Source organism: Excalfactoria chinensis, chromosome 6, assembly GCF_039878825.1.
Source record: "Excalfactoria chinensis isolate bCotChi1 chromosome 6, bCotChi1.hap2, whole genome shotgun sequence".
Lineage (NCBI taxonomy): Eukaryota > Metazoa > Chordata > Aves > Galliformes > Phasianidae > Excalfactoria > Excalfactoria chinensis.
The window spans coordinates 27,767,281-27,911,459 of record NC_092830.1 but is presented as its reverse complement, the minus strand read 5'-3'; positions in this window follow the sequence as shown (position 1 = coordinate 27,911,459).

Below are 144,179 nucleotides of genomic sequence, written 5' to 3'. Positions count from 1 at the left end.
TGTTCCGTGTGACTCAGTTCTTGAAGTGCGACTGCATCTTAGGTAGCCAAACAGAAGAGGCAGAAGAGCAAAAAATCATGGAAGGAGAAGAAAGACTTTGCTGCTTTGACATCTTAACAGTGTGCTGGTTTGACGGTGCAGACACAGAGCAGACTGCACATGAAGACACAAAGCCCTAAGCCACCACTACTGTTCTTTACGCTCTAGAGTGTCATTCTCTGCTACTCACTGACACATGCAGAGCCCAAACTCTAGCTGATATGAATGTAATTTCATGTGTTTGTGTATCATGTAAATATAAATTCATTACTTGGTGACACATGGGGCATAACTGCTTTTATTTATTCTCTTAATTCCAATCAAGATCAGTCTATACAGATTTAGAATCTGTCCTTTGGAGATCATCTCTTCTTGCTGATCTCTCATGTATTAGGGAAATGGGTATGCAACACATTAACTCCTGCCTCCTGTGTCTGCTAATCTTGATGACAGCCCAAGGATATCTGAGCACTCCTAGCATCCTTAAACTCTTTTAAGAGACTGTTCAATTCTCCCAATTTGTGTGGCTTAGAAAATTGTAATACATCGTTTCGTTTGTTTTAATTTAAATTCTCATGCTCCCTCCACATGGCTCTGTTAATGTTTTCAGAAGCAGCCTTCCCTTAGCTTCAAGCTATATCAGCTCTAGCTCTAGTATCAACAAGTTGAAGGGATATTTGTGGAAAGCTGATTGGGATATTCATAAGTCCCTCCTGCTCAATCCCATCTGCAAGGGAAATAGGTTGGCTTATTGCATATTCCCTAAGTGGCCAGATGTGACTGTGGGATAAATATTTTGCAAATTGAAGGGTCAGAACAGCCTCAGATTCACTACCAATCAGCCCCTGATGTCTTTAACAGTGCTGATTGCTTGGGAGGGAGGAATATCTCTCCTCTTCCAACCCAATTTATCAGAGACAGTGAAACAAGCCAGAGCTGATTGCTCTGGCACTTGAGAAGGTGCCCCGATGCCAGTGGTATCTCTTCTTGATCTGGGCAGCTTGTTCCAGAGATTTGGGGGTTTAAAACATTTAGGGATTAGCATGAGAGTAAGGGAAGAGCTGGAGATATTTTGTGCAAAACACAATGGATAGAGATTGGTTGCTGTGGAATAGTACCATGGGAACTTGTTAACTGTATGATGGATCTGCCTAAGGGAGCTGGGCTTGGCTACTAATTCTGTGATGTAGTAGAACTAATGATAGATGCTGATGTAGTCTAGTTTTCCAAAGTATTGTTTTTCCTGGTGATTTATGGTTGCATATCCAAGCTAAAATTAACAGCCACCTTAGCAGGAAGTTTTAACCAAACTGGTGACTCTGCACTGTGTTTTGTAAATCCAAGCACTGAAAGGATCAAAAGAAGAAACAGAATTCCAAGTGAAGCAGACATCAAAGAACAACCAGGGGTTTCATTGAAATCACAGTATTTTCAGCATTCAGGGGTTTAGCCTAAGATCTATTGTTTCTAAGCACTGCAAACGCAGCTGCATCCTTAAAGGATAGTATTTGGCCTGCCCCACATCTCCTTGCTATAGATCCATAAAATGTTGATCTTAACCAGCCTAGAACAGAAAGGAAAAATAATAGAAAAACTTCTGCTAGACAGAAGAATAATTTAGCAGGGGCTGAGAATAAAAAAAATCTTGTTGATCATAGCAGTTATGGACTAAAATTATCAATATCTTAAACTGCTGGGTTGTTTTTTTTTTTTTTTATTGAAAGCTTTCAGTCTAACTTTGTATGTATCACCATCCTGCTTAGATAAGTTGCTATAAGTTAGTGTAAGACAGAAACTTCCATTAGTGCTTATACAACAACAACAAAACATTCAGCTTTCCTCCAAGCAAAATGTTTGAGAAGCAATTTTGATTAGTAAAAAAGAAAAAAAAAGAAAGAAAAGAAAGAAAAGAAAGGAAAAAGAACACAGCATCTTATTTCTACAATTTCCAGAACATCTTCATGATTTATAAAACAACTCCTTGCTGTAAAATGCTCAATTACACACCTCTATTGTGCACATAATGTTGACAAATAAATAAATAAATAAATAATAATAATAAAATAAAATCCAAATATACCCTTTCCAAGTATTTATGAGAAAAGTTTGATTTTTTTTTCACCTAAATTCTCTGCTCTCTCTAGATCATAATATTAAAAGCACAAGGCTTCCCTTGTGTTACAAAATACATCCTTCACTCTCTGCTAAAGAGGGAAGACCACTGCTCTCAAAGCAGAACTTCTCTTGACTCACTGAGGTGTTCCTTGCTAATTAAGCTAACAGTCAGAATCACTGTACTTTCCTTTTTTCTTGTAAATAAGAAGAGTCCAACTCGCTTCTTATTTCTGGAGATGTGACAGCAATTTAATTACCTAACTTTCTAACTGGCAACACAACTATCCCTGACAAGCAGCAGCAACAAGCATTTGAATGAATTATTTCACAGAACGAGGATTTATAGCACAGCTGAAGGATCTTCAGTGAAACATCTACATTCAATGCAACATATTTTCAAACACAAAAGGGGAAACAGTAATTGAGGTAAAAAGCTTGGATAGCTTTTCTGTATTACAAATACATCAGCAGAGAAAAACATGGATCAGTGTCCAAGAGGCAGGAGCTGCCCCACTGACTTGTGGATTTCCAGAATCCATTCACCAAGGAGAATAATGAGGAGATCCAGAGAAAATACAGACAAACATAATGATAACAAATAATATGTTAGCAAGCTATGGCAACATCTGGAAGGTATCCGTGGAATACAGACAGTAACCAACATAATAGAAAAAAAGAACCAGGAACATATATTTCCACAGAGAATTTCAATTAACATGATAAAGACAGTTCACAGATCAACAAAAATCTGAGGAGACAGAAGATTGCCACTTGCTGTGATGTTAGCAGCACCCCACAAACATGAGGATCCAAAAGTATCTATGTCTTACTGAACTCAAGAGGCTTGTCTCTTTAAACAAGAAAATGGAATACTGAATTATCTGTCTGAGCCTCCTACTCCTCTGCAGCAGGAGCAGTGTGTGAAGGTGGAACCCACCTAACACTTGGAACTTGACTGAGTGGGTTTACAAAAGCTGCCATTAGACCAAGGGGCACCTCCAGCTGCCAGGGAGCGGTCAAACACCCCATGGTCCTCTGCTGAACCTGTTTCTGGGTGTGCAACTCAGCCTATGGAGGAAACATCTGCATTTTCACCAAATGACCAAAGCTGGGTTATTTGAATTGACCTCCTTAAACATATATATATATCTTTTTTCTCTTTTTTATCAAGCCATAGGATTGCAGGAACCCTGCAGGTCTGTCTCTTCTCCACAGAACATCTACTTCAGCACAGAGTGAGAAAGTTTGCAATAGAAGTGGTAGAGAAAAACCAGTGTGAGATGAGTTGGCACAATGGCATAGCAGGAAGTAAGACCTGATTCTACTACAAAGCCAGTGAGAGAAATCACTTGTGTTTCTACTGAGCTGTATTCCTTTCCAAAAAACTCTTCACAGCCAAGGAAGCCTTTCCAGACAGAAGCTCTAACAACCTATACAGATTCATTAATAGCTTTAATCAATTGATAATTTCTTTTCTTACTCTAATCCTTCTGAAAACCTCCCACCCAGTTACAGATATGAGGTCTAGTCCCCAGTGACAATCATAGAATCACAGAGCCCTTAGAGTTGGAAGGGACCTTTAAACACCTTCTAGTCCAACTCCCCTGCAATGAACAGGGACATAACGAATGCAGTAACATAGTGAATATAGTAACTGTTTAAATAGCCTTTGCAAGATGAAACAAATGCTTTATTATCACTATAACTTGTGCAGTACAAAAAAAAAAAAAAAAAAAAAAAAAAAAAAAAAAAAAAGCTAAATTGCATATATGTTATTTCTATCAAAGGAAGTTCTATCAAAGAAAGAATCAATAAACATGTCACTCCTGAAATTAAGACCAAATACACCCACTAGCAGACAGCCAGGCTCCCTGGACACTTGGCAGTCTAGCTAGGGCCACCTTGCTCAGTTAGTTGAGGAGAAGGGCATCGCCCAGAGGCAAAGTGTTAAGCAGGTTACTTTGGCATGCAACAGGCTAGGAAGAAAGTACATGAAACTCAGGCTTAATGCCATAATTGTAACACAGACTGAAAGCAAATATTTTTTCAAAAGTTATAAGCAGTCCTGATGAGCTCAGATGATTGTCTCCTCAGCACAACACGCTGATTCTCCTCTGCAAACATCTCCTCTCTTCTAGCTGTAAAACCACTTTGAGCGATAAACCACCACTTTGTGTCATTTCACTGTCACTGGAAATTGGGACCCTCTTTTTATTTTTCTCCATTTAGACAGTGACTTGTTGAGAAGTATTTGAGTGGTCTGAGCTTTCTAATGGATCGTACTTGATTATTAAGGACTTTGCTTGGAGCTGTTTGCCTTCAGCTCTCTAGAAGTATGCTTTCATACACTGAGATGTTTTAAGGACTGCACAGATGATCATTCAGAAATGAGGATACTTAGACACTGAAACAAAATCTTCTCAAATTTTTGCTTCTGCCATGAATGACAGGAGTAAAAATCTACATTTCTAACTCAAAGTGATGCTGTGAATTCACTAAGGTTCATGAAGGAAACTAAAGTCTCCAGATAAATATGTCCTGGCATGCTCTACCCATTAATGGCAGTTCAACCCAGATGGGTTATACACAGATTCACCACCTAGTCTTACATGGATACACCCAACCTGACAGCATGCACAACAGACACCATGTATGTTCAAATTAAAGAGCTAATACAGACTCTGATAAAATTTTCTGTCTCTTCAGGGCCTGCTCCATGGCTTGGATAGAAGCAATACAAAACTCATTGACAAAAAATAACAGAAAAATACAAATCAGTAGACCTCCCGCATCCTCTGTGGTCCAAATGAAGAGTTAAAAAATGCACCATTAGTAGCTCAGAACAACACATTTTCCTTGTCAGTACTATAGGATGTAATAACAAAAAAATATGTAAATTTGTCATTAAAAACACTGGTTGAGGCTTAATGCAACAATTATTCCTCTGAATTTGCTTTGATTGCAGGGAGCAAGTTTGTTCAGCGCAGCCTCAAGCTTTCATCTGTTAAAGGTCACTGCCTGCCCATAATGACCAGAATGAGGAAATAAGTTAGTCTGCTGGCAAGCACTACTGATAACAGCATTTGTGGGTACTGCAGCAGTGCATGGGAGCACTGATCAGGGCAGGCATTACGCTAAACGGAGAGGAGAAGAAATTAATGTTACGCTTAGCAAAACTGCAATGTACCTGTTGCTTGATGTCAAAATTGGCCTTTCCTCAGATCCCAGAAGCAGTCTGTGTATTCCAGGAAATAAAAAGTGGTCTCAAGAGGCTGTGCTGAAAGAAATTTCTATTCTAAGAGAGTTTGATAAGGACCAGGAAAAAAAAAAAAACCTCAATTTGCTAAATGCCAAACCTTGAACTCTTATTCACACAACAATCAGTTTCTGATTTTATATCTCCAGACTTGAGATCAGATGAGCCCCAGAGTACACAATGAAAAAGTAAAGGGGAGATAAGATCAGTCTAATTGTTGATAGGACAACTATCGTACTAAACAAGAAGAGATTTGGATTGGATATCAAGAAGTGTTTTTACAGTAAGGGTGGTGTTGCACTGCCACAGGTTGCCTGCAGAGGTGGTAGATAACCCCATTCTGAGACGTGGCTCTGAGCAACTGATGGAGCTGTAGGCAACCCTGCTCATTGCAAGGGAGTTGGACCAGATGACTTTTAAGGGTCCCTGCCAAGTCAAACCATGAACATAGCAGGGAGGATGAAACTAGATGCTCATTATGATCCTTTTGAACCCAGACCATTCTATGATTATATGAGTCAAACAACTCTATGATTTCTACCTCCTCTCAGAGGCATTGTACCCGTTCAGGATGGGTGTCACTGCTTTGCAAAAGGACCTAAATTAGGGTTTACTAAATGCAGCACACATGTACCTACTACAGATGTTTTTATTACAGCTATTTCATCTTGCCTTTGAATATTTTAGTTTATTTATGCACTGTGAAAATTAATTTTACACAGGATAATTATGAATTGATACAAATGGCTCCTCATAAATATGAATGATGTGATGTTTTCTGAAGGAGAGATACTAAAAGACACAAACGTACTCAAGTCTTTTTTTGTTGTCTCTGTGTTGTGTTTTTTGCTAATTTAATTTATAAGACTGCTAATCTGTGTCCAGTGCACGTTCTTGGTGAAATCTACGCAGCATTTGAGAGTGTTGGCAGCTTTCTTTCTGTGTGGTTTTCCCAGTGGAAGAGCCTTAAGGTGTGTTTTTATTCCTAAGCCTTATTTCTACTGAGTGACAAGAAAAGTTCTTCTCCATCTGGCAAATTTGCTCAGGTACACTGTAATGCAACCTCTAAAAGAAAATTTATAACAAAGTATACGTTCGTTGTTTTGGTTTTTTTTATTCCCTTGCAAGTAAATTTATCATGAAAAAAGAGGTAGCCTGTCTGGTTTTCATCCGCATAGCAGATGGGCCTCCCTTCCAACCCACCCCAGGTAAGCAGAAACTCAATGGGTGCTCTGGAAACTCAGGTGTGATCTGATGTACTCACCAAGAGTTGTTCACAAAATTGACCGTTGTTGTTGTTTCCCCCCACATCCTATTTTTGTCTAAAATTAGAGGAATATGACCTCCAGACTAAGTGTTCTGCAGTAACCCCCTTGTGAACTTGGCAGCAATGTTCTTCAAGGACCTTCAGCCTCACTGAAGCATCATAAGAATTATAAAAGGCCAAGCATCTGCAGAAATTAACCTTCTGATCATAATGTAGACTGTGTTATTTATATTGGGGACCCTTAGTTACTTTTTTTTTTTTTTTTTTTAAACTAGTCCCATTTGTGCTTTATAAGTTCTTTGATGCTCTATGCTTTGCACTCTTCTACTGCTGCAGTGCTAATTCACAGCTGACTTTCACAAGGAGACCAAGTCAGGGACTCAGGCTTGTGGGAAATAGGATTTTAACAAAGCTATTCCATGCCTTCACCATTTCCCAAGCTGCAACCTGCAATCATCATGGATTATATGTACCCTACTAGAGCTACATGAAGTTTCCAGAGCCCAGAGCTCACCAACCCTCTGTAGACTCTTAGCAGAGACTTCTCACAGAAGTAACAAGGACATGCTTCAAGAGTCAAGACGGACATTAGCTGGGAAAAAATACTGCAAATATACTGGTACTTTTATCTAGTTCTCCAAATTAAAGGAAGTGACTGAAAACTACAACAGGAAATGTACTTTCTTTTCCAGAAGTGTTGCTAATAAAGAGCAATAACCAAATCATTGCACACTGATATAGTACAAATTCTATCAGAGGCAAACATTGAGTTTTAAGCAGTACAGGCAGTCTTGGGAAATCTCTACAACAGAGATTATCTTTTCTATAATTGAGATATTTCTTCAATTGCAAGGATTTAAATTTTAAAGGATTAAACCTGTAGAAGACAACATGCAGGGAAAAGTAGCATATCAGAGGCATGGATCTGAAGGAAAGTACTGATAAACCTGGTTGATCTAACTTGGAAATAAACAGGGAGATTCACTGAAAGCAACAAAACAACCCAGAAAAGCAAGCCAAGATTTTTCATTAGATACAAAAAGCCACAGTGCCAAACACAGTTTAAGTGATCTTCTCACAGACTTTCCCAGCTTTGTGTTGTTTCCTATTTCCAATGTCAGATGACAAAAGTCCACCTTCAGTACTAATTGATGGCTTTACTTTCATTGATAAACTTTTTAAGCAGAGAGTTGCATCAATCTTTGGTTCCTAAACACCAGCTTGGAGACTTGAAATAATGGCAGAACTGAATGAAATAATTAAGCCTAACCTGGTTCTGCTTTTCCCCCTCTCCTCCATCCCACTGACTTCTAACATGGGACAAAAAGCAATAACAGTAATCATAACACATAATCATGTGTTTGATTATTGTAGAATTTTTTTTAATCTGAACAGAGATAAAGACATAAAACAAACAGAATTTATGAAGAAAAAAAGCGTCAAATGAAGTTAATAAAAACAAATTTAAAAAAAAAAGAAAAAACATCAAAAAACAAGCCACCCTCTAGTATGAGGATCTATCTTAAACTGAAACATAAAACGTATGGATCTACAGCTCATCCTTCCCAACATCTTCTAACTAATGTCTTAATTATGGCATAAGCTTGCATTATACATAAGCATTCCACATGACCCCAATTCTCCTCTGTGAAGATCTGCCATGCTGCATTATCTTGCTTCCTGTCACACTGCCCACAAAGGGCCTTAGCCTCCATTTGTGAAATCACTCCCTCGTTGAACATTAGCTGATCAAGCATCTGAGAGAATTGGTTATTTCTCACTTTAGCTGTGCTGCTCACTGAGCTCAGACCCCAGTGGTAAGCAAAGATGCTGAAGTCTGTGCAAGCCTTTCTGTGGCCTCACAAGCCACAATCTGCTGTGCCACAATGGGGTCAATGTAGGTGGCTTCAGCACATATTCATCTGATCCATGGAAATAAAAACAGGTGGATTTTTGTTACTCTTGTTCTCACTGTAAGTTGCGCTCTCTACAGCCTTTTGAACTTCTGCTTACCTCCAAAATCATCAAGATGTAAATTAGGCACTGTTAAAAGACAGCTGACACTTAAATCCATGTCATTCGCTTATTCTGGGAACGGCTGAAGGTATTGATCAAGATTTTCCTAGGTCTGATATCTGATTTACCAGACTAAAGCTCCTTTGATTCTATCTGTGCATCTTCAGAGAGACTATAAAATTCACCTTTAAACAGAACAAAGATAAAAGCTGAATCCTGGCTGTATGCAGCCACAAATAACACTGGATAACTAATACTAGCAGCAACAACAACCAGACTGTAAGAGATATTTTAATAATGATAACATGACTGGAAGAGATACTGCACTAAGATTCAAACAACATTTTATGTATCTAATGTTTTTAAATGCCTTCCTCCAAATAGCAGAATTACCAGAGTCCAAACATACAGGCAATTCAGGTATAACTGAAAAATGCCCTAAAAACCACAAAGTAGATTTTCAAAACATGCAAGAAGACCAAGAAAAAAGCATCAAAATGAATAATCAGAGGTAAAAACCAAACAAACAAAAAACAGATAACCTTATTAGAATTAACATGTTTGTGTAGCATTCATGAATATCATGGCACACAAAACTTCCAGAAGCATCAGACAAAAACTTACTTTCCTTTTGAATTATCTAACATTACACACAAACACACACACATTTGAGTTACATACTTACACATCTTTTAACTTCAGCAACTAAAATTTGGCTGTTGATGCCCCTGGATTTAAAGCTCAGAACTCTAATTTACAGAAGAGAATGCTTTGATTTAGTATAATAAACACAACAAAACCCTGCTGAAAGTCTGCGCTCCCATACATTTTCAGTACTGAAGTTATTAAAGAAGCAAAGGCATGAAGGTGCTCCTGTGCTTTTTATGAAAACAGTGACAATTATTTGATAATACATAAATTTGATCTAAAATCATTAAGCTCCCAAATACACCATTTTTCTTTTTTCAAATCAGACCACAATGTTCTCTTCTCCGCACTGTTAATCAACCCAATACCTACATCCCCCCCCAGCAGTTATTTATTTACTTTCACAAATTGCTTGTTCCCTCCCTATTCAATGACTGTTTGTTTAGAGCCAATCTATTGCAGAGCTGCAGCAAAGAGGGCATTGCAGCAGGAAAGAATCATGGTGTAAATCTGGGGACTACTGTAATTTTTTTTTGTCAGCCTAAGGCATTCAAACTTCATCATGTCTCCAAAAGCTCATTTTAATAGAAACTGGACTTGATTGGTCAAGTAAGTAGTCAGACAGAGTCAATATACATGAGGGAAAAGGCAGAGTTTTTAAAACTGATCAAGCAGCCCCAGAGATACAACATGTAAACTAGGGACTTGCTGCATAAGACTCACAGAAGAGATTGATGCTGTTGAAAAAGAGATGCAATTAACTAAATTAATGAAATCAGGAAGCCACACCTGCTCCACATGCCTGAGTCATTCCTTTGGCTCTGGCCCCAGCTTGGAAAGGTGAATTAAGAAATGATGGGTTTAATGTGGGATATGCACAGCAAGTTGGTTAGCATATTGTCGAGATCAGAGACAGTTCTGCCTTTGAAGGCACAGTCAGTCTTGGCAAGGCATTATGGTAAGAACCCTAATTCTGCTGCTGAGTAAATATTTTGAGAAACATCTGAAAACAAAGAAACAAGGCTGTTCCAGGCACTCTGACTGAGGGTTATTACCTCCAGCCATAGGCAGGCACTATTAGAAATGGACTTCAAATCGCTACCTCCTACTCAGCTCCAGAAAGCCAGACAGCTTTCCCTCCATGGGAAGATCAGAGTATTCTGGAGGCCTTAGAGAAGAAGGCACAGGTCCATCAGGGCATTTGTCATCAATGTCTTAGCTCTGCATTTCACATCTGGGAACAGCGCCTCATCCCATGGCAGTGCAGGCAGCACTGCATGAGTAGTTGGATCTGCATGCTTCCCCACATCCAGCTGCACTGACTTGGTTGGACCATGGCCTGGGGGATGGATCAACCCAACTCAGGAACTGTCACATGGTGGCAAGACAGATAAACACAAAGCCATGTAAGACTGGTGGAAGGAAAAAAGCTTCTCCAGTGACATTTTCCAGTTCATATGAAGATGCTGCCCAGTGCCACAGATAGCAAATGAGAATGAAAGTCCCAGTCTCATCATTTCTTAGTTGAATGTAGGTAGCACATCAGTAATCATTCAATTGCCAATGGACTGTTCACAACTAAGTTTTTTCCTACCATCACTGTCCTTCAGTTCACATATCTCTTCTTCCTCCTTTGTGCTTAATCCTCTCTGATGCATTTATTTAGAGTAATCCTATCTTCTCTCAGCCTTCAATTTGCAGACTAAGGCAGCTAAGCTCTTTTCATCTTCTCCCAAAAGCACGCACTCCATTCTTTGGTAGCTTCTCTTTGCCCTTCTCCCCACTTCAGCTGATCTTCTTGAACTTAAGTTCAAGACAGAATTATATTTATATATACACACACCCTTGGACAGTAGCTACTTGCCTTCTACATGCTGGTAAATCTCTCCCCAGTACACCACTAGAGCAACATTTGTCTTTCTTCATGTCAGCTGTGCAGCAGTGGGTTGGAGTTTCTTCAGTCATTTCCTCCCTTAAGAACCAAGGTTCTCCTCTCTTTCCAAAGGATGGGTTCTCCGATTACAGACTCCTGCACTACACTCTAACAAATGGTTTAGCATTACTGAGATTAAACTGCTGGTGAGCCACGTTGTCATCTGAAATGCAGAGGGAATCTTGACTCATTTCATTAGCTAAAATGAAGTGACCTCGGATTTCCAGACGTAACAGATTCATCTTTGAGCAGCCTCCTGGATGAGCTATCTGCAGCTACTCTGCAGGCCATTAAAAAGCAGTGTTTATAACATACTGTGTTGCACATAATGCTTTGCAAAGAGAGGGTGCTTTTGCCATGACATACGGCATACAATGTAAATGAACTCCGGTGTAACAAATTAAAAAGCTTTTACATCAACCTCTAAATACTATTTACGGCTCCCAAGTGCTACCTAGGCTGGCCACCAGTCAAATAATTACAATCTCTACACCAAGTGCCAGAGTGCATTTTGTTGACTAACTGCTTCTACAGTGAGCTCTGCAATCTATTTCTATGAGATATACCTTCCACATACCACCATCCATTTTGACAGCAAAATTGCAAAAGCTCAATATGTTACTAGGTGTCATTCAAAGAATGGAGGTGTGTAATGAAGTGGCCATTTTAAAAGCTCTCTGATCATCTTTCCTTAACACTTGCAGCTTTTGTTGTAGCAAAAGGAACTCACCATGACAAAGCCTTTCCAGATTTTGCTGGAACTGCCTTTTTGTCAGCGTGCACTGGAAAACCTACTGGATAGGGTTGGCTGCATACCCAAAGAAGGGTGAAAAATAAAAAATAACCTGGTGAAAGATCTGGAGCACCAGTATCATGGGGAGCAGATGAGGGAACTAGGATTGTGCAGTTTGGAGAAGAGGATCTCAGTTATCCTCTTAAGGCCTCAGGGGACACTTTATCACTCTCTACAACTGTACAAAAGGAGACTGAGGCAAGGTGGGAGTTGGCCTCTTCCCTCAGGAAACAGTGATAGGACAAGAGTGAAAGGCCTTAAGCTGCACTGGGGAGGGTCAGCTTGGATAGCAGGAAAAGTTTTCTCACCAAATGAGTGGTGAGGAATTAAAGTAATCCACCAAGAGAGTTAGTAAAGTCACTGTCCATGGAGGTATTCAAGAAACATGGAGATGTGGCACTGAGTGACACCATTAGCAGTGTGGTCAATCAGTGGCTGGGCCAGATGAACTTGGTGGTCTTTTCAAACCTAATGATTCTATGCAGTGTGGCAAAAGGAAATATTTCCATCATTTTTTGTGAGGAAGAAGAATCTGACAGAACACAACCAACTTCCTGAAACATTTGCGTTCAGGAGAAAGTTCTGTTCATTTACATTGAAGTATTTCTTCCAGGAAAAGATGAAAATAAACAGATTATCACCAGCTTTCACTTCTATTCCTGGAAGTGTGCAATAAAAACTTAAGATGACCTTTTTTCCCCACCATAAATAGATTTACTTTTTTTTTTTTAATTCACAAATCAGAGCAATTTGGCACCCAGGCAAATCTCTCTTCCTCTCCCACATGATCATAGCAAAAGGTAAAGCTGAGTAATGACCACTTCATGGCTCTCAAAGCACTCTATTTGTCACAGGAAAATTGCTGCTTGTTTTTCTGTCCTTCATGAATCTAAGAGAAGTTATACCAGTATTGCCATACACCACCATGCTGATTGTGAAGTGAAAAGCAAGCAAGAGGAGCAGTTTCACTATTAGAGATCGTGCTTCGTTTTCAGGTGTGCATACTGGTGCAATTGCTGCACTGCTTTATTACTAGACCACTCCACTTGAGCTGCATGCAAACCTGTCAAATCCACATCACAGCTTCCTACAGTTAAAGGTTTACTGTCAAATGAGTTGTATGGGTTTGTGACCAAATTGCTATGACATTATAGCTTTACTTTAATAGGTGCTGGCAACACATTCAATCGTGGCCACTGTATTTGAGCTGGAAAACACCTGTCCTACTATTTGGCTTAGACTAGAATAGCAGCATTAGTTATATATACTTCCATAGCAAGTGAGTATATTTTTATGGCATTTTGATGCAGAGTGTTTTGCAAATTGTAAATATATACAAGCAGAATTTAAAGCAAAGCAGAAAAATAAAAAGACAAAAAAATGTGGGTTCTGTTTTACTACGTTGTTATTAATTAACCATTTTAAAAATTAGTGAAAGAGATGGGCTTAAAAACTCCTATGTACAGGAGACAGCATTATGGAATAATTCAGGAAATAATATGCCTTCAGTTATACCACACATTCCTTTCTTTCAGACAGTCTCAAAAAATAAAATGACTAGAATGATACTATAAAACGTATTTTACAAAGGAAGCAGAAAGATTTCTGAATACCCATTCCAGAACCCTATCTCAAAGGGAATTTATAAAAAAAAGACAATGATCTTATTCTTCTGTGTGCGACTAGCAGTAGGCTTCTGTCAAAGCCAGTTGGTGCTGCAGGTCAGTAATTCAGTCTACTTGGGGTTGTGTCCATTAGTGTATCACTTAAAACAAAATACTATTTACCAAGGGAAAAGGTTCCCACAAATCACAGTCCAGGCACACACTACATTTTGTAAGTGTCTAGACAAATAGGACCATCCCTGTGCCAATGTTAATAAACTTTCACATATTCCAGTAAACACTGGTGTTCCATCTCTCAGTCAATCATTTTTAGTTCCTAATGAGAATGCTTTTAACTGTTGGTATTTGACTGTTAACACCAATTCCCTTAACTCAATATCCCTCTGCCAAGCAAACAGCTTTAGTCTACTGTTATGCAGGGCGGAAATCTACATTTGCCATTATCAGTGACTGCATATATATTTGAAGGACTAAAGGATTTAAAAAGCTTAAGGAGAAAATATTCTTTGCAGCTGACCTGAATAGGCAAAAAGTTAACACTGGCAAGTGGACACTGAATTGAAAATAAGGTAATTAGAGGGAAAAATAAAATTTCACAGGAAAACGAGTGCATGACTATAACAGAAATTAGTTTATACCACTTCAGAAATTAATAGCACACATATTAAGCACAACAGAAGAATAGAGGAAGCTTTAATACAAGGCTCTAATTCCTCTAATATGTTAATGACAGTGAATGCGTCCCCAGATGTCAGTGGCCTCATACTTGAGAAACAACAACAGTACAGTTGCTTCATAAAGTAGTGTTCTACAATTAATTTATTACCCATATCCTATAGAAATTTGCTGTCTGTGCATTTAGATATAATTAGATAATACTATCCTCAAATAACTTATCAACTTATTTGGATTAAAATAAACTGCTTTTTATTCTGATTAAGTATTTATGAACAATTTAATGTTATTTTGACCAGACTAATATCAAACTAATTTGGATCCTGAGGGCAGTAGTTAAAATAACTAAGGCTATTTTAACTCCATAAATGGAATACAGCAGAAAATCACCAACTACCCTCAGAAGACAAATTACCAGTAGATTCTGTCCTCTTTAAATAAACACTAATTTGAGTCAAATAGGTCTGAAAATCATCATGTGCTAAGCAACAGTTACACTACTGTCTTTAATAGCGAACAATAGTAGGCAGCTCCTAAAAGGCCTGTGAAATACCTGAGTACACTTTCTGCTTTCACTGGATTAGGGCAGAACTGCTTCCAATGCAGTACAGGTGTACTGAAATAGAAATTAAGGAGGAAAAAAGTCCAGAAATTGCTGTACCAGTGAAAGCAGAACTTTCACTTTATCCTTACATCCACTTTCTCCACCAGACCCAGGTAACAGAATTTAAGGTTCTCACCCTTAAGAGTTAAGATCATAACAGTGAGATAACGCTTTAAAAAGTACATTTTATCAGTGGATATATATGCATATAAAAATGTGTTTATACAGAGTAACTATTGCCTGTTTAATAGCAGGGCTATTTTATATTAGAAGTTGTATCTCATTATAGTTTAAATACACAGTTGCTTTAGATCTAACTTCATCATTTGAAGAATGCAATTAAGTAATAGTCTCAATTGTAAAAAGCCTATAATTACTGTATGGACTTCAAAAGTGGGTTAACATTGCACTGTAAATGGAAGAGCCTTTACTGCTCCCAACATTAACACTGAGCAAACACTTAAATTGGTGACAATTTTCCCTTTTCTCATTGCCTGACTTTATCTTTAGAATGAAAAAATGAAGATTTCATGATCACAAGAGCTGTAAATTTGAGAGTTAGCGGGAAGACATTAACACCAAGTTCAACACATAAATAAATCCAGCCTGTGAAACAGACCCAGACGTCATTGATATCATGCAGGCTCTGCACATTTCAGGTTACTGTTCATACCCATAACTCCCTGAGTAGCTCCCCTTCTCTCCTGGTGTTTCACATCCAGGAGGATTTGGTGGTCTCCAGATGGACCAGTAATTTATCTCTGTCCCAGCTGGCATCCTGGTTTGATACTGTCTCCAATGTGGAGCAACCACTTCCCTAAACACCCTCCAGATGCAAACAAAAACACTGATAGAGACAAGGCTTGAAGGTCACCAGGATGGATGTTCATATCACTGTTTTTTTTCCTCCAAGATAGTGGTTCTTGTTCCAATGATTTCCATTCTCCTGGATAATGGAACACTAAGCAGAAATCACTGGTCATTTAAGTGAACACCACTGGGCAGGAGCTAATCACAGGAACTGCAATTCTTCCTCATCCACGGTCAGGGATTAATTAAATTAAATCTACTTCTCCCACTTGTTTCATGACTATCCATTGATTTCGACAAACCAAACCAGTTGTAGCTGGTTCAGGTTCCACAGCACACAACCCAACTGCCTTGATTAAATAAGCTAGTTATCTCACTTATACAAGAAGTGAAAGATGAAATCCCTCAAGTAGAATATGACCAAAATTGTTGGGTCCAGTAAGGAAGCGTCATTCATACCTGCCCACTGTCAAAAACTGCATCAGAACAGCAGCATGTCAAGTATTATTTGTAGTTAATTAACAGGTGTTATAAATATGAATTGTGACAAAAAGAAATTATGCGAGGACAAAAAATATTAGTTTTTGAATAACTGTTTTACAGTTGTCTTCTCACTGGTTACTGTAAGCTAATTTATAATTGAGTTTTGGCAACCACGCCCCTTGGGTTTTCTAATCTCAGATGCCCAGGACACTTAAACATGCAGGTTTTGTGGAAAACACATTTTGCAGTTGTTTAGACTTAGTAGGGGGATGGGTGGACTATGTGTCGTACGTGGAAATAAACAGTCAAAATTCAAAACACCCTAACATATTTGTGGAAAACAATGCTTGCAGCAAATATTTGCAATTCAAATCTCAGTAATTTTCTTCTCTCCTTATGAGAAGTCCTTCCAGCATTTTTCAAAGGATTAGCTGTATATTAAGAGAGGCTTTCTCTACCAGGGTAAAATGTCTTTCAGCTATTTCTGACTCAATCATAAATCCATTTACCTTTCACAGGCTCTTTTGTAGTTCATTTTGCTGTGCTTGTTAATTAATAAACAAGATCTACATTACTTAAGACAGGCTGTTTTTCTTTCATCCCTCGCATCTTTCACTTACTGCACTGAGACTTTACTGACTTACCAAGAACAAGTCTGTAAAATAGTACAAAAGGAATTCTGGAAAGAAGCCCTCAGGAAAGTCAGGGTATTTAGGAGGAATCCTGGAAAAGCTCCAATTAGCCCAATCTATGACAGTCCAGAGAAGTTCATTTCCTGTTGTTCAGCACTGGTACAACTTGCAACATTCAGATGTTCCCATAAGAATTATGTCAAGAACAATTGCTTCCTTGCTAAAAAGCACAAAAGATTTTTTTACCATTGGAAAAACTCATAGGCAGATGTGATCATCAAACCTTTGACATTTTACATCCTCTTGACAGCAATCTCACTCAAAGTCCAGGAACACATACCCAAAGGGTTCCAGATTTGGCTGCAGCAGCATATTCTTGAAATCTCATTATTTTGGGGGGGGGGGGGAGGGGGTGAGGGGGGAGAAATAATACATATATATATATATATATGCCTTCACATCTAGTTTTCATATTGTTGTTGAAAATAACAAGCAGAAGCCACCCAAGTTCAGAGGACAAAAACAGTGAGCTTTTAAAACTCTGAAAATAGACACGTCCCTTGTTTCAATCTCATGTACCTGCACAAACATCATCATGTATGGAACGTTAAATTTATTTTCCAGAAACCTATGAGAAAAGGTCCCTTGCTTTTTATTTTTCATTTTCCTTGTATTTTCAATTTATGCAGAATAAGATCAGCATCCCACATCTCTCTTCAAAAAGGCAATTCAGTTTTAACTCTTGTAGGAGAGATCATCTCTTCTTGGTTTACATTTGCAGAAAGTGGGTCCCTGAAGGCTTCTCATGTTGAAAGATGACAGCAGCTGTTCCTGGATAGAGAACTTTTACCTTTTCCTTTACAGAAGGAAAAAATAAATTGCATATTTGCAGGCACATACTCCATGAAGTGTTAGAGTTTGACCAAAGGCCAGCCATGAAGATTGGCAGCTGGTTGGGACTCCTATAAGGAGAGTCAAGGAGACAGAACTTTCTTAGCTTGGAGAAGAGAAGGCTGTGAGGAGACCTCATTGCTGCCTTTCAGTACCTGAAAGGAGCTTGCTTACAAGCAGGAAGGGAACTGACTTTGTACGTAGGCAGAGTGATAGGTAAAAGGGGAAAGGTTTAAAACCTAAAGGAGGGGAAATTTAGCATAGTTGTTAGAAAAAAATTATTTTCTCAGGAGGAGAAGGTGAGGACCTGGCTTTGCTGCCCAGAGATGCTGGGGATGCCTCTTCCTCAGAGGAATTCAAGGACAGGCTAGATGGAGCCTGGATCTGATGAGGGGCAGCCAGCTGACAGCAGGGGGTTGGAACCAGATGGACTTGAAGGTCCCATCCAACCTAAGCCATTCTATGAAAATGCATATTTATAAATATTATTCAGATTTTAAAAAGTCTGTTAAAACCTGGGAAAAATTAAGTATCCCAAAGGTACAGATATATTGGCTGAGGTGCAGAGTAGAGGCTTGCACAGTTGCACAGGGCAGTCTCCACTGCACCAACATTAAAGCATTAGAAAAATATTCTCCTAAAAGTTAACAATGGAAATTGAATATGAATGCAAGTATTCAGGAAGAGAAGCAGCACCTGTAAGAACAACCCCTGGCATATACAAGTGTATGTGGAAGACCTGTCACTGATAGCTCACTAACTTACATTTCTTTTTCAAACCCTCATTCTTTTCCTGCCTACTCTATGCCCATGAGATCAGAAAAGTAAAAAATAACTCTAGAAATATTGTCTTTAAAAGCTCATTTTTGTCTTCCTGGATGCAGAGATTCACAGCCACACAAGGGCAAGTGCAGAAAAAAGGTGCTGCCCAGCAGCTACTCCAGGAAAACACATCTTCACAAATAGTCTCACACTTCACTCCAGCTTACAGTCAGATGCACACTATCCTCAAGAAAGAGAAAGCAGAAATCAAGAACACTTAAAAAGGATAGAAGAAGGAGGGGAATATCTATGTATAAAAAAATTTTTGCAGCTTTGATAGATTTAGAATTGGGGTGTGAACATCTAAAAGCCTACATGAGGTAACTGCAGCTCTCCTTTTACCCAGCAGGGAATTGCTGAAGGTTCAGAGGAAGAAGCAGCACAAAGCAGCGCATACTTTGAACAGGATATTTGGTATCCCTCCTGCCCTCAGGCAAGCACATTGCAAATGGATAGTATGGCTTACCAGTGTACTGAACGTACAGCAGAATGGGTGACCAAGGACTGCAGGACGTATCTAAGCCTTCCCTCACTCTAGCATCTAGAAGCAAAGCTGCAATGAGACTTTAGTTTTACATCTCAAGGGCTAATATGTTAGGAAGCAACATTTTGCCCTGATTGACTCTTTTTGCATTGATTAACTCTATGGTTTTGTTTTTTTATGACCTTTAAAACAAACTCCCTTCAGATTTTTACCCCAGAAGATTAAGCCATGGGGAAAAAAGTTGCAATCAATTTGAACATGAACCAGGTCCTCAAGTAAAGTGTACCACTGACACATCATTTTTTGGGAAGAGCCAGGCACAGGTGTCAGCAGGGGAGAAAGAAAGCATCGGATGAGACCAGCCCCTGCTCACCTCCTTCTGACAGCTTCTAAGCAGCTAGAGAGCTGCATTCACTTTTGAGCAAAGCGAGTTTAACAGGGCTGCTGAGAGCCATGAGACTGTGCTCCCATATTTATCCTTAAATAGAAGGAAGCAGTGCCAGGTCAAATAAATGCATAGCTGCTCTCTTTCCTTGACAGAGGTCACAAATGCAGTTTAGTGCATTACCCCTGTGGGTTTTCTTTCTTTTGTGACTAATACCAAGGGGCAGAAAAGGAATTATCACCTCTTCCAGATGCCCTTTGAGATCACTTTATAGACAACCAAATACCAGCCCCTAATATCATTCTAGTTGTCTCTGTTCACTTCAAAGAACAAAACAGGAAGGCTTCCAAAAGGCCAATTGGATGGGGAGAAAGGGGTTGAAGGACCAAAGTAGAAACAACATTCAGCCCAAGTCTCTGTAAGATTTACAACACAGACCATTTCATTTTCTTAGTTATTCCACCAAAATATGTAAAGATGACATCAGTACTTATACAATGTGTCCATCTTCTGTGATTAACGCTTCCAAATAAAGGGCACAGTTTACTAGCCAAATTATACCAGAAAGTCATATTTCAGACCTACAGAGTCTTGCCAAAACCCCAACTATTGATTTAATACATGTTCACTAATATCACGTTATTAATTTTTCCCAGCTGTAAGCATTACAGATCTGGAAGGGAAACAATAATTAATCTCATCTATTGCACACTCTCAATCTTACATTCAGCCAGGTAAGTCAGAATTAGTTACTGCATTATAAACTATTCATGCATTCAAATCTTCATTACCCTAGAATGGAAAATTTTACTGTTAATCAGTGAAAAGGCTGCTGAAAGGAATTGGTTTGGCAGCCATAATAGTGCTTGTACCTTTTTAGTGAGTCCTCCACATGTGATTTTTGATCCAGACAGATAAATGGAGCAGCAACAAGGGCTTCCCAGGTACCCCAAGCAAGAGTTGAAGAAAAAGTGATGTAACAGAAATAGTTAATCTTAGCAGAATTTGTGAAGAAGTCTACAGTGAGTTCCTTCCCTACTTGCTGAGTATGTCAAGGTCATGTTTAATATCTGCTGCCCTTTCCTTGACAGAGCCCTGAACATAGACCTCATCCAAGCTGATAAAGACTCTGCTGCCTTCCTAGTTTCTTCCATCTCAGCCATGCATGGTAGAAAGCCCAATTATCAGCAGTTTCTGAAACTGATTAGAGAGTACAGTAGTGAGGAATGACTTGGTGACTGACTTGTTAGAAACACATGCAAAGCAAAAGCTACATTAACTACATAATTAGCAAAAAAATTGCAGTTTTTCCCCCCTTTTAAATTACCTGGATAACATCGTTCTACTACATTGCATCCTTCAAATCTGAGCTTTGATCACAGTAGTACCTTTGGCAAGAATATGCTGGCTCCTGCTGCAGCATGGACCCAGGAAACACCAAAAGAGACGAAACAGAACCCTTCTATCTGAAATCCAGCAATATCAAAGTCATACAGATTTCAAAAGTTCCCTACTCAGCGTGAAGTGACAGCAACAGTTCTGTAGAAGGAAAAAACAGTCCTTGGCGCAACACAGGATTTTTCTAACAGCTGCAATACAACTCAGGATTACAAAGAAAGGTCTTTGGAGTTTTGGTTGGAAGATCAAACAGTATTTTACAAAAAATTTACTAGAACACTGATTCACCTCAAAGATCTTTTTTATAAGAGGATACGAACTGAGTATGTTCTCAGAAAAGCGATTTGGATACTAAGGAGCTTCCAAATGGACACCTTCTTACTATTTGACTTGGTGATGAACTGAGCAGGAATCCACAGCAGCCAAACCACAACATGCAAAGAACAGGGCAAGGGGCAAACTGACTCCACAAATGCATCCAGTTTTGCAATACTGCATTTATACCTAGCCTGGAAACAGACTTCCCACCTCCAGCACATTCTACTACCTCCTAGGGCTGCAAGAAGAGACTATATCCCTTGCTCTTTCCACACCATGTCCCAAGAGGGAGACAATTTGAATTTATTTGTTGTATCAACATCCAAAATCACAGTCCAAGTGGAAAAAATAAAATCCCTTCTATCTTACCACACAGCAATGGTGTTCTGCCCACAAAGAAGCAAAACTTGCTTCTGCTGGGCTTTTAGTTAATACCAGACAAAGTATTCACAGGTAGACCAGCCATATACAGAAAGAAAAGTTAAACTCACCCCAGTGGTGAAGGGCTTCTCTATCTATGCAACACCCTTTCTCAGGAAGCAGCCCAGATCCATGAAAGGCTTTTCCTTCTGTGGCTGATCCTTATATGAGCCCAGGGGGGCTCCATCATGGGTCCTCTCCTTCTGGTCACATGGGGAACACAGGTGCAGTTTGCCTGTGCTCCCTGGGTCATACACACCCCTTCAACAGGTGCTCAATCACCTGCTCAGGACATGACCAAACGGTTCCCCTACAGATCACTATATTGATTTATCTCTTTCTTTTAGATCGTCTGTGCCAACCAGAGGGTGAAGTCTACTTGGAACAGAGGAAAAGCTATTCAGTATCAATAAAATGAGACTGTTTGGTTGCTATGCACTGCAAAACAGGATGACAGGAGGGGAAAATATCTTATGAAAATACACATCTTTACCTCACAAAAGACTCTGCAATGTAATCTGCAGAGAAATCTCTGCCAAAGGCTGTTGCACAAGGATAGGAATGAACTACAGCTCAAAGATTACTTTAAAAAGTCTCCTGAGGAAGTGTGTTAAGCAGTGAAGCTTGTTGCGTAGAGCAAGTCCTCCATGTTACTAACGGTGAAGCTATGGCAAAGTCCAGGGAGCTTCTGCCCTCTCTGGGCCAACAATACCCCCACTGAGAATCAGTTTTGTATCCAACTGTGACAGTTGGTTTTCTTCCCAATTAACAAAACTCAGGAAAAGCCTCCTGATGCTCAACCCTGTCCCATCCCACTGTCAGACAGGGGAACTGAGGCACAGCCACAATTGCGTCCATTGTAGAAGATGCACCACCAAAGGAAGCTAAACTGGTACTTCAGGCATGATCAGAAACATATACTTGACAGTTGGATGAAAATACTGCTGCAAAATAATGGACTCCTGCTGGTTGCACAGTGCAGAAGCCCTTATACTTAAAGTAGGAAGCACTGATTCCATAAAAAAGCCTTTGTTCCCAGAACTTATTAGGATTTTGTGCTGAAAACAATCTGGGTTTCACTGCACAACAAATTCTGTATCTGCACAGGCTTGCACAAACCAAACTGAGGAACTCTTTCAGATTTTAGGAACAGGAAACCTTAAAGACTTTTCAAGAATTTATTCAGGCCTCAAGTCTAAAATCTGCCACATCTGAAGAGTAACAGGTACTTTCAGACTGAATAGAGAATACCTTATTGATTTACTTCTAAGGAGATCATCATTCATTTTCATTCAAGATCCAACTGCAATATCTGAAACCAGGTAACTCCATTCCTTCTTCTCATTTCTAATCTTATCCTCCTGATCGCTGTCACTTCCAGGATAGCAAGGATAACGTTTTCTTGAAACCCACCTACCCAAAGGAGGGGCACTTAGCTCAGTAGAAAGCACTCCTGCATTCAGCAAAAATGTGATGCGCTATTTTGCTTCCAGTAAACAGACACAGTCCATTCTGCTTCACTGTCAAGGAATGCTCTTTTCACTGGAATGACGGCGCTGATAATTGGCCTAGTGTGTTTCCTTCAGGCATCTGTTCAGCTAATTACTGCTCAAGCTTACAATCCTCCCATTTCCCCCTACTTTGTGAGGGATGCTAGAAAAAATATATATATATCAGAAATCAAAACTTTTGTTTGCTTTTCATGTAATGACGGTCATGAAAAACTCTTTATTGTTTGATTCTTTTCTGGTTGAACCATCCACAGAATCGGGGCTGCTGAATTTTAATTTTGCAGCAGCTGATAGCTGAATGAAAATTTTAATTGGTTGCTCGGTGTTTAAAGCGATAGATTAATCTTTGTGAATCATCCTAACTGGCAGGTTTTAGTGATCCAACTAATTTACTTACATAATTTATTTCTCTGTGTGTGAAGGAAGAGTCCATATAAATGCCATTATGTGAAATTTCCACGTAGCACAATAATTGCAGGCAAACTCATGCCTTCAGAAATTGATCTTTTCGAAGATTTGGGATCACAGCAGCACGCTTTTGAATAAAACCCTGTATTTCCTCCTTCTTCAACAAAATGAACTTTAACTTACAGCACAGTTCTTAAGATAACGCGGGTTGAATACTGAACACAAGAAGAAGTTTATCTGAAGAAAGAACAACAAAACCTCAGGTCAGAGTTTAGTCTGTTCCAAAGCCCTCTCTTTCACATTCCCACAGGAGGCACTGTACATGTTCAGCAATGAGGGAAGGCACCGCTGCTTCTGGACAGTACAGCCTATTACAATTGGGTTGCACAGTAGAGACCCCTGAAGCCCTCAGGCTTAGTCACAGTGAAATCCACCAATCGTATAGCATCAGCACCCCAAGCATGTAGTCACTGTGAGAATTGTGCTGTCTTTGTATTTCTCACTCCTTCTCAGTCTCAAACGTGATGAAAAGCTCATGAAACCAAGCACCGGGAATGATTAGCTGATTATTGTATTGGTGATAGCCTGCAATTACATCTCCTCCCTCTCCCTAGGTCTTTGTTGTAAGAAAGCTTTCGACATGCATTGCTGAACCCTTGGAGGAAGAATGGCCAGGATGGCCGTCTTCTCTCCTGATGCAAGCTACTGAGAAGGGAATTACATATGGCAAAAGCTGATTTGGCTAAGCATCAATCCTTTATTATGTACATCACCTTGGTGTTGTTTATGCATTGAGAAGAAAAAAATCATTTACAGCTTTTGTTTATTTAACTGCACACTTTATTCTGCTTAATGGCTAGCAATGTGGTGACCTTACATGTACCTTGTAAATCTAGGGCTGGGAGTGGTTGTGTTAAAGGGACAAAAAGAAACATCTATTTCTCCCTCCACTTCTTGCAATTACATTAGTCAGAGCATCTCCATCACTCATGGATTTCATTATTGCTGGTGAGGATGCGTTAACCATCCATTTTGAGTGTATTGCTTTTGGGATTTTCTGATCGTAAATGTTTTACACCTGATCCTACCAAAGGGACTGATACACCCAGACTCAAAAAATAATTTATGGCCCCAAGTCCAGAATCTAAATATTAGCAGGACTGAAACACAGGCTTCCAGAAAAATTTATACCCATTTCCCCCATTAATTAAAAAAGTTAATTTGCTCTAAACACAAAATATGACCTTCAGTTGCATCCCATTCATGGAACTGAATGTATAGCAAGTCACTGTATTCAATTGTTTTCTTGGTAATGATTAATCTTCCTTTTAAATGAACACATTAAAAATGCTTTTTGTCTTTCAAATCAAAGACTTAGCAAATTTGGTTGCTACCCTGAAAAGCAGCCCTCCTGCAATAACTATGCTTGAGTTCTCGTCACTGCTTTGAGTCCCAGCTACCATCTAGGTAAGTGATAAACAGAGCTGCTACGAAAAATAAAGGAAGAAAAAAAAAAGCCCTTGGCAGGTAGAAGTGAATCAAGAAGCTGTTATCAAATTATATCAGAGCAGATTTACAGAATGCCCAGCAGCCATCAGCTTCCAGCAACTGCAAATGCAACATCTGGTCACCTACTTCCAGGCTTAATTGGGAGTCACTTGGGGTGCTGAGAGTTGGTTATAAAGACCTTTTTTTGAAGTTTGGTCTTTATTTCCGCTTAAAAGCAGCCATGTTTGCTCACAAATCCAGCATTTACATGCTGTCGAGTAGGTGGAATGCCAGCCTCTTTCCAGTTCTTCTTGCAGAGTCCTCTAGACAAATCCTGTGTGAATTTTAAGGCTGTGCTTTCTGACAGTGTTTACGAGGCAGGAGGCTGTCACTGCATTTTATTCCACATCTAATCAATGCTCAGGGAAGAATTAAAGTGGTTATAGTTTGCTATTAAAAAGACATGGGTGGTTAAATAACTTTGATCTTGAAGTCTACTTAGCCCTGGCAGGGAATGGCATTAAAAATATCCTGCCTTGGGATTTCTAACTGTATTTTTTATAAGTGACTGAGCTCATGTCTTCTTCTCCCCACCTGATCAGAACCAGCACTGACAAGCACTGGAGATGAAAGAGAACTACTTCCTAGAAAAGCTTACAGTGATGGAAGCAGAATTTTGTGGGATAGCTTCATTTAAACAAGTTTCAAGCTGTGTGCATGATGCAAATAAACAGTATTATGGTAGGAAACACTCAAATACAGATTAATCCTTCTGCCTTGAAAGTACAAAAAAAAAAAAAAAAAAAAAAAAAAAAAAAGAGCTATGGCATTCATTCCTTCCAACACAAGGTAACTGTTGGAGTAAGCACAGCCTAGAACTGTCCCACTGACTTCATTTGTGCTCTGTCTCTTGGCTGGAAGCAGCAGGATCCAGCCATTACAGCAGCATACATCAGTCAAACTGGGAAATTACACATGCAGCCCAGCCAAGGCAAGACACAGGCAGGTTACAACAGGCAGTTTGTATTGTCAAGTCTGTTTGCCAAGAACTCCTCTGATCTCCCCATGCTGGAGTAAAATCCACCTTTTGGTCGTATCCAAGTGGCCCAGTATACCAGGAGGGCTCTGGGAGGTGTGCAAGGATTTAAGGTAGAGGAGGAAGGGAGGGATCAGAGAGGGAACAAGTAGCTAAAGCTAGAAGATAATTCCTTTTGACTTATCTTCCCTCCCTGCCTACCTACAGCTCCAACAGCCAGGATTCAGTTAAGCTTTGTGGGCTGGTTATTATTATTAACTTTATCTCTATTTTCAAATGCCAAGCACAGGATAAAAGTAATTAATGATATTTATAAGAGATACACATAGTCAGAAACTTGTATTAGCTGCATAATCAGCACTTTAAAGATACAGTAGTTCTTTCTGTGGACAGTATGCTACATTGAAAAAAGTGCATAAGAAGAAAGAACAGTTTATTTTAATCCGTTCCCTAATTTGCAGTCAAATATTAATATTGCATACAGACTCAGATGGCAACCTGTTTTATATGCAATCTATACATTTTTGGGGGTATTGGTAATTTCTTCACCCAGCACAATACGGTGTTATAGCTCTTAAAAAGGCCAAGATAAAATAACAGACTGGTAAACGTCTTCCTTGAGAGCGTGTCAAGTCTGGTTAGGAACCAGACTAAGCATGCTACTAAGAGAAATTTGCCAGGGCTGTTAAAAGCAAGAGTGATTTCTGCCAGCAGCTCTCAAATCAGGCAACATGTGGCCTCGTCAGCACAGCAGTCATCTGGCCACCCAGCAATTGACTGGACAATGCCACAGCAGCCTGCCATTTATTGGTATGAGCCACACATGCACATGATACCATGTCCCAGTTCCAGCAGTAGCAGGTAACCCATTTCTGCAGAAATAGCAGCAGCTTGCAAATCTACACAGTAATAAGCAGTTGTAAATATTTCCTTTGACTAAACCTGTGATATGATAGCATTTGCTGCTTTGGGTGTAATGTGACAGTAGAGGCAGAACAGGAGGCTGACATGTCAGATATACCCAATGAACATCTGAATAACTAAAGAGACAGCTTGTCATTGCTCAGATCATCCTTCGGAAATGAAAACAGTCTTCTCTGTTTAGTACATGTTATCTTCTAAGCTAGGTGACAACAAGTGAATTAAACATCAAGGTAATGAATAGCCACTAATTGTGCCAGATACAGTACTAGTTCAGCAAGGTGCTGCACCAACTGCATTACTACTGGCTGTGCAGTTTCCTGAAAGAAGCATTAGCAAATGCTATGGGCTTTTTCCAGCAAAGCTTTCTTTTTCTGTCATAGTGCTATGACCATTTTTCCACAGCATTTTATCACCTTTGTCTTTATTATGCTGCCAGCGCTTACACTCATTGTGGCTGAGAGACTTGATATGCAACAGCACATTAGCCTCTGACATAGAATTGTACCTACAAGCCAATACAGGCTGCTATGTTATTCTGGTATTAGGTGGCACGGATAGGATTTTACCGTCTCACCTGTGTGGAAGTGAGGGACACATTGATCTTGAGAGTGGGATCTTGAGAACTCCTCAGTGGGAGAATCAGCAGCAGCATGAAAGAAGCTGACACAGCTCCAGAGGATAAGTCAAAGAAGCAAGCATACTGCACACAGCAAGCAACATTTAAACAGCTTTTGTGAAAATAGCTGCAGTTTCAGCCATCACATAAACTGAATGGCCCCCCACACAGCCTTAAAACACACGAAGAAAATGCTTTTCTTGGAACGTGCTAGGAAAATAAATGAAACACCTATCAGAGTGATGGTGCATCTTCCTTAGAAGTTTAGTGAGCAGCATCAGTGTTTTCTGACACAAAGCTCCATAAAGCCTACTCTTGATACCATGGAGGTTGTGCCATTGTATTCCCCCAGCTGGATCTTCCCCAGAGATGGCAATGTGGAGATGACATACCAGGAAACCTGCCAGTCAGATGCAAAGACAGATCCGATACCCCAAACTGCAGTTCACAAGTCAGAGGTTGGCAGAAGATTATTTGTGTAGCCCCAGGTGACAAAAATGATGACTAGGCATGACAACAAGTTCTTGAACCACACTGCTCTGCTCTATAGCACCACTCCTTCAGAGAAATTGCTTGCTATTGCAAATATGCTCTGATGATCCTAAAGGTACATATAATATATTTCACAGCAATTGTGTGAAGGTGCAGATGGGACTCCTGTTGGCTACTCCAAGAGCTGGATCTCTACTGCATCCCTCCAGCACTGTCTCTACTACACAGACACCCATGGATTAATGTTTCTTTTACACCTTTTGTTGAGTCACGTACATTTCTGGGAAAGAGCTTCTTACTTTGTCCATCAAGCCAGATGGTTAAGATTTGCATTCCAGGGTATTAAAAATGCAGTGTAACTGGGAGACCTGAAGACCTATATTATATAGCAGTGCAACATTCTTCCATCAAGTAACCCTGTCTACCTCTGCATGCTGGCACTGCTGCTCAGAAAAATGGATCTTAGAGACAAACATCTGAATTCCCGAGCTTCTCATAGAAATTCTATGATTCTATTTGCATCAGATTAGAGCACTGGAAGTGATAAGATACATTCTTCCTCTTACGCCGGTCTCTTTGACAACCTTTGTGTTCTCAGAATGATGTCAGATTTATTTTCATTTTCCCCCCCACCTTTCATTGTCTAAAAACAAGATTCCATTATTCTTTCCTATGGCCTACCAAGGCTAATATTGCCTTTCTCCATCCACAATAGATTCTGCACATCACATCTCAATGCACACAGACAGATTTCAAAGAAAGCAGAATATACAGTCTGTTAAGTTTATGAACAAGCAGCTCTTTAGCTTAGAGCTTATATAATAATGGGTTTATTCTTTAAAATAAACATTGAAGACAACAGCAAAATCCTGCCTTTATTTTAGTAGCAGGAGGAAGTAGATGAGAGAAAAAAAGGTTCTTTACCCAGAATGGAGGAAAACTGACTCGAGAAAGCTCTAGAGTTCATGCTTTGTACCTCTTAGAGAACGTCTGGGACACATTAAATCTTTCCTTTAATGTGTCTCCTGGAAAATGTAGCTTGGTCTCACTCTTATCACTCAGTATCCCTCTAATTCCGGTCAGAAAGTTAATATGTTTAAACATAGTTATTGTTCCAAGAAAGTCAGCAGGTGCTACTCCTAGCTCTGAATTCAATCACATAGTTGAAACAGGCTAAATATTTGCATACCTATTTTTCTAAAACACATATGAAATTTAATTAAAAACTAGGGGGCATTGCACTGTCTGGTGCAAATGACAAAAATCACAGTGGATTCCTATCCCTGGGAGTTTGCAACTCAAATATCAGAAAAGCATTTGCAGATGAAACAAACAACAGGAAGTTTATGAGCATTCCAGGAAGGTCTTCCTTAAAGCATGGTCAGCCTGTCTGTATAAATGCTTTGTAAGCAGTATGTAGCTCCTTATGTAGCTCCTCTTTCTGTTCCCAGTGCCTGCCTTCTCTGCAGAAGTCCCATTATTCACCTTTACTCAGCATAGCCACATAGAATTGTGATACTGGAAAGATCGGACAGATACAGGTAGTAATAAACTATTACAGAGAGCCACTACTTCAAACTAGAATTGACTGCCACCATTTAAAAACTGCAGGTTCTTGCCATCACATAAAGCTTTGCTTCAGGCCTTCCATCCTGCCATTTTTTCCAGGCTGTCCCTGCTGAAGTGCTAAGCAGGTAGTTAGCAAGGGAAGCTTAGCTTCAGGACAGCTTGTTAAGTCAGGATGGAAATTACAGCAGCCTGGATGGCAGCATAAAGATATAAAAGGAACATTTTAGGATTTGTTGATTTCTGCATTGTAAAAGGTATTGATTACGGGTTGTGGAACAGGAAATCGTGATTTAAATACAATGAGTATAATGTCAAATGCATTGCTCCTGGAGAAAATTTAAGGGACTGTATAGCAAAACTGTTTTCTTGTAGGAGCTTGCTTTTTAACTTCTCTGGCATCAATTGCTATGCTAGGAATACGGTGAACATTGTTCTTCTGAGTCCTCAATTGGACAGCATGCCTTTTATTTTTAACTCTTCTACCCAATTCTCTTAAATATTTACCTGCTGAAAAAGTTGATAGAGGTGAATATACAAATAGACCAATCAGCCTTTTAAAGGATACATCTCAACTGGCAAATACATTCTTATTATAAAAGCATTAAATAGCTTACCTCCTCAGAGGAAAGAAAGGCTCCTATTTCAAGCTGAGTTGTGGCAAGCATATCTATATCTTATACAGCCAACCTGCATACATGATGTCTGTGAGGAACCAACTATTGTAAAAGAATTCTATAATCCAGTCAACTTCTGATGTTCTTAACTTCTTTTCCTACTTAAAATGCAGCAGCCCAAAAATATACCTTTCATTTGGAGTGGTCAACAACTACCCATGAATTGGTCCTCACAGAAAGAGATGGAATGTTTTGTGCATTGCACAGACAGGAAAGTTAAGGTAAAATAAACGTTAAAAAGCTGTAAATGAGAATATGAAGAACCGAACTTCAGCTATAGCTGAGAGTAAGACAAATAGAAATAACACTCTTTGAGACAGCTTTCCAAATATCTGTTGAAAGAAATTCCATTTTAAGGAGGAAATTATTCTATCTCCTTTGAGTTAAGACTGTGGATATATAAGCTACCTCACTGTGCAATACTTTGATGATCACGATTCTTAAGGTAACCCATGTGTTTTTGAAGACTTAAAGGTACTGAATAGCACTGGAACTGTTCATAAATCTCTGAAGTAGAAACACATTCAATAAACAATAAGTGATCGAATATTTCCCCAGTGTGGCATAAGAACATGTACATCCCTCTGCATAAATATTTCTTGCCCAACAAATCCATGCTCTTACTTTTGCCTATCTTCTTTGCATTAGAAAGCAACGTCTGTAATACAGATAAATCTTTCAACCTAGAAGTATCATCTTACACCTTCCAATTTCTCCCTTCAGCTGTCACCCTCCCCAAACCAAAAAATAAGTGCTTTAGCAGTCTAGTACCTGAAATGTGTAGCCTCCCAGTTCCCAGAATGCACTGGAAGTCAAGCTTAGGGAACCTATATAATTCTCATTTCTGGGCAGAGGAATTTCTTTCTGTTTAAGCCTTTTTTTTTCTGTATTGAAAGAGAAAGGACTGTTTAGGTGTGAAGGGTACATGCTATCTGAGAATTAAGGTTAGCTAATTTTTTTAGTTTCCTTTAAATCTTGACTCTTCATGCAGTTACTATTTTAGCAAAATAATAAATAAATTAAAAAAAAATTGCTACTGAAAACCAACATGGTACTAGAAAACGACCAATAGTTGCTTAGTCCGGTTATAAGATGTTGGAGAAAAGAACAGCTCAGAAAAAGTCAGTCTTGACTCAAGGGTACCAAGCGATTTCACCAGGGCACAAACTTGAATTTGCACTGGAAAGACATTTTACCTGGATGGAGGCCTAGAAACTATTGATGCTTCTTATTCTTCTAGAAATACCAGTGTTTTGCTATATCAAGGTGGTAATCCAGGCATCTTAGAGTTTACTACAACGAGGGTATTGATATTTGTAATGAAATTTTACCTGTGGTTACTTAAGAACTTTTTTTTTTTTTTTTTTTTTTTTTTTAAATTATAGCTTGGGGAAAAAAAGAAAAAAATGAAGCTTACGTGGAGATGGAAGTCATTCTCATTAGGTTTGCTTTTGTCCTGCCAGATTTTTTCCATAAGAAGAACCTCAGGACACCTTACCAGGAATACTGCATCCTGTGGAAGTTTTAAGGACAGTTTTTTGAGCCTCAGTTCATCACCAGTACATGATGTGAAATTATTTTCAGAGCCTTTTTTACTCTTACTGGCATCTGGGTAGAGTTTTGTGAATCTTATTCTATTCCCTGTGTTGTTTTTTTTTTTTAGCTTCAGGGTCTGAGGCAATATGCTGAAAGACAGAGATTGGATAATATCCATTTCATAAGTAGGCAGTCATCCTCATTTTCTCTTTGAAAGTTTTTTGAAATCAAAGTTTCTGGTTATTCATTTTGTGTGCTTAGCGTGGCAAAGGTCCAAATAACCCTCCTTTCCATTTTCATGACTTCTACACAGACAAAATTTCTGTGCGGAGAGAAAGCAAATGAGAATGCAACCCCTATCACACTTGATCTCCTTCGGAGTGCCGCATTTCTTTTGACCAATTTATTTGGAGGAATAGAAGGGAAGACTGACAGATCCACAGCCCATTGTAATTGTGGTGACTTTGAACAGACATCACGATAGACTAAGCTTGTATCTTTATTAGCAGTAATAGCTTAGGCGTCATTAGCACACACTCATTGGGGACAGGAGTTCTCAGTAGTCTGCAGTGGATTAGCCTGAAGGAACATAAAATACTGTACCTGCCTCCCACATATGGTGTGATACTTAATAAATATTTACAAAGCAGTTGAAGATTCTGGCAGGAAAGGGACTATTACAAATGTGAAATACTATCATCAGTCTAATGTGCTAAAAATATTCATTTCTTAACCCCTGATAAAGCCTCTTGTTAACAAGCTATTTCACAAATGTCTCAGTGATTTCTGTGTAAAATGATTCATTGCCATGCTTGCAATAAAGACGATATACATATGCTTCTAAAGAAACTAGACCTTACTCAAGGAGTGATCTTTAGCAAGGTTCATGAGTTCTGCTATTAATTTAAAAATTCTTTCTTTTCTTCTGCTAAATCTACTTGCCAAAATAAAATAAGACACATCCAGTCCTGTTTTAAAGCACTTTAATTCTGTGTTTTGACTGTTTGGGGTAAAATAACTTCAACTGTCCTGCAGTTTTAACGCAATTAAAATTAATATGTAGCTGACACATATGTTAACTTGCAAAATCTTGTTGAGCAGGCTACAAAAAATACAGAATATATTGCCCTTACCTCTTTTACTGTATGTATTTATATTTAGAACTAAATCCAAAATCTCTGCACGGAAAAGAACATGTGAAATCTGAGCTTCAAGGGCCAAATGGACATCTCCAGAAACAGTTCATGTACATGATATATCTGGGCCTTACACAAACCTGTGTCAAGGTAAAAATCTCCATCTAAGTTCTCCATTGTAATTTCAAAGAAAGTAATGAAAAAATGGTTGACTGTGTATGTCTCAGTCCAAAACCCAAAGATGTCAGCACTGGAAAGAGCTTGCAAAAGGGATGCTGGGTTGGTCTGTAATGGGTAAAAAAAGTGAGCTGTCATTCAGCAAACCAATAGTGAAATTATGCTATGGTTTGTTAAGAGTTCAGCGAGATTGTTAGTTACAGAATCAATTTCAACAGGCAGATTTAGTCCCCACAGGTGTAATTTAGCGTATTTGTACCTTCCTCTACCTTTTACATACAGGTATAAAACCAGAAAATCATAAACCTGGAAAGGATGCAGGATTAAGTAAAATACAGAATAAAATCTAATATTGTTAATTGTTTAGCATTAAGTTATTTGGAATAAATGTTGACTCTAAAAATATCAGCTAATCATTGGATACCATTTTTAAACTCTCTGGTGGGAGTTCTTTGCTGTGATAATCCTATATAAAATGAAGTTAATTTGCTGAATTTGGAACTTCAGTATCATAAACCTGAACTTTAAACATAAATAAATAAATAATAACAGAGCATGAGCACACAAAGCTCAAGCTCACAATTTCAGTAAAGCTCTAGCATACAAAAGAGTACTTTCAGTTCTGTCTGCTTTGCAGCTGCAAAACTGATACTGTACTGAATCTCTGCAGAGCTTATGAGGGTAAAAAGAATTGAAGATATAGCAGTTGTAAAGCTTAACAAGTGCACAGCTCTTCTGAGGAAGGATCTTCTCTGATAGTCTCATCTGACATGATTCAGGAGATCAGTTTACAGCCCTAACAACTGCCTGATGTTTTCACTTGTGCTGTATCAGACTGAACTTCAGTTGTCACAGCTGATATTTCTTCCAAACGCTTTTTATTATTGGCATACAATCAAATAAGTTTAATTGACCACTTACCCTGAAAAACTCTGAAAACATTCTTTGCATTGGTCTGAGTCTCATCTGGTATAAATGGCTGCAGCTCTGCTGATGTTAATATAGATATGATGAGAAATACCAACTTGGGACTGACTTTCTTGATGCTATATCCCACTGCAGTCCTGCAGTCTGCTAAACCATGTTTAATGTCCTGCCACAGCCCATTGCAATAACTGTGAATATTGGCCAGTTTCAGAATACTGCTAATGTATTATTTATATCACCAAATGTTTTTTATAAAACACAAAGCAAATTGTACAGACAACCTCCATTATTTCCTTCTGGCTGGAAGGCAAATCTCTCACTTTTTTTAACAGAGTATGGCTTCAATTGATTTATAGCTTTGCAGATCATTCCTTGTGTGATTGTTGAATTCACTGTCCAACAGGGACTAGAGAAGCTGTGTGTTTTGGCAAGTACTATTCATCTTCTATGCTTCAGTCCCCCTGTTTTGTTATTCTGATGTCTGTATACTACAGTAGCAATGATCACTGTAGCTGAACAGGAGGCTGAGACTAGCAGTCCCTTCTCATACATGTTTCAAACACTGATTTTAGTTTAGTTTCTTTTTTTATCCTCTGGGAATCAGTAAACCCTGTGAAGAAAACACTCAGCACTTCTGCCTGAGATGCAGGATGGTGTCATTCCTCTAAGATGTTGGGGCTGAAACTGTACATTCGGTTTAATTTCCCTACCAGTTCTAGAACCAGATAGTAGCTTTTCTCATTCCAAGAAGTTTATCTCTCTTTGGGCTAAAGTAGGGGTGTAAAATCTGACAACAGGAGTCAGATGGAAAACATTTCAGCTTGAATTACTGTGAGTTGCTCTCAGCTGTTCACTTTTTTGAACACGGAAAATACTAAGAAGCAGTTGGCCTCTATGGACTTGGAATTACGAAGATTTACTATCAATAAAATAAAGATAAAATATATGAGACATAGGGAATGATAATCTCCTTGAATGCACACTGAAACTAGGTTTGAGAAGTTTGGTGTACAAATTCAGGTCAGTGCTCTAAGACCTTAGACTACTTCTTCTAAAAGCCCTTACTTTAGATCTGAAAGAAAAGCTGAAATCAGCCCTTGAGGAGAGCAATCAGTACTTACAGTAAAAAGCATAAGGAAATCAAAAGGCAGATCAGTATTTGGTGGGAGAAGTGCATCACAGAGGAAAGTTCCAAGATGACATTTAGTAGGTTTCAATATCTTGGCTGAATGTTCAGTGGAGACATACATTGTGATCTTGCAGTTCTAGAGATGCTTTGATTGATGCAGTGATTCTTTGGCAAGGATTTGCTCCAAATGACAAACTTTCTAATATAAGGTACTATTGGAGCAGTTTAGATCCCATGACATTTGAACTGGAAGACGATTCAGAAAATATGGAGAGCATAACACTTTGCATAACAAACAGGTGGCTGTTTCTGATATTTTGAATGATGCATGAATGTCTAGTTCACTGAGATTAAATAGCACCATTCTGCATACTCTGTTCAATAGTTAAACCACTGTTGTTTCAGAAAAATCAGAGGCTTTTTATTGTGTGGTAGCTAAATACTTGTATTTCACACTGAGGAGGAATTAATGTTTATATCTTCCTAAAACTAAAGTTATTTTAGAACAAATGCTGGGAATAGTACTAGAATAGTAATATTTTAAAATTGAAATCCTGCTGCTTTGTGTTAAGGTATGATCATGAAGCACTATGTGAACAGTTTAAATAATTTGTGTGGGTTAATGCATTTACCTGCACTTCTCAGCTGTGACAACTGCAGTCAGACTCTATGAACTTCAGAACTAGAAATGAATGGCACTAAAACTCTAGTTAACCACCCACAAACAAAAGAGAATTGCTTAACACGTCGTAGCTATTTTTCCTGTTTTTGTTTTCAGTCAGCTCTGCTTTTTTTCTTCCTTGCTGCAAAGATTTGTTTTAGCTGCTTTAAACTATGAGGTCTAAGCTGGCTTCCCTGGACAAGATCACAGCATCCCTCTGATGGTAAAAGGAAGGAAATCTTTTCAATATGTTTCCTTTCCTTTTCAGAGAGGATGTTCATCTTCTGTTTTAAGTGGGAACATATTTATGACTTGAACAAAGGATGTGGATAAAATATCCACTTGAGAGGGTTTCCACCTTGGACGGGAAAGATTATATGTTCCTGTTATAATCACTTGATAAGAAAGTAAGGTGTGAGGGTTGCTATTCTCTACCTGCTGGATTTTGAGAGACCTTGCAGACAAATGGAGGTAGTCCAGAGGGGAACAGCAGAAAAAATGACAAAAGACTTGGAAAATGGAAATTGCAAGAGTGATGAAGAGGATTGACCATCTAGCACTTAGAGAAGACATAACTGTCTACACATACATAAAAGGATATTATAGAGAGAACAGGGACCAATTATTCTCTCTAGTCTTGTTCTGCCCTTGATGACTAATGGATTTAGGATGTTGCAGGGAAAGTGTCAGTTTAACATTAGAAAATACTTTGGGTAGGAGAACAGTTAGAACAATGAATGATGCTCTTAAGGGGAGCTGGGTAGAATTTCTGTCATTGAACTTGACATCCATCTGAGCTAATGGATCTTACTGTGCCTTAAACTCTACCAAAACTATATAGCCTTGGTCTTGAAACCTGAATGCAAAAATGTAACTCTGATAAAGCCAGAAATTGTTTCTTGAATAAAAGCAGCCTGTATAGCATCATAAGCTATCATAAATCTTTAATAGGTGATAAGATACAGCAGTCTCCTTCCCAATGATGCAAATTCACAGGTAATTATTATTCAGATACATTGGAAGATGTGATAAAAATCTGGTTTTAGCCTGACAAAATACACCTATGCTTGGTTCTTGCTCATGAAAAAAGTTAATTCAATAAAACATCCTCCATTTTCTGCATACACTTTATGAATGCTTGAACACCACTGAAATACACCTTCTCAAAATTTATAATCAAAATGGAATATCTGCTTACTGCTTGTCTGAATTCAGACATCAATTCATTTTATTTCATTTAAACAGAGAGGTGTTTTATCCTATGTGTATGGTTTTTAAGTCAACCTCCAAAGATATCTTTCACAAGACTGTTTCCAGCATAGTAATTATAGAATGAATTTCAATAAGTGGCTGAATAGACTGTTTGGTATGTAATGCCATTATGGAATCCACGCTATTGGTGTATTCACTGCATCAGTGTTTCAGGAGAATTTTGGTCAAGGGCAGTCATTCTGCTTTTATTAGTAATTGCTCAGGCTCAACAGAAACTCCAAAAAATGCTAATGAATTTAATGAATCAAAACTTTCATTGCCTGCCTGCTACTTCTTGTGTCAAACTCCAGGGAAATTAAGGTGCTGACAGTGTTTGATGAACAGGATAAAATCACACTTCTCTCAAGAAACCAGATTTAACAGCTGCAACTGCTTCAAATGACATAGCTTTCTTTGCCTAAGGGAAAGAGTAGTGGTTATCCACAATGATGAAAACTGCTGGAAAGGATCAGCCTCAGTGTATTATATAGTTTCTTAACATATATATGGTTTTGGATCATAATCAACACAGTTTGGCAGAACCTACCATTCTCCTAATTGTTAACATGCCATCTTGGATCCAGGATGTGTTGCAAACCTTAAATTAGTTGCATGTTAGATACAATTAATGTTTACAAATTGCGTTCACAGAAGCAATAACACCAAATTATAATGTGCTTTTTTTTTTTTTTTTTTTTTTTCTTTAATTTGCAGCAGAGGAAAACTTTAAGCAGTAGATTTACTTAAAATTATTTTCTTCTTATTAGAATGTTAAATAGATTATCCGGCTTTCTGATCTACATGAAGTAGCAGAGAGTGTGTTCTTCGGTGATAATGATGAAAGGGCTAATGAGTTACCAGGGAAATCCTCTGGTGGTATTAATAGATGAAAATATGGAAGTGTTAATATCCAGAGTCAGATCTTCTTTCACGTACAGTTAGATAACCAATTCCAGGAGTTTTTCGAACTGTAATGCAAATGTTTTTTATTGTGGATTTTCTTAAGAATCTTTGCTATCATACTGAATATCAGTTCCTAATATCGGTCTTTGGAGCTCCATATATTAACGCATATTGTCCATATTCATGTCAACAAAGACGTATATGTCACTGTCTAAAACAATCTGCTGTCTACCTTCCTACCACGAAACACTAGGTTCAAGTAAGTTTCTTTCTCCATTTCATTTACATTCGGATAGCTGAAGTCATGACTGAATACTATAATGCAGTCAGAAACTCTTACAAGACGTGGCATCCATGTATCTTAGAGGACTTGGACTATATTAAATTTCAGAAACTAATCAGGCATATAAATCCTGGAATGACCATAAAGCTGTCACAGCATTACTAATACTAAATAAATAAATATTTTCAGTTCTGTTAATTACCACAACGTTTTCCTTGGAGAAGTGGTTTAAACAAACTTTTCTTCCACATGTAGGAAAACATTACTACACAGCAGCTTGTGAATCAGACTTTTGTCTGAAATGTAAATGTTTTGGAATTCCAGTTCCATAACTTGATCTTTAAATAGAACTTATGGTTTTGTTTTTTTGTTTTGTTTTGTTTTTTTTCCCTGGGTAAATAAACCAGTTATTTTTAAAGGAAATAATATTATAAAATTAGCACCTGTGACATGAAGGGGATGAGTTCAAAATAAAAAGAAAGACAAAAATCTGCTTCCTTCATCAATCATTCTCTCACAGGAAGAAAGCTATCAGCACCTTTGCTGGATGTCCTCTCAACAACTGGGTTTGCTCTGTACAGAGAAGAAGTGCTTGATCAATGCTTGCTACAAACCTGGTCAACTAAATCCATGAATATTTTCCCTATTAAAAAAGATAGCATAACCTAATTCTTATTCTGGCAGTTATTATGAATGAGCATGTACATATACATGGATAGAGTATTGATGAGATACACTTATTTCAATGAAGATAAGGAATAACTTGCAGGCTGGGTTCATTTATAAGTCTATCAACTGTACACATTTGTCACTGATACATATCTAATAAACTTTGTATTGGAAGACATCTTGATAACCTGTCTCCAATAGTTTTTTCATTGGCAGCATAATGCCTTAACTCATTCCCTTCATACCTTTCATAACTCATGAGTGGGTCTAACTTAGGAAGATCTCTGTAGTCAGGTTAAGTAATAAATAGTAGCAGATTTTTATTTTTTTTTAAATTTTTTCTTTTCCCCCTTGGTGTGTGTGTATGTGTATATATATATATATATATACACACACATAACAGCCCAGACTTTCTAGATATATTCTGTATAGGTAGTAACTTCATCTAGATATATTCTGTATAGGTAGTAAGTTCACAAATCAATGTGTGCCAAGCATATCCAGTTCTTATTATGCACTATATCATGCTGTACAGCGTAAATAAAATACTTACTAAACACGTTTGTTATGGGAGACAAAACAGAAACATGGTCAAAGATCTGACTGAATTCTGACGCAGTCCTGCCAGGCATGTACTACAGATATCAGCTCTACAGCCTACAGAATCCAGAGGAGACATTTCCTAACCCTTTCAGAGATACTTCCCTGACTTCTGCAGTGAACTTTAGTATGTGTTGTGCAATGTGTTACATTACCTACTTACATACTTTTTTCACAGAGAATACATGATCTGAAGTCATGCCACTTTTAGAAGACATGAGGAAGTCAGAATTTGTTCAGCTTATAAAAAATGTTTCCTAGAAAATACGTTTTCTTTGTGCAGCCTATAATGTGCACCTAACAGAAGGCCACTATTCTTCAGAAGTGATGCAAATATCAGTGAAACATCAGACTCCTACCTGGAAGTTAAAATCATTCGAAACGTAAAAGAATTAACCATTCCTGATTTAATTAACATATATATAAATATATATATATGTATGTATATCCAAGTTAGCCATAAATGAATACAGATAGCTCCCATAAAATTTGTAGTTAGGTTGTCATGCCTAATTTAGGACAACATCCAAAATTCAGTGGAAGACAGCATAAAAATATGCCCATTTGATCAAATTCCTGGTCTCCATATTTGAGAAATACAAATCTGTTCTTGCAAAGATTCCTCAAATAATTCCTGGGGGATCACTGGCAACTTTGAAAAGATACAAGTAGTCTTCATTTGAAAGTGTCTTCAGAAGAAAACAAATATCTTCACAACACACAGGATTGTTTTTAGTCTTACCAACCAACAGATAGACAAGTATTTCTCATACTACTTAGCATATAGGAAAAAGGAAAGAGGAAAGGATGAGTGTTTGAATGATTTTATACTCATTCTACTTCTCAGAGGGTCTTAGTAGTATCACTTCCATCTCTGATCAAGGGGATTATAAGGATTTCTTTCCAGTGAATGTGCAGTTCTAAAACAATACTTGTAAGTATGTGAACACAGAAGAAAATTCACCTTCAAAGCCCTAAAGAAGATGCAAGAGATGTCGAATTTACATTTTAAATTTTTATTCTAAATCTGGCCTGCAGTACCTGAAGGAGTGAGGGCTACTTAGAAATTCATAATGAAGTTTTGGATCTGGAATCATAGCATATTTCCTGCTGAGGGAGTGCATACATCACAAAATGCCATCACCACACTTATTATGCAGATGATTCTCTTGAAATATGGCAATAGATGATTTTTGTCTCTTGGGATGTTCAGGACTTAGACCACATTGAATGATAATGTCTTGTGCAGAACTTTGCACTGCTACTTTTCTTACAGCATTGATTTGTGGATGAAGACAGAACTTTTTTTTTTTTTTTCAATAAAAACTGACAATCAACACTTCCCTGAGCACTTAAATTAATACAGAAAGAAAAGAAGTGCAGATGAGTTTGCAGCACAGTTATACATCAAAGTTCTACCAATGCATTATGCATCTTTCTCCTCTTTTGAATCTACCTTACATGCTTTCCTCCATACTCATATACAGAAATAGCTCCTTTCATCATGCTATTGACATAAATAACAGCAGGACAAATTCGGTGAGGCAGTAATATTAATTTCTGTATAAAGAGCATTTTACTTTGTGGGGGAAAAAAAAAAGATCATAGCAAATCTTGAATTCACTACTACAAAGCATGAATTTGTGGCTTACAGTCAAAATAAGCATGAATCTGCAATGTCAACGGCACTGTACAGGTAGCATACAGTTTACCCTTTTCAGCAGTCAATTCATTTTTTTAAAAACAACTTGATATTAAACTTATGACAGAATCTCAAAGGTTCTCCAAGAATTTAGATACACCTAAACTTAACAATTAAGCATATGCCTAGCTTTAATGATTTGGATTTTTAAAATAAACAAAACAAAAAATGATGGCTTATTCTGATGGCAGTTTTGCAAATACACATTTAGACTGCATCCTTTAAATCCTAGATATCTACCTGGAATACACAGTGGCACAGCAAACACTTTGAACTCTGCTCCCAGAGTTCTGCTATTATTATTCCTTGACAGAGTGGTTGATCCATTAATCTACCACATCCAGTCCAATATCAGGAATATCTAAGTATATATGCAAAATTATTTGTCTGAGACTTGAAAGCTTTTAGAGACTGTACAGTCCTCCTGACTGTCCTGTCTCTGAACTGCAGCAATCTCCCACCTGAGAACATTTTGTAACACCTAAGTTGAAGACATCTGGCTGCTTCAAGAGGTAGTTTAAGGTGGAATGATACAAAGATGGTAACAGATATTAAAAAGGTTATTTATAAGGAAAGACTCACCAATATGGATGCCTTCACTGGGAAATGCTGAGGCAATCAATCTCCACCAGGGAGCAATCTCCAAGAGATGCTGCCTTAGTGGTGGTCAGCCCTTAAATGCGGTCTAGAGGAGGTGGAATCAAGCTCCCCCCTTCCAGGAGCACAGCTAAATTACTCTCACCTGTGCTCCCACATCTGACCCAACACTCACCTTAGCTGATTAATCAAAGGTTCAGGCTGTGATTACCAATTTCCCATACAGGTATTAAGTAAAAAGTGCCATAATTCATCATCTTATAATTCATAAGTAGAAAAAAAATGAAGCATGTCTTAGTCCAGGATCTAAGCATTTTTAAAAGGAGCTTGAAAAGTTATATGGTGGTTGTTAGTTACTTAAAAACAACATTCTGAAGAAACATCCAACCCTAGTACCCTGAATTTGGATTCCTCAAACCTGCTGTAGATTTCCTGTGAAACCTCAGGCAAGTCATAGAATTGTAGGTCCCTCTGCCTTTAAAGACTTCTTGTTAAAAGAACAAAACAACCCAACACAAAGTTTTTACTTTAGCTGTCTATAATTGATGAGAAATGATCACAAAATATCCAGTCAGATCCTTCTCTAAGTTTCAGTTCAAGAATCTCATCATTAAAATAGACTCAATATGGGTCCTTGAAATTGTTCTTCCCTTTTTCCTTCTTCCCCTTTGTATATTTATACTGAGAAGCAACAAGGATATTGAAAGTTAACAGCCAGCTCAAGGTGCCCTGGCTTCTAGATCTGCAATTACCCTGTTTTCAGAAGTTCTACGTTAGTTTAAATGTTATTTGAGGTTCACTGTCTTTTGGATTAAATTGACATTTAAAAAAAGGGGAAATATTCATTCTCTCCTAACCTTTGGAAATGACACTGAGTTCAGACAGTACTGTCTGCCTCCCTTCCACTTGCTATCATCCTCTACAGTGCCCTGGCTATTATTTTCTTTAACCTCCGATGTATCAAAGAGCTGGCCCAAGCACCAAAGACCAGAAACACTTTTGTAAGGCGCAGTGGTGACCCACAGTACATTTGATCTTGTTTCTTGGCATCATTATTTGACTGCATAAAAATGGTTTTAAAAAAAGTAAATGAACAAAAAGAACTCAGCTTCAGCTCACATGAAGCTCTTCAAACATAAACAGCTTGTGTGGTACTGGCAGAGGGCCAGCAAAGTACACTTGTCTCGGTATCTTGTGTAAGTACCAACCAGTTAATTGCATGTTCCCTGCCCAGATTCCCTACATATTTCTCTATTTTTCTTTGTTTTTGTTTTTGTTTTTTTCCCCTTTGTGCTGCAGGAATGAAGATTCAGCTGTTTCATAGTTGACTTTTGATTAATTCAATTTCTTACTAGTGAAGCATTTACCATTTCATGTGGCTATTCAGTGTTCAGATCTTCAGCTGCTCTAGAAGTCTTGTTACTGCTTGAAGAGCAGCTTTACACTCAACACAGGAAAGATGAATGAGGGAAAATGTTTGCTCAGCATTGAGGATGTATTACCCACTCTGTCCTGAATAGAGAAAAAGGCCTTAAAAATGCAGTAGGTACTCTCCATAGCCTCTAAACACCTTTGTTGCTCCACTCCCTGTATAATGTCATCACATCCTTATTGTTACAAATCTGAATTTAATTTCCTCTATAGTGAATGTCCTCCTCTGGAATGAATGATAAAGTGATTCACTGTATCTAAAACTGCCTATGAAGACAGTGATCCAATAAAAAGCAATAAGATCAGGAAACTTATTTTCTAACTTTTTTTAGTTACTGGAGTGACAGCAAGTTACCCTGCAGTCTATTCTTCCCATTTTTTTAGTGTCTAAGACCAAATGACCAACTTTCCTTTTACAAATCATTATGAACACTGCTGTCTGGAATCACCAGACAGATGAGAAGTCCAGGTGTGAAGCCCATTAGGGAAGCAGTTAAAGCTTTCATACAATTCAAAGGCCCTGCATGATCAGCCCTTTACTAATTCAGTGATTTTTCTCCGTTCAAGTACTGACTCCACAAATGGTGACGTGCTGGAATGTATCTTAAATCCATTTGGACTCTGGAATTATTTTATGATGTAATTGTCTTCAAAGTGCTATCAGCGACAGGATTCATTTTAAAACTGTAGGTAGAGATCTTGAGTACCTTAGAATAGCTGGGATGACAGCAACAGGTCACATGCCCTGTTTTCTGATAGGATACAGTGCTGGCAATACTCTTAACTGAATATCCAAAAAACCTTTAAAATTATAGCCAAACAAAGGTGTTTAGCATAGGTGCCCCATTAAGCATCCCTGTATACTATATTGGCATAGATTTTGTTTTGTTTTTGGCTGAAAGATGTATGTCATTAGAAACTGCAACTATTTGCTCCATATACTTGTACAGACAATTCTGAACTACTCTTGAGAACTGGAAAAACAGCCATTTGTTTTATTGGATTTTTTTCCCCGTGATCATGCTTGAACTTGAAGCATTTGTTTATATTAATACTTTTAAAATCAGCTGTCTACTTTTAGAATGAATAAAAACCAAGCACCACTGTACTGACTTTAACACACAAGCAGTGTGGGAGAGGGAATTTTTGTCAGAATTCTCAGGCTCAACCCAGTGCACAAAAGAACTGTAACCTTGGACATGAGGCATGGAAGAGGCTTTGTTGTGATATAGATAGCTACTGCCTCTCCTGCAAAGATTAGACTAAAAAAGTACAGAGAAGCAGACAGCTGACGTTGAACAGGATTGCTAGTAACAACTCGCATCAAGGTACCTTGTTCAACTGAAACGAAACATCCTTTGCTCTCAACCTGAAGTACATCTCAGCAGAATTTTGGAAATCAAACTTTCTAAGCACTGAAAAAAACTCTGTTAATCTATTAATTGGGCCATGAATATAATCCCAAGAAAAAAGTAGCCTGTGACAAGTTTAATAGATGGTTATTCTCCTCCATCTCCAAGCAGAAGAGACATTTTCCCAAAAGTGAGTTAAGATATTCTCAGTTTTTTACTGTTCACATAGTCATAACAACATCCCATTTCAATGTGCATTAGGATGTGTCTAGCATAGCTTATGAGCTAATAATTCGTTAGCAGTAATTCAAACCACGTTCCGCATCATCCAAAGGTGTTCTGACAACAATAAAATACTCACTTTTTTTAAAGCAAACCAAGTCAGAAGTGCTATCAACATCTGGAGAAATATATCCATCTACTGCCACTGAGCGAAGCAGTCACATGAAAGGATATCAGCCAAGTGAATTAAGATGTCCCTGCCTTTGGAGTTTGCAAGGAGGGTGGTGAGATATGATAATTACTCTAGCAATATTATGTTAGGCAAGAGATAGGAAAACAAGGGAAGTGTTAGAGGTGGTGTTTGTTTTCTGATCCTGTCGTAAAAGTAATTGATTTTAATTATCATAATAAATGTTCTAGCTGCTTCAGATAATTACATGCGGTGCCTTCCATACAGTCTAAATTTATGAGGTTGTACGGGTCAGCACATCAGCAGAGCTTACAATGGTACATGAAAAGAAGACTCAACTCAAAGTACCCTCTTAGATGTGTTGCTTCCTGAAAATAGTCACCCGTTTTAAGAGGAACATACCTTGAAATTATTTCTATTGCACCACAGGCAAAAGAGATGTTTCATCTTCATACTTATACAGTATAAGATCTAACTATGAGTATGCAATGGGTAAGAACTTAGCATAATACTTTGCCAGAAAAGAGCCACTGTGAATCACACAAAAGTCATTTGTGGGCTTTATTATTATTATTATTATTATTATTTTTATGTGCAGGTAGACAGGTTAACAGGATCAAGATAGGATTCTATGATTCTCGGACAGGGACCAACAGAACACATGGCCTGAAAGACAGGATTTCACAAATTCTGACTAAGCATCCATTATATACGACAGTTAAAGAGTTTTCAGAGATCCACTAAGTCTGCATACATTCTTTGTACAGGTAATTATAAAGAGATACTAAATCTCTGCTAAAAGATCTCTGCGCCCTCAGCTCTTTCCTGCTACATTGTCTCTTGTGTGATACCAATAAAGACAGTTCTGTGAACATCACCTGGAGGGCTGCCACCTGCAGCCAGCCCCACAGGCAATGGAAGACCTGCCTTCCCAGGACATCAGTGGCTCCTGTACAGCTGTTTGCCATGATTCTCTTCAGTGTACAGCTGGTGATAGCCCAGTGTCACTCAGTCATCACTGACTCTGAAGCTGTCTTACAGACTAAGCTCAGCAGCATATCTTTCTAGACTCTTATTACTGCTCTGCTTCCTAGTACCTAAATCAGGTCTTATCTGCTCATCTCCTCTCCCCATCTAATTGCTTCTGCTGGCTTGCCAGTTGCTGATCTGTTGCTTTAGCAGGTGATACTGAAAACCAGATGCACCTGAATCCTCAGAGGCCATATGCATTCTCACTAACACATTTCTCTATCATAAAACATTTTCAGGCAGAGAGGTGTTCAAGTAGTAAAGCTTCACTTAATTTTCTTTTTAGTTTATTTTATTCATCTAATTCCTTGCCCTCACCATAATTTTCTTAGCATGACGTTGTCTCAATTTTTGAGTTTAACCTCAACGTAGGGCCAAAACAATGATGTCCATGAAAAGAGGATGCATACTTGTGAAAGACAAGTTTCTTCTGACACTGTGGGGGCAGAGACCTCAGACATTTTATCTGGAAAAGTTTGAGCTGGAAAGACCTCAGAAGCAGTGTAGCACTACCCTCCATAATTGGTGGGGTGTGGGTTTTTTTTTTTTGCATATACAGCACAATAATTTTTCTTCCACCTACCAGCTAGACACTAACATCTCTACAGTTTCAGATGTGGGAAATAATACTCAGCAATTTGATTTCCTGCTGAATTCTGTCTCATGCTCAAATGTCTGCCGGTTACATCCTCCAAGGGATGAGCTTTAATCCACATAGATTAATCATCCCATAATTAGGCATGTTCTTATTTTTCCCCTTTTCTAGAGGTGTGAATTTTAATCACTTAATTTTGTACTGTTATGACAAAAAGCCCTCATACTTGCAAAGCTCGCAGTATGATAAATATTTTAAAAGGCTCTTGGAGACATTGCAGAAGGCTCACCATAGGAAATACCATCCACAATGCAAGGTCTGATATATTTTTTTTTGCTTTTTTTTTTTTTTTAATCGCAGTGACACCTTTCAAGATAGATTTCATGAAATCATTAAAGTAATATTACACTGCAAACATGCTATTTGGTAACACCATTTTTTCCTTATTTATGCATAACAAACTCCAGTAAGCCTCTTCTCCTTTTCACCCAGTCCTCAAGATGCTATTCAAAGAAGAGGGCTTTGTAAGTGCATATTTGACTGAAGTACCTTGTACTATGAAGGACATAGAAACTGAATGCTCTTTATTCATTATGCTGTCTTGTTATTATATGGCAATAACAGCCAATCCGATTTAAAAAAAAAAAAAAAAAAAAAAAAAAAAAAAGAAGTGGAAGATTTATATATTACTTTAAACAGTGTATAGGAGTCTGTAGCTCACAGGATGTGAGATTACCACATAGTCAGAAACATATAGTTAGACTTATTGAAGTACTGAATGATTTCATGAAATGATTGTGCCTTTTGTGCATCTACCTTGGATCAAATAACCTGGTATCAGTCTTCAGGATGTTACATCAACTTCAGCACTCAGGGAAAGTGCCCTTTCTCATAGTCAGGGATAAAACTCTATTTTTGCTCTTTGTTACCTGGCACATCCTGCCTAAAAGGGTAGGATGATCCTATTCACTAACTCATCAATATAATATTAATTTTCTTGAAGAAAAGTAAGAAAAAAAGATGGAACCTACAAAAATTGATCTTATATTGAAAGTAAAATCAAATATATGCAGATGATTTACATCTCCACGGATCCATGCAATAGCACAAGATTTAAAATATCATATTTAGTTAATCTAGGTTGCACAAAATGTGCTTTCCTGAAATATCATCCATCATCTTTTGTTTCTTTTATGAGTTGTATCCAATAAAGTGCCTTCTCAAGACAATGTAAATTATTCATTAATTTGTGCTGAATTTAGAACACTGTTTCAGACCATGTCGATATATTTCTTATTTATTCTTTCTTTTGTTGTTGTTGTTTTTAAATATATAAAAATATAAATTACTTTGCAATTGATCTTTATTTGTTTAGAAATCACCTTATGTTTCTGAAAGCAGCAGCCTTCCCTATCAAAGTAAAAATATGGTCACTGGAGTTGTTATACATAAAGAAAACATTTTCCCTAGAAGAAAAAGTTTTATTTTGCTTTTTGATTGGCACTTTTTTTTTTTTTTTAATTCATTTAGAGGGAGCAAGAGAGCAAACAGAATATTAATTGTTTATTGAATTCTATATTATATTTTAATGTATCATATTTGTAAGCATTTACCCTTTATCAGACTTGTGGTAGGAGATGGAGATACTTATTCTAAACTCAATCTTGGATTCCTTCTATACATACTTCAGGCCTCTAACTCAAACCTGAAGTCTTCTCACCAAGAAAAGACTTGGATTTTGGAGATGATCAAGTTTTAAAAAGCAGTTGTTGGATGACTGCATGTCTGCAAGTGTAGACGTGACTGAAGATAGATCTGAAAAAATGGGCTTCAGGGAAAGTAAGCTCGCATGCTCCTGTTCAGCATCTGATCTGAGACACACAGAGAGAAAAGCAGCATACCCTATCACTTTTTTTTTCATCCACATAATCTCTACTGACCTTCTATTTTAACTGTCCTATACTGCTTCCCAAACAGAGTATAAAGCTATAAGCATGTGTCATTTTTTGCTAAAAGTGTGTAGTGGGCTTTAACATTCCCAAATCTGAGCTGAAGCAGCAGGATTTCTTCTGAAAAGTGAAAGAAAAAGGAACAAATCAGCTGGATGCTAAGTCAGAAATTATTATTTGCATTTATCAGGGAGTTGCAAAAAAAAGATTATGATGGAAATACATTTTTCACAATGTGAACGAGATTCTTCCTGATTTGCATAGGATCCACTGGGGAGATACCTTCTTCTCTAAGTATGTGCAGTATAGTTGGGAGGCGAACAGTAGATCTCTTTGGAGAATGAGTAAAAGTCAGCCATAGCATACCTCTCTGCTTGTGAGAATGAGTTGGATTGTGTGCCAAGTTAGCTTTCCACTCCTTTCAGTAGCACATGGGAATAGAAGCATACATCATCTCCGTGTTCATTTCTTTTCTTACTAGAGACCTGAGATATATGTCCCTTCAGAAAAATCCACCTCCATTATTAAGAACAATTCTTGCTTTGTGAATTGAGTAATAGCACCATTCCCCCAAGGGTTCAGGCTTTTAGACACAGAAGTCTTCATACTCAGTCCAAGATGTACGAATTGTACTACTATCTGAAAATGCACTAAGGTGTGAAAATTTTGAAAGGAGAAACGAAAAGTGACGCCCCCCCCCCCCCCCTTCCCCCCAAAAAAAAACCCAAAACAAAAACCTGGGGAAGAAATACATTTTTCAGCCTTTTTAGAATTTAACTGCATACAGCTTTCTTCCACTCCATGCAATTTTTGCATAACAAGCTGTAGGAGCAGTCTTATTATCTCAGGGCAGAAAGAACAGGCTGTCTCTACTGACACCATGTTGGCCAATTGAATGGATCTGAACTAGTTAAGGTTTATCTGTGAGCAAAGTGATACCCTCTTAATGCTGCCATGTGATCGGTGGCCTTTGCAAATGTAAGAAAAACAGGAATTTTCTTGGCGCCTGACTGACTGTATTTTTAGGATTACATTCTCTCTTCCATTAAGACTGATGGGGTGATTAGCATAATTAAGTCACTTGGTCCTGGAGCTTTCCTTTGCAAAGCAGCAATTACTGATGTTTTTTTCATCCTCCCTTACATCTTCTCAGAGACATCTATTCTGCGTCAAAGAGAAAGGCAATTTTTTACCCCAGAGCAATTTGGCTTTAGATCAAGCTTTTCACAGCTTTGTCTCAGGACATTGTATAGCATCTCAGTAACTAGAGATGGAAAAGAACAAATACATAACCTGATCCCAAGGCACAGCTAGAGACAACACTGATTTCTTTTAGACAGCAGACTTTCTCATGATTTACCCAGGCTAGTATTAACTGACCTTTTATTTAGAGAATCATCCCATAGTCCTCCAATGATAGGCTGAAAACTGGGCTTACACTTTTTCGCATTTTTTCCTACCCCTATGCTTCAGTTGTTTCTTAGCAAAGATAAAAGAAGAAATATAACCTTGATTTTATCTCTGAGTTCTGATTCTTATTGAAATATAGATACCAGTACTGTTTTCCACTGAAATGAAGGCTTTCTTTTGTTTGTTTCTGATGCACTCTTTCCAACAGATCCTTGCAGCACAACATGCAACTAAGATCCTTGCTTCATTTCCCCTTTCAGAATCTTTGTGCACATTCTCCTTGGAGAAACAATATCCTAGACGTTACAAAAAGTTTGCAGCCTTCTTTAGATCTCACGATGGATCAACAGGGGAGCAGGAGATTTGGACCTATATTTCCAATGACCTGAAAAAACACCTCTGACTGCTGAACCAGACCTCACTTCTGACACTGAAACTACTAAAAAAGCAAAGTGCCTAAAGGTGCAAGTAAGCCAGCAAAGCTTTCAACTTTTCAATGCAGGAAATAGAGATAAATTTCTTCAGCCCTTCTCCTACTTTGTGTTGTGTATTCTTGATAGGATATAACAGTAACCTCATTGATGCTATTGGAGCAACAAGTCATTTGTTGGGTGTTATTTAATGTTGAATCCTCTTATAAATCCTATTTATAATATATATTGTTATGAGCATGTCAGAAATTCAATTAGTATTTTTTACTACTATTTCCATGTCATGATTATTTAATCTTATTATAGAAGTATAATCACTTATTAAAGTCTTGTTCAGTCATTTATCATCTCTCCATGTACAACTTATAACAGGAAACTGGCTGTAAAATTGACCTGCTCTCATGTCCCATAACACTGCTCCTACGACTTCTAGAGAGGTACCTCTGCCTTCCAAACTGACACCCAGTGCTTTGCCTACTAAAAGGTAGCTTTACTCATATTTTCTGTCTGCAGAGCTAACCCTATGTAACTGAATGTCAGCAGTGGAGAACTCTCAGAATCAGAACAGGGGTGTGAAGGAAAGGAAAAAGTAAGTAGTAAGGAAAAACCTCAGAGACCCATTAAAAGTGTTTTGTGGCTAATGGAAACCATATTCGCTGCTTAAACAGGCACTAGTTGTATTTATCCTCATTTCCACAAAACAAAAATATGTCACATTTGTGATATCTGAGATATACATCCCTTCTTTCCCATGAAAATTGTACTTCGCTTACAAACATGCCATGATTAAGAGACAGATCTTGCACATTCAAATATTGCCCCACTTAATACTGTTTTCTGAGTATTTAACCTCAAAGCACCCTCAGATTGGTGCTGAATTTAAGATATGGGTGTGAACATTTGAGGGTTATTAAAAACAAACAAGAAGTCAAATGTTCTGTCTGTGTATCATTAAGAGTTGATTATTAGGTGTTGTAGAAGTGCTAGTAGTCAGTTGAGCTTTCATTCATTGAATTTGCCCCCATAGTATCTGGTCCAAGGCAACGTTGTTGTTTTAGGAGAAAAACAGCATCGTTAACCATCCAGTGTTTTTGGATTGTTGGTGAGCAGTACTGTATAGAGTCATAGGTGTTCCAGTTTCTCAGTATTGTCCTGAGAGTGAGAAGGTTGAGGAGATACAAGGAGTTAGGAGCAAACAGAAACAGTAGAGCTGATTTAAACTGTGCAAAGGAATATTCCATACCACATAACATCAAGGAAAAACAAACAAACAAACAAAAAACAACTTGAAAATGGCAGAGAATTGACTAGCTAGGCAGATACTGCTCAGTGACTGGCCGGGCAGCAGCTGGAAAGCAGCATGCAATTACTTCCATGTTTCTTTATATACATATATATATATAAAGAAAAATCATAGATGTTAACCCTTCTTTCTACCCCCCCACTTCCTATTCCTGGAATAGTAATTAGTTTTTATCTGAACACATGAGTTTATATTATTTTTTCCTTCAATTCTTTCCCCCATCTCTCTAGGAGGGAGAATAACTGAACAGAAAGACACTGTGCTATACTACTGAAACAACAATAAATAAAAAACGTACTCCCAAAACCTACCAGTCAAATCATCGCATCTAGAACAAAAGCAATAAGTAGCCACTACCCTACAACCAACTCCAACCTCTTCCATCCTAAGTATACATTGCTGCTCACTATTTATGGGGCACTTGATCAATTGGCCTCAGCTGCTGAACCAGGTGTCGGCCATCAGTTCTACCAGCACCCAGTCGGTAAACCAGCTTTGGAAGCCAGCAAAATAGCTGCAAAGAACTTGTTGCTTTCTAATCTTACTGCTGTGACTGCAGGCAATCAGAATTCTGGGGAGCCATATCCAATCCTGCCAGGCTTGACCCTGCTTAATTTACACAGCTACAAAAATCTAATGAGACATTTCAGAAAGTCACTAATACCACAGGGTATTCATGTTGTCACAAGGCATTTTGATTTGCCAATGTGATATAGGAAAACAGATGAATGTCCTGTGCATCCTATTAACATCTGAATGGTGTAAGAGAGCCTGGGTTCAGGTGACCACCAGGGGCTTCCTATCCTGGCCCTGACTCTGCTGTTATCATTAATCATTTCAGACAGGCTTGAAATCCATGATCATGTTTTGTATTCTCTAATAAACTCCTTTGAATTTGAAGCAATGGTTCAAAATTAATCAAAGTTTATTAAAAAATATTGACAACGCAAGAGGCCAGCTAAAAGCTGTTTCAGTTCTTAGACTGTGACACTTTTTCTCCCCACTCTCACTATTTATTTATATATTTATTTTTGCATTCCCAGCTAACCTGTATCACATCCCGTTTCATCCTGCTTAACACATAAGCATTTGGGAAAACATGCTGGAAATGTACTAGTATATTTTTTATCACAGTGGGTGTTTTATGTGGTCTGGTATGTCAACATATTTCTTTCATAAAGTTAAATGAGGTGTTTTAAATGCAAAAGGACGAAGCTAAGATCTCATAAAATTTCCTGTTGTCTTAGTTACCCTCCGTACTTACTGTCACACTGTTGGCTTACTGAGGGAGAATGGAATTTGGACGTTAAGATTTTGGGAGATGCACTGTTCATTTTCTGACTTTATTAAGCAATTAAGATTATTTTTTAGAGTTTTAAGCATAAGCAGTTTGTATGCATAACTCAGCATGCACACTGGCTAGTTTGCACTTTGCTTATTCTGAGGTGAAACAGATTGTGAGGGGCAAAACAGCTGTGAGAACATCCTGTTGAGTGAAACCAAGCCAGTCCTAATTTACATTGAGGCCTCAGAGATGAATTAGTTAGACTCTTAGTTTGAGTGTGTGTGTAACGAAAGAATTAATTATATATAAGGCAGTATAAAAATATCATTCTTCATTTCCTATCAAAATACAAAAGTATATAAATATATTGAACATAAAAGTTCTCAGTTTTCATGACAGTCAAAATTTCAAGCAAGCAAAAGTCTAGATTTCATTTTACAATCTACTGCTGCCCAGCAGCATGATGGAGTTTGCTTAAGATGACAACTTTTTCCCTGTCCATTGTTTCATTTGGAAAGATAATATAAAAAGTATTCACTTTGATTTTAATCCATCAGTATCAGCTAATATCCTCTCTTTTAGAAGTTAGCACTTATTATGAACACACACACACACACAAAAAAAAAAAAAAAACAACACTATTAAATATGTATATATATATCATTTTTATCCCATTTACATTGGGCTGCACTACAGCACCCCTAATATACTTGGAAAAAGGTGTTTCTCTGCATTTCCCACCTGAGAACAAATAAGTGCAATCTTTGATAAAACTGCTTGCCTTGGCACACACACTAAAACAATGGCACCTTCTCTGCAGCCTGAGTGTATCTCTGTTACATGTGTGTGTTTCTGTTCAAACATACTGCATAAAACTATTCAACTTTCTCCCAACTGTTTGTTTCCTGGCAACTGCTGAGTTTTCATCAGCAGTTTTAATGCGGAAGATTAGCTAAAACCAACGGATAACAGAAACAACTAACTGGTTATGCTGGCAAGACCAATCCAAGTAGCTTTATTAGCAGCTGTTGAGACTGCCGGGTCCAAATTTTCTGCAGTGAAAGATCTCATCAACAGAACTATGTGGGGAAGTCACCCTCCCCACATAAAGGGGACAGGTGCTGAACTGTGATGAGGGAAGTATTAAAAAAGAAGTAACTCTGGTATCAAAAGCACAAAGTGTCAATTTAGGGACTTCCAAGATCTTTCTGAATGTGAGATACCCACATAGGAGAATCATGTAAATGGTTGTGAAGAGCTTGTGGGATGATCTGGGTGTTTGGGTGATTGCTGTGCTTTCCAAGTATGATGTTATTGCTTGCCAGAACAGCCAGTGAAGCAACAAAAGATAAAAAGAATATTTCCTCTTGATAGTCTTGTGCAGATGTTGTGAATATTTATATACAGTCAGTAGTCACAGAAGCGGACTTCTTTTTGTAAGGTGATGGTTTAAGACATCTGAGATTTGGAAAACAGAAGATGAGGGATTGCTTTGGTTAAATTGCTTGTCAGTTTATCTGTAGGCTTAGCTCTGCTTTAGTCTACTGTGTCTTAGTCTGTACCTGATACAGCTTCTTGAATCAAAATAAGTTCTCAAGCAGTATGATCTCTACAAAGGGAAAGATCTCATCTTAACTGACAAAGTAAGCATTCAGCAAATTTGACTTGTTTCCACATATTTCTTGCACCCACAAAACATGCTGTATACCTTTTCCTGTCCTTTGTCTTCAACATTTAGACACCAAACAATGGAATAGACATTTCCTACATGTTGTCACCAAATCTTCCTGAGCTTTGTTTTGAATTCACAAACAGTGCCGCACTGTAAATGACATTAAAATTTGCTCTAGGTTTCTCCTAATTCCAGACAGTTATAAGTCAGTATTCTTAGATAAAGATTTGGCCATCTGCATCAATAGATTAGACTGCTGCTAAACACCTCCCTAGGAACATAAGAGACTGCCTGCTCAGAAGCTTTCCTTTTGGCAGCCCATGGCAGTCTGTCTCACACACCACACAAGTAAATGTGCATCATGTTGATAGTGCCAGAATTTCACCCCTGCTGCTTAGCTTACTAAACCAGTTATGCATGGAAGCGGCAATTATTTGTTTTTTCTTTAACAGGAAAATTGTTCCATTGATGAAGTCTGAGTATGAAATACCACCTGTTAAATGGAACAGATTAGGCATGGAAGACCATTCATTATCCTCAAGGCTGCCAATATTTGCTTACGCACAAAGAAATGCCAGCCTTTTTGGCTCTTATGTTTTTACACTTCTTACAATTTATTTTTCAACACTCAAATTACAGCTGTTTTAAACAGCACTCTGATATTCTTTTCCTATGTTCCCAAATACTGTAGGTAAATACCTTTTTCTGAATGATCTATCATGAAGATGTGAACCTAATTATGAGCTACATGAATTGATGGGTTCCCTTATATGCATATGTGACAGGTTAATGAGGTGGCGTTTCGATGGAGAAGAATGCTGGAATTTGAAGTAGGGTAAGGAGGCCAATAACCAGGTTCAGATTACCATGGTTAAATAACAGTGTAAACTAATAATCTTTACTTAGCAAAGGAATGCACTCTTGGGTGTTTTGTGGTTACTTTATTATGTGCTTTCTTGGGCAAACATAAGGTGATCACAAATTCAGAACAATATTAAAACTAGCAATAAAATATAATAAATGATGTAAAAGAGCGTATTACCAACATGGTAACTTGTATTCATGTTGAAAAGTATCCTGGTGTCACACTACTATTATTAAAATACATGTCTGTTGGTATAAACCTGTAAGTTGTTGGGCTTCTTTTGGTCTGGTTTCCCTTTTAGTCTAATCTTGGCTTCCTGTCTTGAATACATAATACTTTATTTGCATGTTTTGTCAAAGTCCAGACAGTAGTGTTTGCATGTTCATTTGATCAACTAAAACTTCTTAATTTTGAGAAATACATGTTTCCTCAGAAAAAAATTATTTGCTAATAAGTAATCACAGACACATCTTAACTGGATTCCTATTGTCCTATTTAGTTGTTACACCATGTATTCATCCACCCTCAGCTTTTGTTCGATATCCAAAGTGAATTTCAGCACATAATTGATCCAATCCTGCAGAAGTTGCTAGGTCAATATTATGGATCACCCATCACAATCCAGTTTTAATTTTCAGCTATATCACACAGCTCTAAAGCTGTTAAGATTGTGGTTTTTTCTCTGGAAAGTGAGTATTTTGAAATGGTCAAGCCATTTTCCTGTTCATATGTTCAACAAGGCTTGCAGAAGTATAAGGCTGACCAGCAGCTTTCAGGCTAAGAGGATAGGGGTGATATACTAGTTGAGCCAATCTTAAAATCATTTGGGACCCCGTAGAAATTCCAATAAAGCAAATGTAGCAAATACCCTTTCTTTGACTTGGACAGCCTTCTGCATTACACTGCATCCCATTAGCAATAATAGGAATGAACAGAGCTTACGAAAAAATCTCATAGCCTGAAATTCAAATTAGAGAAGTCCAGCTGCTACATGTAAAAAGTGTAAAGCTAGAAAGAACCACAGGTAAGTTAGAGATCTCTGTAAGTACTGCTGAAAGGAGATCTTTCTGGAAGACAAAGCTTAAAGAGAATTGCTCAGTGGATGTTCAACCTACTGAAAGATTTTACCCCAGGCTGTAATGCTTCCAAGATTCACAACAATACAAGCATCAGTCTTGCAAATAAAGAGGCCTGGGGCAAGTGTTTCTTACATGCTTCATGGAACAGAAAGTTTGAAGTTTACTCTCTTTTTGAAGTTTATTCTCTTTTGGTCAGCTTCATTTTGTTGGATTTTTTTATTTTTTATTTTTTTTTCATATTTGCAAGAGTTCTTTCCACCTTTTGTTCTTCATTCACACTCCAAAAATAGACTGGGTATTTATGCTCTAACAAACAAACTGATTCAGAGCTGCAGGGAAAAGTCTTCCTATCAGCCATGAAATCTGTCTGCCTATTATCTGTCCAGTTTGTTTTATCCAGCTTCTGAAATTATCACATCTATTCACATATTTATGCCTACACATATCTGGTACATATGTCAAAATATCAAATACATATTTGCTTTTTATTTTATTTTTTTTTTAACTACTTAAAGGTCATGATTCTTCAAAAGCCTTGATCATTTTTGAATTCATATCCTGAAAAAGGATATCAACTTTTATTTTGCTTTATATATCTGAATATCTTGGTTCTTATTCGTTTTCTAATCCTAGCATGCTGTAATGTGGACATTATTAATTGCCATGTTCCTTTGGAGGAGTTAAGATGCACAACTGCTGGTGGTGCCTAATATACAAATATCTTAAAAATCATTGGGTTGGGTTTAGCATTTCCTCTTCCACTGACTTCTAATGCTCAAAAAGCATTGCAGTGAGAGAGAAATAAAGGCAGAAAAGTTCAGCCTGACTCCCAAAGTATTGCTGTTATGCTAATGAAAAAGTTCGTCAAAGATTTCAAGTGTACTGGATTGCACAATTGAAGAAGTGGTTTTCAAGAAACAAACCTCGAGAAATAAAAGCAATCTCTGTCACAGTCATTTGGAAGAAAAAGATTGAGCCCGAGAAAACTGAAAAGCTTTGCTGAGAGCATAAAGTGAATAAATCCTTGCCTTGGTCTTACATTAATCCATTAATAAAGGATTTTTATTATGTGCCTGATAGAAACCTTTCACCATGTTAAATAGTAATAAATAATTAATGGATTATCTTATTGTCAGCAATGCATCAACAAATCTTGTAGTCATGCCAACACAGAAATGCAGCACAGGTTTACTGTTTGCTGCTTCTGCCTCAGAACTGCTTGATAGAGATTTCTGGCTCCTTTTTGGTTCTAAACTCAGAAGGCCGATTAGCATCTTTGGAATGAGGGACATGAGGTTGTGTCCTACACCAAGGTGTACTAACTGATTCTTCTTACTTTCATTCTGCTCAACCAGAGATTCATGAGGATGTCAAGAAAATGCATTTGATGTATAATGGTTGTAAAAAAAAACTGGCCCAGTCTTACATCTGTGCACTGTAGCTGAAGAGAAATGACTGACAGCTGAAAACATGGGTAGCTTTAGTGAATTGATTGCTATAACTTCACTAAAAACAAAGCAGCTGTCCTTCCCTACAGGCATCAGAAACAAATTTTAGTGCAAGCACCCTGCACAATTCCAATTATCACATCTTAGCTTTGAATTCTCAGTTCCAGGTACGACCCAACAGCAGTCACAGAGGCTGGCAAGGAACACACTTGAATGCTTACAGCTACATTGCTGGCCACCACCTTGATTAAACCTCCTTTCCTACATTACATTTTCATTGCATATTTGTTAATTACTCCTCCTTCCACATAGTCTCCGTCATAAAATATTAGTCATGAAGTTTTTTCCAAGTGTATGTAAAATACATAGTGCTTTCTTTTCTTGCAACTTACTTCAGTGTATGACAAGCCCACTTCATTCTTTCTGCAAGTAAAAGTTTGACTGCTTTACCAGCCTGCAGGCTTTGAGCACCCTGCTGCATCTCACAGTTCTCAATATAACACTTCACTAGGACTAGGGACCTCCCACCACAATCCTGAAGCAAAATTCATTTGAATTCTTACTACCTAGGTCAGGAACTTGGTTTTGCTTAGATCTACAACTCAGGGACAAGTAAAACTGATCTCACTAATTCACCCAGATTTATTTCAAAACCTGGTTTGCATCTGATCAGTCTTTTGGTAAGACTTATTCAGGTCCCAAATTCAGAGCAAAACTGTTTTCAAAGTTATTAGAGAAAAAACGCAGTTTTTACTAATGAAAATGCTTTAGTGAGCAAAGGCTAAACGTGCCTTAAGAATTCAAAGGGTGAGGAAAGATACAGAACAGTCAGTGATCAGCTGTAAAAACTTCCAGTTTAAAAATAACAGCCCAACCAACAAGCACAATGAATTTTGTTCATTTTACTGTTCTTTGGTGTTGGTTTTCTGGGGAGCCAGGGAAGGTTGTTAATTTGCTCTATTGTTGTTTTTTGTTAATACTGATGATCACAAGAATCCACATGCATTGGGTCTTCCAGCAGGACAGACTCCATCCACTCATATCTCCAATTTCACTCCTGAGAGTATTTCCTCAAGGAATTAATTTCTCCTCAAAGAAAAACTGTGTATTTTCTGTCACTTTGTCATGCTCTAAAATCAGGAATGATTCAGCCCTTCCACCAAGAAACTTTGCTACTGTTGCGTTAAACATACAGATAAAACACTGCACTCTAAAGGCATTCCCCGAGAAATAAAACATCAAGCTTTTTATTATTATTTTCAATTTTCTATGGTAATCATGTTTATAAAACATTTGTTTCAGTGATGTGGCACAATATGGATTTTTGTAAAAGCTGACAGTGGTAAAGCAGGGACGTGTGTCACCATCCTATCTTGTGCACCGGTGTGAAGCTGATAGTGCAGGTGAAAAATCAATATATAATAAAGGTGCTGCATGTTGAAACTAAATAGGAATGATTGATTTTTTTTCCCCAGGATCATTGGATTCTGCCCCAAAATCTTTTTGTGTGGTTGAGAAGAAATATTTACTCATCTCTTCAATTTTATGGTGTTGTTTATTTATGTGAGGGTTTTCAGAAAGAGAACAAGGTATTACTTGTGCAAGAAACTAATGCTGGGAATCCCTGTATTTCAGAAGCATTCCCAGAGGTCACTATAAACACACAGTATTTAGAGGGATGGATATCCTCTTAATCCATGAACATCCTTAGCTGTTTTAAATCCCCCTCCTGCCCCCTGGAAACAAAATAATGCAGTTCATTTGTGCAGTGTCATTTGATGTCAGAATATCTTGGATATCATTCTGACCTGAGGCAGAATTGGCCTGGGGCTTATTGAGAGCTTTCATACATTGTGAAAAAAAATTCACATTATAGCATCGTGCCTTGCTTAGATACTTCTCACCTGTGACATACATGCACTCCAAGAACCAGCTTCTGAATAAATCATGTACTGTGCTCTTACCACAGGTTAGACTGCAGGAAAATCACTTACTCTGCTAAACAATAATTCAAAGAAGAGTCTCATTCAGGTATTCTCGCTGATTTTCAGATAATGGTCCATTTAATTTACCTTCATGTTTCAGGAATCTAACGATTGCCAATCAAAAATGTCCTTATACATGCAAAGCAATCAGTACCCTTTTCCCACCTCACAGTTAATATATGCCTACTTCCCAGAAGTGCTGGATAAATGATGGGAACTGTGGACATGTTACCACTTAAAGAAAATGGGACCCTCAGTGAACCTCTGCTGCTAGAAAGAGACTGTTGACATCAGCTCTGTATAGATTTTCAGCCCTCAAAGAGAAACTGGTTCTCCAACAGAGGAAACCATTCCTGGCCACAAATGATCCCTCAGCAGAAGTCTGCCATGTTTAGTTCAGTCTGATGCTCAGCAACTCCACACATGACCCACGTGTATGTTTCAATTTCTAATTTCAACATCTGGAAGTATTTCCATCTACTCATTCCATGTAGTCCTTTCCTAATGTTTTCCCATTACAGATAATCACATTGCTGAGTATAACCAACTCAAACCTCTAACTCTCAAGTACCTATGACTGCGGTCAACAAGCAAACCAGCGTCTGCATTAAGGGACACAACTGCTCAGATCCCTCACTCCGTCCTCGTACTGATTTGCCTTCCTTTTCTTTTTTTCCCCACAGAAGTTCATAAACTGTTTCTTAATTTACATATACTGAATTTCTCCTTCTGTCTCCTTCTATAAAAATCCAGACTAAAAAGATTTTTCTGTCCTATTGACCTCACTATGATTATTTTCTTAATTTAATATCCTATGGGCTCCTTTAACTCTGACCTCCAACTTCAGTGAACAATTTATAACCTTTTTTATTTTTCTGCGGACAATTGATAATAACTCTCTGCCTAATTTTTCATGTGTAGGTCACTGCACTGTTATAACCTGAAAATTAAATAATCACTATTTCAATAATAGTCTCTAATAGTTCTATTTAAATCTCATTAATTTAAGATTTATACTTGAGACAAGTTTCTGGTGCATTATCTGCTTGGTGTTTACCCTCTAGCAACAGACATAAAAGTTTGAAATGTGAAGCTGCAAAACAGTCAGTTAAAAATGATTTCTTTTGCATATAGGGGCAACGTAGGCAAGAATTGTCCTTTTCCCCTAAAATGAAAACTTACAAGGAAAAATTTTTTTCCTAGTGCTATTTCTACATATGTTATCTATTTCCATCTGTGTTCAGTATTAAGATAAAAGAGAGAGAGGAGGAAGAATTGTGTGGAAAAAGCACTTGGGCAATCTCTCTTCCTTCTCTTTATGTTATATAAAATATAATTGAAATACCACCTTCTTAGAAAAATAACCAATAGAATATCTGAATGAATTAATAGCTACTACATTTCCCGGTTTCCAAATCTATAAAAATCTGTAGGATTATCCTGTTACAAAGACTTGCAAGTGCTCGAAGACTCTACTGAAGACAAACTGTTACTAAGGAAAATGGTTTTCGCTGCACTCATGACATTAAGCACGGCAAAACATGCAATGGACATCCTCACATTCCTCTGCTGTGCATTTGCAAACAGTACATACCTATCATTAGAGCATCAGTTTAAGAATAAGAGCTGTGATTCTGCTCCTGACCACACTGCTGACTTGCCCTATATTACTACAAGCAGAAGCATTGATGGTCGTTTTACCCGTGTGGTGAAAGATCCAGTTCTTTGGATTCAACACCAATGTTTATACTGCTATAGTTTTCAGAATTATCATTCAAGAAGTAGATGGAGATACATTTATCTGCCTGTCACAAGCACAAAGTAAAACACAGTACCTCAGAGGCTGGAATAGCTGGGACACTGCAAAAATCTATGCTTCTCCACTGGTATATCTGAGTCACATTGTTATGCAAACAGGGTCTTGTTTTCTTGGTAACTTCCTAAACATTCTTACATTTTTATTTATGATGATTTCACTTTGAGAAGATCAGACATCATCCCTGTCTCCAGGTTACAGCTGAGCAATCATCTCAATGGGAACATCATGCGCTAGAGGCCCATCCCACTGCAGTATCTTACATGACAAGTTTACAGAATCCCTCTGTTCCACTTCCCTGGAGCTCAGAAAATAATGTTACTATCTGCCTGCATCCTAGGGGTGTCTGTAATCTGTGGTCTGCAGCCAATTAACATTTGCAAGGCATTTCCCAGTTGTTGGAAGAGTGGGCTGCAGTGTTCCCCAGCAGAGAGCTGCGTCCCACACAGTGACATAGCCAGCAGCATGCACTGCTCTGCCAAGATTTCCTCCCAGTTATGTTAAGAAAATTAGCTGATCTGTTATCTAGTGAGCTTGGTAATTCTTATCTGAAATAGTCAATTTGCAAGAGCACATACTTCAACACATGTTAACAGGCACATGGCTCCAGGGCAGGCTGCTGAAACCACAGCCACAGCAGCTGCACCACTACCACTGCAAATAGAGTAGCTAGTGACTGACAAAAGCCTCTGTGGAAGCGAAGGTGTGGGAAAGGCATAACTGCAACCCAGACAAGGAAAGAGGAAGCTGTTACTCAGTGTTTCTTGTAAAATATGATCTTAGACATACAAAGTCTGGACTGATGGTCTGAGCCTTGTTGAACTTCACCTCACTGGCGTAAGTGCCAGGTTCTGCAATTCGGCCACAACAGCTTCATGTAGCACTACAGGCTTGGGGCAGAGTGGCTGGAAGGCTGTGTGGAAGAAGATCTGGGGTCAACTCAGCTGAACACGAGCCAGCATTGTGCCTAGGTGGCCAAGAAGGCCAAAAACATTCTGACTTGTATCAGAAATAGTGCTGCCAACAGGAGCAGGGATGCTACCTTTCCTCTGCACACAGTGGTGAAGCCACATCTCAAGTACTACATTCAGTTTTGGACCCCTCAGTTCAAGAAAGACAGTGAGGCCCTGGATTGTGTCCAGAGAAGAACAACAAAGCTGGTGATAGGTCTGGAACACAAGTTCCTCCAGAAAGGAGGTTACAGTGAGTGGGGGTTGGTCTTTTCTCCAGAGTAACAGTGGTAGGACAAGAGGAGATAGCTTCAAGTTGTGACAGGGGAGGTTCAGGCTGGTTTCTAGGAACAACTTCTCCATAAGAGTGCTATGGCACTGGAACAGGCTGCCCAGGGAGGTGGTGGGATCACTTTTCCTGGAGGTGCTCAAGGAAGATGGAGATATGGCACAAGAGTCATGGTTTAGGGCACAATATTGGTGGTAGGTGGAAAATTGGACTAAATGTTCTTAGAGGTCGTTTCCAACTTTTTGCTGCTATGATTCTATGATTGAGAGTGCAGGCACTAGTTGGGCCAAACAGCTCTTGCTGTAGAAGGCAGTTGCTCCTGCATGAGCCTGGCGACTCTGCTCTGTGAAGTATAAGCAGTAATTCAAATGAAATTTAGGAGCAGCTGTTGCATTAGGGATTGTGTAAAGCTGTTTTTTTCCAGGAAATCATTATTTGAAATAAATCTTGTCCATTAAAGAGATATGCTTGAGCAGTTGCATAATGTAGCATTGCATTTGTAAAACTGAAAAAGCAGAGGATATTCAAAAGCCTAATCTGAATGGCAGAACAAACATGAGATTTAAGATGGAACATCTATGTATCTGAAAAATACCTACTTTTTAGTAATCCATTTTATAAGCTGATTTTCAGCATAGGGTACTCTTAAAAAAATGTACACACAAAAATCCTTCACCTCTTTCACTATCTCAGAATGAGCTCCTCAATATAGAGACATCTCTGATTAATGAGGATATACTTTACTTTAAAATACAGGCTCCATTTTCCTACATGCTTTTAGGTTGCATTTTCAGAACAATCTTCCCTGTGCATAAGGCAATACTGCCTGAGTTCAGAGATGAAGAATGAACCAAAAGAAGTTTTAAAATAAAGGCCCAAAATTCTATAGGATTTATACGTGTAAAGGAGAAATAATATTAACAGCCTCTCCATACATAAAACAAAAGAAATACACATGAAAACCCACACTGTTACAAGTTCTCAGTTGGAACAAACACTCAGCAGTGAGAGAATTTAAATGTGATTGCTGCTTTTGGGTGGGCTTTAGTTTTTTTAATCTTAGGATTGGTATAGACAAATACATCTATAAAAATGATTCAGAGACAAAAAGGAAATGAAACTAACAGCATATATTTATTAATATTGCTTTACTTTGAAGTTCTTATTTCACACGATCATGACGCAAGGATTGAAATACTTCTTTTTAATTAAAAGCTGAGTCTCATATTTATGTGCATTCAGCAATCCAAATTTTGTTTTACAAATTTTCAGAGAAGTAATATTTTTCCAGTTAAATAACATGAATTTGGATTACAGAGGCTTTTTAACCTGCCTTGCTCTAAAGCTGTTCATAAGCAGTTATTCCTCCTGCTACAGCGGGGTGAATCAGATTATCTAACGCTTTTGCTCTTACCACACACTCAATGGTCATGGCTATATGTTTGTGTGGAGCACAGCAAATTCTAGTGATGTGCCCAAGATCATACCAGATGTCTATGGCAATAGAGGAATTCAATGAAAAACTGCCAAAAATCACTTCTAAAATTCCTTTTGGTTGAATTCCCTTTCTCCCTTGAACTACCTTCCATTAGATGTCACAATGTATTACATTTCATGCAAAACACTGGTACTCCAACTAACTGCAGATACTATCAAGTGAATGGCTTATGATCACTGCACATAAGCGGAGCCCAGAAGGTTTGCTTCTATTTTCAGTTGTACTACCATCGCCCCTGATCCATGACAAGGTCACTTGAGTCAATGAAATGCCTGGCTGCTTATCTACAATAATTAAACACTAAAACTTTTCAGTGTGCACCCTAAATTGGGAGGTTACTGTGTTGACTGCCTGTAGAGTGAAAATATCAGGTATAAAAGACTCTTTAATATATCCAAAGAAGCCTAATGAGAACTGAGAGCTGGCTGTTTAAAGCCAGATATATCTGAATGAGAAACAAAACAGAGATTTTTAGCACTGAAACTGAGTAGCTATTCATATAAATTAGGAAGGTAAGCGATAGATTCTGCAGAAATCATTTGTCAGCAAATGTAGGTATCTTTCTTGACAAGTATACCTCAACTACCTGTAACTGGGATTGGTTCAGGAACAACCCCATCTAACTGACATGCACATAGTATATCTGTGGTGGACTAAATCCTCTTGAATTGCCAGCTCCATTGTCAAAGAAAGAAGAAAATATATAATTAAGTAGGTTTGTAGCTTTGAATAATGTTAACTATTTAAAAGCAATGTCTGCATAATTTAAAAACTTGATGGCTATTTTTAGTTGTTTCTGTACAGCTAGAGATGACAGCTAATATGACAATTATTTAAAATGAAGTTGCACAATTGTGGATGTCTGGGGAACAAGAGAATAGGGAAATCATTTTTCTAAACACACTCCTTGTCCCCCTCAGCATCTCTTCCCCCGTCATGATTGAACCCAGTGGTTCAATTCATTTGGAAGCTTAGTTTGTATAGGTAGTTTGGGTTGATTTCCCAGCTTCTAAAGGGGGACTGAGTTAAGTTCTGATGAAGATGCTGAAACTGTATTTGTTACTGCTAATGAAAGCTACATACAATCACAACATCAGTGGAGTTTTTCCTCCATTACTGAGTAACACTGAGCTGGAACCTGCAGCACATTTGATTTTCATAGCTACTTTCTGCATCATTTCTCTTTCTCCAGATGAATTTAACTCCCTCTCTCAGGGCCCTTCCAGCTGTGCTCAGATAATGATTGCAGAGCAATCCCAAATCTAAAGGGGGTGCAGCTACCTGGTAAACATGGCAGAGTCAAGGACCCACATCCTGAATGTAAACAGCCCCCACTGCAGTGCCAGTGGCTAATACCGCAATGTGACTATTCTACCCCAAGCTTTCTCTGTCCTTCTCTATTGCCATTTCCAAAAGTCACTGAGAACAGAGTGGTATACTCTCATGCGTCACTGCTGATATGCATAAACCATTAGTGAGGGATATAGTCTTGAATAAAGGCTATGATTCAGTGAATCTATCACAGCATTGACTGGTTCTCCATCATCCATCAGCACTCTAAGCTAAATTATTTCATTTGAACTCTGGTACATACACAGAAATCAAAACCATTTAATGCACATGCCTACAGCTCAGTTTCATAATCCCATATTTATTCTATATTACAGCATCTTCCTCACAATATACTATTGACAAAAAAGGAGTCTGGAAATGGAAGTGCTGGAAATTATAATGAAATGTCAATGAGGATGAAAGTAGGGCCAGACAGTCATGTTGTTACAATTTCTGTTGAGAAGACTGAAGTGACAGGCAATATCAATTCATGTTAAACAGTTTACATCTGTTGGCAAATTGGCTTTATCCCTATCGTAGGGAAAGCCCTATTTGGGCTCTTTCGTTTGTTTATAGCTTAGCCACATACTTCACCTGTTCCAGGTGGTACATGCAGTGGGAAAGCAGAAAATAAGACAATACAGGAATGATCCACTCTGTGACGTGAGGGCTACACCTCATACTGTTAATAGAGATGCAATATCTGTCACTTGCTCAGAAAGTAACGTCTCTAATTATTTCCATGGAAACTACAACAGATACAAAGAGCACAAGAACACTATTCGACAGAGCAAACTGTCAGCTACAAAACACTATTTTTCAACATAGTCACCACCACTTACTATGCATTTTTACAGAAATAATCAAGAGCCTGAATGCCACACACATAAAAGTCTGCACCAGCTGAGGTAATCCACCATTTCACAGCTGCTGTTATGGTGCTGCTGCTGAAATGCACCCTCTGTCTCCTCCTCACATTCACTGTTTGCATAAAAATTCAGAAAGCGTCAATGGATGCCATTTTTTCTGCATGGAGGAATTCAATGACACATCTTCTCTTCATAAGCATTTTCACATCAGACACTATTCTTTCAGACTGCCCCTCTGCTGCCATTTGTCATATGACAACAAAACGTAACAATAATGGTGGGAAGGTTCAACCTCTACTGCCATTCCACCAACATCTACCTCTGATGCTGTGGGTCGATATAATAAAATAGGAGGCATTGCTTCCAGTTCAGCCCACATAGTTTGCTGCCTCTTTGAATAGAAAAATGCCAATTTTCACTTAATATTTATACGGATGGGTTAGTATTTCCTTTTATATTGACTTTCCTATCTGAAAGGCTCGTAGGATGCTTCATATCCTTACTCGATTGCTATATGTGAAACATTTCACACCTCAGGGAAATACAGGTACTTGTATGAAAGATTTGACTGTTGATTCATAGTTCACAGCACAACATTGATAAAACTCAAGAGAAGGGGTGAAAGAGAATGGCCCCTAAGCTCAGACAGTACCTATTACTTAGGACTACTGATGGTTGTATTGATTTATGCCTGGTTATATTTACCCAGCATATCTTGTTGAGTTTATATGGTAAGGGAATGTAAGTAGGTTGAAATCAGAAGACAAACTATTTGATATCTTGGTTAGAAGCAGGAGGGAAAGCTGAGCTACACTGTTGTACTATACCCTGGTGTCTTTCAGGAAGTGGTTTGCAATTTTTAATGCTATAGAACCCACATCTTCTGTTACAGCCTCACAGTTGAGAGAACACCTGCTAAATTTTCATTTAGAAGAAGTGTGGTAACCCCCCCCCCCCAGAACTAGGAAAGGTTACAGCACTCAGAGGGTCATTACTGCTATTCCTGAGGAACAACGCTCATCTCTCTCCCAGCCAGCGCTACTCCTCCACACACTGCCAAACTTCAGATACTGACAGAGCTGGAGGTTTTCCAAGAATCACCTTGCTGAAAGCAGAGCCAGCTCCTAAACCAGCCCTGCTGAGTGTTAAACTTGTCTTTTCCTAAGGATCTCCAAATGCTAAGGATTCCTCCCCTGCTTTCTTTGGCAATCAGCTCAATTGCTATGCAATAAGGATACCTGCAGGAAAATTAACCCAGCAAATTCAGCAGAGTGCTTGGCACCTACCTCACAGAGCAGGAAAAAATACGTGTGCAAACAGCAAAGTTCACAGCCCCCAGTGTCCTCCAGTTTTCACAGTCCTGGCTGTCTCTATCACTGACTTCCCAGGGCACCATTTTGCTAAATTCTCCCCATCTAAATTCTGAGCATTCTCATAACTTTTTATAATTCATCAGGTGGATTTATATCTACTCTCCTGTTTAATTTAGCCTTTTGAAATAAACATAAAGGAAAACAATGATGTGCCAGGAAAAGGGCATTATTAAGACATACAATATGTAATTGACTCAGCGGGATCTTTGAAGCACTTTGGAAAGAAAAGAATTAAAAAAAAAAAAAAAAGAAAAGAAAAAAAAAAAAAAAAAAAAGAAGAAATAGTAGGCATTAAAAACTCTCAGGGATTTACTTTTCATGAGATAATAATCCAGCCAAGCATCCAAGATTAGTACTGATTAGAGGTATTCTAAAAATATACGTGCGTGGTTTTGTATATATTGATTCACTTTGAAACCTGCAGCTATTCAGTGGGCAATGCTCTTCCTCAGTTTTGGAGCTGCAGGAATCTTATCTATAGGAATGAAAATTTGGAGTAACCCTGGTGTATGGTGGAAGAATAAGAGTGAAATCATGCCCTGAGCATTTTTGTAACTCAAATCCCCAGCTGACTTAAGTTAGAGTATTTTCCTATAATTTGAAAGCTCTGATGGTCTGATCTATATCATAACAAAATTAGCAAAGGTAACTCCCAGTTCACAAGGATGTAGAAGAACAGTGTCAATTTAACACCCTCAAACTGTAAAAATCCCAGATATATATTTTTCTTGTTTGCACTGAAGAAACCCTGCAAATAAATGGTGCTTGCCAATGGAAATGAGGGATTATTCTGGTGAGGGGTTAGAAGTTGCCCTTTGGTGTAAATCAGAGTATAGCACTGCCCCTGTAGACAGCTTTAAAAATAAATGAAGCAACTTTTCATCTAAAACTGCACAGCAAATCCCCTTCTTTCACTTCTTAGTCTCCTCTTATAAAGAGAGAAAAGCACAAGCATTAATGAGCTGTTCAAATATTCAAACCTTGCCAAGAGAGAAGGGATCCTTCAGTCATCATGAGTTCAACCTTATAAATCCTTTTTAATTAGTGTATAGTCAAACATTTTATAAAGAAGTCATGAATCAGAGACCCCACAATGCAAATGTGAAGAGAACATATAGTACAAAGATGAGCAAGTGGCACCTAAAACATGCCTGTTCTAGCTTTCAGAGAGAAAAAAAATAAAAAATCATGCTTATAAATTGTTCAAGCCCATCATTAACAAGCTTTCAGATACATTCAGCCTGTTTCCCAGCAATTCATATAACGTCTGAGCTGTAAAATACTGACAGAAAGGGTATTTTCTGGTAGCTGCTACTGGGGCAGCAAAATACGAAAACTGAATGTAGATGGTGTAAAATAAAAAAATAAATAAATCACTTTTCCTTCTTGATCAGGATAGCTCTGAGCTGTTCTGTTAAGGGCTGGCCATGTCGGGAAGTTTCTGACATGCTTCAGACCTTCTGGCTAATTGATCTCCCTTTGATTGTTTTTGCAAGCCACATATGACTTAAACAATTATTTCAGCAGGCATGTGAAACTCTGTAAGGATAGCAAGAAGTGACGGAGATGGGTCACAATGACTGAAAAGACTTTTTTATTTAAAATAAAATCTCCTCTCTAGCAGTGACAGATCAGCTCAGTTGATCCTATTATCTCTCGCTGAAGTTGAAAACAAGCACCACACTTTTTGCCTAATAATGTTCTTAGAATCACTTGCTTCTCTCTTGAAGAAGAATACAGCTGCATTGTACAACAATTATTACTTTACATACAAGTAGTGCCTTCTACTGAGGGGGCAAAGCAGTTTGCAACATTTAATTGGCTGAATTTTGCTAATGCTCTTGCTGAGCTGTTACAGAGTATTTTGCTGTCAGGCCTAGATAAACACGTGAAATGAGACTTCTATGTGCATTCATCATATTTTAAAATAGCTTTCTCAGGATATAGTCAAATTCCTTTCCTGTCTTGCTCCCTGCCATCTGTTACATGATCATAATACTGGAACACATTTAGCAGCTCTGAGTGTGACAAGCTTGACTGACAAGGTTTGTGATCTCAAGGTCTGAGACTGAAGAGAGAGGTCTTTACAGTTTCTCATTTCTGATGTGTTAGTAGAGCCAGATAGGCCTCATTATGCTTTCATAGCTTTCTCTCACTTATTCATCACTCTTTTTCACCACAACTGTGAAGAAGTCAGTGCATGGCAGACAGTAAACACACAATGATTTTTCAGTAACATGGACCAGATAAGAACCTGATCTCACTCTCTTGGAGTTAAAGCCACGCACATGCCTTTGTACTGAGCTTCAGAGTAAGCATGAGCCTAACCTCTCCAGGCAAAGATCCCCTGGAGTACATTCCTGGTCAAGTGTAGCACAGAGATGGCCTTCTGTCTGCATGGAACTGAATGGCTAACTAAAATTAGCACTTCAATCAGTACTTCAAATCATACTTCAAGCTAAAGATAGTCTAAAGAAAAAAAGAGGAGTCATACAAATGGCTTGACTCGTAGGAAATGAGATGCAAGTCTGTGTTGACCATCAGAGATAGATGTGAGTTCCAAAACCACAACAAGATGAGTAACCAGAGTAAGACGTAAGACACAGGAGTTTCACATATACTTCTATAGTCAGCTACGCATATAGGTGAAGATAAGGAAAAATAGACTGAAGTATGGAGAAGACAGGAAATAAAGATGGAGACAAAAGAATGAAGACATTGACCCGTTACATAAACAAGGAAAGAAAAAGTAAGTAAGTAAGGGAAATGTCTCAGGGATTTGAGTCACGGAGTGACAGTGTGTGCAGGGATACCTTAGTCTCAAAAGCACTATGAAAGTGAGGAACAAACAAGGTGTGCACCTGAGAGACTTAAAGCAATTTCACAGGTGAATGCAAAGTGGCTCTAGATCTTGGAAGACTCCAGAAGATGGAATAGAAGGACATGGAATCATAGAATGGCCTGGACTGAAAAGGACCATAGCGATCACCTATTCTCAATCCCGCTGCTATATGCATCTTACATTACGTCAGAGAAAATGTACAATAGCAGAAACTGAAAGGGAGGTATCTCACCCAGATTTGAGGGAAAGAACACACATTGTAACCAATGTTCACAGTGCTGTTTTTTATCCATTTTCCACACACAGGACAGGTTAAAAACAAAACAAAACAAAAACAATAAAGGTAGTGAAGAGTGCCTTTTCTTGAATCTAAATTCTCTGGAATAGAATGTTAGTAGGCCATGAGATGGCTCATAAAGGGAAAGTATAACAAATCTGGCTCAGTCAGTGAATTATGTAGTGCTCCTAAGTCATTTCTCGCAATACAGAAAATTCATAAAGACAGTGATTAGGGGCACTGGACAGAAATCAGAGGAGATGGTAGTTGTCCCGATCTTGTGCTACAGTATCCTGATATACTGCTTCTCACAAATAGATTTGTCATCCTTGATTTGGAGACTCTGGCAAGCTTCAGACTCCTTAAGAAAAAATCAAGTTGGTCCATGTTTTGAAAATTGGAGAAGAAATGTGGGTCTGCTCTCATTTATTTTAAGGCTTTTTTTTCCATGGTGGTACTAAAGTGGGCTATAAAGCAAGCATAAATGCAATTTATGTCCATTTCATGTAAAGAGGGATGAGTTCAAATGGTAATATAGCCATGTATATCACATTGCAGACTCGTAAATGGAATCCATTATTGGATCGCAAGTCTGTCCAAGGAACTGAAACTTCACCATGCCTGAAATATCAGTGAGAGATATTTTATGCTTTTTTATTTCATATCTTCTCATTGTCAGAGTCCCCCCCCCTTTTTTTTTCCCCTTCTGTTCTCTCCCCCAACCCCCCACTGGGTTATGTTCTATTATATTTCTGCAGAAACACTTTAGATTAACAGCCCAGTTAATTAATATGGAATCCAAGTGGAAATGCTATAGAAGTACTTTTGACATTCCCATTAATAATGGAGGGGTTCATCAAAATTAATGTTATTACAGTAAATACTAATAAAATTAACTGTGATTAGCTCATTACTTTAAACTGTCCTCCCATCTACATTTGGCTCTTCTAGATAGTTGTATTTTAGGAGGGATAGGTAGAGTGATGATTCAGAACTTGGAGTCAGAAAGCAAACAGAAAGCACAATGAGGTGTGATTGGTATTACAGAAGACTTTCATTGTGACTGTCTCAATTCTCTGTAAGGTAATTAAATAAGGTTTGGAATCTTCCTTTCCTCATGTCCCTTATCTGGGATCTTTGGGTAGCGCCATCATAGGAATTTTGATTTATTAGGAAATGAAAAGAGAATTCAGTGAAGAAAAGGTTTCTTAACCTCATAGTTGAGGTTAATTTCATATAGTAAAGCTTGGCAAGGAAGAGAGAATGGAGTGACGATTACAAAGAGTGACTTGAAAACAGCTGATTGCGAGTCTTCTAAACCTTTATCCAGTGCACTGTTAATCCAAGAATTCCTTCCACCACCATCACAATTATATAGAGAATATCTTTGCAGATAGAGAATTAATTATATGACATTATTATTGGATTCTGGGCTTGTAAGGCAAACAGGTAATGCCTTGGCTGCCTATTTACAGAAATTTCAATGAAGAATCCAAGCTTGATCCACTGGTAAAACAATAATGCAAAATTACAATTCATTAGCATAAAAGTAATAATAATTAAATAAAAATTATACAAATAATGGAGAAAATCATCTAACTAAACAAATAATTACTAAAGATATTGCAGAAATGGCCACCAATGCTTCTTTAACTGATGCTGGAAAAGATCAAGGCATCATTCCTATACCTAAAAGGTCAAAGACTAAGTACACCTCAGCTGACTGATAGTGAATCATCTGCTTCATTGTAGTTGTACTGATTTATGCTATCTGAGGACCTCATTGGAGCATCAAAAAGAGTTTAATGTGCATGAACTGAAAATCTACAGCATCCTGATTCAGTGATGTCTGTGCTCTTTCCGAAATGTGGACTTTTTCCAGTTCCTGTGTGATGCCCAAAGTGTTTCCTGCACTTTGCTGAGAAATGCCTCCAAACTCCATGTTGCTGATGCAGTAAAACTAAATACTAGAATAAAATCACAGTCATTCCTGAATTAGCTTTGGGTTTCATTTTAACATTCAGGTTTAACAAAATGCCTCATTTCATAAGGAGAATAGTTTTTTCTCACTTTAAATTAAATTTCTTCTAACAGAGAAATGAGTTTTCTTGTTCTGTTGAAGTTAAAGCAGAGATGACAAAACGAACTGACTAGCATTTTAGCTGAAAACCTTACATTTGAAAATATCATTCTGAATGGATTCTGGGAATTCGTACACAGTCATTTATCACATAAACCATGAAAGCAGTACCTTCCATTACTGTCTGGAGTGAAGGAACAAACTATCCCAGAAGCAATAGCACTGCAAACTGCAACTAAACATAGGAAATTTCTGAATGCCACGGTCCATTTCAAAGACAAACAATTTCTTCCCTCTCTGTCCCCCAGAAGACCTGCTCTGAAATGGGAAGGTGTATGTCGTCTCACTGGCAGAAGAATATTACATTTTTTTCTATTCCTACTATACTTGCTTTTAAACTTTTATCTTTAATGAAACCAACAAAAACTAACTACAAAAATCATTAAGGTCAAATCTGCTCTGCTGAAATCACTGCTAGAAAATATTTAGGGAGTTGATAAAGCACAGAAGATGGAACTGTTGCCTGATGCAGCAGGTAACGCACATTGGAGAGATCAGGATGTGTAGGATCTTACAGCCCCAGCCTTTCCACTGCCTCTGGGTGTGACAGTGACAAGTCTGTTTACCCATGCCTTAGATCATCCAGCTGTGAAAATGACTGTCTTTCTGTCAGAGGCAGCTGAAGGGCTCTGGTCAGTTCACTAATGCATGTAAAGACTTTATAGCACTTCTTGAAGGTAATACTGATGTTTACAAGGCACGCTATTCTCACTATCAGATTAAATTGCAGCAGTAAATTACTGGGCTATACATTTCTGACAAGCTACATCTGTAAAAGTACAAGCAGAGACTGCACATCTTATGAAAACCAAACAAATAAACAAGGAAAAGATTCTCTTTAACCCCATCTCTTTACTTATTCATATTTTAAGAAACCTTGGGGGGACAATATAACAGGGATAACAGTCAGTTTATGAGAGATTATCTTCAATAATCCAGCGCACTGGGAAAACAGTGAGCATGTTTCTTGCCTGTGTGCACACATACACCTTCACACTTGTGTAAAAATGCCAATATGAAAAAGGAGGAGGAACAAAAACCTCAGGAGGTCAGGGGGATTACTACATCAAAACTCTCTTTATACATTAGCATCATATTAATCATGATTCTGACAGCACTGTAAGTTGTCATGCTGCTTCAAGATGAATAAAAGATTTTTTTAAAAGGCCGAGGAAGACAGGAGAGATGGGACACGCTGATTAAATTAAATAAATAAGGTTGCGCTATATTAATAGCATAACTATTCCTGGTTTGCCTTGGAGGGATCACATACAACTTAAGCGAAAGAATTATGTATTTCTTTTTTCTCATTTCCAAAGCAATACATTACTGAGAAAATCTCCTTTTTCTTCCATCTTCTTTAGTGCCAATGATCATAAGGGCGAGGTATCAATTTATCAAAATCCAGGAATACTGTGCAATTAACTTGAACTAAAGAGGACTGAAATTTCTGTGTTTTTGTATTACAGTCAACCTGAGTATGAAAGGAAGCAGCATAAGGAGAATATGTGGTGTGATAAAAGTTAATATTCTAGAAGATAATGAGATGTAAATTGCTAGTTGGAACAATACCTACAGGCCCAACTCTTCTATATTTTTTTTTCCAATTTTTTTTGCCAAAGATAGGGATATTTTGATGAATTCATAATCATTTTCAGTTCTTGAGCTCTTTATAAAGAAGATCAGTAACAAAGCGTATTTTTCTTCAGAGGAAGAAACTGAAGCAAATATATAGAGATGATATGTATTGCTCCTTAGCAAACCAGCCACTCACCGCCATACTTCAGACTTCCTGAATTTGATGTGTGATGACTTTTACACAAAGTACAGTTTGACAGGCACTGAATCAGGCCATGTGGTGCGGGCAACAGTTTGAATTTCAAAATCAGCTGTCAGAAAGAAGTAAATAAAAATCAAGCAATGATCCCCTTCAAAATGTTGACACAATGTGTTTGTAAAACCAGTTGCAACACAAATTCTTTGTCCCAACTGCTTTTACAACACATTGTGCCAACTTTTTCATTCTGAGCATTAGCTTAGTGTTTGGGAAGTCAGACTGTATATACTTGGACTCCTATTTGAAATGAACAGGTGTTGTTTATGGACAAGAAGCAGAATTTGGACGTTTTCTGCATTTTAAAAGGAGTTCAGACATCTGAGCTAGACATAACCTTCCTTCTGGCCTGCAAGCGTGATCTAGTGACTGAACAATTAGATCTCAGCTCAGAAGCGTTGCATCTGGTTCCTGCCAATCACATGGCATCTGATGACCTTGATAGCGTTTTCCTAGAACAACCTAATCTCATCCTCTCACTCATCTCAAGACAGCTACCTCCCAGGTCTATCCCTGTTCACACAACCTTGTCTTCTGTGACAGTCTGAAAGATCACATTTCTTTCACAGTGCTGCAATGCTGCCAGTTGGACTTCAAAAAGTTTTGAAGACTGACTACTATCCAGACAACTGTTCCATCCTTAATGCAACTTGATGCTATGCACAGAGAATTAACAGTAGTCCAAACAGACAGCCTGCCCCAGCCGTTAACAATACAACCTCCTTGGCCTCAGAATAATTCAACACTGACCATGGAACCTCTGTGGTTAACAGGCAAAAGAGATCTTCCCCTGTTCTTCTGCTGGGACCCTAAGACAACAAGTCTAACTTCATTGTGTATTTCTTAATGACCATAGTTAAAGACACGTTAGATGTGGACTCTCCAGCTCCCTATTTTGTGTGCTGAGAAAGCAGGGATAAAACACTTTCTTCACTTGCATGTTTTGTGATTTATTGTCTGCAAAGCTCTTTATGATCTGCAGTGCTGTGCTGCTGTTTCTGAAAAGTGCTGCTACAAACAGAAAATGGCACAGTTCTATTCCTATCATCTAGGGACAAGATAAAGACAGTGTAAATGCATCTTTCTGTGTGCAGAGCATCAGGTAACATCCTTCTCATCCATGAAGACTTCAGCATTAATAAGCCACTGCCTGAAGATAATCTTACCTTCATCTTCCTTTGTTTAGCCTGGTTTCTCTCAACTCCCTAAAAATATCTCCTAACTGCCAGTCTAAATCCTGGACCTCATCAAAGAGTTGTTTCACTAAATGAATATAATAATCATTGATGTGGTGATGACAACACTGAAATTCTACTGAAATGCGTTTTTCTAGCATGCACGCCATGGGTGAAAAGGTTTGTTTCTGTACAAAGGAAGAAATGAACTTTTTATTTTAAAATAAATGTTATTCAACACTGTCATCTGGACAATTGCCATTTTCTCTACTGCATACAGATGGTTAACTGTTTGAAAGAATACGTTCATGTTTCCTTGCTGCTCCAGAAACTGGGTTGGTAGGAAATTCAACACAGGTATGAAGAAAACAAGAAGTAAATAAAAAGTTACTTTGTTCTGAAGTCTAGTTACAAGGGGAAAATAATCAACCCCTAAGACTGTCACCTATTTCTGACCAAGTTCTGGTGAACATAGTTGTGAAATGATTTGCTTTGACTATTTTTTTATATTTATTTTATTTACGATATGAATATATTAAGAATTTCAGTTTGCAAAGCTAGAACTCGGAGAAAACCTTACCACTTAAATTATGATAGAAAAACCTGGGGGTAGGAAATATTCCTTTTTGACATGGGTCAGACTTTTCATTCAGACTCAGTTCATATTTTCACAAAAATAAGTAAATAAATAAATAAGGAACCAAGAAGAATGAAAGATCAAATCATCCTGCTTCAAATGCCACAAATAGAACATTTTGACCCTGTTTTCATATTTTCCTTTATTTTTGAAGTTCTTTCAGTTCTGACGTTAGAGGCAATGTGTTCCGATGAAGTAGTTTGCATATGACAAATTAGCATTTTCCAATGGGAATGAAGCCTCTGCCGCTTCTCTTTGGGGATGAATCATTACCATAAGATGAGTGCTGTCTTAGCCAGCACTGGGGACAGAGACAGATATTGCTCGATGAAGTCATAAGTCCCTACAGTAAGAACTGAAGTGCTAGGCACAGTAAGCTCTGTCTATAATAGCTTTCCTATATCTTATTTTGGGAATGTCAAGAGGTGATCAGTGATTTAGTGACTTTGGAACAATGCAATGGTGTTATACCAAGCTGATAAAGGGAAATGGATTTATTTATTTATTTTAAAGTTTATCACAAGGGTTGGCTGAGAGAACACTGTGGCTGAAATAAAACTTGTTTCATCTCATAGCAACTCAATAAAAATAAAATCAAGAAATCCACAATATCTTACCAGGATATATTAATAATTCTGCAGGTCACTGACAAAGCATCAAGGCTTTTTTTTTTTTTACCTCCCTTCAGAGGGTAAATGACAATGTCTTCCCTGGTGGATCAGAAACAACAGGGAATTCAGCATGTGGCATCTAGTTGTTGGTAGTAACTTAAAGCCTTGTAATTATAGGTTAGAGCAAAAACATGGTGTTCATGGTGACACTGTCCACATCACAAGATGATTATCATACTATTGTTGCTAGTTTAAAACCTTTAAAAAGTGGTCTTTGCTTGGCACAGGGTGCAAGGAATACACAAACCTGGCTGAGAAAAGTGTGAGAGAAATCTATCAGCTATAACTCTTGGCTGTTCTTTGCCAGTGGTGCAAGAAGAATAAGTGCTTGCCATAAGAACAGCTCTTTGCAATGTTAAACTGTCCTGAAGGGAGCTAATCAGTGGTTTCATGGCACCAGTTTGTACTGCACAACACTATTTTCTACTGCAGAGTGCTTTTCTCCAAAAGTTAAAATTACCATCGCAACAGCAAGCATGGTCTAAGCTTTCTCCCTTCGGACACATCATTTCATTAGGATTAGAATATTGGAGTTGGAGAAGAAGCAACTTTGAGAAGTTCTCTGCTTATGGCTCTTTACTGCTCTGCCAAGCTGTGCAATGAGGTCCATCAAAAGTCTTTTAATTCTGGCAATGGAGACGCAAGCCAAGAATAATTTCCAATTCAATCTAACGCAAGTACATTGGCCAATTCATGGATTATTGGTTTTTTGTTTTTTTGTTGTTGTTGTTTGTTTGTTTCTGTTGTTTTGTTGTTGTTGTTTTTTTGCTAATGTGGTCTGGGAGAGAATTTAGAGTCTGATTTTCTTCGAGCGTGCCTTCTGTCTGGGCTGCTTTATTTCCATAAAGGTTAAAATAAATTTTAAAAAAGCAATCCTCCTTTGTAGCTTCACTTTAAAAGAACAGAAATAAAGCAAACATATAAACTCTTAGTTCACATTTCTCAAAATATTACCCTCGAAGGATTATTTTCTAGATTTTGTTCCTGGTCAGGCCCTTCATCACCATTCACAGATTTTTCCTGATGTAGTAATCAAACTACCTAACTACTTTGGAAGAGTCAACCTCTGCTGCATAGGCTTTCTATTCCAAGTTACACCATATCCCTTCCCCTCTCTCCCCAGGAGGTGAAGAGGGCTTCCCCTCCTGACTCTACTGATACCCTGGCAAGCCTCCATTTCCTGGCTAGAACATGGCAATGATGGCACTTACTCCTGCCTGTTTGGATTGAGACATGCAACAGCAGAGCTGTTGCAAGGACTTCCTATGAATATAAGAGTAGAAGGTCAAGTTAAACAGTGGCCTTAAGATGCACTTTACTCCCTTTTTCCCATTCAGCCAGCCACTTAGGCAATAAAGACAAGTGTAGACAAAGCCTTTTACCTTTCATATTTTTTATGAATGAGTCTTTTAGTTGTGTCTCTTGTTGAACTTTCATATAGTTGTGTCTTTCAATAATACTTGTTTCTTTGTTTGCGTGGAAAGGACCTTGACCTGATCCCTGGAGCAGGGGGTAGGTAAGTCAGGAGCAGAGTCACAGACTGTCCTTGCAATCCCTGTAGTGTCCCATTGCTTCTGCACCACCTCTCCATCAGTGGTGATTCACAATCTGCCCATCACTAGTTCAGATCAGCCAGAGCTGCAGCAAGCCTCTGTTTCTGCCTGTAGTAATATTTCTGCAGGCTGTGATCTTCCAAGATCACACAGACACAAAGGTCAGGCACCAACCTGATGTGAAGCTCAAGGGTGCAGTAGGAATCTGCATTGACAAGCCCTCATGCTTCAGGACAGCCCTGGTACCACAGCAGACATGAAAGTGAGCTGTGCCAATGGATATTTTTCAGATGCGAGCTAAAAGCCAGTGCCTTGCTGCTAGTGATCTTTACTAATCCAAGATGCTTTCTCCCATCATAGAAGAGATATAAAAAATTATATGCCCCAGATGAATTCAGCATGGTGGTTTTTCTAAATGAGTTTACAAAGAGAAGACCTTACAAGATGTGGTTATGTGAGTGAGAGAGGACAAATCCTTATGCTCTACACCATGGTCTCAGATACAGCATCTAAATGTCCTATCCTAAAGCATTAGTCAAATATAAATCCCACATAAAGTTTTGTTCCAAAGTTATAACTCCAAGCCTCTGGATCTAAAAGTTTAGGACAAAGAACTTAGTGTCAAAAAGACCAGACACTGATATTTCACCCAATGTGGTAGTGGAGAAAGGATGATACTTGCATTTAGTTATAAGTACTGTTATTAATTATCCATTGGAGGGAGATAAAGAGCTGTATTTTTTTCACTTCACCATGGTTCAGTGATGACAGTTACTCCTATTTTCCATCTGCCTAATACAAATATTGTTATATTTAATAACAGGTAAAGCAACTTCTGAGCAACTCCAGCCATCATGAGTGTAGGATGCTCCCCACTTCAAGAGACACAGAAGTACCACCAAGTAATGCTCAATACAGTCTACAAAAATGTGAAATAAAGCTACCTCCAGACACAAAAAATTGAGTTTTTATTTCTACAGTGCTTCAGAAGACAACAGAGGGCTCAGACTACAAACATCACAATCTAACATCCATGATTGCCGTACCAATTGAACCAAAGCTCTTAGGTCATGTTTTTCCTTAACCTATTGTTCAATCACAAGCCAATAGCCCCTCCTCCTACAACCACATTTCACTTATCTGTTGCACAAACAGAAGAAGGAGAAAAATAATTCCAAATAAACTCACCATTCTTGTCTCCTGTATTTATCTGCAAAGGGAAATCCAATCTGATTCCCAGCATTCCAGCAGCTTTCCATCTTATCCTGAGTGCTATTCCAGGAACAGAAAAATCCCAACAGAAGAGAAAAAGATTCTACAAATGAAATGACCTGAAACCTTGCCTTCAACCATTGGGAAATGGCAATCTTTCAGTTTTCTGAGACTGTTATCAGGTGGGGCAATCAGAGATTATCCCATGCAGCTCAGCTGTGCTTGCTCCCACCTGAAATTTGCTTAGGCAGGCAACATACTAAAAGATAGTTATATTCATGCACAAACAGCTTATGTTTTTATAAATATGCTGGACCAAAGAACATGCATTTGTTGAACTCAGCTCTGTCAGCTCTCATACATATAAGTGTCCTTTAAATACTGTTTGATAATTTTCTGTAATTGTTTTCCAAAGGATTTGTTCAGTTAGTGACACGCAGTATATAGCAAGGGATCCATTCAAATCTATTAAACTGAATGAGGGAAAAATAAAGGAGTGCTGGTAGAGACGGTGAACAAAACTTGCCAACATTTGAGACTACATATGCAAACACTAAACTTCAAAGCTTTCTACCATTCTATTCATGACCAAAAAGAAAAAAAAAAGCTAGTAAAGGGGAGATATCTCCCCGTTGAACCTGAGAAGTGGGAAAGGAAAGGAGAATAAAATTTTTCACCTTCCTGGTAAGGTTACTTGGGAAGTTTATAAAATGTCCCTCTCTCTTTCAGTCTGACTCTCTCTTTAATGTTGCTTTTTTCATTCATGTGAAATGGGGCAGAGCACTAAGATGAGTTCCAGCTGAGGATTCATTAAGGTAGCCTCATTGCCGGGAGAGTAGCAAGCATGGTATTTCAAATTGCCCTCAGTGGCAAACCCCTGCATAGAGTAATCACAAAAGACTTGAGCTAAACGAGCAAAATGAAGAGGAAAAGCAATAAATCTCCTTTATATGAAGGGCTTATATGATCCTCAAACAATAGTGTACACAAGATTTTAATGAGCAAAATAACATTTCTTTTGTAGAACAGCAACACAAATATTCGCACAAGGAAAAAAAGAACTTTTCCACCAGCAAGACTGGCTTCTGCTGAATAACCATTCCTGCAAATGCTTCAAGCCCTTTTTTATCACCTGTGAAACACAAGCAAGGTGTATTGAGGCCAGATTCTGAACAGGCTGAATCCAGCATACTCTGTGGATCAGTTTTCATCAACTGAAACTGTTATGAGCAAAAATAAAAAGGAACAGTGAGTTGATGATGATTTGGTGTACATGGGTGAGGGAGTAAATGACCAAAAATGACCTTTTGAATTCTTGAGCACAAGCTTGCTACTTGCTAGCTGCAGCCAGTTCAGGGTGGAGGTAAGCTTTGATAACTCCTGGATTAAACAAAGAATTGAATCTGGAATCCTGTTAATAAACAGATACAAGACCAGACCAGCAATTATGAGGCTGCTCACAAATTGTACTTCAGTATGTAGATTACTTAGACTGTGAAAAAAGGGGATCGAGAAACTAGATAAAAGAGGAGGCTGTTCAAAGAAGGGCTCTAAACCAGAAGTGGTTTTGGAAAGAGGAAGATGCATCAAAAGAAGAAGGTGAAACTCCTGGCTGTAGAAAAGATCTGGGGAAGATCACAGAGATTAGGAAGATAAATGCAGATGAATGCTGGGGATAACCAGGTTCCTTGGCTGGTAACACAGAATACATACAGAAGATGTGAGCTGGTAAACATAATGATAGGGGGGAGCAAACATAATAAACAAGCAGGGTAAAAGCTCAAACCTCATTTGTTATTAAATTGATGCCAGTATCAGATGCACTGTGGGCTGTGGCTTATTCTGTGTCACCTGTGATCCAAATCAGTCACGGTATATTAATTCTCCTGTACATTGTTAACAAAAGTTATTTTCCCTCCAGAGTTGTCCCAGTCCCTATGAAAGTGTTGAACTTAATACTTAACACAGCTCACTGCACAATATTGAAGTCCACAGTCAATCAGAAATACATCAGTTAAATCTTTCTTCCTTTCCTCCTTCCTTTCAGTATGTCTCCTCTTTGGGTGGTTTCACACTGATGCAATTCATTGAAAATCAAAATAAGTACAAACCTATGCAAAGAAAATTGCATTTGAAGGTTTTCCCGAGACTCACAGATGACCAGTACTGAAAGATTATTTTATCAGCCTTGAAAGAAATATTCATCATGATTTTAACAGCTTTGTTGTTAAAGTATTGGGAAGAATTCAGTTTTCTATTCAGCAGGTGCCAATATAGTTACAACAAATCCTAATAATGAGAGAAAATAACCAGCACATACATATACATGCACAGTTTTCCCTCCCCACCCACCTCACCAAATTGCAACACTGAAAGGATTCTGGCCTGAAATATCACAGCCAAGTTATTTCATGCCCTGTAAACACGTGCCAGGTGATTGCACCTTCCCCTCAAGCAGAAGAATGGAAAATATCAGGTTGCTAACAAACCTTGGGACTCTTCATGTTTCTCCCTTTAAAATCCAAATCTGCTTATGGCCAGAAGGGTTTTTGTGGCTTCCATTAGTCCTGCTAAATATGTGACTCCAGACTGTGAACGCTGCCACAACTGGGAAGAGCTCAAGATTTCTTTAGAAGGGACAAGAAATGAACTGAGTTGGGCCCTCACTTGAATGAGTGATATTTTCTCAGAAGCCTAGCCCTTGATTTGTCAAGAAAATGAAAGGTTGTTGGAGAAAAAAAAAAGTTACCTCACTGGCAAAAGTATATCTTTATGAGTGAAAGATCAGATTTTCTTGGTATTATGAGAAAAAGGAGGAGGCCAGTATTCCTACCCCTTGTGTATTGTATATGTAATTGATATTCTTGCCATTTGCATCCATTAAAATGTTGAGGTAGAGGGAAATAAAAATCCAGACAAATATCTCAGAAATATTAAGAAGTACCACTCCTTTAAAATCACATTCTGGCAAACATGCATTTTAAGAAAGATGTCATATTCTAGGTGCTTGAGCATGTCTCTTCTGTGTTGCTCTTTCACCTTCCAGTAAGAGAGATGCTTTCTGCATTTCTGTTTGTATTTCACCACAACGGACAGGAATAATATGATCTGAAAAGTTGTCCCTGAGCTAACTTCCATACACATGATTTTTGCAGTAGATGACATTCAATAACATAGATATCCTTAGCACAACAAAGAGATGTGGCCAGATTCTCCAAAACTATAAATTAACATAGTTCCAGTGGAAAAAAAAAAAAAAAAAGAAAAAAAAAAAAAAAAAAAGCTAAGCCAGTTTAAGCCCACAAAGGAACTGTATGATAAAGTTGTGCTGGTTTAATTAGAGCTCTACTTAGTAATTTGCTGAAGCTGAAGGAAATGAATTTGTGTTAATTGTGAATACTTCCTTGGCGCTCTAGGTGACCCCTACTGTATTGTTAGTTGATAAAGCAGAGACTATTTAGTAGATACTATGAGCTTCTCCAGCACAATTTGTGTTTGCCTCTGGATGTGACTGGATGTGACTTTAGCTGAAGTTTAGTTTGAGAAGCTTCTGTTTTAGCAGCCAAACAGTGATGGGAGAAGTAGACTTGAAATTCATTTTGTTACCTCTTCCACATGCTGTAAGGTTTAGCAGAACGCTCAGGGTGTGATATGTTAACACACTGACCTAAAACTCAGTGAGAGATGTCTTAGTTGAGTGTCTTTTCTGAAGTATTACCCTCTGATGGGCAGTTAATACAATAGAAAAACATGGTTGATGTGCAGGAGATAAAGCACAGGTTACAAGGAATGGCTTGCAATAGGGATTATTTACATTCAGGAGATTTAATGACTGAGGCCAGTAAGAAGTTGTTATGGACTAATAGATACAGACCATTTGATTAGTTTATATGGGGTACAGCTGTGAGTTATTTAGCCAAGACTGTGAAGGTGTTGGGAATTCTGGCATAGAGTCAATGGCACATATTTAGACAAAGGGTCTTGCTATATTCTTCTTGGCTTTTAGAAAGTTAAAGTGTCTGAAGTGTCTCAAGTAATCACCTACTAAGGTATCTATATCCAAAATTATGTAAAAGAAAGCTGTAAGCAGCATCATGTGTTGATACCTTTAGAAGAAAAGGGACAGACTCAGAGAGAAATCTGGGGATGAAACTGGACATTAAACACAATGTGGAGCAATTCAGCTGTTCTGTATCAGAATTGAAGAGTCTTTTCTTCCCTTCATCAGCTTTTGTTTTACCCCTGAATATCAGGTAACTCTACAGATACAAAAGAACTCTGGGATATGAACAGGATTATGAACTTTGCATGAAAAATCAGTCTTCTTTAACAGAAGAAAGGAAGAATGTTAAAAAAAATAAAAAAAATCTCTAAACTATCTGATTTAAAAAAAAAAAAAACAAAAACCTGCTACAAATCTTTAAAGCAGGATATGAGCTCTGGGAAGAGGGATGTTTATACAGATCAGAAGTCTATGAAAAGACAATTTCAAGCAGGGAATTCCCTTAAACTTGATACTGGTAGTATTATTGTCAGGAAGATAAGAAATAATGAAGGGAAAAAATCAAAAACACAGTTACGAAGTTGTCCCCCTAAGCTAGAATGCTGCTTCCTTTCAAACTTCTCCAAATAGTCTCAGAGATCAGAATATGATTTAAATTCTAAAAAACTATTATCTAGATACAGAAATTCAAGCTGCCTCTTGCAGTAAATGAGTAGGATGCAGTCAGATGTGGAACACTGGCTTGGGTCAGAAGGCATTCAGACAAAATCATTAGGTTTAGCCCACAGAAGTCAAATATCATGGCCAATTGAGTCCACTGGCTCTGACTCTGCAAACTACTTCCGACTGATTAGATTAGGCCAACAAATGCCTTGCAGTACTATTATGATCTAAAGTCACAGGAACCCTCAGAGTAAACAGAAATTTTTAGGAAATCAAAATGAGTCAAAATACCTCTATTAGAGAACAATTAAAAATATTAATGTGGACTGCATTTTCATCGCATTTCCTATGAGTACCTTTACCAACCATGTCATATAGATTGACAGCTTTCAGCCGAACTAGCTTTAAAGTAAGGAAAGATTAGTTAGCTATATTTGAAAGGTATTGGATACAGCTGTATTTCTGTAACTAAATTTATATCCTTTACATTGCATGTCATCGATACATATGCAAAACAGAACTCTAGTTATACACATAACAAGACACATACAAAAATACGCCAAAATATTGTCTTTGAATTTTGCATTCTCAGTGACATATTCCAGCATCCTTGATACAATCCCAACTTACTGTAATGATTGATTCCCAAGCAGAACTACGTGTTAAAATATAGTCAACACAGAATATGAATGCAATATACGTAAGTCCCGCAGAAAGTAACGCCTCCTGTTTATCCCCATGGAGACTAAAACAGATGCAAAGAGCAAAATAACACTATTTGATTGAGCTACAAAATGCTACTTTTCAACTCACTCAGCACCATTAGCTATGCAGTTCTATCACTGATAAACAAGAGCCTGCAAAAATCTGCATGGCCATCCAGAATATGGATTGTCTCTCACATCACTGTCACCACTGCTGAAACATACTACCTATTGCCTTACTATGCTCGCATCCACTGTTTGTTCACCACAAGCAGTCAGAAATTGTCAATGAATGTCAGTGGGCGCACTTTTTCCACATGGAGGAATTCAGCAACACCACTGTTTCATAGGCACATGTCAGACGCCATTTTGTCCGACTGCCCCTCTGCTATTTGCTGCCGTCTGTCATACAGCGACAGCAGATAACAGGATATTTGTGGGAAGGTTCAAACTCTACTGCTATTACCACCAGCATCCACCTCTAACGTCGTGAGCTCATATCATAAATAGAAGGTATTACTTTCAGAGCAGCCTTTGTATAATCTTGGAGAAAGGATATAGAGGGTAGACTGTCTAATTGCACCAAAGGTTCCATAGTACAGTGGCAGAGTCTAATTTTTGTCAGCGGCACAAGTATTTGAGAGGTTTACGAGTCATTCAAGAAAGTTTTATAAAAGAATTTTGTTCCCATTCATTTCTACGGAAGTCAGAGAACACAAGGCCTCCCACTTCAGAGGAATTTAGGAGTCTGTTTCTTTTCTGTAAAACGACCTACTTCTACTTCGAAATTTGAAGGCCAAATGAGTTTCACTGCATGCTCATATACTGTAGTCAATAAAAGTCAACTACAGACTATGATCTAAAGCAACGATACAAAAAAAGAAAAAAAAAAGGTATTTTGAGGGGATCAGCTGAAGGAAATTCCTAGAAAATGCTCAGTATATCTGCGTTGCATTCTGGGAGAGCAGCCTTGAGTGAGGGCAGAAACAAGACGAACTTACATTCCCTTTAGACCTACTCCATTTCAACATACATTGAGCAGCAAAAAGGCCCAGAGGTACAAATTAGAGCAACAGCTGCTTTTTGCTTGCAACACCTCATGTTATGCTGCTAACAGACTCCCATGAAACCCACGGTGCCTGAACAACTATTTCAGAAATGTTTCAATTCCCATATTTTGCCAGGAAACATGCATTCAAATAGCAAATGATCTCTTGCAGGTGTAGGTCCTGCTAGGCCAGGCCATCACTGGTTCTGTATTTATCCTAACTTTTCCCCAGCATTTGCTGATTTGTGGGCAGGCCTTTACTTTTATCAGGAGCAGCTTCTGCTTTAGAACTCTCAACTTCATGGCCACTCCTCACTTGGCATGGTGCTTACTTATAGCCTGTTTTTACCTCCATGGGGGATCCTGTCCTTCTCTCCTTTGAGCCTCTTCCTGCAGTAAGTGAAATCACCTTTTGCTGCACAGCAAGGGACAGGTTTACATTTGCTAATTGTTCTCTTAATGACTACATCTCTTAGGACAGAGAGTTAAATGTTTCTCTCCCAACAATAGTACTGAAAAGGATACCTGATCTGAATGCAATCATGCTTTAGGGTCATATCATCACTAGCAGTGAAGAATTGACTTGTGTTGTATCAGTGGCCCGTGTTACAGGAGATATGGGTGACAAATGCCAGATAACAAATGAAGTAACACAGTTACTGTCCCTTATCTCTATTGGGTTTGCTTCTGATCAGTTACACAAGGATTGTTAAAGAAAGTCACAGACTTACTTAAGCAGAAGTCAGGAAGCAGAGTTAAAATTTCTGCATGCTGCAAACATCAAAGAAGTTCTACACCTTGTTTATCTGAGCACGACCTTCCAGATGCAAGGCATTGTGACATCTAGAAATACTGTCCTGTGGAAAACTCCATATAGCCACCCCCTCAGATTTTCTTTTCAAGCTTTATTGCAGCTCTTTTACATATTCACTTCCTAAGCATCTCTTAACCACACAGCCTACCACATCGGGACATAACTCTTACTAGCTACTCAGAGAACTTCCATCATGCTTACCTCAGCACTTGTGTTGCTTGGTTTAGAGCCTACTACAGCCTGACTTCACAGGTCTCTGGCCACAGTGATAAAAAACAGTCTCTGCTTTCTACCTGGAGAAAATACCATGTGCTTGTTTTTATTTTGTACACCAAAGGATGCTCATTGCATTCTGTCAAGCTAAAAGGATAGCTTCCACATATCATCTGACCCACCAAGTAATTAGTTTATGTCAAGCAAACAACACATCTAAATTTTGCCAGCTTCTGTACTGCTAAGACAAAAAAAAAAAAAAAAAAAAAAAAAAAGAAAGCTCAGGAAAATCAACAAGACCTCAGTCCTTGCCCTGTAGCATAGTCCACAATTTGATGAATAACCTGAAAAATACACATAAATGAAAATGTCTTTGCATCTTCCCTGGGATGAAAAGGATAGTTTGGTGCAATCCATCGCATTGCCCAGGTCAGTAGTGCACTGTCCACAGTAGTCTCTCCACAAACTGTTTCATGCTAATGGGGACCATGCATTTTTTCCCCCTACTGAAACATCTCAGGAGCTCCCAGTTTGTGCCATAAGACAGAGAAAAGGATTTTTTCTTCTTCTGAAACCTGCTGACAAGCCTCTCTGACCAGTCTGAGATCATGTGATCTGGCCAGGCTGAGAACATACAGCTAAAGACACCTTAGCTGACGGCTGCAACAACAAAGAGATTTCCTTTTTGAATAGTAGTGCTTTTTAGGATGGACTAGGTTGAGACATTAGGTCTCAAGGTTTTACAGCAGTAGTGTCCGTGGACAGGAAAGAAGGAGTAGATCTGAAATGACCACAGATGCATTTTGAGATCAGCAGTGCAGTTATAGTGTTGAGCTCTTCTGAAGCTCAAAATCGGAGCAGAAAGGGTGCACTGTAGTTTTAGTTATGCTATTAAGGTTTCTTTTCAGGGGAATTGCCATCCATTCTCAGCTACTCACAGAAATTGCAAAATCAAGGAAACTTCAGGGAGTGGAAGCATTTTAAAACTGGGTGGCAGAGCTCTCAGGCTCTAATTTTATTCTGGATATTAGAATCTTTTGTTCCCAGGAGAGATTTTCTCAATGCCTGGAAAGCACAATATTAATCGCTTCTCCCTAGTTCTACTTTTCAGATTACTCTTGGGTAAAGCAAGCGACCCAGCACAATAATTTACAGTGATAAAAAATTAAATGTACCTGATTTAGTTTCTGGTTGCTCTCCAAATCACCACCATTAGCAATAGCTATTAATATCTGTGCTGATTGTCCAAGCTTTATTGTTCCTCGAGAATAAGGCTTTATCAGTATATCTCATGAAAAAAAAACTTCAAACAATCTCATGCACATGCATGCACATCCATGCACACCTGCAGAAAGCGTGCCTAAGTAATTCAAAAGTCACTGACAAAAACCATCTCATTCATTTTAGAGGAGGCGGAAGGCCAGAGAAAGTGCTCACAGCTGGTTTTGTGGGCTCCCACAAACACATTCCATATATCTTTTAAAAGCAAAACAGAAGTGAACATTCTTTGCTCCATCCCATATCCTAGCTTCTCTGAGACCACTCAGTGGAGTGCTTGTCCCTAGCTGACTTTTAGGAAACTCCCTGAATTACATTCATTTTGGATGTATCAACAGCTCCTTTCAGCACAGTTCTGGCCTGGTGTCCCTCCCACATCTATTTGAGACAAGTAAGTGCTAATCCATCAAGGAATCAAGGGTCAGTAGAAATACTCAGACTAGAGTTGCTAATTTGGTCTTGCAGTTGCAAATATTATTCATCCTGTACCCATCCTGCAGCAACTCCTTTTGACTGTGAGATTGATTTATGCTACCTGTCCTGCACCCACATTCCTAGTGGGTACTACTCCTCCTCAGCTATTTCTACTCCTGATTTTGTCTTTCTCAAGTTGGTTAACTCTGCCTGATGCCTGTGCTCAAATATTTCAGCTGCTCATTCACAGCTGTGAATCTCTGAGTGTCCTGGGGGACACCAGTGAGCTGCCAGGGAGCTGAGTGCACTAATGCTTTAGCACATTACCTTCCCTCCACTGAGCAGTAGACCTTGACCTCAGCTCTGTTTGCAGCATCTCTGGGATAAGTTCTGTTCCAAATTCCTTTGGAGACCAATGAACAGATCTTGGATCAGATGTTCAGTCTCAGATTTATAAGAAGGTGAATGTAACCCTTTCAGATTGATTTTCATTTGTAACTGGGTACCCATGCATTTCTAAGGATCTGAATTTATATTTCATAATGAATTCACACAGAAAATAAACCCCCTCCCCTGTCATTAAAGATAAGTCTGTAAAATTTTACCATCATCTGTCTGTATCAATTCACTGAGTTAATTTTCTGCTGAAAAAAAGGGACAGTTGTTCCCACGTGTTTTATTTCTTCATTGGAATTCTGCTTTTGTTTAGTATATCTGCATATAGAAATACATGTGCATGCCTACACGTATATGCAAATATGCAAGCCCTCAGTATGGATGCACACATCTTTTTCTGAATTGCAGTCATGCTAAACAAAATCCCTCCTGGGCTTTTCTTGCCACTCCTTTTTACATGTTTGACAGTTTCCCAGGGAATTAGTCTTAGTGCGTTATCGGATATGTGTTCTAAACAATTAAATTTGACATTTCTGTAGGAGAAATCTCAGACCAAGAGAACGGTAATCTCTGAATGCAGAAATATATTGGGAGAGTTCTTTTTTTTCCCCTCCAAAATTCCCTATCCCTTCCTTTGTTTGCATCTCCTATCCCATTAAAGGCCCCTGCTCATCATCTTACTATGCAGAATCTCATCTCGGCAGGTGCATTTCATTTATGGAAACATTATTTGAGAACAACTTTATTAAAAATTCAAGATGTCAATAGAAGATGACATAGTGCATAGCAGCTTGTAACTTGGAAAGCTTTACAGAATTAAACAGCATTCAACAGCAGGCGGGATATGGTGCGAATTACAGAAAGGAGCACTGTTAAGCTGCTCCCATGTGAATAAATTCTAAGTGTTTAGTCACATGGTTAGTAATGAAGACAGACAGGAGCAAAGGTACATAGACAAAAGACAAGAAACCATGTTGGAGAAGAGGTCATGAGGGACACTGAAGAAGGCAAGGAAGCTACCTGCAGACTATAGGATGTACAGAGAGAGCTATGGGGTTCAGAAGAAAGAAAGACCTGGAGAGGCAAGGAAGTGCTGCCTTCTTATGCCTTCAGATTCAGTGAAGGTTATAATAAAATCTAAACAAGATTTGAATGTAAACTTCCACTGCCAATTGTTCCCAGCTTTGCCTCAGGGGGGCAGATGTCACTGTGTGTTTTTTCTCTGAAGGACTTGGCCCCATAATTTGCAAGACCTTCGCTCAGCTAAAAATCTTGTGTAAGTTCAGAGCATTATGGAACAAAATGTGAACACTAACAACCAAATATTAGCAGAGAACGTATATGATGAATAGCTGGGGAGAAACATAATGAATAATATTATTTGGTAAAGAATATCGCCTAGCTGTGGCCAGAACAGAATAATGGGTAAAGAGACTAATAAATAACAGTTCAAATACACTGAGAACAAAAATATCCAAAGCATCAGCAAAACCAAGGTAAAACTTTTTGCCCACATCATATTTTTGTACAACGTGTCCTTAAAAAAAAAAATAAAAAAAAAATAGCAATGTCCACAAGAGCTATTTAATTGCCAATTAGAGCTCTTTCAAGTTTTTGTTTACTGTAGGAAAGTAATTTCAAAGGATGCTCAGCAAAAGAAACCTGACTAATACCACTTTCTGACCTTTGAAAATAATACAATCTGAAGCACTTTTTAAAAGCCTGTTAATAGAAAATAGAAGTTTGAAAAATAGTGAATAAAAATGAAAACATTCCCATATTCTTCCACCATCAAGGAAACATTCATAGCCTACTATACCTCATGATGTCTGCATTTTCCTTTTCCAACACTGAAGCCCCTTCTATGTCTCACTTTCCTAGGATCAAAGAAAAGGTATCAGCATACTTTGCATAGCAAGTAAGTTTCTGACACACTCAAATGCTACCTACTTCTATATACTGCATCAATATCACTATAAACCCAAAGATTCCCCATGGTCTTCCAGTATTTCTACCAACTTGTTCTACAACTTACAGTTTTTTCATTATGATTTTGTACCTTTTCGAGCCATTTCTCTTATGAGGCCACTAACTTTTGTGGAATTGGGGGGAGGGGGGGAAGACAATAGTGAAGAACAGATTAAAAGAGAGGAGAGGAAGTGAATGTGGCCCAATATATGATACTTTCAGCTCAGATATCTGCGTTATTTCCCTGTTTCTGCTCATGATTTTTATCTTCTTGTTTCATTTGCCCTCATGCTGAGACTGAAGTTCCTTAGGTCAGACACTTGCCCTCAAGTTTTGATTCTAACATGTGTAGTATAGCAGAGCCTGAAATCTTTTAGAGGCATCCCATGAGGAAAATTTACAAATAAGGTTGATACGTATCCAGCTGATGTGTACAGGGCATGATGGATATTGTTCTCACCACAGAACGCTTCTTCATAATCTACAGTTTTCTTATGAATATAGCATGTATATAATTGTAGCAGAATTATACCTTTTTTTCCACAGTAGATTTGCATCCCATTTTCCAAGTCACCCGTAAGTTACTATTCAACCTTTTCATCCCAAGCCCACCTTTAAAGAACCAAACTGAGAGTACAAAGACATGCATGAAGACATAAGCAGAAACCCATGGTCATGGTCACACTGAGTGCAGGTCTCTGTGGCAGGTAAACATTTCCAGTTAGTCTTGCTGCATCTCAGCTCAGAGCAAAGCAGAAGTCAACCACCACAGCCCCCTGTGTCAGCTAGAAATGTAAGTGGGCAAAACAGCTCATCATTATGTTCTCAAGACAGTTCTTTCTGAGTGGGAAATCTACCAGCAGCCAGGTAGTGTCCTGTCCAGATCATAGCAAACTTCCAGTTTGTACAAATAAACAAAAAGAATTCAGACTCACTTCAATTCCTTTCTAAACTTGGATCTGCCCTGCACTGCCAGCACAGAGGATTTCTTTTTGTGAGTGTGAGTAAGGGAAAAGTTAATTGTGCAATTCTTCCTGTTCTCTTCTGGATTATGCTAGTGCAGTCTAGACTTGCAATTTAAAAAGCTGTTTATAAGCAGCTGCTTGGCAAAGAGCATACATGTTTCTTGTAGTTTAATACATTTAAATATTTAAAGGCCAGCTGCACAGAGCAGTGTCCCAGAGCATTGTCACTGTGACACAGTGCCTCATGCATAGCCAGAGGAACATGAATTGAACTTCCTACCACAAGATGGGGCTCTGTCTGCCCTGCTTTCCCATACACCCAGTTTTATGCTTTGCTTCCTCTCCTGCATGAAAAATCATTGTTTCCTTGGTTATAAGACACCTTCTTTTTTTCTTCTTCTCATTTTGCTGTACAGCAGCAAATTTATTTTCTATGTCAAGAAAACAACTTCTTGGGATCGGCCCCAAACAGACACACAAAACTGACAAAACTTCTAGTATCTCCTTGTCTGAGATAGATGAGCTGTACTTACAGAATTAAAGCAAAACCTGTATTGCAAAGGGAAATGATGCTATAACCAAGCCATCTGTTTCATAGCCTCCTACAACAGAGAGCATTCAAGCGGGTTTCCTGCTTCTTATTATGTAAGCATTTTGCTCACATAAGATTCTGATCTTTGGTGCTCACTGGCAAAACAGGAACAGGCTGAAATTGGTATAACTCCACTGAATTTTCATCGGGGAATTCTTTTTTTTAATCATTTTATAGAAAACAGAAAACAAAACACAGTTACTAGTTCTGTGGTTATGCCCAAGGGATTTAATCAGATCTTCATAATGACTAGTAGTTAAAACATCCATAACAAAACCAATCTCTGCCCTAAGTACTTATATTGGCTTTGTGTCATGGAGGTTCAGCTGGCTTAAAATCATGCACCATTTCTTTTGAATGGTAGGGGATAGTTTTGAATAGGATTGCTGGTTGCCATTCATCAGATATCAAACACCATAAGTGAATTCCATCATGTGTATGTACTGTGCATGAAGATGGCCACAATAGAGCTGCATGGGATTTTCCAAAGGGACAGAATCACTGAAAGAACACTTCTGAGGATGACCACCTTAGCTCTGACAATGCAGGGTAAACACCTCCTGGACTGGGAACCTCCATGCATGTACCTCCCTGTCCAAGAGTCTATGAATGTGCAGGAAACATCTAAATTCATCAACCAAGTCAATTTGGTTCCCTTTCTGCACAGATCATTCCCTCTCCTCATAACTGATTCCAGAGAGTAAGCGAAAGAAATTATCTGCAGCATAGCCCACGGATGATACCTTGCCAACCAGACCTCTGAAAGTGGCAGCCATATCTGCTATGCCACTAGTCCAACCCCCCTTCTACAGCATTTGCCCCACAGTATGTTGCAGTATCTACTTGAAATGATGAAAATTACTCTTTGTACAGAATGGACAAAACCTGTTTACTCCTTCAGTACTTCCTTTCCTACACAGCCATTTCCAGACTAGTTGTCATTAATTATTAGTTTTAGCAACCATGGCTTAATGAATATAAACGTTCCTGCAGTCTCTGAAATACAAGCCATTTTTACAGTAGCCACTTGGTGGGTCTACATTCAGCTCAGAGCAATCAGCCAGATGTTTCTGCCATAAATACTGTCACCAGAATTGTCACTAGCCATCAGCCTCCTTAGCAGTTTCTTTAAGCCTGGGACTGATGAAAGTAAATACCCCTTTGAGATTATTTTTGCCATCATGGTTTAAAACGCTTTTAGCAAGAAGCAGTGTGAGAAACAACTGTCCCTACTATTCAGTGAGTAAATAGATGGCATTTCTTCAGCAGATTCAGTATAACATTTCTCTCTAGTACCAATCAGTGCTGGAGGACAAACCAGCAGCTGCTCTTTTGGAATAAAATTGCTATTCATTTCTGTGTAGCAAAAAGGAAACTGGGAGAAAAGGCTTCTTTGTTCCAGGTGATCACAGAATGACAGAACTGTAGCGTCTGGAAAGGACCTCTGGAGATTATTGACTCCAGCCCCACTGCAAAGCAGGCCTCCTACAGCAGGCTACAAAGATAGGTGCCCAGGCAGGTCTTGAATATCTCTAGAGAAAGAGAATTCCAGAAAAGGAGAATACCTCCTTGGGCAGCCTATTCCAGTGTTCTGTCACCATTACTGCAAAGAAGTTCCTTAGCATACTGGTGTGGAACTTTGTATGCTCCATTTTATGGCCATTTCCCCTTGTTCTGTCCCCATAGACTGCTGAAAAGAGGTTGGCCATGTCTCTTTAACTCCCACACTTAAGGTATTTATAAACATTAATCAGATCCCCTCTGCATCTTTTTTTTCCTCTCAAGGCTGAACATACCCAGTTGGCTCAGCCTTTCCTCATAAGGGAGATGCTCCAGATACTTCATGTGATCCTCCACTGGACTCTCTCCAAGAGACCCCTGTCTATTCTGTACCAGAGAGCCCAGTACTTGATATAGTACTCCAGGTGAAGCCCGATGGTGATGCTGGTGTCCCAACCACTATGAGGGCATGCTGCTTCTGAATAAGCAGGTGCTATCTTTGGAAGAAAGGTCTCTCAATGTAAAGAGGCTGGAAGAAAAAATAAGCCAAAGACGAAGCAGAGAATCTCATGCACACAAAGTTCTTTGGAAGAAGATTGGAGGGAAAAAAGAAACAACCAAGTAAACAAAAAGAGAAAAAAAAACAAAAAAACAACCTTAGGAAATTCACAAGGGAACAATGGCAGGTTTTTATTTTAAGCAAACATTCTTCAGGTCCTTTGGCCATGACAAAATGCAGCACTAACGTTTTATTTCCCTCATTCACCAAAGTCTCATAAACAGTGTAATCAGTTCTGCTGAAATTTTAGAGACTAAACAAAACCAATACTCTCATCCAGAGGAACAGCCCAACACAAAAATTTCATCACAGAGGCTTAGCAAAACAATTGCAAGCAAGCTCATAAAAGTGAAAGAATGGGATCTCCAGACATTCTTGCCAGCACAGTACAGTCTCTGCTTCTTACGCATTCTATTTTTTCTTTGTTTCATTTATTTCTTTTTTCTTCGTTTATTCTCTTTTTGAATAATTGAAAATATATTTTTCACTCTTTCCCTTTCTACCTCTTCTAAACAAAAAAAAACCTTATAATCAATGATGTGCATATTTGCTTTTCCACCCAACTGATATCTGCGTCAATGTGAAACTCAAAATATAACCATTTGCCACAATCTGGGTTAGGGATCTAACAGGAAAGAGCTTCCTGCCTTCCCTGAGATAACTGGACTTTTGTGTGAAAGCACAAATGCAACTTGAATGTGGTACATGGACAGATGCATAATTCTGTGCGACTTCCTCTGCCTTCTCATGCACCAAAAATGGAGGGATAGAGAAGTGCACTGTCATTCAAGACAATTAGGAAAAGTACACAAGTTATCTTCATTAGTGGTTCTTAGTACAGCAATGAAAACAGAATTTCAGCTTAGTCCTAACTCTTCAGCTGAAAGAGCAGGGCCACTACAGCAGGACTGTGGAGAAAAGCTGTATGACAAGAGGTTTGAAATGATTTACAGGGTTTTCTTAATTGCACAATCAGTTGTTTGTTCCAGCTAATTGAGCTTCCCTTCCAGTAATTACTCTTTGCAGTTCTTTATGCCACTGTATTGCATGCTCAACTTTTCATACAGCTACCTTAGCTCCGTTACCTCCCTGGACTTTTCTGCCTCATTCAACTGAATTAGTATCACTTCTGGAGTGATTCATGAGCAATGATGGATTTACTTTCTATATAATTTCTGTGTGTAAAGAGAGGTATAAAATCTAGGTGTAAAAAAAGAGATAAAAACATTTTCTTGGTACACTCTCATTGCTTTAAAAATCTTACTCTTTATTCCAAAAGTAATCACTATACCAGTGGCCAAAACCCTGTTCAAGCCATTATCTGCCACTGCCTTGACTTCTGAATGTCTATTTCTGACATGACAGCACACACACACACACAAAAAGCACATGTTTGATGGAATCAGAAACTACTATGAAAAGTCTGTATTTGTATACAAGACTATAAAACTAAGAAATATTTCACGAGAATATAAAAATGGATACAAAAGACAAAAAGGCTGTGATAGATATCAGGAGAAATGAAGGGGGCTCTGGAAGCAGTCTCATAAACTACCAATATCTGCAGGTAATTTTGTATTTTTTTTCCATCAATTGCAAAATGTGAACTGGTCCTGCTTGTCTGCTGCTGCTTATTCTTAAACTGTTTTACTATTACATTAAACAACGTTGTCTATAACTATTTGTATTAGCTTTCAATTATTTTCATGCACCTTTTATGTTTCATTTTTAGAATTGCCAGATGTATACCAGTAATGATGATTTGCTTGCCTCATACATATTGATATTTCTGGTACTTCTGCTTTTAAGACAAGCAGATGGAGATAAGCTGAATTTCATCAAGCTATCTATTGCAAAGTTAGGATATAAATAAGGTAGTTCTGAGCTGACCTCCTTTTTCATCTGCTTTGTTACCACCACAGACCCAGTATCAATAACATATGCTTTATGTCTATGTTTGCTTATCTTTTATAGTCTTCAACTATAAACCAACAGGCAGAGGAATCTCATTATTTTGCTTAGGTTTCATGCAGATTAGATACAGCTAATTCTCATAATCTCCTCAGTATTGTTATGCTGGTTTCATACCAATGGGCAGCTCAGCACCACCACACTGCTTTCTCACTTCCATGCAGAACAAAGGGAGGGAAAAAAACAGTGATCAAAAAAGTCTGTAAGTTTAGGTGAGGTAAGGGAGGTCATTCCCCAGTTATCATAATGGGGAAAACAGACTCAGCACGAAGGAGACTAATGTGATTTATTACCAATTGTTAACATATATAGAAAACTAAAAACAACTTTGCCCCATGCATCTGAATTAAACTGAAGTGAAAAAGAGCAGATCAGTTGCTAGTTTGATTTGGCACACAAATGAAAAATTGGACAGCAATAGTTGGCTACAGTCGAGCTAAACCAGTGTGTGTGTGAGAGAAAAAGCTTTTCTATGCCAACATGAGAGCTGCCCTTCAATAGCACAACTATGATGTTTTCACTATGGTGGCTTACAACTTTGATTTAGCCTTATAATTTAGTTCACTTCAGCTTTAACTTCTCAAAAATGTGTATTATTCTGAAGCAAAACAACATGAACATAAAAAATAAAACTCAGTTAAAAAATACATTTAAAAAAAAGTCAATGTAGAGAATCAAAATCTTCATATCACTTTTTTTTTTTTTTTTACTGAAGTTATTTATCAAGTGTAACCTCAGTTTGTAGACCTCATATCCTACTGCTCCACTCAAAATAATACTAACTGGAAAAAGGAAAAGTATCAGACAGTATATTTTAAGATCTTAAAACAAGCGTTACAATGGGGTATTCATTTTGGTAGCCTGAGTGAACCTGAAAATATGCACATCCTATACAGAACTAATGAGTCCTAGTCAATATAGCCAATACAGACAACACCAAACAATACAAAGGTCATTGCCCAGACAGTTGTGAAACTCCTTGGGTGCTTCACTATTAGTTTGTTTCGTTTTCATACTTTGCTTATCTTTATGGTTGTTTGATTTTTTTCACTTGTTTCTGACTACTACCAATTCAAATAAACTCGAATTTTAAAGAAGAAAAATAAAAATGACCATGCATCATATTCCCTTCCAGTAAGTGTAATTTCTTAATTATTTGTAGGATTATTCCTGAAAGCTGCCAAGGTGTGACTCATTTTTATTAAACACAGTGCCATCCAAAACTGTTCATCAATATCTGTTAGCCTTTCATTCCTTTCAGCCAGGATCCCTTTTAAGCACAGCTCAGAGCATTGGATTCAATTGCTTTAGCTCTAGTGAAAAGCAAGCTCGCACCAAATATGCTGAAAATGATGTAACAGACCTTGTTAGGGAGCTAGAATGAAGTCCCTCGCTATAGAAGTAAGTGCTCCTGCTGAGCTGTGGAGGGTAGTTTAGCCTACAGATCCATACAAAGTCAATGTCCAAAGACCGCTATTAGGAACACTGTTTTTGAGCCAATTACTTTTCAGAGAAGCCTTATAAAAGCAATTGTTTCATTCATGTCACTAAAAAACCTCATGCCAATTTTTTTCAAGAATAATGACTTATACTAAATGTTTATCAAATTCTACTCCACAGGTTACGATGAAAGCCCAGGTCTTCTCACGCTATTCTTCTCTGCTGTAGTACTTGTATTTACTTATTTTGGACTAGGCATAAGTTCTACATCAGAAGAACTCATTGGGGTCTCATTCTTGTAATGGCTCGAGTTCCCCATTCTAAGCTGAGGATCTGAAGGAAGGTTGCTATTTTTCTTTTTTTCTTGAACTAACCAAAAAAAGATTTCAAAGTGTAAAATGATTTATTGTTATACTTTCTATAAAGCTGAAGGAAAGAGAAAGAGGAACTGAGCAATGGATGATCCAAGACTACTAAGACTGAATTGGCACAGTTCATTAATGCTGTCACAATATAAATGATCATGAAATGCACTATTTAGAATTCTAACCACCCCAGTAAGGGCAGCACATTTATTTTTAGACAATTATTAGGAACAATTACTTAGTTGTCCTCCTTATAAATAGCAGCAGCCACATGTAGAAATTAACTGCTGTGTAAACACAGTTGGGAGGTGTACGTGTCTGTGTTAGAGTGAATGAACTGTGTTGCACAGCAGAAAAATAACAGCCAACAAACTACTACTTCTGCTGCTGCAACAAATGCTACATGAAATCTCTGCCAGCTGGTGAACCGGGGACAGCTGAAACTGAGTTGTGGCTACCCTGAGGTTGTAGCTTCAGAGACTATCAATATTACAAAAAAATTACCCTGCCTACTAGAAATGCGTGTTGAAACCATCAATCTAAAAGCATTTCTGGAGACATCATTTCAATAGAAAGCATCACTCTGGGAGGTCTTCAAGAACACCTATTGCTGCTGACGCAATGGGGAAATTCAAGTGCTTACATTAGAAGTGCTGTATCAAGAAGCAGTGAGTAAATTGCATGCCTAAATTATGAAACCTGGAATTGATGTTCAATTACTAACACTTAATCATTTATAAGTTTAGCTTGGGCTCATTTCCAGTGTGTTCTCTAAACTCTCCTCATTGTTTAATTTAGGATTAAAAAAAAAATCTTTCCTTTGCTTCAGCTCAGCCATGTTCTGGATCATTGTATATTTACAAGTAACAGCAGCTTTCCAGCTTCAAGAAAGCTTTCTTTAGGTGTTATTGTTTGCACGTGTTATATCTAGACACTCCTTATTCTTAAATAATAGGGCATCTTTCATGTGAACATTTTTGAATCCATGTTGTCTTTAATAAACAAACACTCAAGGTCAATAGCTACATACCTAATCCAATAAAAAAAAGTCTACAATTATTTGTAAATTGGGAGTTAATTTTGTATGAAGCAGTTTACTATTGAAAGAATTTCTTCTTTAAGGCTTCCTGAAGTACATTCTGCACTGAAAAAGAAATGTCTTTATCAAGGATTTAAATGCAAATTTGAATATATAAAATTACTCTCAATTTTGCATAGCCATGAGGTTATATCATGTAGAGGCTACTAAGAAAACTTTCCATCAGAAGAAATTTTGTAAAATAAAGTTTTTGTTTTTATTGGATCAACTCCCAGCTGAGTAAGCTAAGGAAAACTGAGTTCATTCTGAGTCATTTGGGAAAGAAAATAAAGCCAAGGGTCTGTTTTAAAAGTTTCACCTTAAACATGAAAAATGCAAACCTCAAAAGAAAGTTCATGCTGGATATTGTAAAATATTAATTTAGCTGTTGACTTAAAAAAAAAAAAAAAAAAAAAAAAAAAAAAAAAAAAAGACTTAACTAAAACTTAAATGTTTAAATACAAAACCATTAAAAATTTGAAGCTTTTTTCCTTCCTTTTATGAAGACCACATCAATTTTGGGACAAGGTTGGCCCAGTTTTAGCTTAAAATTTCTAACTCTTTTCCAAGAAAAAGTTTCAAAATTATCTGCTTCTTACAATGAAAGAAATCTTCTGAGGAAAAAATTCTTAAGTCATGGCATTACATCTTAATAGCAATGCAATTTGGACAAAGACATCTTAAGGACCAAAGCTATGAAAGTATATTCAAGACAGAAAAATGATTCTATCAGAACCTATCAGAAATAACAGCCTTAGAGGAACTTTGTATGGATAAACTTATTGCTGACATGTTTTTATTATCTTTTGATATGAAGAAAACTGATAAACAGCCAAACGCAAGATTAGTGTTCTTTTGCCTATGAACTACTTATGATCCACCGTTTCTTCTGAAACATCCCTGTTATGTACCTAAAGAAATGCTATTTAGCATTTATGTACAACCTATTAAGAAGACATTTCTACATTGGATCTTCACTTCTAGAGAGCTTTCTTCAGACTCGAGAGTCCTAAAGCAGCTGAAAATCGGGATATGAACCTGCTGAAGAAAGTTTCTAACTGGGTACAGTATTTCCCACTAATGCCTTTCGAACCTCCTTCCATTTCTGACATTGGCCGTGGCTTTTCTTTTGTAAACGCCAAACATCCCATTCCACAGTGCAGCCAATTAAGGCATTCCCCAAGTGTTCTGTTTTTCAGAAGCTGAAAATAAATTTTAATTACCTTTGGAAACGTTGCTGTCATTTCCCTGCCAGAAGAGTCTGAAGTGAAACTCCCCTCACAGTCCTTTACTGGGCAGAAATGCACAGGCATCTCCAGTTAAGAATAAATCTGTACCCCTCCTTGCCACGTCTTGTTTTCAGAGTCCTATTGCTTGGCAGATTCCTACTCTTCTACTCCTCATTTTCCAGCAATACACTCTGATAAAGAGTAGCTTGCAACCTCATGGATATCTGGAAGACAAGTGTTTCCTAAATCTCTCAAAGTGACTGCAAGGCAGTGTTTCAATTTTAGAGTCATGCAGCCTGAGAGGGCTGCACTTCAACAAATTCCTTCTGTTCATCCTGCAGTGCAACATACAATTCCTGTGATTAATAAAAAACAGAGTAAAGCCATAGCACACTGCCTGCCCAAGTCTATTAACCCTGTGTGACAGCCTACTACAGATTCAAGAGCTCTTCATGGAACTTTTTCTCCTCACAGTTACATTTTTTCATTCATTGAGATTACCCACATCTGCTTTTAATCAGACTCTCTAGAGCTTCACAGGGAGTTTTGATTGCTGATTAGAGAGTGATGCTTGCCCAGATTGTTCTGTTTAGTTTTCCTTGAAGGCTCACTTGTAGAGTGATTTTTTTAATTTTTTTTTTTTTTTTTTTTTTTTTTAATAAACAGTCTGCTCTTTTAAAGACAATTAGAAATCATGAGTTTGGGAGTGTTCTTAGTTACAAGACTTCCAAACAGTCTGGCATACTATTTTAGAGTCATATCTATTGGAGGTGGTTGCTGCTCAGCTCATGTCTTGGACAGCATTTTGCCTTCTTCCAGGACAGTAATGCTGTGTTTCTACAGTGGAAGAAGCAGCCAGCTTTTGGAGGATGACTTATGAAAGCTTTTGCAACAGGGTATTAGCACCATGTATAAGATAAAGCTAGGGGCTCTAAAATGCATTTCTCATGGTTTGCTACTGGGACACTGTCTTTCCCCATGAATGGTAAAGGTGAGCTTTTCTCTCAAGAAGTTCTGTGTGCCCCTTTATGCTCGGAGAACCTTGATGTTTCCAATCCAATTAAAGAATCTGGGCTGCCATATAACTATCATGAAAACTGTTGGTGAAGGATTATCTGAATGATTCAATAGAGGGCAGCTGCAGCTATACTGAAAAAAGCACCTACTAAGAGTGAAGAAAGTCAAAAGGCTGGGAAAGACAGAAGAAAGAGGAAGAAAAAAAATCTCTTCTTAGCTTAAGTTTATTGCAGGCTGAGTAATAAAAGATGTATTTATAAAACACAATTTTTTCCCTCCTTTGGAGAATTAATTCCTACCTACCAGGAAACTGACAGCAGGTTCAAGCAGTAGCTGGCAATGCTGACCATGTATGCAACAACTTATCGACAGCCTGTGCAATAATGCACAAATCTTAATGGAAAAGCTGAGCAACTGCCAAAGAAAACAACCCGAGGGAAGAAAGAACAAGCTGATGTTCAGAACTCCTGAATCATAGGCTTGGAGAACAAAATTGCTTTGAAGTTCTTTGTTTTTTGCTTTCAGGCACAGCGTTATGAAGGGGGCTAAAACAGTTCTCAGCCCTACAGGTACTGGCATGTAAAGCATATTTCTTTCCTGTGTCATAGCCATGCAGTTATACAGTCTTACTGAATTCAGATCAGGAATACCTTTTTCTCACAACAGCCTTTTCTTTCTTGTTTCTTTAGTCTGTCAACAAATCTGACTTCCCCTCTGCTCTTTTTGTTTCTGACACAAAGCTTATTTTTAATATATGAGCATACTTAAAATAATTAGCCACAACCATGGCTGCTGTCATTTTCATGTGGGTAAACTCCAGATAGTTTCCTGTGTTAGTTGGCTGAAGAAAATACAGAAGATTCCAGACACAGAAAGAAGTGGAGAAGGTCAGAAAATGGCTTATACATCAACCAACAAGTCTGCTTTTGCCATAGCATCGATAATAGGCTGAGCATATTGTACAGCCTTGGGAATCTCTTGTCAGATAACCTTCCTTGGGGTATACTGCTGAGCACATTTAAAGCAGAGAAAGTGTTAAAAGAAAATTCCTATTGCACCACTTTGTCCAACATATGAACCTCTTGTCATATAGTATGATAGTGAGTGAAACTTTGTAACAGTCCCACTTGAAGACACACTTACAGAACATCAAATCTGATGAGAAAACAATGTAGCTCTATCTTAGAACTTCCTTATATTCTTGTATCTGACATATTTCAATTTAAAAACACAATTGTAGTCTCTCACAGGCTGTGGTTTTATTCTTAAGGCTTCACACTATCATTATCAGGACCAAGCAACTTTTTTTTTTTTTTTTTTTTGACCTTCAAAATCACTCTGATTCAGCCATACTTTAGACTGTTGCTATAAGCAAATAATAAAAAATACAAGAAAACAGATCTTCCCTTCAGAAAACAGTAAACAGAAAACAGAAACAGTAGAGATCACAGCTCCAGGCAACAGGTGGTGCTGCTGCTATAAATGTCTGGAATACACAAAGGAATGCTCCTAACTTGTACTGTTATTACTGAAACAATTGTATCATGCCTTAGAATACAGCATGACATGACCAATACATTGTGACAGCAGCTAAAATGAAACGTCCAATTAACCTAGAAAGCCAGTCTGTGTCTCAGCAGCATTTACTTTTTTCCTATGCAGAGCCTTTCTACCTTTCTCACCTTCATATCTCACTATAGTGTCATCAGTGTCATAAACTACTCCAAACTAACTTGACTGATATCGGTGAAACAGGTATCACCCATACTAGAGCAAGCCCTCCCTATTCATTTTTGCTTTAGCAGGAGTACATTCATGAATTTGAAGGAAGTCCTGTTTTCAATATTATCCTTGTTGATTACACCCATCAGGCTTCAACTTGACTTGATGACATCTGCAGACACTTTCACCAGCAAAATGCACTAGCTGGTTCATTGAGTGCTCCAAAGGCTGCCTGGACTCCACATAATGAAGCACTCCCATAACGAAGGCCTTGGGGCCCAGACTTCTCATTGAACATATCCCATATCAAGTCTTCTGCCAACACACAAAATCAAAGGTAGATGGATGAGCTTATCTAACAACTATTTCCACTGCTTTATCGGAGGCAGTTACAAATACATTCTTGATTGGTGAGATCCTGACTCTAAGTATATTCTCTATCATAACAAAGCTCACATCAAACACATTAGCAAGAAGCCAGTTTCAAACCACCCAAACACACTGAATTCAGTCATTTGATATGGAGGTGACCAAAATCAGCAACAAAGAAAGCTAAATTGAAGTATCTGCAAATGTATACTCATATTTAAAGGCCACTCCTCTATTCAAAGGCAGAGGATTTTGTGAGTGAAATTGACATTTTGAAGACAGCAATTTTTTCCCCATCATATTATTTGTTTAATAAGTTACTACTCAAAAAATGAGAAGCAGTTCACGTAACAGACCCGAGTAACACTTTTCCATCTGAGGTTGGTTAATATTAAAAGATAAATTAAATTAATTTGTTACAAATCTGTTGTTTTCACTTTTACTGAAGGTCAGGAAAAGGCTCTGCCAAAGGACAACAGAATTTAACACATTTCATTAGTCAACACATGCTGGACATTGGCCTTTCAGAAATGAAAGCAAGCAACTAAGCAATTAGGTTTGCCCAGCTGAAGTTTGACAGAAGGTTTTGTCATGATGCATACAATGAAAAAAGTTCAAGCGCACCAGTGGTCTTTACATGTCAAAGGAGCATCTCAGAACAGTACTGTAGGTGGAATTTTCATGCCACACAGAGGAAACACGGACAACTGTCATGGGAATAAGCACAGTAATAAGTCTAGTTTGGTGATTTGCCTGCCAACTCTGCAAAAAAATTGTCATTTTTGAACCTGAGTAAAAACCCCATAAAATTAAGTATACCTTACAATGACAACACCCTCACTTTCTGCTACTTATATGCTTTTTCTCGACTCCAGTCTATTTTGTTAAGAACAAGCTCAGAAAAGTAAAACCTACCAACAGTTTACTAAATCACCTCTATCATTCAGTCTATTTTAGTTCATATACAGGGAGTATTGCACACCCAGATTTATACTTTGAAGAATCTGTTCTCATATTCTGGATGACAGAAAGATACTCTAGAGGTTGCAGAAAGAAAAAAAAAGTTCAGGGAGCTCATTTCTCCTGTGGCTGAAGTACAGGATTCAATCATCAGTTTCAGATTCTTTTCTTCATTAGCATTCAAAATTGTGTAGCACTGCATATTACAGATTATTTTTCATCCAGACCTACTAAGAAAAGTATGCTTTTTTCCCTGTATGACCCTGCATAAATGTGCCTGGATTTCTATCAACACCATCCTGCTCAGGCAATTTCATCTGTATTTCTTAATTATCTTGACATCTTACTATAGCCTCTCTCAAGGTACTTGTTTCCAGATTTCCTCTCTCATGGTCATTGGCAGTTGACATTCAAAGCAATTGCTTATGCTCTCTGCCTTTAACAGCCTGCCCCAAAGCTTGCCCCTGTCCTCAGATAATGTGATCGGGTAGCCACAAGTGTAAAGGCCAAATGTACCCTGCTGTAGAAAGGGCTCCCATTGCACCACCCACATCTGAAAATTTATTCTCGAGTAATGGCATTCTAAATAGTTCATATCACAACAAACTTACACATCCAGCAATGTGATTGTTCTTTTACTTTACACATAAACACTGAGTTATAAGAGATAATTCATTAATATTAACAATGGGAGGAGATTGGACAGTTCAGAATTAGAATTGAGCTTCATCTCCAGTTTAAGTCAATCATGCAGATATTGTTAAAATCATGACATAAGGTGGAATGTTGCACGTTGAAGTTCATCTCTGTTTCTGATTGTCACGCTGTGGGTTTCCAATACTAAACAATCCAATAAAGACTGGAACTTAAAGAGATTGTAAGGCAGTATCAGTGCAAATGCAAGAATGGCCATATTTTAAATTTTAAGACACAGATAACCATGGAATCAGTAAGCCCTTGTCTCAGACAACAAAAGATCTATAGATGGAGCAAAAGAATAATTATCTTCTGTAACTATTAGAGCTGCTAACATTATTTCAGTCATCCAGATGCTAACCCATAATTGTTTATCGACTCCCATAATTTAGTCCTCCAAAGGCACACCTGATCTATCATTATCTGAATTTCCTATATATTTAACTTGAAAATTGTATAAACCACTGCACACGTAAAGATCGGAAAGATAAGGAGGATTGTTTTTTAGGAAGAATTTTTCTAATGGCTATTCCTAATCATAAGAAATGCATGTTCTGTGCTCAAAAAGCAGTTACACCACTCATTAGAATGCACAGTCAGTAAATCTGATTAAAGTGGATAAATCAAACTAAAAAAAATAAAACTAAAATCCATACCTTTTTTCCCCCTCCAGGTTTGTGAATCATTCAAAAACTCCTCCTTTCCTCTACCCCATTTACCTGTGGTTGAACTATTATCTCACTTGTTATTTTTTCCTCATAATAATCACTAGTGGTCAGCCCCAAAGGCTTTCTTTTTCTATGACTTCTGTACTTTTTTTAAAACCAAAGAAGTCAATAAAGGACAAGTCATGAATAGTGAATGCAAACCTAAGGTAAATTCATGAAGTCTGGGAATCATGAGAGTGCATTTCCATTACTACCCATCAGTCAATTAATGGTTATAAAGTAAAGTCTGTGCTCCCATGATGCAACTGCAAACAACGCGTGAGGTGTTAGCTCACAAACACTCTAGTGAACATGTTTGTTCATTTTTCAGGTGGTTTTATCGAGTCCTGCTTAAGACAAGATGATTTTAACTGACTTTTCTTCCCTAAGAGGTTCAGGTTACGCAAAGATTAAGGCTTCAGATTATGGTACAAATCATTCTACATTCAGACAGATGTCAATCAGATCTCTAGATAAACAGCTAATGGCTATGCCCCTCTTTCCCTGAAAAATCTGCAGTCACAGGTTTGTCAGTTTGCCAAGTCTAGGATCATACCTCCTGCCTTCTGTCCACTTGGCTGCCTTGGCTAAGCTAACACTCCGCGGCCAGATAAAACTGAGAAGTCCAGCAAGAGTTAGAGATGCGGTCAGTATCTGGAATAAAGATACTACGGGTGGATGTCCTCTCTCAGTTGAGACCCACTAATCAAAGAGGCAAGCTCAGATCTGAACGTACAGCATGTCAGCTCATTAATCCCACCTTGTACATGTGTTCAAACATTAATTGCATGCATATATTTGTATGAATGCATAAACATATTGCATGGAGGTCAGACTACTTCATGCTAAGGGATTTCAGATATCAGTGCTGTCCCATACCTGCTGTAGATTATTCCTGATACTTAATAATCAGTTTAGAAGAACCATAGCTGGCACAGGCTAAATATGCCAATCAATACAAGAAATGTATAGTAAATGTATGGTAAATCTATGCTTTGTTTCATTTTAAAATGCATATAATTCTCCTACTTTCTCCTACTCATGGCAAATACAACCTCCTGTGTATAACCGGCTTCAGTTTCTTGCAGTCTGTGAGATGCTCAGTTCAACAGTGTGGGAGACCTTGCTGCAGCCCACGCTTCCAAACCAGCAGCAAATGTCAAAAACAAAGCAAACCACAAAGTTTGTTTCATTCCTCTCTTCCAGGTGCAACCCTCTCCAGAGACCTCAGAAATTACACAGGAGTCCAGATGAAGAGGTAAGATTGGTCCTCATTGCCATGTTATACTAGTAATTAATGCCCAGTTATTACTTTATTTTTTTTTTAATAAGACTTTGTTACTTTAAAAAGAAAAAAAAAAAAAAAAAAAAAAAAAAAAAAAAGAATTTGACGGCTCTTGCTCACTCTACTGCTTGCAGCATGTTGCTTAGCAACTCAGAGATATGGAGAGAAGAGGTTGCAGGAGTCAGGCACAGAGATGAGTGTGGCCAGGAATTCTCAGGATGCTGAGCTGCTGGTCAGCACCAGAACCCAATGACATTAAGGAACTCACTGCCCACAGAGGAGCCACATATTGTGTTCAGCATGTGACCTACCTGTGATGGAGCATACGGCTCCTTTAAAGATCCAGTAGGACAACTTGTCCTTCCAGCTAATTACATACATTTAGCAGGAAAGTGCCTCAAGTGTTAAGAGCAAGGAGACTCAGTTCCTAGCTTAAAGTTTTAAAAGACTTCCTGCTTAAGAGGAGAAAAGAAAGGATAGTGAAGACAGGTTCTTCCTGAGAGTAATTTAAAGGAGGGTGATGCCATGTCTTGGTTGATGTTAGCAGGGTAAAGTGAGTCTGTTTGGAAGTGCTAAGCCTGAGACGTTGCATAAAAAAGCCAAAACCTGGCCCAATGATTTCCAGATCTGTCCACCAAATGCTACAGCTCTGTCAGAAAGCTTTTACTCAGAGATCAGATCTGGTGCTTGGGTAGCCTGCAGTCACCTTCTATCTCTCCCACACATCCCTCAGGTCTTGTCCAGGCTGGTTAACATCCCCATGCCTCATTTTTCCCATGAAGAAAGCAGGGCAGAAGTTTTTTCCCCTCCAAATCTGGTCTACTTCTTTCTCTGTTGAGAATTTCCCTAACAGAGAGTTCACTTCTTTTTCACAGGTAAGAATGAGACCCTGATCCAAGAGAGCATCACCACATTTAAAGCCCCAGAACACAACTCCCATGAAACTACTAAAGCTAATCTGAAAACTTAAAACTCACTCTGAAAAGAAGTACGTTAACGCACACATCCTCACTCTTTCAGTTTTGTTTTTTTTTGTTGTTGTTGTTGTTTTTCAGTGGCAAAATGCCTCAAATTCAATAAAAGACACATTTCAGATATTTGATGAATAAAGAAAAGAGCCCATGCACAGACTGTATCTCACTACCTAGTGCTGGGAGTACCACTTTGCAATTGCTTCTGTATCTGTATACAAGCCATTTGCTCTCTCCAAGTTCAAGTATCCATGGCACTGTGTCCACTTGCAGGGCTGCCTCACTCATCCCTGCTTTCTATCTCCTGCCACAACAGCCACTATTTTGTCTGTACTGTGGCCATCTGGCTTCACCTGGAGAAGGGCATCACAACCATGCAGCTGAACATCTGGGAAGCAACTCAGTTAAACACAGCAATTAGCTGTATTCAGGTAATAAACTGCACAAAAGTTTGATCTGCTTAGGAGCAGGAGTAAGAAATCTTGTACAGGCCTGACTGCCGTTTCATTGCTAGTAAACAGAGTTTTTCACAAACAAGTTTTCAGGGTATTTCCTACGTGTCACCCTGTCTGTCATCAGATGGCTTTGGCATTTCTGGACTGATGATGTTCCTGTTCACTGCGTATTCTATTAACCCTGTTAGAACCTTCCACAAATAGAGGCATAGATTTAGACTGAATTTTGCCCCTGCCTGGGAAACACAATTTTGTCAAGCAAGAGAATTTCCAATCTCTTTCTTGTGCTTCCTGGGGCTGAGTTATCCCCCCTACTTAAGTTAAGGACAGCTTCTGATCCTATATGAATTTATATCAAAACAGAAACCCATCCTGATTAGGATGAATTTACTAGCAGTGAGCTAGTAGGATATTAGCAGATGTTGATCATGTAATTATATAAGGCCTTAAGACCATAAACAAAGAAAATGGAGAAGTGTTAGCCCTTGCTTTCTGACAGCCCAAGTTCAAGAACTCCTAAGACACATTGTTTCTATTGCTGTGTCCAGGGGCTGCAAGATCCTTTTCCGTTCTTCAGTCTCTCTTAATCTAACATAGCAACAATACATGCTAGTACACAAGTCAGATTATTTACCTCACAGAAAGCATCTTTCCAGAATCACAGAACTATTTGAAGGGACCATTAAAGGTCATCTGGACCATTTTCCCTGCAATGAAAGAGGGACAACTGCGCTCTAGCAGGTGCTCAGAGCCCCATCCAGCCTGACCTTGAACATCTCCAGAGACAGACCATCTACCACATCTGAGTAATCAGTGCCAGCACTCTGCTAATAAGAATATACAATAGTTTTCTTCACAAGGTCACATTTAAGAAAAAATAATAATAATAATAATAATAATAAGAAGAAGAAGAAGAAGAAGAAGAAGAAAAGGATACATCTAGCATAAATACAATCTGGTTAGAAGCCTGGAGTATTTTTGGTGGTTCCATGCACCTAACTTTGTCTCTGAGGTATCATAAGCCCCAAGATACAGCACTCAGAGTGTTTTAGGGCTATCCTCAACAGGCTCAGGATGCTACATACTACGCTAAGTGTTTTTAAGTGTTTAATCAGTGCTTTTTCAGGGGAGAATGAGAAGCTGCCAATGTGCATGTAGCTTTTGGTCTGCAGCTGCATAGAGCAAAACAGCTGGTGAACTCTCTCCCAGGTTATACTGTGGTACAAAGATCTAGTCATGCACATGACCAATAATTGTGCTTTAGGTGAAGGAGGAAATTCACTTTCTAGATGGGCACCAGTGGCTTTCTAAAATACACTGAACTGTCCATGTCCTAAGTTGAAGATACACAGTACATCTGTCATATTTATCATTTCTCCCTCCCTCCTTATAAAACCAAATGGTTTTTCAGGCTGATTCCTATTTCCCCTTCCAAATCTTAGCTTCTACGAGCTGCCATAAACCATTGAAATGATTCTCAGGTACTGCAGAGCATGAAGGATGAGTCCTGCCACACTACTGTTCAAAGAACAATGCATCACTTGTCTTCGCTGAGATAAACTAGATTATAACTTAGATACCCCTCTCCTCAGCACATATCTCTAATGCTGCTGACAACAATGCATCACACAATCAAGATAATGTCCACTCACTCATATCAACATGTTTTTGCCCTTGACCTTTTAGGATCACATACCACACCCTCTGAATGCAAAATGGTTGGCAAACAGGGTGAGCCTTGTGTTTCCAAGGCCTCCCAGGCACAGGAACTGGGGATGTACAGGAAGAAACAATGGGCATCAGAGCCAATACAGAGTAAGGTCCTAAACTGCATCCAATGTAAAATCAAGGAACAGCCCATACACTAAGTGAAGTCTCACCTGATTTTAACAAGGCAGATGCTATTTGCAGAGTGTTTCAGCAGCACTTAGGGGTTGACAATCAACCACAGTGCTTTAAGGGAGAAAGCCAAAGACTGTAGAATGATGACCTAAAGCAAAAAGTGTATATAGTTGCCATCTTCTATAGGGGAATATCAGAATTGCTTAACCTCATGGTATAAACACTATCAGGTCCCTGTCTCATGATTATACATTCTTTCTCCTTTGTGTTCGAGACAGGCCACCCAAAACCTAATGTGTATGAATAATAATTGCCACAACATTTATTCATGAATTTATGATTAACCCTGGTTGACAGACTAATGAGAAATGTATTGCATTAAATCTGTTACTGAGTTTTGCATAACCACTCTTACCCAGGATAAGGTGGCAGCCATTTATCTAAGCTGCACTGGGAGCAGCAGAATTGCTTCTACCTTCCTGCCAAAACCCTTGAAAGCCATACTGGCCATTGCTACTATCAAGGGAAATGGTCTGGTCTGTGGGACTGCATCTTCTGCTACCATTCTTTACAGCAACAGAAGTTGCACCTCTTGATTCCCTCTACCTTGCTGGCAGGAGAAGGAAACATTATTTAATCAATTAAGCATGATATTCTATGCTCTCTAGCTTTCTAGTTAGCCTAATTCTGTCTCTCACATTTTATTTCCCTTTCTTAGAGTAGTCTGGGCCCAGTCTCTTAAGTGTGTTGGCAACAAAATTTAATGTCTCCATTACTGAGAAGCTTTTAACTGGCTCCATCCATCCCTTGTGTGCTACCACATCTTCTACAGACTGATTGCTCTGGATTAGATGTTTATCCTCTGAAGAACAAAATATGAAGCTGGGGAGACAATGTGACTTGTCCTAACTGGTACAATCAGTAGGATTGTGAACAGCCCAGATTATCCTCTTTGGCCTTCTCTACAGTTTTCCTCAATTACTGATTCTGTGATGACTGACAAGAGCTTGACAAGATACTTTTCGTTTCCAATTCAGCTCCAGGAAAACAAAGTACTACACATCTAATTTTTGTGGTTGTTTTTTGTGGTTGTTTGTTTTAAAATGCTTTACTCAAATATTTAACATAAAAAAAAGATCACTGATGTAGCTAACTTGTCTATCCTGAAAACACCTGGTTTAGACTCTCTCTTGGAAACATTAGTGTGCAATGTACAACCACAGGAGTTGCAATACCATGCCTGGCTTTAATGGATTTTTCATATTTAAAGATTTACAAAACTACTGCAGATGATGCTTCTGCATTTCAAATGCTTCTTAAAGCTGGTTCCCTTACCAATATCAAGCTACAGAAACTATTTTTTCTAACTCTGCCTAAGAACATTCTCAATATCCCTGCTAGCCCAGAGTTCTCACTGTGATCAACTATTAAAGGTGCTCCTTTTCACCTTCTTCCAATCCATCTCTCTCCAGCTTATTTTTCCTATTCAGTATTCCCAGCAGGTTCACATACATGGAAAACCCATTTGTGGTAATTAGCTAAAATTACTTACACCTGCTCAGCAACACATTGTATTTTTTTCTGAAGTCAATGACAGCATTTTCTCCAAAGACTGCATTTTAAGCAAGAAAGGAATTTAAGACATTTCCCTCTCCTTGCCCTCTTTCTGTTTCCTCTTAATTCCACTTACTATTGCATGTGACCTTCTAACCATCACCCAATAATTATTCCTTAACATTAATCTCAGAGCATGACAGGTCACCAGCTATTGTGCAAGTGAAATACCTTAAAATGAGCTTAATGATGAAAGTGGGTGGCACCCACCAGGGCAGTAGGCATCACAAAATTTCAGCTGTGCAGTCGCACTGTATGTATAACGCTATCATTCAGCACTACCAATAGAGAAAATGATTTACATTCAAACTGAACTATGTGTGGGTTTTTTTGTTTTTTGTTTTTTGGGTTTTTTTTACTGATTTTTGTTTGTTTTCTCATTATAGCTTTAGACATTTCAGGAACACAATATCTGAAACTGCAGTCAACAAAAATTAAAAATCAAACAAATAAATTGAGATTTTCAGATACACCAGCTAGAATCTAACCATACACAGCCTGTTCAATATTCACATAAATTCAATAGCCCTAAATTTTACTGCAAGTCATCAGAGTTTATATTATATCCAGTGGCAGCTCACAGAAGAATGATGAGCGCACATGGCCACTTCTAAAACAGAAGCTGAATATCTTGTAATCTTTAATGAGTTTATCCCCACCACAACCACTGCTAAGTCATGATGTGCTTTTATCCCTACTTACTAGAGGAGATATTTTACAGAGTAACTCCTTCCCTTGACTAAGGTCATCAAAATACTGGATGTTGAAAGAGAAATTAAGCCTGGCTTTCTCAGTCCCATGCTGGATTAGCTAATGATTGATCTGAACCACTCTTCAGCCACTTGCTTTTAAACAGACAAAACAGTAACACTGCAGTATGACTTTACTGGAATGCATACAATAAAACTTCCAGTACATTGTGGGATAAATGTTGATATCAACAGTTACCCTCTTGTAGCAATTGAACATCAAATTGAAGATCAAATCAATGGGAAAGATGTTACAACAAAGGCATGATGATGAAAGGACTGACACAATAAAAAGGTGACATGAATGATGGGAAGAAGATTACTCACCCATACCAGAAGAGCTCAGGCTCACAGGGTTTCCCCTTCACCAAAGAGGGATCTCTAGAAACAAATCCTTCCCCAGGGGCAGTCAGCCCTTAAATATGGGGGTGTAAGAGAGGTGAAGCCAGGCTCCACCCCTTCCAGTCACACAGGTAGACTGCCTTCACCTGTGCTGCCAGGGCCGACCAGGCCCTTTCCCCAGGTGCTCCATCAGTGGTTCAGGCTGTGACCCAACAGCTTCCATACACATCTCTTCTTCCCTTTAATCATAACCCATTACAGCTCTTTGTATCTTAAGGCAGGAGAATGGTACATAGTCAGACCTGGGCAGAAAAATTGACCTTTTTTTGTGTCCTCAGCCTCACATTTCCCACTGTATCTGCATCTAAACTGACTAATTCTGATGTCACATATGGCATGATGTTGCATCTGCAACAAAAGATGACATAGAACTGTTCTTAAGATTCTTTTTTCCTACCCTCTGTTCAGTCTGGCAGCTTTCCTGCATACCACATTCAAAGACATTCCAGTTACGGTTTTCCTATGGATTTAAAACATTTTAAACCTACAAACTTCCTCCCAGGGTAAAAGAGAGTTACTTCATGCAGTGACGCTATCAAACCCGTTACTGAGATACAAGTATATTACAGACACAACATACCTATTAAGAACCAAACAAGCAGTTTTCATTAAAAATAACAGAAAGATACCTGAAAGCCTTGTCTGGTACAATTTTGTCTTGAAAAACACTGCATTTTGTTCCCTTCTCTGTTAATGAATATGTCTCCTTTTGTTCCTCTTCACAAGGCTTGACTCATCTATTTTTTCATGCTATTAGATATGAATCAACTCAATCCACTGACTAATTTCACCCAGCAAATGACTATCTATGAGACCAGAGGTGCAAAGCAATTGCCTGGAGATGCCTTTCACAGCAGCCATAAGGCTATTCCAGGCTACAATGGAAGGCCACCTTTTCAGAAAAGCTTGTATTGATCTTTCAAGACCAGTTCAGAAAGATCAACAGACAGGACAGGCTTTTTACAGTACTGCAAGGATCCGATTGTCTGATCTTAACTATGGTCATTTTAGGACCTCACATAGGTACCTGTTCAAAAAAAGGTATTTGTCAAATGTTGTGGAAAATAATGCGTTTTTTTATGCCACCTAAAAAATCTACTCATATACATAATTTTTTTATTTTATTTATTTTTTTTTTTTTTATTATTAGGTAAAGAAGATTTGGTGTTTCCTCAAAATGGTGATAGTACTACAGAGATACAGAACACACCATAAACATTCAGTACCAAAAAACAATGACAACTCTGTAATATAATCAGCAAGAAGCTCCTTAATTATTGTTATTGAGCCTTGCAGCCATAATATGTTGTTTTTGGTTCTCTGCATTCCCTTCAGTAGTTTCAACATTCTCCCTCGGTAGTTCCTTTCTGTGCAGTATGTAACAAGAAATAATTACATAAGTCTTTTTCTCACTGTCAGAAAATAAAACAAATCCTGAGATGCTATACCTGGAAACAGAGAAAAGCAAGAAGCCTATAAATTCATTTTTAAATATCAGATTCCCTAGACACAATCCTGACTTGGAAATAGAAGTCAGGTTACTGAGGGGTATTTGTGAGTGTTGGATTTGTTTTTATTTGTGCTTGAATTTGTTTATGTTGGCTTTGGGCTCATTCATTTAATGCCTCTGGGAGCTGAACTGGCATATTGTATATTTAAAAGAAATGCAATAAAAACAATTTAGCACCTTTCCTCCCTGTTTGCATTCATTATTTTCCACTCACAGGAGAGAATAAATTGTTAATATATATATTTATGTATTTATATATATTTGCATATATATGTACACGTAATTTATATATATATATATATATCTCTGTGTGTGTGTGTGTGACAGAGTCAGGATTTGCTAAGCTAGAGGAAAAAAAATTGTCTCTAGCAGAAGGAATCATTTTCTCAGTAATAGGACTCAGTGCTAAAATGAGTCCAGGATTCTGCTATATTCAAAAGACAGCTATTGAGGCCTACATAATCTCTCTGCTTCCAGTACCCCTCATACTTCATCCATGGAAATGTTGTTTTCTCTGTAACATTGTGGGGTTTTATGGACAACAAAGGTGAGATCTGCTGTGGGGAGAAGAGTCACCAGTGCTCACAGATTATGTTTTAAAAATCAGATCTTACCCTATCTTTACTTGCTACTTATTTGTATTTGTAACAGACCAAATGCCAATAAAAGATCTTCTCGTTCAATCCCAAAAGGGCTGAACAATCACACGATACAATGCAACATACCACAGACTGGCCAAAAGTTGCCTTTTTTCTATAATCATAGCAGAGGTACATGACATCATCTAGTTGTATAGTATTCAGCATGATTAAGAGCGCTGCACATCAAGAGAACTAGGAAAGGTGGATTTCATAGCACATTTGTTTTGTGGTACCTGGCAGTGAGCTCTGGGAGAAGTTTTCACCACAGTTAGGACTCTCATTCTTCCCTCCCACATATATTTTCTGGTTTCTAATAAAACTCAATACAATACAGCACCAATACTTCAGCTGAGGATACTTTCTGTTCTAACAGGCTTTATAATACTTGCAGGAGTACAATCTTTGAGAAACCTCACCCTATTGTAATCAATGAAATAATTACGAAATTGTTAGGAATGATGGTCAAGTAGATTCACACTTCAATCCAAAGGGTGAATACACAAACCCTGCTTCATTAGGCAACCAACTGAAACACACTCATAGATTTATTCTTTTTGCAAGACCTTAGCTCACAACCCTGTTGTTGTTACCTGTTGAGCACTGCAGCTAAGAGCAGTATATCATAGCTAGGCATTGCTCAGAACTGATTTGAAAAAGCAACCAGCCATTTAGTCCAGCAGCGTGATGCATTGTACAACTTTGAGAGTCAATATATCATATGACAAATTATATATGAGTATTTTCACAGTATGTACATAAACAGAAAAAGCAGTTGCAACCTTTTATTTGGGACCTGGATGGACAGAGCTGTTAGAGCCAGTAAAGGAAGAAAAAGGAAAATATTGCAGCATTAATCAAAGAACAGTTTACACTGGAAATGATCTCAGGAGATCTGCAGGCAAATCTCCTATTCAAAACACAGGTAAGAGATTCCTACCTACCCATTTCCTGATGAAGCTCAAGTCTTCTTTCCCTACATTCAGGGTCTGTATTTTATTTGCTTTCCCGACATCCATCAGGATCTGAAATGCTACAGTCACTGTGCCTAAGGCTCCCACGGACATTACATCTTAGTCCTATTCTGCCTTATTGATGAGTACAATATTTTATATTTATAAAATATTGTGCATTACCTGTTCCTTTTGAAAGCCCCTATTTTGCAAACCATGAAGGATGATCACCAGTGTCCTGGAAGGCTATTTCATCTCTTAAAAATGCCTGTCATACTGAAATAGGAACTGGCTGATGGGCAGAGTTCAGAGTGTTGTGATCAGTGACACAGAGTCTAGTTGGACCCCAGGGAGTCAATACAGGGCCTGGTCTTGTTCAACCTCTTCATCAGTGATGAGAGAGAACTCACTCCCCAGCACGTCTGCTGATGATACAAAGTTGAGAGGAGTGTCTGACCTACCAGAAGGCTGTGCTGCCATTCAGTAAGACCTGGAAAAGCTGGAGAGATAGGCAGGGAGAAACTAACAAGGGCATCTGTAGAGTCCTACACCTGTGAAGGTATCGGTACAGTTTGGGGCTGACCTGCTGGAAAGGAACTCTGCAAAGAAGGACCGGGACAACAGCCTGACCATGAGCCAGCAGGGTGCCTTTGCAGACAACAAGGCCAACGCTATCCTTGGGTGCATTAAAAAGTGCATGGCCAGCAGGTTGAGGTAGACGATTATCCCACCCTACTCTTCTCTGGTGAGGCCACATCTCAAATACTGCACCCAGTTCTGTGTTCCCCAGTTTAAAAAAAGACAGAGATCTCCCAGAGGGAGTCCAGCAGAGGGCCACAAAGATTATGAGGTGCCTGGAGCGTCTCCCTTATGAGGGAGGGCTGAGAGACCAGAGCCTGAAGAAGACAAGACTAAGAAGGAGTCTTACCAATACTTACAAATAACTAATGGGCTGTGCCCAGCAACAGAATAATGGAGTTGTTGTGCTGTATTTGTGCATGGAAATAGATAGCTGAGACCAGTCAATGTAAGGTCAAATGAAACCAACTACTTAGCTCAACTGATCTGAATCCATAACAGTGACATCCTACTTTGTTCAAACTTTCATCATTTAGATCACGATACCTGGGTAATACTGCACAACCCTTTACTCAATAAATGTCTATAAATTAGACATTGTGATAGACATTTAAGAGACTGAAGGACCACAAAAGTTTTAAAAGATACCTTTTATACCTGAACTTCAGCTTACAGGACTTGTCCAGAAGGTAGAAGAATAACTAATATATGTATACAACAAAGCCAGAGGATAAGGAAGTCAAGCCAATCTGAATACTAGCATATTAATAAGCTAACACTGTGCATCTATATTCTAGAGTGTGTATTTCTTCCTCAAGGAGAATTCTATGGGGTTTGTTAAATCATCGATAGCTATTTTCTTGTATTTTCTGAAAACAGGAGGTATCTGTTTCTTTGTGGCTAAGAAAGATCTAAATGAGGAACTGAGAAGCTGTAAAGGAGATACAATGAATCATTTAGTGGCTCTGTTTTGAACTTCTTCTGTGATTAAGGTATCTTTAATGTAAAAAGACAATATCTATAGATTTTTAGAATTAGTAACATTCAGACAGGTTGGGATTATGGCTTACTAGAACATCCTTAAGAGTAAGCAATCATTCTGCCTACTGTGTGCTGCTCAGTGTACATTTTTTTGCACCTGATTATGTTATTGTAGCACTGTAGCCCCAACATAGTTTGTCTTAGTTCACCTAAGTACCAATATGGCAGTGTTTATCCATTGACAATAATGTATACAGAACAGGTAAGCAAGTTTGGCGTCACTTCCTTTTGAGTGATGTAAAGACAACCAGAAAGAAGCAGAAGTATATAAAATTATCTCCATTTCTGCCTCATTCCCTACAATCTACCTTAAGTATATGATGATGTACAACCTGCTAAACTCTAAACATTTTTCAGTAATTACACAAATAAATAAACAAACCAACATCTGTCAGTGGGTTGATGAGAATGTGAAGAAGGAAAATTACTTAGGTTCTCATCAGGACTACTTTTGTAGATTTTCCATTTGTAGATGACTGTAGGAGTGTGGTTGCTGCTGTTTAAGACATTTTAGCTGCTTGTCAGAAGTTCTAGTAGCATGGGTGAAATGTGTTAAGTCTGTTGAGGTCATACTACATGAGCAAATGGTCCCTCCTGGCTTCAAAAATCTATCAACCTATTAATTAGTAGCTAATTAACAGCTGGTAGCAATAAGAGGCTATTATCTTGTAGCAAATCACCCAGTAGAAGAACAAGTAATACACACATTGGCACATTAGGTGTCTGACTAATACTCATTTTTAATAGCCTTGTGTCTGCTATTTAGAATTAAGTGACATAGATCCTTTGAGATGCACAGATGAATGAGCAGATTCATCTGCTTAACAGATTTAGTCTAACACTGGGAGGCTTCTCCCCATTTTGTCCTCTAGTTACAACCCCAAAATGATGGAAATAAGCTATACAGAATATTTCACTTATAACAAGAAAAATACAAAGGCCCTTTCAGTAATTAAAATTAGTAATTATGGTAAGAATATAGAAACCATGAAAAATTTACATGTGAAAACAGCAACCTGTTGTCATATTAACTTTTGTATGTTAATAGGGATATTTAGGAAAAAGTAATGGAATGAGTTGTTTTAATTAAAAACCAACAAAAAAACAGCTGAATTGCTTTGAAGCTCCTGCAACTATAAAAGAAATATAGAAGACATAAAAGTAAAGGATAATTTAATTTTTCTGTTCTTAATCTAGTTTGATATTGCAGTTTACTTTTCCAAAGATTGTAGTTGTTGAAAATGACAGTAAGTTGCATTTCAAGCTAAAAGTGACTTCCCCAAAGCTTAGAAAGTGACTAGAAAAGTACTTTAAATTTGCTTACATTGGTTACTTTACTAGAGAAAACCTCCTCTAATTTGGACTACACAAAAACATGAATAACTTGTTCACTGCTTCTTCCATGTCCACAAGCATAAGCTCCAGAATAAGCATTTTATTTTTCTTCAGTTATTATTTGCAAATATGTGCAATTGCTTAAGGCCTGTATCTTAAGAAGCTTATTAAGAAAAACCAAAAACACCACAAAAAGGACAATTCTTGTTATCTCTTTCTGAATTTTCAGATTCCAAATCTTCCCGAGGTGAGATATAACCTCTGATTTCCTTAAACATATGCATAATTTAACTAACTCCTTAAATATTTGTATTATTACTTGACCAAACAAAATAACCTAGTTTTCAACTAATGGAAATAAAACATGTCAAAGGTCCAAGTATCCAATTTTTTCCCGGAAACATCAGCAAAATGTCCCTTTTTCTAGTCTTCTGAAAATTTTTCATGGGAGAATACCATATTGGCCATCTATGTACGATAACACATTCTTTCTGTTTGATTTCCTTAATTAAATATAGCTTCTGCATATACCCTGTCAATTTTTGTCCTGGAAATCTGGGAGGAAAAGCAGGAAAAGAAATCTTAACTTCCAAAAATCTACATCCTAAGCTCTTTCCTTTGTCGAAAAGTAGATGGAAGATCCTTGAAAGGATGATCCTGCAAATCCATGCTTAGTTATACTCTGGTAACACCTACCTCCTCTTCTTTGTTTCTAAATATTGTCCATGTAAGAGCAGCATTTGTGAATACCTACATTAACAGTCAGATAGAAGTACTTCATTGGAAGGAGTACCCCCTCAGTCTTAACAGTCTTTAAGGCAGATGTTCTCCAGAAACATCAAACAAGTCCACATACATTCACCTCTATACTTTTCTTTCTTGTTTCTCATATAATTCATACCTTAACCCTGTACAAAATGGTAAAGAAAGAACAGAAACAAGAAATGGAAGTCATTTGTGCAGCATTTCCTCTCCTTCATTTTCTATAACTATCTCTTCTGCCTCCCACTTTCTTCAGAACGACTCACAAACTTGCCAACAAAAACGCTCTCCTCTTTTCCTAATTAATTAATCATTTCACTGTTTTAACAGTTTCTCTGATTCCAGCCTGTGTGGAAACGAAAACCATAATCACGGAGGCCTTAGAGAGACTTAGAAAAAGATTAAAACAGAGGTCACTCGAGCTAAGAGAGAAGTAAAGAAAAAATCACCAGAGCAATCAGAAAAGATCCTGATCCACATAAGCAGCAAGGGTAGAGTTGTTTCAGATCATTCCAAGATCTCTGACCCAGTGAATGAAGGAAGTAGTGAGAAGCGAGTAAGAAACACTTTTTTTTTTTTTCTTTTGGTGGGAAGTTCTCACAATCTCTAATATTAGTTACATGAAGTGCCACAAATCTTTCTGCCATGTAATTCTAAATTCTTCAGACAAGAAGTGAGAATCAACAGAGAAATGTGCTTCATTGGATGATTGTTCTGCACCATTTCTGTGATTTTCTTTAGAATACTTTGTATGCCTTCTGGCCTCAAACTTGAAAATTCAAGGAATATCTACATGTTTGTGGTTACCAAAAGATAGGTTTAGACAATTCTGGTAATTTCTGAGTCATTTATGCAATTTCACCAAGTCCTTACAGATTCATTAAAAGGTAACTACTTTAGTTTTGTGATCTATTCATCAGATATTTTAAAGGATTTGTCCAATAGACACCCATAATGAAGACTTGTATTTCTTCTCTGTTGTCTATAAAGAAAAAAAAAATAAGAATGGACAACACATACTCCTTCATTAGACTATTTTCTGTTCAAATGTGGAGGTAAGTTTCTAATGAAGGGCTCTGGGAAGTCCTGTCCCTTCCTAATGAGTCTGGTGTTTTGCATTTTGTTGTTAGAGAGTGTATGTGAGGTGAGGGAAGGAAAAAAGTGAGGGTTTAAAACTAGATGTTTTATTTCTCTTAGGTAAGGACTGAATAAAGGGGAAAAGTATCAGCAAAGCAAAAGAAATGCAAGAAATGAAAAAAAAAAACAGATGAAAAAGTAAATATGAATTTGCTATTATTATCTTTCCATGACAATTTTTATTATGCATAGCTACCTTTATTTGTGATATAAGAAAGATAAAAGCCAGATTCTACTTCAGTTAAGAAAGACTGTCTTGTGCTTAATACCAATAGAGTTCAGTTTCAACTGTGTTGAAAAAACTGAATAAGGGGAATAAAGAATGAAATTCTGAAAACATAACATGTTACAGCCTCACAAAATTAATTGTTGCATGACATGAAAATATTAGGCTAGACTATCAAACAGATAGAATGGAGAGAGATCAAATTTGTGAAATAAATTACTCCAGGGTAAAAGCATCAGAGCCTACTGAACTGAAATAAAAATTCCATTGGTTACAGCAAATTATCACCAGTTGAATCAGAAATATTGTCCATTGTCTTACTACATAAACATCACACTACATCACACTCATTCCATCTTCCAAATGTATAATCTCTTCCCTTATTTACATAACTTCCATTGGGTAGAATGTGATTGTTTAGGTTTTTTTTGTGTTTTTTTTGTGGTTTGTTTTTTTTTTTTGTTTTTTTTTTTTTTTTTTTTGCCAAAATATAAAGCACCACAGGCTTATTAAGTCATAGCTATAAACTCTTCCTTGAACAATACAAACAAGCTGTTTTGAAAGGCTGAAATGGCTGTTGGCACATCTGAAGTGATTTGTAGGGAACAAGGGAACACGCAGAGAACATGGTATTGCACAGAGAGCAGCACCTGCTTTCACAGCTGAGCCAAGTTGGGTGGATTGGAGCTGTGAACAGCACTGTAGTGAAGACTGGGTATAACCAGGCAGACTTTTCAGCTTTCTCCAGAAATTTCAGGGTGGATTCACTGGCAAGCTTTACCTGACTAGTGGTCTTGCTGCTCATTCAGGAGTCATTATTTTCTGGAAAGTCTGAAAAGCCATTTCTATTTGTGCAAGACCTCACTCATCCTAGCAAGCATGTCATTTTTATTATTTATTGTTACAGCAGTGCTTGGTGACTGGGAGCTGAGGAGGCTGTTATTTCAAAACAGGCAACATAAACTCGCACACTGAGCAAAGGTCTGTGCTATTTCTGTCTCATTTCTGCTATCCAAAACAGCATGCTCTTTGGGTGACACGATGGGAAATAGGCCATTTTCTGACTTTCAATCATAGTATGATTTCATCTGGCTCTGAATCATTCTTGTACTGCAGAAGGTAGGGAATGAAACAACTACTCAAGGTCAGATTATAAATTGGTCATAGACTTTAGAATGATATGTAGACTCCAGATTTTTGGTCATCTGCTCACAAAGCAAGGCTGTACAAGACACTTTTATTTTCCTTTCATCATGAGCTTCTTAGAATATGCACTTTCCTACACATACATCATAGTGCATAACATAATGAAGGGAAGTTCTGGGGTTACCATCAATTCTGCAAGCCATCAACAGCTGCCTATGCACACATGGATTAGCATGATTGAGTAAACCCTGTCAAGACTGTGATACGATCTACTTCTATCATAGAACCACAAACATACCCCTATCCGCCCACTTACTGTTATTTCTGTAGATTTAGCTCTTAAAATTTTGAAATATAGAGTGTGGATAAGAAAATAATTGGATAAATAATCTCGTATTCTAAAAGTTTTGTCATTGCAACATGAAAATAGTTTTTTTTTTAAATGTAATTTAATATTTGATTTGTTTATCCTTAAGAAGATTGTGAGTTTCTTTTGATCATGGAAAGCTATATACCTTCCATAGAATTCTATTGAAAAGCTACATCTTTTTATTTTAATGAACATATTCACGTAAAGTATGAATCATAACAGCAAGGGGCTTTGGCAAAGCCATATTTTCTTGTAGTTATTACTGCAGAATGGAAGGTGAGACACCGTCATTTGTCACGTATCTGCATTGCTTGCTTCAAGACTTATATTCTTATCTTTAAGGGGAGAAAATAAAGCTAGTGGATCAGGAGGCTTAACGAATCTAGAAGTCCCTTGGAGCTTCTTGGATAAGAAAGACCACAGAAATTCAAAGTATTATTATAAAATCCCTTAGAGCCTGCTCCACTGGGGAGATCATCTGAAAAACCTTTTTTCATCTCCCAATCTGCTGTAGAGTAAGTGACTGAGCTGGAACCTTCAAAGGAAAGGATCAGCATGAGAAAGAACAAGAGAAGGCCTCTGCAGTCAGTGTGAAGAAAGAAAGGTGTCCTACTAGCTCAGCAGTCTTTGCAACTTCTACAAAGAAGGGCAGGAGTCATCCCAGGCACATGGAGGGGTCTCCTGTCTGCCTGACTAGCAGAGTACTGGGAGATTAGCACAGAAAAATGAGCCATGGCCTTTGCAAAAGACAAGCTGCAAACAATGAGTGAGCACTAAGTACTAGTGCAGATGTTGAAGGTGCTAGCGATGGGTTGCTAATACAGTCAGTCTCAGATACTACCTCCCCAGGTATTGTGTTAGGAAACGCAAGGATAGTGGCCCTCCTCTCCCTTAATTCATATACAGCCCCAGCCTTGAGCCTTTAATCAGGCTGAGGTTTTCTAACCAAATTTTCCTCAACTAGGTTAGTGTCAAATTGGTTGCACACTTCTGCCTGAACAGAGCACAGAATAAACCTGAGAATAAACCATTTACATAGTGGGGTACACAACATTCACTAACATAAACAGAGGCAAAAGCTTCTTATCTTCAGAGGAGAAGATATAAGTGGTTTCCTGTCAAGAGATGTAAACAGTCAGGTCAAAGCTCTTGGGAATTGCCCTGTTTTAAAGGAACATTAGCTTTAAGAGTTGGAATTCTTGTACCATGCTCTGATCATTTACCATACTGAAGTACACCACTCTCAGCTATTCAAGACAATCAGTTTTATTAATAGTTTCCTCAGGTCAGATATCATTTAAATACGTGTAAAACTTGACTTATTTACATGAAAGCAGTAACAAGAAATCACCCAGTTTTTTAGCAGATTAACTATAATTAGAATCGGGGCTTTTCTGAATGTTCATCCTCTGAAGTATACTTAAAACTTTGTCATGAGAGAAATATTTATAATGTACCAATAATGTTCTTTTTTTTTTCCCCCTCTGATACTTTGATCCCCACAGGAATCAAACAATCTTCAACAGAAAGAAGTATTGCAGATTCTGAATGAGGACAAATCTGTAGCTGAAACTGCAGGAAATGATCTAGACTGACAGAGGACTTGCACACAAATGTGCTAACGTCATGGGATGGCCACTAGGGCAGCAGGACTTTGGTTTTGCTCCCCTCACCTCCAGCAGCACAGCCATTTCTAATGATAGGCTACAGACCCATGCAAGGTCTTTCAGGAGCCTCTGGTTCAAATTCACAAAGAAGTTGAGATTTTACCATCTTAGGCTACATTTTGTCACTTACTGTGAATTACTCTGAGTGTCACATAAACAGCGGCCTGAAAAAATCCATTACATACAAAGGTTGTCACATACTCAGTGAAAAGCTACAAGGCTAGGATTGGAAAGCAGAAACTAGAGCTGTTCTGTGTATACAAACTGTCCTAATGAGAAGTATTCCTCATCATCACCTTGTTCATCCCAAATTATCTATGAAAGGTAACTGACTTTGTTGACAAGGCAGGACCAGCATGTATGGCTAATCTCATCTTTATCAACAATGTCTCCTTCCTTGTAGCGAAACTGGGAAGATAGGGACTTGATGGGTATAGTACAAAGTGAGTGCGATACCGGCTAGACTATTCAAATACCACCATCTGACATCTATAGCACTGCCACCAGTGAGTGGTGCTGTTCCCCAGGTCATAAGACAACACCCTCTGACTTATTTATAGATAGCCTGCTTGATGGGAAAGAGCATCCCCTCAGCAAAGTCACAGGTGATATCTTATAAGTGAGAGGATGGAAAGTTGTCACTAGCCCGGAGAGCAGAGCTCCTGTTCAGAGGGACTTTGACAAGTTGGAGGAGCAGGCTGACTGGAACTTCAGCATACTCAAAAATGTCAAATGCAAATTCCTGCACCCAGGAGAGAAAAACTTCACTCAACAATTCAAGCAGGAGACTGAATGCATAGGGAAGAGTTCTGCAGAAAAAGACACGCACATCTTGGCAGACAATAAATTGAACATATGCCAGCAAGGCAGCCTTAGAGCAAAGGAGGCTTAGCATCAGTCTATGTTAACAGTGAATTAATGGTTAGGCAGTTGATAATAATAAAGTAACAAAAAAAGAAAAGTGAGATAAATAACCAACTTGTTCCAGAACATGTAATGAGAAGCTCTGTCTCCTCTGTGCATGGCCAAAAATTTAGCACAGGTGAGCTGCATTCTCCTGCTTTTATCCTTGATTACACCATTGATTTGATGATGGTTGCCAGTGAGGCTTAATAACGAACTCCAGTATTTATCACCAGAATTAAGTGAAATGAGTTCACTAGCTTAGTTCTAAACCTGTTTCACAGCACACAGGTTCTACTTATTGTAATTTGCATCATTGGCAGTTTTCCCAAGAACACTGTATTGGGCTGAGAATTGCAAGTCAAGCATATATTTGTTTTAGTATCACTTAAGCAATTATTCACTGAAAGGAAGGATCTGCTTTCTCAGTTTAGATATTACTACGGTTTAAAGAACTTTAAAAAAAAATAAATAATAATCTATTTCCAATTGAACTCCTGAATTCACTGCTAGGCAGAAGATCAGTGATAGAAGCCAAGGGGTTGAATCAAGAAAGTGAGCCAAAAATAGATGCCCTTATATCGAGCTTGTCAGACCTGCTGATGTTTGTTAACACCACATAAATCTTAGTTAATAGGTTTTCTGATATTTTTTTTTAACCTTCATGGCAATCTGAAGCCACCATCAGCATCCCTCTCAAGTACCTCTAAAGAGCCAGTGAAAAGATGTAATTCTGGAGTCTGAGAAATTGTCATAATCAAGGCTGTTCTTTCACTCACTTTGTATGTCCTCGATACTTGGTACAGGTTTAAACTGATATATATTTTTTTTCCATTATGAGTCAAAATTCACGTTCCTAGGTCAAGACAAGCATCTTCTAGTAGTCTTAACAAGTCCACTCATACCCACAACAGTAGAGAATACCAGTTAGTTTCCACTTCTGTAGGTTTTAAAAACTACACGATTTTCCATTATTCAGGATTTAAAGAGAGTGCTCTGGGACGTGTGGGAAGATACAGTGCATAGGTGCCATCATCTTCCACAGGAAGCCTAAATATGTCTTGCATTTATCTAGTGACTAGAAATAATTATCCCAAAAGTCCCAAATCTGGGGCTTGATTAGGAAAGTTACCTGAAACTGCACATTGGTAAATGATTACAGATGAAAATTAACTAAATCAGAAATCCTAATGTTCCTGTTTATTTCCCTTTTATTTCAACCCCACACCACCACCGTCTTCCTGTATAAATACTGTACAACTGAACTGAGAATTGGTTTTCTTACTGTAATAGTTCAGCATTACTGGATAAAGCAGAGGTGACATGAGTATACTAATTGGAGATGTCAGGTCACTGGAGATTTCATTAGATCATGAGAAAAGGACTGAGAAACATCAAACACTTCCTCTTGTCTCTTTCAGCTCTTCATCTGTACTAAGACCGCCTGTATTTTAGTAGAGCTTAAAAGTTGATACCAATGGAAACATCTTGTCAGATCAAGTAAAATGGAGGCTGAATTTATTTTGTGAAACAAAATACTAAAATAGGACCAATTATACTGTGAATGAAGTCTGACTTCTACACAGTAGAAATAACCAGATTATTTCCAGAAAATGAACTGGCAGATAGGCTATCTGCACAAGAATATATTCTAAAGTTTTACAAATCTTCCACTGGGTTTTTTTGGCCACTCATGAAACTGAGAATGCCACATAGGATTTCTGTATAATTCTGCTATAGCAAGGAATGGGGAGGCAGGAGTGGTGTCTGATCTCCACTGTTTTCTGACTGTGGCTAAAATACCATCCTGTTCCTATACCAAAACTCTACTATTCACAGAACACTGATTCCCCACTCTCCTTTTCATAAAGTGTTTCGATATAGAAGAGAAAAAGCACAACAGAGGCCAGATTCTGCACTCTTTTGTTTTACAACTCAGATTTCTATGCAATATGTGCTTTGCTGGGGAAATTCTGATTCCATGAAACTGACTGCTTTTGTTGAAATGTATCAATTTCGGGAAAACTCCCCTCAAGTCAGATGGAATTTCAGACAAGTGAGCATGACAGAGATCTCGTTCATCGTTTTTCACAGCCACAGTTGCTCCTCTTTATCTGAGTAATGAATTGCAGGAGGCTGACTTGACAGTCAGCTGGCTGAGACATTCAGGTAGATGCCCAGAAAAATGTTCTCCTTTGAAAAAGGTCAGAACAGGATTTGGATCCTACATTTACTCACTGCCAGCTGTGCATTTTAACGTGAGTGTTTTGGCAGAGTTTGCTCTCTCTCACTCGCACCGTTTCCAGCCTTGGGCAGGAGATGGGCTCTTACCAACCTTTTCTTTAGCTGGGTAGTGAAAGTTATGATTGAGTGTATTTCTGAGTTGAGTGCTCTCTGGACAATCATCTGCTCATCATGCCAATTTACTGCTGATGTTATGGACAGAAGTATTTCTGCTCTGGTATACATAGGAGGGTCTAAGAAAAAAATCCTCTTTTAGTAGGAATATTGAATGAAAGTTTGTAAATAAAAGATTGACTATGAAATTCTGCTCTTGGACAAAGCTTCTATGAAGATACCAAGGAGTTTATCTTAGACAACCGTGGATGATATTTCATCCTAGTTGATATTTCTGTGATATCAGCATAATCCATATTAGTTCACACAAATATTCATTGGAAAATTGGAATATTTTCTAATAAAATTCTGTTTGAAATTCAGGAAAAAAAAAAAAAAGCAATCAGAATTCAACCTTCTAACATTCTGTTCTGGTCATCTCCAGCTGTGATTATTTGTTGGATGCATTTTCAACACAAGGCGATGTTACAAAGCACAAGAAGCTCAGTTGCAGTGACTCAGCCAACAGATAAATTTGCTTCCTACCATAAGGTAAAATTAGACTTCTTCTCAGAAAGTGACCATTCAAAAAATCCCGGTTCTTGCTGAAAGCGGTGTTCATCACTTGTTAAATATCGCTTTCCTCGCCAGAAAACTAAGAAATTTCCACCTCAAACCATTTCCTTTCTGAGACAATTTAACAGAATTTGTCCCAGAATTTTGTAGGGATTACCCTGAAAGCAAGCCTTTTCTTTCTTTCTTTTTTATTTTTTATTTTTTTTTTCCCCAAATGGAAAGTTCAGAAATTAAGCAATTAATTATTTCTGACATGAAATAATAACCATTTTAAAAGGAAATGCTTTTTCACAGAAAGCAAATTTCTCTGGGGAGAAACGTTAATTTCTTACCTGGGATTTTCAGTGAAAGAAGGAAACCGTAATAATACATTTTTATCCTTCCAAACAGTAAAAAAAAAACCCACACACTTCCTTTAAAAAAAAAAACTGTTTTCAAAGCAGAGCTTTCACAACACTCATTTGCTGGCTGGTTTAATGTGAAAACCAATATTTTTTTTCACTGAGGTTATGTTGCAGAGATGATTTATTCCATATTTTTAATAGTAGTTAAAATTACTTCAGATCTGAATTCATACTGTAGAATCCTGTACAACCAAGTAATGTTTGCTACTTAAAAAGATTTTTTTTTCAGCTAAACATATATTCCAAATTTTAACAGCTGGTTAATAAGAACTACATGAACATTTATTGGAAAGATTAATGGTTATTTTGACAAGTCTCCCAATATGTGTGTGTGTGTGTATATATATATACATATATATATATATTCTCTTAATATTGAAATGTGCAAAATATCCAAAATATCCAGCAGAGATAAAGAGAACAGAAAACAAATAGGTCATGCACCATAGAACAGTTTATCACCATGGAAAATATCACAAAATAGCCCATAATTATGGAAAACCAAATATAAGTGAGCCCATAAAGAGCTGCTTTCTTTCAACATCTAATCATGTTAAAAAAAAAAAAAAAAAGGGGGGGGGGGGAGGGGGGGGAAGAGAACATGATTTGTGAATTACTGAATTTCTGTATTACTGTTGTAATTCAACAAAGCTAAACTTTTTATAAAGCACATCATTAGAACTTCTGGGGAGTCTCAATCAAGCCCTAATATTTTCTGCACTGAATAAAATTATATAATAAAAACTATATAAAGAATGAAAACTAGTTTTGCTACACTGGGTAGCTGACAAGCGTATCTATACATATTACTTTATTAATAATTCAGGTTTCTTTTAGTAGTTGAATAATACATTACGGTTTTAGATGAAAATCCTGCTACAAAGAAAAAGCATCACTGCAAGCAACACAACTAAGAACTTCTAACACAAATGAGGGAATCATCTTGCCTGGTACAGCTTTCCACAGTCACAGCTTTCAGAGTTAATGGTTAGTGCAAATTCAGTCAGGCCAAATGTGAGATTGTAGTACAAAAGTGCATCTCTATCTGCATAGTGCCAAAGCTTGAAGCACTCAGCTCTTTGCATCTTTGCCTTTTATGTTGCATGTGTACACCATGAGAAAGGAGAGAAAGTTCTTACCTCAAAAATAACTTCATCTAAACTGTGAACTTTCAGTACCTTCCTAGTAAGAGAGGCATTCTTCATAGCCATGTCCAGCCACCTGTTGCAAGGGACATTGTCAGTTAGCAAATAAAGTTGTATTTTGTTGCCTTAATTCAGTTTCAAACTAAATTAACTTTAAACTTTGCAAATCTGGCAGCAGATGCAGAGTAACAAATTTGAGTCTGCCAGCCCACTATTCCCCAGCGAGTCGCCTGTGAGCGGACTGATTATACATATGCAGCTAATTAGGTATGTTAATGGACTGTTTTCTTTTTCCAGATCCAGGTATGTGGCCACCTCATGCACACACAGAGTAGCATACTGTACTGTCCTATGATTTCTGACAGCCTGAGCTTTGCCAGCCAGATTTCCTGTTTTCTAGTCACAGATTTTTTCCTAAAAAAGGTGTGAAGGGGGAAAGCTGCTTCAACATGGGGGAGAAAAAACAGCACTTTTTAATATTTTTTTTTTTCTTTTTAATGGAAGTTTAGGCTGTACTTGAGCGTAAAACCCATTTTGCTGCTTTGTTTCCTTTTCATGAAGTGCTAAATGCCGCTGGCACTGTTTTAATGGCCCGTCTGGTTGAGCATAAGCAGCAAACTTTTGGCAGAGTGTAAAAGACAGCTCTTCATCTGTAAAGCCCCTATGCCTGTGGTGCCAGCTATCCTTCACACAAAGCCCTCCTTACTTAAGCCTAATGAAGACTGGGGTCCCCGCACTGTGGCTAAAGAGGCCTGGTCAGCAAAGAGAGACAGCTGTCTTTTGCAAGGTGGTGAGGTTCAGATGGAGGAAATATGATCAGAAAGGACAATGTATCTGGTGCTACTGGCATTCTTTAGTAAAGACCAAAGTGGTACTTGCCAGGCTGGGATGTGAGAAAACCCTCTCCCATGCTGCCTGTGTGTGTTCGCAGGGTCACAGTGTTGTATGCGCACACACACACACCAGTCACATCCTGTCAGCTTGGTTTCCAATTTGTCAACAATAACTTTCTAGTATGTTGACAAATGCCACTCTGATTTAAGCAAAAGAAAGGGATTTCACTGCCAATTCATAACTAACAAACTTTCTAGAAAAGCATGTTAATTCAACAAAAAAGGTAAGTCAAGTGGTACAAATTCATAGGGATGCAGTTGTTCTGCTTATCACGGAAGTACCTGTGATGATCTAGCATTGCTCTCTGTTAGAAAGTAGATACAATGATCAGGCAGGTTGTGGCTTTGTCTGAGTTTGTCAAGCATTATCTCACATAAACCTTCACTTCTCAGTTCCTTGTACTTTGAGTGGGGAAAAGCAGGAATTGCAAGTGATACATAGTGCTGTGATTTCATAAATTGTGTTTGGTATCTAATGAGCAAACTCTTTTTCTGGAAATGAGCGAAGCCATTATCATACCATGCAGGCTGCAGAACTACATCTGCCTTTTCACCCCAGACATTTGCAGTTTCCAGTCAGTGTTTCATCTCAGCAAAATGATGGGCAAGACCTGACAAAGAGCAATATTCAGGGTCCTTTGAAACTGAGTACTTCTGAGAAAAGCATTTCTAAAGCAACGGCACTAGAATAAAATCACATTCTCAAAAGATGTGGTGCACATAAAAGTTCTCACTAAATGTCTGCTGAAAGGATAAACTTCCCATTTCTGTCTTTATTATAGAACAGTGCTTATGCATATAATCAGTGAACACATTATCCTGCACTGGTACGTACATGATCTAGTTATTGGGGATGGAGGTGCACATGTGCAAAAAATTATGTTAATGTTTAAGTACTGTGTTGAAATGTCATATATTAGCAATATATTTTAAAGGATTTGAAGCACTGGAAGGACCACAGGGTTACTACTAGGCTGCTGCATAGGATGATTTAGGAAAATACTTTGATCAAAGAATTTCTTAAGTGAAGGCCTAAGATACATATTTACCTGCTTTATTCAACTAAGTCTTCTACTGAAATACTTTCCTATCTCAAAGCATTTTAAAGGCACCACAGAATTAAGTGAATTATATGTAGGCTTCACATTAAATTTGTCTCAGAACATTGGTGAATCATGAATTTAATGAGCAAACAGTTAAACAAAGGAATCATGTGCATGTCTTCAGCCAGGAAACACAAGGCAGGAATCCAGAGCTTTTGTTCGCAGCTTTGCCTTTGGGAAAGTGAGATTAATCTTTATACTTGTAATAGGTTTTGAGCATTCCCTACATACTGTTGTACCTTAGGCATCCCAGATATAATTAGAAATTGTATCAAATGTCAGCCTCACACTTATTGTACTTAGCAATTGTGAGACTTAGTTAATTAGTACATTGCACGTGCGTTAGAGTCCTCAGGCAATGAAGGTCATATATCTACTTAGGTGTTTATAAAAACATAGACCATTATTATTCAAATGTACTTGAAGTCAATCTGTCAGAGATGGGGAGGGCTACAGTAATACCCCACAACTATTAGAGGAGCTGCCAGTCCCCAGAGAAGAAGGATTCCAACTTTCCACTACCCAAATGACAATAAAGCTAAAAAAGGGGGAAAAAAGGTGACAGCTGATCTGAAAATAATGCCTCCTATTTTAGTACTTTGACCCACAATGTCAGAGGTGGATGTTGGTGGTATGGCAGTTGAACCTTCCTACCAGAATTACATTGAGCTTTGCTACCATGTGACAGAAGGCAACAGAAAGGCAGTCTGACAAAATGACATCAGACACAGAAGTGGTTATGAAGCAAATTCATGTCATTGAATTCCTCCATGCAGAAAAAAAAAAAAAAACAGCACCCACTGACATTCACTGACACTTTCTGAACATTTCTGGAGACCAAACATTGGATATGAAACAGTGAGGTGGTGGGTGGTGCATTTCAGCAATGACACTGTTACAGCAGCTGTGAAACACTGTGTGACCTTGCCTGGTGCAGATTTTTATGAGTGTAGCATGAAGGCTCACATTCATTGCTGGTGAAAATGCATAACTGCTAGTGGCGGCTATGTTCAAAAATAGTGTTTTGTAGGTGTCAGTTTGCCCTGTCAAATAGTTTTATTGTGCTCTGTAAGGTGGAATGATACAAAGATGGTAACAGATATTAAAAAGGTATAAGGAAAGACTCACCAATATGGATGCCATCACTGGGAAATGCTGAGGCAATCTCCACCAGAGAGCAATCTCCAAGAGATGCTGCCTTAGTGGTGGTCAGACCTTAAATGAGGTCTAGAGGAGTTGGAGTCAAGTTCCACCCCTTCTGGGAGCACAGCTAAATTACTCTCACCTGTGCTCCCACAGCTGACCCGACACTTGCCTCAGCTGATTAATCAGAGGTTCAGGCTGTGATTATCAATTTCCCATACATGCTCTTTGCATTTGTTGTTGTTTCCATTGAAACAAACAGGAGGCATTACTTTCAGGGTGAACTACATATGCAAGGTTCATCTTTTCTGTTATCTCTCTAGCAGCTAAGACATGCAGGTCAACATTGCCATTATTAGCACAGTGGAGCACCATGGAAGCTTTAGTGTCTCATACTTATACAGCCACTTATTTCAGATTTCTCTTTGTGAATTTTTTAGTCAAATGTGATTGATATTAACCAGTGGATTCAGTAATGATAGTGAGGGGAGTAATGAGTACAAGCAGACAGACCCATTGGGGAGGCCTCTTTCACTTAATTAAAGCTGGAAAATAAATCTATTAAACCTTTCTCTTGTTTATCCATCCGTGTTTCAGATCTTTTTGTCCTTTGACTATTTAACTTTATCAAAAATGTCATCTGCACTTGGTTGAGTACCAAAATTCAGGTTTTGTGTTAAAAACAAACTGCAAATATGACCAAAAGATAGGAGGAAACTAGCAGGTGCACCAAAGTATTTTTAACATTTGCTTTCCCATCTAGTAAGCAACACTGGTTGCAAAGTCAAATAGTGGAACAGCTTAATGGGAAAAAAAAGTAATCAGTCAGCACCATTCTTTCCTTCAGAACTAATATAAATAACAATAATCAGATCTGTGCAGGAGTTCATATGGGTCCAATCTTAAATCATGTGAAAAAGGCAAAGATTGCAAGATGCAAAACAGATATCGATGGGCAGGCAGATGAAAATTCAATTCTTTGAATTCTTTCTATTTTTAGTTACTATAAGCCTTGGTCCTGAAAAAGGCTTATGTGTATTAGTAGTCTACTTAAGCTCATCAGTTTCTAGATTTTAGGATTGGAAATGCCCATTATTATCATTCAGTCTGACCTTGCATAACACAAGCCAGAGAATTTCAGCCACTAATTTCTGCAGTTCAATAAGCTGCTTATTGACTTGATCCTCTGAAATATTGAGCTTTCTGGCCTCGGTTCAAGTGTTTGAAAGTGATCCACTTTAAGAAGGAGACAAGATGACTACCTACGGCTTAAAATTACCCACAAGCGGTCATGTCTTGATTGGAGTCCAAAGCGGTTGTCTAATAATGGGTTCAATCCTTCATGGCAGAAAGAGGATGATTTATGCCTGCTGTGCTGGACCCATAACCTAAGTTATGAGGTTGCACACATATTCACTCATCAAACACAGAGATGATAATTTACAGATTTGTTCAGAGCATAAACTGAAAATATTCCAATTCCTAAATATTATTTTGTTGGAAAAAAAACCTCACAGCACTGAATGAAAATAAGTCTCAAACCTGGAGAATACTTCATGGATAATTCCAAGGACCTGGAAGAGTAACTCACTGAAAGCCCAGCCTTTTCAGGTTGGGGAGGAGTATTTTAACTATACCTCATTTCATTGTAGTTTTGAATGTAATTCTAATGCAGAAATAAAGCAATGGTGAAGACTTTCAAGTCATTTTAAAAAGGAATCACCAGACTTCTAGGAATGTAGACTTCTTGTTTTCTTTTTATTTGTTTTTAAGTGGGTTGTTATACTCATTTACCGCTCTCTGGGACCATGCCTCTGTCAGATGACTGCTATTTTCTTTTGAGCACATTTACAAAAACAAGAAAGGAAAAAATACTTGTTTTTCTTTAATCCTTGAGTTCGGCAGACAATCTGAGATTCCAGTCTAAAATGTCAAACTGCTTACGCCCACCTGCAGAACAAAGTTTTATTTTCAAATCTTTTATTTATTTATCTATTTGGTTGCGTTAAAAGATACTCTAGTACCTGTCATATTCCCTGTTAAAGCCTTGTGGAAAAAGGACTTTGAAGCACTATTCATGAGTCCGATTCTTAAATACCATTCCTTTGAGGCAGAAAACAGATGAGTAAAGCTCTGTTCACTGCTCATATCAGGAATAAACACAGGACTATAAGGTGAACAAAATGAAAGCAGCAACTCCAGTTGCCCACAATATCTCAAGCAGTGTCCCTGTGCATTTAGTTCTCATCTGAGCACAATGTTCACATTCAGTGCAAAAATCCCCAGGTAATCTCAACAAACCTGTTGTGAGTTTTGCCCACCAGAAAAGTCAAGGTGTTCATTAACTGGATTCAGCTTCTTCACTTGTCCAAAGGAAAGTTGCCTCTCCCAGAAAGTCATTTAAGGTCCCTTCACAATGGAGCTTCTTCAGTTTGTCTGCAAGAAAATGGGTATATCACCCTCTGAAGATTTGATCTAACATCAAAATTTAGAAGTTCAATTTTTATTTTTTTTCTTAGAATTAGAATAAAACAGTTCCAATAGAAAAAAAAAAAAAAATCCAAATATCACTTTTTCATTTGGAGCAGAACAGATGAAAGTCCTGAAAAAAAAGAAAAAAAGGAAAAAAAAAAAAACACAAAAAACAAAACAAAACAAACAAACAAACAAACAGTTTTCAGACCTAACTATCTATCTTGTGGTTAGTACTGCTCAGATTTCTGTAAGGCAAATGTTTGGCACTTCAGCTACACTGAACAGAGACCACCACATAAACTGATTCTTATCCTGCTAGTATCTGTGCAGCCATTTTATTTATTTTATCTCATAACAAGCCTGGGAGAGGCTTGTTTCCACAGTGGTATGAGAATATAGCTACCTTAGCAGAAGCCACGAGTTCACGGTGCCATAATGTAACAAGTTATGGCTCATCAGCAAGTGTCAATAGCTGTCTGTAGTCTGTATGCCTGTATGCGCTCATCGCTCTTTACAACTGGGATAAAAGCCCTTATAGCAGATGGAAACTTGTCAGTTTCTCTTCTGCTAAACTGTTTGCTTTCATGTATCATTGATCCTTCAAGTCATTTCTTTTTTAAAAAATCAAACTGCTTCAATAAAACCACAGAGTGAGTCAGAAAGGAACTATTTTTCTAAGCATTTGTTGACTCCTACTGTAAGATTCAGTTGTTCCTGAGAAGATGGCCTCCTGGTCAGGAGCCCAATATCTCCTAATATCTTAACTTAAATGCCAAATCTGGAGAAGAAAAAGTTTCAAGTCCAACTCTTCAGATTCCAGTTAAACACTGAGAGTTTTAGAGTGTTTATTTTCCTGGTCTTTGGAATGGGCACTAGGCTCCTCTAATTGCAAGGAAAATTACCAGAAAGCAAAGTCCCTCCATTCTCCAGGCTGGTTTTGCTCTTTCCATTCCAAGAAGGCTTTATATTTACATTGTCATATAATCAGTCCTCTGACTCGAGGAAATTACTTATCAATTACAAAGCCTACAGCTCTCTGGAAGCTTTGCTAGTTTTATATCAGTCCGCATTTCCAGAGCCTCTGCAAATTGAGCACTATGTAAGCTGCCAGCAGAAGTGGTAGTTTCACCTCCAAAACAAACAGCGTAAAGACCTAAGACAAATGAGGCTCTGTAAGTGACAATGCCTTACAGCCACTCACTATAACTACGAGGTGTCGGAGCATCAGTTGCAGAAAAAATGTTTGCATGGTCAGCAGGATACGTTCAAACTGATTGATATCCTTCTTCCCTTCTACGAGGGTGAGCACGCTCATCTCCAGGTTGCAAAAGACTATCTCATGTCACTACCCTCCTTGGGTAATAATAACCCCCGAGTTCAACAGGCTTGTCACTGTGTGGTGGCAAGTCACTACCCACCTTATAATGAATGGCATTAATTTGCTTTTGAAGGAACAATATTTGCATTTTATGTCTCATGGGGTTATAAACAAAGAATGAATCTGATATGTGCTGCACAGACATCTCACATGGGCAAATAAAGCAGATTTTATGCATGGAGGAAATCCCAGAGGGAGCTAGGCATTTGTACTAATGCCAGTTAATCTCAAAGTTTAGGAGCTGTAAAAGAAGGAGAAACAGTTTAAACACCTGTCCCAGCTGGAAGTAGTGTCTTAGCTTTGGGTGGATCCATACACACACACTCATCCTCTGTTCCCCTCTGCCCCCCACACAATAGCCTTAGAAATGCTGTGTAATAGCAATTCCAATGAAGTCAGGGAAAACATCTGTTCTCCTGAATATTTATCAGTCCAACCCACTTGTCAGCACAGCATGTGTACATGTGCGCTTTCTCATCTTTTTCCCTCATTGTCTTTTTGATCTGGGAGACATCCCTCCACACTACTCTTAGTTTTAAGATGACAGTGGAAACAAGTGGCTCACCCCAGTCTCCTCTTCCATGGCAATGGCAAGGGGGCAAGGAGAACAGTTCAGACATCTTTAGTTCCCCGTTGACCTGCTGACTTTCCTGTTTTGCCTTTGCTAAGATAGTGAGCATGAGAGTTCAGTGCACATGTGTACGCCACATGGTCAGAATATACGTTAGAACACTGATCTTTCATGGGATTCCCACCATTCAGGCCTGTAACTTTTCTAAATGCAAAATCAGCGTGATGAACAGTTTGTGTCCATGGAGCTGAGTGTGGAGAAGGAGATGTAGCTGAAGCATCAACTGTAAACCAGGCTTCATCATGCAGACATGTATACCAGGCAACATGCACACACACACATTTAGAGAACAACCTTTTCCTTTCCATCATCCTTTAAAAAAAACAGATCTCACCCTATGTCTTTCAGTTAAAAACAAACAGGGAAATGAACACAAAGATAGTAATTTAAAATTGAAATTATCTTTTTACTGCCACTCCATCACTTCTGTTCCAAGTAGCTGTTGAACATTACCCTGTCAACTCTTCAAGTATTTAACTACAAAATACTCTTCATAAATAATGTAGGAAGATTAACTAAATGGTACATAATTACTGCAAATCTAGAGTCCCGTTGCAGAATATATTTTATCCATGATTACAGTGCTTACAGACTTTCCAAACACTCTCTTGTATATTTGACAGTAAGCCATGAGAAAATTTCAGCTGCCTATAACTGCTTTTCAGAATCTATAACAACTTAGATTAGCATTTATTAAAGTCTTTGATTTAGGAAACACCTCATACATCTTTCCATTTTTTATCTCTTACTTTAAAGTTCCCCAAAAATATACTTGACATTGGACTTGGAAAGCGGAAGTTTTTAAAGTTGACTGTAGGTTCACAACCCTGTAACAAGGTACTTTCACTCTGGCAGAGACTCAAAAGAGACATTTAACAAGAACAACGAAGCAACTCAAAGAGAGAGTTGTGGGGCTTTTTAATTGCTGCCTCAGAAAGCCAAAGTTCCCTCTGTACAAAAAAAAAAAGAGAGAAAAAGATAAAAGAAAAATAAAGAGAAAAAGGAGTCAGGGAGTAATTGCCTAGCCATTTCTGTAAAAAGCATTTGAAATCTCAGTTAAATAAAAGCTTGATCTTTGCACAGGAAGGTCATGATTCCATGGAATAGTATAGATGTTCCTCCCCTGCAGTGGTCCATTAGTGATTTGAAAGAATACATACACTGGCCATTACAACGTACTGAATGAAAGCCAAAATAAGAGCTAAAATGTGTACTCAGTACAACTCCTGTTGTATAATATGGGAAAATCTCTGTTGATTACAACAGCAGCTGGACCTATCTTTATTAAGATTAAATTGATTAAATAGCCATCATATCTCAGTACTTTCAATCTTCACTGCGTTGACATTCACAGTACAAATACAATGTGGGTAAGAACAATATCTCTGCTTCTGAATAGAGGCTGAATTACCATTCCCAGAGGAGCAGAAGCTTTTCAGTCTAAATTGAGATAAAGTTTCCAGAGTCCTGGAAACAAACAAACAAACAATTTCTAGGCAAATCACTTAGTAGGAAAGAGCAGGTTCTCAAGAAAGTCTCATTTGCATTATGCTGAAAAAAATTCCCAGGGCTACCTCTCTAATTTACTTCAGGATAAGGACTTTGGAGATGCACTGGGGAAAAAGAAAAGGAAGCCTGAACTGGAATTTCACCCTTAATCACTGCAAAAGATCATGATATATCTGGGGCTGTGCTACACCCAGGTACTTGACTTTGTCACCAAATGTAGAACTTGGGAAGTGGAATCTGTGCCTTGAAGTTCTGTGTGAATAATATCAATATGGGCAAGTCTTCTTTTACACAGAAGAAACTTGTTTGGATGTGGTAACTTGAAAGTCCATTCTCTATTTCCCATACAGTAGGAGTATAATGATGTTGCTGTTTAAGCTGGTGCTTAGGTAATCTTCTTTCTATAGGCTATATTTCATATGTAATCTTGGAAACACATCTGCTCTCTCTGTGCTTAGTTTTTGATCTGCAAGATGAAGGCACTATGATTTTCTTCATGTAACACTCTCTAGATAACAACTAGATTGGAACAAAGAGCAGATATTTTATTCAATGATTGACTTGAAAAAAAAAATCATACAGATTTTTCTGTAGATTAAATAAAAAAGAAGAAAACTTCTTTGTCTTTTTTTCTTTTTCTTAAAGCCCATCATCAGCAGGTGTTATATTCACTCCCAAGCACAATTATTCATTTGATTTGTTCTTTCATCAGTTCTTCTTTTCCATTTTAAAGATGTTTAAATGTTTTTATCAGATTTTCATTACAAAATACCACTAACAACATTTATATTTCCTTTTACAACTCTCAAAATGAGATCTTGTTAGCATCTGCAGTGTGATTTTTCATTTACTAATGGTAGTAAAGTGATGCAGTTTTAGGTTTTCAAAATACATTATCCACAACCCTTTTTTTCCTTCTCTCCCCAGTGCAGGGCTTTGCCGCTGATACTGTTTGCCAAATTCTAAACAATTTCACAAATAATTGTGATTCTTCTAGATTATGACTTCTATTTTTCTCTTTGTTTTTCTCCCATCTGGCTCAATACACAATCTGTAGTATAATGAGCATCAAGCCTCAATGAGGCAAGATTCTATCATAAAACAAATAATGAATAGTGGAAGGAACACATCAAATCCCACCTTGAAATTTGAATTTAAAACCCTAGTTCAATTCAAAAGGTGTTTGCTTCATTTCTCGTTGGCATGTATCTGGGAGCAGATCACAGTGCCTAGTAATTAAAAACAACTGCAAAGACAATTGTTCATTTATTTCTAATATACTGCACATTTTACTTGCCTTGGTAACTAAATAACAAGGTAGAAGTTGGTCACTCCAATAATAAATTAAGTATGTTTAACCTAATTTTGGCCCTCATATTGGACACCTTATGCTGCTCATCTATTCATTCTAAAAACTAAAACTACATGCATTTGAAATATTTAGATGTGTTTTTCTCCTTCTCATTTCTCTTTTTTTTCTCATCCTTGTCTTCCTCTACTGGCTGATATGGTTAGTTTTCTCTAAACTTCAGGATGTGTACATGAGATTTGATTTTCCATAGCAGTATCTGGCCTTTCAAGTTGTAAGTTTGTACTACCATCAAAGCAGAGGAGAACTGAAACAAATCCAGATATCAAAGTTAAGTCTCTAAAAGATGAAATGTTGGGTGCTGCTCCTTTTTTTTTTTTTCTTTTCCAACGCCAATTCTTTTCAACTTCTTCTATGATATTACAAAGCATAGTACATCTTGTCCATGTGCAGATCAGAATCTGAGAGGTGTTTGGCTCTCCATCCAAAATAAGACTATTTACAAATAGCTTACCACTATCAGTAACCCTGCCAGTTCATACATGGGGAAGACTGTCTTCAGCATGAGCTAAGGACAGCTCACAAAGTTGTACAGTGATGTCTTTTCATTCTTTTGCTGCTGTTGCTTCCAGTTTCCCAAGGACTTAATGGTGAAATGTTCACTACTCTGTAATCGCTTTTAACATAGCTAATATCTTATATTTTCAGTTTGTGTCAGCTGTGGCTCTCATCCTGCTAGTGGGAAAACAAAATGTACAACAAAATATTTTCCCAACATTTTCCCAGCATTCAAACTGCTGCTTAATTCTGACCTGGTTTATGTCTTACCTCTCATCCCTTTCTCCCTGCTCAAATTTCATCTCCTCCTGAGCTTTACCTGTGATTTCTAATCTGATCAACTTCTTCCCTTTGCCTTTCCATCTGTTCCTACCAAAATCTTAAAAAACAAAACAAAACAAAACAAAAAAAGAAAAAAAACAAAAAACAAAAAACAAAAAACAAACAAAAAAAAAAAACCAGACTGTTGAACCCTAACCCCCATAATTCCATCAATTCTACATTTTCCTCCTTATTAAGACCCGGTCTTGTACAGGTTTACTAAGTTAATTTGGCTCAATTAATTAGAGAAACATTAAACAATAGGTAAAAACAGTGAAAATGAAAAATTTTAGTTGATTGCTTTTCACTACAGTAAAGGTCAAGGTTTCCTTTCTCCCATAGTTTCAGTGTCCTGTGTGGGTAATAGTTAAGCAGCTAGAAACAATCACCACCTACCCTGGCAAAACTGTATTTGTTTATTGTAGAGGTTTTCAAATTTTATATGTGCTACTACTTGTGGATGACACTCACTGTTGGTAGGTCTCTAATCTTAGTAGTTCTACAAGAACCTCATAACTGGGAGCCCAGAGTCCAGCAGACTGAAAAGCACTGCCTTCCTGGATTCCAAAACTGAGCTTCTCATGAGCAGGGGTGAGAGCCCTGTTGACTCTTCTCAAATACAGAAAAAAATTACACGCACAAATGTTGGTGGGCATCTTTGTACACAGATTAGCCTCTTGCTTGTAGTTCTTGAGCCACATAGAACATATTTGCCTACTGCATTGTTTATTGTAGGACCTAGTACTGTAACATTATCCACTGTTTCTTATATCTTGAATGACTTTGAGGGGTTGCTGTTCTTCAACAGAATGCTCACAGATATTGGTCAAAATCAGGCCAAATAAGTACATAAATGAATGGCATAATTCTCCATATCATACAATTCTTCTGCTGACTAAAGTAGGAGAGATTGGGCTATCATAGCATGCCAAAGAAAATCAGAACTTTTTTCTTAAGCTTAGTGGTTTAGAGATTGCACAATGCTGTCTTGCAGAACTAACTTCATAGCTACATCGAGTTCCTCTTCTTAAGTCAGTTAATCATTTTTGTTTTATAAATGCTTTAAAACAAAGTTATCACTTCTCTATAAATCATCCTCTGCTACATCCTCTTTCTGAGTGCCTCTCAGTGTTTATCATTGCCACATACATCTGAAATGCCAAGACAATATTATCCTTTGCAGCAGCTGGAGAAAAAAGGCACAGGAGCTGGTCTGCTCAGGACCATGCGTGTGTTCTGGGAAGACAGAGAATCAAGATTTCTCCTACTTGAGAGACCGCACTAATTACTGTTTCCATTTCTAACATTTTCATACTCATCTGCTCCTGAAATCACACAATTTGCTATTCCTGATCGGAAAGAAGAACAAAGGACACAAGAGTTTGAGCTTTTTCTTTCATGCAATTGAATTTACTTCCTTGTGTTAGAGAGGAGCCAGCTGGGTCTGAATTTTGTGCTGCTGATGCTACTATGAAGGCAGTCATCGTACACAAGTATCATCATGAATGAATGGCTGGAGTTAAA